The sequence below is a fragment of the Ailuropoda melanoleuca genome, chromosome 15 (assembly GCF_002007445.2).
Source record: "Ailuropoda melanoleuca isolate Jingjing chromosome 15, ASM200744v2, whole genome shotgun sequence".
In the NCBI taxonomy this organism is placed as follows: Eukaryota; Metazoa; Chordata; class Mammalia; order Carnivora; family Ursidae; genus Ailuropoda; species Ailuropoda melanoleuca.
Window position 1 is genome coordinate 71801814 of NC_048232.1, and position 143357 is coordinate 71945170.

Genomic DNA, 143357 nt, shown 5'->3' on the forward strand with positions numbered 1-143357 from the left:
TTCCACAAACAAACAAACAAACAAACAAACAAAAAACCCTCCAATTCCATTTTGAATTCAGACCACTATTTCACTGATCTGGGACTTCTTCTGAGACTGGAGAAAAAGATGGGACTCCATAACAAGGTCATAAAGAAAACAGGTAGTAATGTGGATGCCAAGGCCTGTTTAAGAAATCCCTGCGAAGCACAACCAGAGCCACATCGCTCTTGCAAGGGCTAGCTCTTCTAGGACCATTTCGTCTCTCAAGCCAGGCAAGCAGGAGCCTGGATAATAATTCAAGGAGTTTGGGAGGGGAACGTGATAGAAAATTGGGTTGAATTATCAACAAACAAGCTACTCACTCCCAACACTATAGAACTCACTATGGTTTAGTTCTGCTAAGTGCACTTTATCTGCTCCTGTGATGAGCAACTTGCAGGAGTCATGGAGTCCATGTCAGGGGGATAGCCAGACCTCTTCAGGGGTTTGTAGTAGGGACTCCTAGGGGTGGGAGGTGAGGTATCTACACCAGGGTTTACCAAGGCAGGATTGGAGGGGCTTGGAGGATGGAGAGAAAAATAGATTTTGAATACAGACCTGAGCCCTACCAACTTGAAAAAGGTGGCTCTTACGTGTGAGTAAAAATTATTTGTGAGTATATCAAAGTTCATCAAGGAAGAAATGAAATGGGGCAATAATTTGAAAATAGTAATGTGCTTTACTTTTGCTTTTCCCAGTGCATGGCTCAGCAAATCCATCTGCAGAGGGGAGAAATTAGGGATGCTGCAATTAGAATGCAAAGAAAAAACACATTAATGATTTTCAAAATTGGCCCCTTTTTATAATAGCCTCCCTCTCACTCATTTGCATAGCAATGTGCTTTCTGGAGTGTGGAAGGGGTGGAGTCTGGGTCTCAGCCGTGAATTACACATATATTATACATACCCCACAATGGAGCTCATCTATTTCACAGTGTTTGATCTTGGCACATCTCAGGGCATCTGTCAAAAACGCAAGTGACACCCACCACCTGTGCTTTGGCAGGAAACAAATTCAGAACGACTGCTTGAGACAATGAACCTGTGGTTTGGATAATAAGCAGCTTGGAGGAATATTAGGGCTGCTGTGGGTGGTGTTGGGGGGGACCAAGTGCTGGGCATGTGATCTTGGGCCAGTAGCTTCACCTCTCTGAGTTTCAGTTCTCGTTTCTGTGGAAGGAGACAGTTGAAGGTGATTTCTAAAAGACTTTCCAGAGGAGAGAACCATGAACTCTTCAACTCCTCATGATGCGGGATTGAACGCCCTGACGAGCCTCCAAGGATGCCAGAAGAGACACAGCCATGTGCAGAATGGCCTCCTGGCCTGCAGCAGAGACCCCTGAGTATGGTTCACTGGGCCCCACAGGACGGCTTGGGAGGAAGGTCACTTAGTTACCTGGCCTCTGGCTTCTGCTTTCTTCTCTAGTTCCTCATTACCTTCTTCCAGCCCCCACCCCCAAACACCACAAAGTACTCGAGATCCATGATCAAAAAGTGCTTTCTGTTAAGCTCATACCAGTATCTTATGCTTCGGTGTGAATTTCGGTGAAGTGTTACCCCTCCTAATATTCCTACACACCCCATACCCTGCCCCATGTGATAATATGCTTTCAGGCTTCTGTGCCTGCCTATATTCTGTTTCCTCTGCCTCAAACATATCCCTCCTGCTACCCCCTTGCCAAGCCCCCAATCTCCTCAGGCCCTCTTCCTGGTGAATTAGGGAGTTCACCAGAGAAACCCTCTGTCCAGGGTCTAATGGACAATCCTAAGAGGAGTCTGGGGTACCCGCCTGCTTTGATGACACCCTGAATGGGGAGTGAAGTTGAATTGTGATTCTGAAGCTACAGTGCTAAAAGGAATTACTGTGAACCTGAATTATTACCCATTATGTCCACTGTGGCTAATCTGGGCTGTAGACAGGATTCTAGAAACAATGACAGTAGGAGGTTAACTGCAAACATCCCATTTATTAAACCCTGACACCAGCTGACTCCTCACTCTTACTTCTTTAGCCTAAAAGTAAAGAAAAAAGAAGAAAAAAATGTCTAGTTAACTAAGGGCTATTACTTATTAAGTTTTAGTTAACTGAGGTTTACCATTATTCACACCAGGCAAACCATCTCTTTGCATCCTTTGTCTGAATCAACCTTAAAGAAGGGAAAAGGGTCTATTTTCTTCACTTGATTTTCAATGTGTGTTGACCTGACTTCCCATGGTCTGTGGACCCCACCCCTCTGTGTCTGTACCCAAGGCTCTAGGTGAGAGATTCTAGAGTCCACCTAAAACATTAGCATTTTTGGATCCCAGCTAACAAGAAGGTGAATGTTTATATTGTTCAGTTATGTAATTTTCCGTATTGCTGAAACAGGCATGTCCTGCTTGCCGGAGAAGATCCATGTGGACCAATAGTTGATGAAAGAGTCTAGAAGAGAGAGGAATGAGGCAAGGTGGCAGGAGGGTCAGCAGGAAGGCAACGAGGGCAAGAGAATGATGGGAGGGCTGACCAAAGCACTTGGCTGGGGAGAGCTTGCAGTGTGAGCACAGGATTTCACTCTTGGCCTAAGAAAACCTTTGCAGGGGCCTAAATAAAACTTTTTAACTTAAAAAACTTCAGCAGTAATGAGTTCCAGCTGTGTGGCAGAGCAAATTCCCAAGTCCGAATAGTTTCCCTAGAAAGAAACAATTGTGTCTGCCCCTGCCTTCTTAACTCTTTCATTCCTATGGGAGAGATACTCTCAGGTCTGTTCTTTGGTTCTTGGAGATGGCATGGGCTGAGCAGCTCTGGCGTCCTTTGCAAGGTGGGCCTGGAACAGGTTCATGTAGCCTCTCCGAGACCAATTAGATTGCTGAGGTCGAGGTTTTGTCCCTGCTATTTACCCCCAACCCTATTACAGCCAGCATCTCAATCAAGACGCTGCTGGCCAAATCCAGCATGTTGCCTGTTGCCTGTTTTTGTCAATAGAGTGCACCGTACTGTCACTAATGTACTGTCTACGGCTGCTTTCCTGCTATATTGGAGTTGAGTAGTTGTGACAAAGAGAATATGGCTCACAAAGTCTAATATATTCACTACCTGGTCCTTTACAGAAAAAGATTGTGGGGTTCTGATTAAACAAAATGTAAGTTTACTTGAGGCTTACCTGTCTATACCAGTATCAAAGATTTGGTATTGTTTTCACCATAGAATTGGGCAAACGAGTGTCTTCAGAGATCGTAGAGTTCAATCAATTTTTGATAAAAGCCAAGATTCCCAAAATAAAAAGGCTCATCCTCGGTTAGGTAATGGTTGATTTGGGATTAGTATGGAGTTCCCTTCCCCAGGCCCCTGACTCTAAGGCCAGTATCGTTTCTGCTAAAAATGTGGCTGCTGCCCCATCACGGGAGTTCATTCACACACAAATGAAAAGATAGATGGGGCTTTGCTTTCCATGATCAATAGCAAAATACCCACACCAGGCTGGTTTTCGGAGGGGATATATGATTAAGATATTTCTGCTATGTTTTTCATGGAAATACTACAGTGTTTGCCAAAACATATTTTCTAACGTGTGTGTGTAATGATCTGGTATTTTAATAGTTGAGTATTTGTATCACCGAATCCGACAATGGGGAAAAAAGTGCTCTCTGCTCATTTGATCAAATACTATGAACAGGTGGCAAGAACTTGCACAGTCATTGTAATTCGCTATCACACATATATCAAATACAGAATAAGTTATTTTTTTCAGTTAAATTTTAATTTTTTTTCCTGAGGATCTTTTAAGGATAAATTTTGACTACCTAAACAGACCAAAAGTTCTTAAGGGAGCAAGTAATAGATGCTTTGAAATGTATGCATTCTTTTTAGGTTTCTTAGAGCTTAAATGACATACTAACACAATAGAGTAAACTTACAATTAAACTGGAATCAATCTAAGTCAGAGCCCTTGAACAACTGAAATTCAGTTTTCAGGTTCCCTTTCCCATCACACAACATGTAGGGAAATGAGCCTCACAGAAACAAAATAAGCTGAGGAAATTTAAGAATTGACAAAGCAACCTCTGGAAAATGTCTCTGGAGTCAGTACAGACATGGAATAGGGAAGATGAGTAATTTCCTGGGGTCCCCACAGTTTGTTAGGTATAAGCCCCTTGGGGGGCTAAGGCAATGGATTCCGGGAAACAGCAGAAGAAAAGGTGGAGTCACCCACTGGAACTAACCAAGAGAAAAGGCTTGTGTTCTTACAACCAGCCCTGAATCAGATCATTCCAGGCATGAGAGCTCCTTTTAACTCCCACCCATGGGCTTCTCCAGCCTTGTGTCTCACTATCTCCAACCCCAGCGCTGAGCATCTACCCAGTTGGGTTCTCCTAAAGCACCCATTCTCTCAAAAGAGAGGCAGAAGGGAGTAGTGTGAACTCAGTAGCTTGATTCTCTGGGTTCAGAGGCTAGGTCTATTCTTAACAGCTGTATAACTTTGAGCAAGTTATTTAATCTCTCTGTGCCTTCGTTTCCTCTTCTGTTAAAGGGGTATAATATTAGTGTCTCTCTCATGGGGTGGTTATGAGGTTTAAATAAATAAATACCTGTTAAGGTCGGAAGACACAGCCTATTACCTCCAGGGTTATGAACAAGCTGTTCCTTCAGCTGGGAACACTCTCATGCTACCTGGGCAAGAAGGTGACTTTTGCTGATTCTCTCACCTTGTCTGTTCCCATAAAAGCCTTGGTTACATTTCCTGTCTCTGGGTTTGCATGAAACCCTACACTGCTATAAAGTATTTTATCTACTCCCATTGGACTGAGTACTGTGGCAGCAGTAATTTTGTCTTAAGCACCCCAGTGCCAGGCACAATGTCTAGCACAGATTATACCCCGAGGTATACTTTTTAAATTAATGCATAATGTATTAATTAATGAATGTATGAATAAATCAACAAGTAAATAAATGAAAACTAAATTTCTCTTCCATTGATCTGGACCCTAGATTATGTCCATGATACTCACCTATCTGGCTTTGAGTGAGTTTGAAAGAAGAGCTTTCCTCCTCAAGACATTTCACTTCCATCTCTCAAAAAATTGTTATAGTACACTGATTTTGATAGAACAAAACATTTCACTGTCATCTTCCAGAAAGTCCTACTAGCAAATTTATAGATATAGAGGGTCTATCATGTCAGTGGTACTCCCTGGGGTTGTGCAGGGTCCAACCAACTCTATGCATGGTGGCCTGGCTGTGCTTCCTAAGGCAAGAAGCCAAACCGTTATATTTAGAATTAAATGTTCTACTACCTCTAAAACTTAGAAATCAGACTATCCTGTGAACAAACTGATTGGTCTGGATGGATATTCTGCTGTGGAGAACTGAGAATCTATCTAATGTTATACTGGGACAAAACACAGCGTCAGTCTCTTTACTTGGTTCACCCATCCTCCTCAATCATCCTTACTCTGGGACTTCTGTAGTGAGATATGCAGTAAAAAGCATGAACTGGAAGCCGAGAGACTTAGCTTTCATTTCCAGCTCTACCACCAATTACTTGGGTGATCCTGGGAAAATATCTTAACTGATCTGAATCTCAGTTCCGTCCTTAGAAAATTAAAAATAAAACAATTTGAAGACCACAAAACTCTCTGGAAAAATAAAGTACTATCATTATCAACGTCATCATCAATAAGAATTATTATTACTAAAGAAAAATTATATTATTATTTGGTAGTAACAATTATTATATCTGAAATATTCAAGTGTTATTTAGGAATAATAACATTGATAGGACTAATACTAAATGCACCACGAATGCACATTTTAAATTGATTCTAATATTCTATAAATTAGGTGAGACAGCATATTAGTTCAGGGATGTTACCCGACTAACGCCATCCTCATCTCAGAATGGAGAGCAATAGCCTAGAGGGAGGGACACTTGACAAGTGTTGATTAGTAAGGAAGAGATGAGGAACACGTAATGCCTCCATACCAGAATTTGAATCAGGGGAGCAACAGGAAGGCCTGGGAAGCCTAAAAGGGGGTAGAAGTCTAGTCCTCCCAAAAGTGTTGTCTCAGGGTTTGGCACAAGGATTTCTCTGGACACAGTATTCGGGGCCCCGGGATTTTTTCTAATGGAAAGCTCAGAATTATGTTGTACACCATAATTTACACATTTGTTTGTGAACCAAACACTAGAGTGACCCTATTGGCCTCAAAGGATCAGTCCTACTTATGGTTAAGGGAGAGAATATAAGGAGGGAGTTGTCTAAATAGAACTCTTCCCCTTAAGATAGAAAGTTCCAGATCCAAGTGAAACCTTGTCATACTTTGGGGTTTAAGACAATGTCACAACCTTACAATTAATATGCTTTGGTGAAAAGATACTGGAGTGTTAGGACTGGGAACACAGATAATGTAGCCCAACAACATTTCTCCTAGAGATGAGGAATCTCAGGTAACTTGTCCAGAGTCACGCATCAAATCAGTGCAAGAGCCATAATCCCAACCAAGTTACCCCAAATTGATGGATAAACCAGCCACTTTACTCCAAACACCTATACACCAATGAAGCACAAGCAAGAGTTCTTGAAGAACATCTGCAGACTCCATCAATGGGAGTTTTCTGAATGATTGTATCCAGTTGTTCCCTGTGTAGTCACACAGATCTTGAGGACCTGCAGTTTTCCCCTGAGATTTGTCACTATGCATTCACGGTGCAGCATTACAGACTGACAGGCGGGGAAGGCAGTAAAACAAAGACAATGAACATGATGGACTGAAAAGTGATGTTGGAAATAATTCTTGTGCAGGGTCTCTAGAACTGTTGCCAGGGCCAGGACCAGGCACACAATTCTGGCCAGTGCTGGTCCTCTCTCTTGCCCCTCCTTCCCATGTTCTTTGGGAGAAGCATATACCACTAAGTGGATGTTCCTTTTATTATCCCAGTTCACTCCTATGCCTACACACTGGGGTTCACCATAGTTCTAGATAATGTTTTGTTTTTGCTTGGGACAATCAGCATTCATTGTTACTGGTTTTACGCTCTCCCCTGAATCGCAGGAGCTGGAAGCCAAGAGAACTACATTTCCCAGACTCCTCTGTCTCCCGTGTTATCTCCAACGTGATTGATTTCTAGTTTGTTAGTGAGATCCACTGGCATAAGATGTGGAGGAGAGGTTGTAGCCATCATTCCCTTCTGGAAGGAACAGCATGTGATGCCATGCAGATGGAAGGTTTTGTAGTGGGCTCCTGAAATTTACACGCCTCAGGCCTGGGAAGGAGCTGGTTTCCAAGCTCTGGACAGCTTCCCAATTCTATGACTCTTGAAACCACAAATTAAAAGCTAGTGGCAGTGCTCCTGACTCTTGCCCTTTTAGCCTTACATGGTTTTGTAAGTGCTTATTTCCCCATGTTAAATACTTTTTTTATTTCACAGATCCAGAGTGATTTTCTTTTCTTTTCTGAATTCAGCCTGATAAAACCAGCCTGCCACTCACCATTGTGCGATCGTGAGCAAGTGACTTCCCCATTCTGAGTCTCAGCTTCCACTCTATAAAAAAGGACTTTGGATGAGAAAGAACCCTTGAAGATTCCTTCTAATTTTAACATCAGTAAAACTCCATGAAACTATAAGTTCTTTCTCATAGGTTTATGAGCACGGGAGAGAAGGGAAGGGAAGCTTACCATTCAAGAATCTAAATATGTCCTGCGGGTTGAGGGATATAGTCCTCTGAGTAGCCACAGAATATCTCCAGTAGCTGAAAGGCATCCAGGTACTGCTTACAGCCCTCAGTTTAATACAGACTACTCAGCTTTTGGTAGACCTCTTTCCTGGAAAGAATACTAGTTACATTATCACTCTTTTATGAAAGTAGAGCTCATCTCACCCAGAGTCCCAAGAAAAGCTCATGCATCTGCCTTATCTAAACAAAACTCATTTGCTCCTTTCCACCACCAAATCTCAGCTTCTTCTCTTATCTTCCAACCTAAATATGAGAGGCATTCATTTGAGTTAAGGCATTATTCCATCCGGCTCTTCTTCAGAAAGTCAGATCTCTAGGGTATTTGTGGCAAATGTCATCATCCATTTCATCCTGTAAGAATTAGGGTGGCCAATGCTGTTGGTGCTCCACCCACAATCCTTCAGCTTTACTTCTTCAATGTGCCCAAGTTACTTCCAAATGTAGGTATTATCATTGCTTAGCCTGAGTGCTTTCTCTAAAACAGAGGAAAGCCAATCTGCCCATGTGCAAGGAAGTCTAGAAGTGCTAGAGAATGAATACCCCTCCGTCAGTGACTGACAAGGAGGTATATAAATATCTCAGCTCTCTTGCCCCTGAGTGGGATAACTTGGAGTAAAGTGGCATATTTCCCACAGAATTTTTCAGAATTTCCACATGGAACTAAGATCCAGTGGCCCATACTGGTAATTTACTTGATAATACACCCTTTATTGTTTTCTTTCCAGCTTCTCTTCCCAAAGAAACAACATGAATTTGAATCCTTGCCTCAGGCTCTGCTTCTGAGGGAACTCAACTAAGGCACTTAGTTTATCAAATTATTTTCTTTATGACAGTTTCATCAGGGAACTGTGATAGTAAGACTTTTTATAGGTAAAGAGGGCAAGTAAATTCTGAAGGTAGGGTTGGAGAGCAGCCTGGGTCAGGGGCTGTAGCAAGCAGCCTGGAGGCCACAAGGGACTGAAGAGAAGCAAGTAAAGCAGGAAGCACGTTGAAGAATATGTAACACTTCTTCAGTGTCATCACATAAAAAGCTCTGATGTGTAACAAGGGCTCAGAAGTGTTTGTAGTCTTACTGGGTATCTCACTTTCTTTAGTACAAGCCCTGGAGATCAGATTATTCATTTATTCCTTATTCATTGATTCAATCACATATTCACTCATTCAATAATCAAAATCATTTCTTAAATGTTTTTGTTGTGCTAGGAGCTGTGTTTAGTGCTAGGATGAAAAGATGAATAAGACACAGCCCCTGTCTTTGAGGTATTCCCAGTCAAAAGGCCATGAATGGAAGTCCCTACTAGAACCAAGGATACCTTCCCATTCAGGCTTGCTTGGCTGGAGCCTTTGTAAAGAGGTCTTTGCTTGGCTCTGGAAGGGGTGGGCTGCACACTGTATTTCGTTCATTCAAAGCAAATAAGCAATAATGTAATGGCGGGAAGCCTCATAAAATGGTTATTTCTATTCCCGGACTGCTCCGGGGTTCCATCTAATTTATAAACATTGTTTTATGAAAAATTGAGATCATTCTTGGAAGTGCTTGGAGAGAGTGACCTTTGCTTGTTTTGGTGCAGTGTTTGTGTGTGAATGTGTACACAGCTATTGTTGCTAAGGAGGCAATAGCCAGCCTGGGTTAATGGCTGTCTTTCCATTCTGCACATTTCCTTAGTCAGGGCGGGTGTGACTGACATCCCCTCCACACCCAGTTCTCCTCAGAAAGAAATGGAGTCAGCAGCCTAACTGAGTGCCCGGAGAGGCTGGCCTCCTTATGGCACAATAAGGGCAAATTCCAACGATGCCTCTAGATGCTTTCAGACCCAGAAATCTTTGGGCACATGAAACAGAGCTTCTAACAGCTCTAAGTTCTGGAATTTGATGCAAACCCCTTCAGACAGAGCTTGGTAGAAGCTTAGAATGGTGGGAGAATATGACTTATGTGGGGGGAACAGAGAATCAGATTCAAGTGAAGTTTAAGAATGATTAGTCCCAGGAACAATTCAGTGTAAGAATGAAGAGCACGTAGGAAAAGTCACCTTCCAGTTCTGCCACTTAACTTGCTGTGTGGCCCTGGGCACATCACTTAACCTCTCTGAACCTCAGTTTCTCAAATGTCCATAAAAATACCTGTCTTCTATTTTATGAACTAATTCAACAAATATTTTTGAAGTGTGTAAAATACATGGCTGCTAGCCAGATGTTTGGTAGGGCTCTTTCCTTTGTGTGGAATGTTCTTTCCTCAGATATCTGCCTAGATCACCCCCTCCCTTCATTTAAGTTTAGACTCAAATGTCACTTCAGTTAGGAAGTCTCCCCTGACCCCCAGGTTAATGAGCAGTCCTGTTTCTCCTTATTCTGTACCCCTCTTCCTTGTTTTCCTTTTCTTCAAAGCTCTTATCATTACCTGAAATTATGTCATATATATCTTTATTAAATTAAATAGTCTGTTTTTGTTTCTGTCTTCTCTTACTAAAATATATATACCAAAAGGGCAAAGATTCTCTGTTCATGCTTGTATCCCAGTGCCCACAACAATGCCAAGTACATAACAGTTGCTCACTATAGGTTAAATCAATAGCAATTATGTATTACTATTACTCCCTATATGTAACCCAGAGTGTATATTCTGGGCTAACTTAGTAATACAGAGGCCAGATTAAACCTAAATGTTTATAAAAATGTCCCCATCAGAATTTGCCAGACTTGGTTAGGCTTGTACTCTGAAGAATGCATATTTTCCCTTATCCGCAAATGTCACTGTCTTCCCATGGGTATCATTCTATCTCCTTCTTCCCACCAGTTTGCCACCACAGTTTGTTTTAGCCCTGGGGCTGTTTTGGAAGTGAATCTTTTGACTCTGGGTTTATTTTTTTCTTTTTATGGACCAGTGACACTACAGAGGAAAAGCATCTTGCCGCCACTCCTCTAAAGCCCTTGGAGGAAGTTGCAGTGGGCTGCACAGCTCCCTGGGGGCCTTCCTGGAGCCATCACATCCATGAGGTAATGGATGTGACCCTCTCACATAGCCAGAGCACATAAGAGCTAATTTGGAGAGCAAATTTCGAGAAAGGGTTGAAGTAATTGGCCCCAAGAGTCCCTGGGTGGGGCCATGTGGAGAAGACAGCCTTTTCACTGGGCTGGCATGGCCTAACTCGGAATTAAACAATAATTGACTGGCAGGAAGACAGAGGCACAAGAACTAGTGAAATACCAATGTAGATGGTAGCCCACCACCCTCAAAAGCTATTGGTGCCCCTCTAGGGGTAATGCTGAACTAGATAGAGGTTAAAATAAGACAGTGGAAAAGTGGCTTATCCAAGGTCACACAGCTTGTTAGTGGCAGAACTAGAATTAAATTTTTGTTTGCTCTATTCTGGCTAGACTATAAGCAAATCCAAGACAAGGACTGTGTCTGACTTACTCATCATGGATTCCTCAGCACCTAGGACAGTGCTTGGCACTTACATATTTGGAACATTCCACATATCTGTACAACCACCATTTGAACTAATGTATTTAAAAAAAAGGAAGTCAAAAAGGCAGAGAGACCACAAGGTTGAGTGGTTGCAGTGGTTAGCCATGAGCGTTTATCATAAAGTCGACATTTCTATCTCTGTCCTCTGTTCCACTCCATCACAGTTGTTTCCCAGCATCATGAGCAAGAGGTCCAAGGTTCTTCTTCCAAGAGAGGTTTGCTGAAATCTAAGCATTATTGTTTCTTCCTTCTAGGGTCATTAAAAAAAAGGAAATAATTTTTAGACTTATGTCCATATTACCAACAGGTCAGCTGAATACAGTGCATCAATTCACTGGTAACAAACTGGCTCAATGGCCTGACCACAGCTGACTAGCTGAATAGCTAAATGGAAATGTGTAAAATTATGGGCAACATTGTGTGGGGCAAAACGCAGACTCATGGGTTTGAGCCCCAGAGGTTCTAATTTGGTAGAGCTGTGGTATAGCCTATGAATATGTATTTTCACAAGCATCCTGATGAATCTGATGCAGCTGACACTCGGTGCAAAAGCCGTCATGCAGAAGTCAAGAGATAAAAGTTCTAGTTGGTGATATGCCTCTTGGTAGCTATGAGCACTTATCTAATTCACTCAACCTCCCTGGACATGACTTTCTCATCTGGGCAATGAGAACATCATTCAGGGCTTGTAAACAGTCAACTTGGTGTCTCAATATGGCATCCAGAAAAGTTTGGGATTGGCATTTTTTTCAGGGGTCCAGACGCTTTTATTCTCGTAGGCCCATCAAATCTGTCAAGCATGTTAAAATCAATCATACTCCACATTCCAAATGAAATGTAATTTAGCTACAAAACAGATGAATTGCAGTTGTTGGTTATTTGGTATACAACATTTTGCAGGCATCTAATTAATATATTAATTTTGATTTTGATATTTTCTTTTTATGTTTTGAAGCACACACACACACACACACAACACACACACACACACACGGTTATAGGCTCTAAAATACTTAGGATCTGGAGACTGTGTCTTCAGTAATACCTAATGGTTGAAACTGCTCTAATGTTGTTTGGCCAACAGAGTATTTTAACAAGCAATAAAACTGGCCAGGAGCTAGCCTGATAAGAATACAAGCTGCTTAGCCTCTAGGGTCTTATGCACCATTCATTTCACAGATTTGTGTTATCTACCTGGCCTTAAAATTATTACTCATGATCTTTCATGGGAAAAATTTTAAGATGACTTCCAGCCCCGATTCATATTATTTCACGAATTGTGACTTCCCCGTCTACAAAGCATAACTCTAGGACATAAATTAGCTAATAGATCTGAAATATACAATTGGCTCTGTTTGATCATTTAAAATTATCCATTTGTGATAGAGAACAAATGTTTGTCTAGATCCAAGCCTTAACTTCTCTACTCACTTACTCAAAATTGCCAAGGGTATTGACATATAGAGCAATGAAATCTCCACACCTACATGGCAGAGCCATCAACAAAGTTATACAAATAATAATGCTCACGATGATTTTAGAAACTCTCTTCATGAATTGTGAAGCCAATATCTATAATATCTATGTATCTTTCAAATGAAGAAAAAGCAATAGGGAAAAGGAGGAAGGAAGGGAAGGAGGGAAGGAGGAAGGAAGGAAGGAAGGAAGGAAGGAAGGAAGGAAGGAAAAGGAAAAGGAAAAGGAAAAGAAAGGAAAAGGAAGAAAATGTGGTATGTTCATCAGGTTGAAATCTCCTGGGGTGTATAATCAGTCTTGGAAAGGGATCATCACTTGAAAAACAGGGAAAGAGAGAAAACACATTTTGTAAATATGTGATTTAAATTAGTTTCCTCTCACATGGATACTAGAATTTCGTATATATGTCTAAGGAACTCTGTGCACTTTAGTGCCTGGATTATCTGGGCAATGCTCTCATGATGTTGTTTTCTCACTGAGAAGTTTTCTGATCCCAGCAAGCCTCACCCAGCTAGAATTTAAGTTCCATGAAAGCAGGAACCATGTCTATCTGTTTTAGTACTACATCTCCAGGATCTTGCCAAGAGTAAGCTTGCAAGAAATGATCATCAAATGAATAAACTCAAGTTGCTTTTACAATATTTATACTGCTACCAAGTGGCAATAAAGAAAATAAATAGGTTTTTTAAAAGGTTTTATTTATTCATTTGAGACAGAAAGATACAGAGAGAGCATGAGCAGGGGGAGAGGCAGACTCCCCGCTGAGCTGGGAGCCCTACGTGGGGCTCAATCCCAGGACCTAGAGATCATGACCTCAGCTGAAGGCAGATGCTTAACCATCTGAACCACCCAGGAGCCCCAAAAAGAAATAGTTTTTAAGCCACCTGAAAATCTGAAAATAACATTACCAAGAGAGACAGGTATATAATTCTGACCAGGTCAAGATGACATTTATTCTATGTATCTGGGCTCCAGACAGAAAATAGGTTATTTAGGTAAATTTTTGGTTTGCCATTATGTGATTTATATGTGACTATCATTGTTCATGCTTTGGGCATGGACTACATCACAGTATCCCAATCATAATTCAACAGCAACTTGTTACAGATATAGGACTTTCTATTGGATAGTACTGCTATAGGGAATGTCTCTTGTTTTTTTCATATTTTGTTGGAACCGTTTTAATTTCTGTGTTTTAATTTCTCTGTCAAATACCAATATGGAAAAACATTTGGTGCTTTCGGTTATCTATGGATTGATGAAATGCTGTTTGATGAAGTGAACTTTGTGGTATATTAATATATCTTGTACTTGTTAGAAGCAAAAGATGAGTTTTAAAAATTCAAAACCAGGGAGGTTTGGGTGGCTCAGTCAGTTGAGCATCTGGCTCTTGATTTCAGCTCAGGTCATGATCTTGGTGCTGTGAGATTGAGACCCACCTCGGGCTCCCCACTCAGTGGGAAGACTGCTTGAGATTCTCTCCCTCCCCCTTTGTCCTCCCCCCCCACTCTCTCTTTAAAATAAATAAATAAATCTTTTTAAAAAATTCAAAATCAATTACTAAACAACCATAAAGTTAATGTTAACACAAAGCTTCAATATAAATTGTCATAAATAAAATATCCCAAATAATGAAGGTATTTTTTTGGTTTGACAAATTTATATCAAGTGTATTTGATGTTTTTGTTGTCGTTATTAGAGAGAATCAAGAAAATTATCATCTGTTCATGAAAGTAGATTATCTGTTTATTCAATCACTGTATTAAAATAAAAGCAAAAGAACAATTGATAATTTAGAACACACTATGAAAAGCATTTGAAATTGTGATGTCAAAGTGGCAGTAGATTTCATCACTCATTTTTAGTCTTATTCTTCAAATTCGTTTTTACCTTTAACTTAGTCCCAATCCTACCATTTTCTTTTTTCACAACCTGGCAGGTTTTTACCTTTAGAAAAGCATTTCTAAAGACTGGCATACATACCACTTTAGATGGATCACAGATAATTACTTATTTTTAAATATATATATTAGAAAAAATGATTATTTTTTAAAACCATGAGTTCTTAGATATTAAGCTCTTTAAAAAATAAATTTATACCAAGGCATAAGACAGTTTATAGAAAATGCTAGATAAATGACAGTAGTGGTTCCTTGACAGGAAAAAAAATCATGAAGTTAACATGTAAATGACTAAATCTTGAAAAATTCTGCTTACAATAGACACCAGACTTATCTGGCATCCAACCTCCCAATAGATATCCCTTAACTCTTTTAACTTTATTCTGAAAAGGACTTGTGTTGGTCAGAGGTATCAATCTTCCAGCTGTCATTCTCCAACATTATTTAGAATCTCAGTCTTATTTTTGGACTTCCATGAGAAAGTGAGTGTTTCCCCCACTTTCCTGGAACATTTCACACTATAACTGGCTTCCTTGCTAAAGCCTGTAGCTTACAGATCATACCTCTCTACCCCATACCTTCTTCTCTTCCTGAGAAGAGCCAATTCCGACTGGTATTTGACATTAAATGTAGTCAACAGTCTGGATTCACAGGCACTAGCTTTGAGAGCAGAGATTAGCATAGCAGGAGCCCTCCCATCAAAGCACAGTTCAACTGAATGTTAACCATTCAATTACATAATGAGCCTGTGGATTTATATTTCCAGTTAAATTTTAAAGAGGGATAACATTACTAATCACATGATGGAAGTATTTCTCACAGTGTGTTCTATTAGACATTAGTCCTCTATGCTGATCAGAGGGAAGAAAAGAGCTTCAAAGCCAAATAAATTCAATAAACACAGACTATTAAATCCCCCCTTTTGGAGTCTCACATTGTGAAGCATTATAGCGTAATGGTCAAATATGCAAGTTCTGTAACTAGACAGCTTGGGTTTGAAACTCAGCTACCATTTGAGATCTCTGTACCTCTGTTTTCTTCATTTGTAAATTGAAGAGTGGTATTAATGGCCCCTCATAGGGTTATTATGAGGAATTAAATAGGTCAATTATAGGGAAGCTCATAGCACAGCGCCAGGCACAGTGTGAGCATCCCCCAGTACTGATTTCGTACCACAAAAGCATATTAAAGGTTCTGAGAAATCCTACGGGAAGAACAAGTTTTAACTTTGTTTAAGCCAGAGTTACCCAGAATTTATTTGACTATGGAACCATTGATTCAAGTATAATTCTTCAAAATTAATGTTTGTGGGATCAATCATTTGGGAAACACTACTCCAAAAGCTTGTGTTTGAAAGCTAGTAATTCAGAAAGCCTGTTGTTTCCTTCAAGGTGCTTTTCTACTTAGGGATATGCTGCCCCCAGGTGGACCAAAGGGTCTTGGCCAGAAACCTAGAATCTGAAGAACCAAGCTCTCCACAGGTGCAGTTAAGAAAAGCAAAACGAATGATTTTTCTGTTAAGATGTGTTTTAAGAAGAGCTTTTTATTAAAATACTAAATATAAAACTAGATATTACTGGGCAGAAGGAACATCAAGATCTAAGGCTTTAAGTTGCCCCTATGGAAAGACATTGTCTTGACATTTTTGTATTTCTCAACTAGAATACTACCCAGTCCAACACAACATAGGTGGCCGACATGTATTTGCAGAATAAATGAGTGGTTGATTGATTTCTCTACAAAAAGGGACAGAAAATTAAGAGTGAATGCTGTGTTTCCAATCAGCTCTTTAGGGAAATGCAGGTGGTCATAAAATTCCAGATATTATGGCTTGGAATTTTTTCTCTGGGATGATTCAGTACTCGCTAAAGAATGAAAGTAAGCTATTAGCTTATTTTAGTTATATTTTAACAAAGATGTCAGCTAGAATTAAAGAGATGTTCCTACTTGCCAAGGATTTAAAATCATTCTTACTCTTGTCCTCCTTCTCCTCCTTTCTTCCCACCTCCTCCTACCCCTTCTCCTTCTCTTTATTCTTAAATAGGAACTCTTGTTCAACATAGCTGGGAATTATAGATATAAATGCAGTGATCTATTAGTAATGCTGGAAAAGACTAGTGTGACAGAGAAAAGTTGGGCTTTGTTTAGTTAGAGACCTTAGGGTTGCAAGCATCTGTAAGTGACTTTGACTGGGTTAAGAAGAAGTAAGGACCTTATCAGAAACATCTTACGGGGCTGAGTATCCAATGTATAGAAAGGAATGGAAGAAGAAAAGTCAAGATTCTTCAGCAGCAGAAATTCATGGATAGTCTGTCATGAACCATGAACAGTTCTAATGACAGTTTCTGTGGCTCTGTCTCCAATCCAGAGAGAGAGGAGCTGTTTAGCCAAACTGAGGTCAAATGTCTGCTGAATATTTTCTGTTTGCTCCTCCAGGTCCATTCTCCACCCTATATATCCTGTTCTGTGCCCCAGGGAGGTCAACCTGTATGGGCTGAAATACTTCCTATGCCTTTTGGATGTCCTTACACCTTGCCCACTTCTTGTATCTAGTCCCAATATTAAATTATCCCAAATTACTCAATTTGAGTGTTCCTTCTGTTTCCTCTGGGACCTGATAGATACCAAAGATCTACCATAAAATCCATCAGGCAATTATTTAACATGTCTGGGCAATAGTCTTCTCAGCTGAAAGGTCAGATCAATAACTCACAAGGTATTGATGAAGCTTAGGTGGTTCATAAATATAAAGTTTGGCCCATTTAAAAAAAACCTCAATAAAATTAGACTCTTATCATCATTTTGTCTTTGCAATGAGCTTATTAAATATATATATGTAAATGTGATTTAAAATGTTATCTTTTAAGAGTTTTCACATAAATGCTTTTCAAATCAGGAAAAATTTATTGTGACCAAGTGACCCCATTTTGGAGAGAGGAAAATGGGATCACAATGGCTCTGGTGCCCTTCCCAGTGGAAGGTAAATAACACATTCTTAGTGTTATGGATTAACTCATATTAACATCTTAGAGATGAGCTATAAATAGCTCTTCCACCTACAAATCACCCCCCACTGCTGAACACAATGAGAATAGGGTCTCAGAAGAGCACCAAAGGCAGATGCTGCTCCTTCTTCCCATTGGAAGAACACTACCTACTGACCCATTCTGCAGGAAAAAAATATTCCCATGAGGAAATGCGTTCTTTTTCCAGGGAAATCTCTGGACCCAGAAACTCTATCTGAGGGGCTTACTTATTCTTCGTAGCCCAAAACCAGTTCCACAATGTCTTCTGCTAACTTCAGTACTCCAGATCTATGTTACCCTAGAAAGGAAGAGACTAGCTGAGAAGGATCCATCCTTGGAATATGGCCCCAAATATGGAATTTGCTCATTAAGTTTTTTTTTTTCTTTCCTGAAGGGAAGTTACAGGAGTATCATAAAAGACAGGCGGCATGGCCCAGTTGACAAAGTTTGAGCTCTAAAGCCAGAGAGACCTGGGTTTAAATCTAATTTGGTCAGTTATTGGCTGGATGATCTTGGGAAAGATTTTCATCCTTTCTGAGCCAAAGGATCCTCCAGTAAAGTGAGGGATACTTCCTATTTTTGTAGGATTCTTGTGAGAAGTAAGTGAGAGAAGATACAAAATGCCTAACATGGCGTTTGGCATACTCAATAAATAGTGGCTATTGTGGGCAGGCATAGTAGTCGTTTTTACTTGTTCTTTATTAATGTCCTTGCTTGTCATGCAGAGTAACTCCAAAACATCTTGAAGACCCACAGACCTTAAGTCTGGACACATAATAAATAGTTTGCATTTATTAAGAGTTCACTTTATGTCAGACACTGCACTAAAACATCTATAAACATTTTTCAAATTAATCCTCAGAATAATCTGTTGTAATTTCTACTGTGGTCCCCATTTTAGAGATTATGAAACTACAGTTCAAAAGGGTTAAGTGACTTTCCTGAAGTCACACAGGCTCAGAATTTGACCTAGGGAGCCTGATCACAGAGACCCCGTTCCTAACCCATTTATTGTACTGCCTCAAAATCTGGCTGAAAGGCACAAGCAAGACAGAACCACAGGATCCATATGCGGGGATGGCCATTTGAACTAAACTGGTGAGTTCATGTCCCAACTGCTTGATTTGGGGCATGCTACATCTGTCAGTAAGTATCTCGTAGACCAGAAATTCTTCACCATGGTAGAATATTAGAATTGTTTAGGGAGGTTTTCAAAAAGTACCTATATCTGGACCTCACTGAAAGTTTCTCGTTTAATTACTCTGGGGTGGAGTCTGGGCGTGGAAATTGTTTTAAAGCTCCCCAAGTAGTTCTAATGTGCAGCCAATGTTGAGAACCACTGGCGTAGACGTTCCTCACCCGTGATGGGCACTTGACGGTGCCACTTAGTCATAGAGCTTCTTGGAGCTCCTTAGAGATTGGGTTTGTTTATCTTGACATTTAGTTCAGAACTAATTAGCTGATACTCATATGCTAGGCAATAATAAATTGTGTAAATTCTGACTTGGGACACCACGTTGCATAGAAATATGAGACTTTCCAAGGAGAACATTTTTCTCTATTACTAAGAGTAGTCAAGTTTCCTTTGGAAAATGGCAACATACAAATCTTTCCCTACTAATCATGTATTACCAAAAAATCGCCTTAAAATATTGCAAGAGAGCCAACACCATTCAGTAAATCACACCATGTAGCTGGCTTAGGCCTCATTAGGCTTGCCCTCTTTGGCTTTGTTCAGAGAACAGCCACTTCCCTTGGCAATCCCCCTTCTGGGAACGGATTTCTTCACTTTTCCCTGAAAGGTCAGGACATCCCCCTTTCCCTGAATCCCTCATCAAGTAGTGGCAGCTCAGCCTTTTGTTATCTTCTTGCGCAGCTCCCTTGAGGATGAATTTTACTTACAAATAAGAGATGTCTGCAATTTTAGATAGTTTACACTTAAAAAAGAGACAGAACAATTTTATTTTGAACAAGGATACTTATAGTGAATCCTGTTAGATATCCATCCAGCTTTCCCCTTCCCCTTTCCTACCAAGATATGATTTTTAAAGATATCACTCCCTTCTGCTGTGCACCCAGTATGCTCAGTTTTCACTTGGGCTCACTATCCCACTTGCTTCTCCAAATGCATCTTTGTCTTTCTCTACTCTGACCTAGGGTCAGAGTAACCTGGGTGCTTCACCTGGTGATGGATGCTTAACCTGGTGCTTAACCTGGTGACAGGTGTGCATTCTGGCATCAACATCTCCCTTGCACTGTGGCTCTCAGCAAGTGGTGAAACAGTAACATTGGGGTATTTATTCTGGGGTATTTTCCATGTTAAGTAGTTGCAGATTGACAGTATTTCTCTAGGAATGGAGAAAGATACTCTTGGGCAACCCTCTCCATTTGCTTCTCCGCATGAATGTTCTGGTAACAGCTCCCTACTCCTTGGTCTGAGGAGTAGTAAAGGCTCCCTGTTGTTGCTAGCTCTTGGGTACCCCACCATTATTGAGTTCCTAACTTTGCCTACAGCTTCAAAAATAATCACTTTATTAAATTCTCCTATTTAAGAAAGGGGAACACTCTTACACTGTTGGCGGGAATGCAAGCTGGTACAGCTACTCTGAGAAACAGTGTGGAAGTTCCTCAAGAAGCTAAAAATAGAGCTACCCTAGGACCCAGCAATTGCACTACTAGGTATTTACCCCAAAGATACAAATATAATGATCCGAAGGGGCGCCTGCACCCCAATGTTTATAGCAGCAGTGTCCACAATAGCCAAACCATGGAAAGAGCCCAGGTATCCATCGATGGATGAATGGATAAAGAAGATGTGGTATATGTATATAATGGAATATTACTCAACCATCAGAAAGGATGAAATCTTACCATTTACATCGACGTGGATGGAACTGGAGGGTATTATGCTAAGCGAAATACGTCAATAAGAAAAAGACAATTATCATATGGTTTCACTCATATGAGGAATATAAGAAACAGTGCAGAGGATCACAGGGGAAGGAAGGGAAAACAAAATGGGAAGAAATCAAAGAGGGAGACAAACCATGAGAGACTCTTAGCTATGGGAAATTGACAGAGGGTTGCTGGAGGAGAGGGGGGTGGGGGGATGGGGTAACTGGGTGACGGGCTTTAAGAAGGGCACTTGATGTAATGAACACTGGATGTTATATGCAACTGATAAATTACTGACCTCTACATTGGAAACTAATGATGTTTTATGTGTTAGACAATTGAATTTAAATAAAATAAACTCTCCTACTTAACTAGTTTTAATATATCATCTGCTTCCTGCTAGGATCCAAATACATCATGTGACTCATATCTCCAGTTTCAAGGCGTGGCTCCTGAATAATCTAGTCTAGTCACACTATCCCATTTGCCAACAGACCCCAGCATTAGGCAATCAGTGCATGGTATTCTCTTAAGAAATGTTTTAGATCCAGAGATGGGCACTTGACTTAAGTTGGTCAATTATATGGAAGATACTGTAGTCCATTCAGGCTACAATAACAAAATAGCACAGACTGGGTAGTTTATAAATAACATAATTTATTTTTCAGAGTTCTGGAGGCTGAGAAGTTTAGGATCAAGTCACCAGAATGGTTGAGGTCTGGTGAAGTCCCTCTTCCTGGTCCGTAGCTGGCGGGTTTTTTTTTTTTAAGATTTTAATTTATTTGACAGAAAGAGACACACTGAGAGAGGGAATACACGCAGGGGGAGTGGGAGAGGGAGAAGCAGGCTTCCCGCTGAGCAGGGAGCTTGATGTGGGCCTCGAGCCCAGGACCCCGGGATCATGATCCTAGCCGAAGGCTGATGCTTAACGACTGAGCCACCCAGGCGCCCCCTAGCTGGCATTTTCTCACTGTCTTCACGTGGTGGAGGGGAGAAGGATCTCCATGAGGTCTCTTTTATGAGGGCACTGATCCCATTCCTGAGGGTTCCACCCTTATGACCCAAGAAACTCCCAAAGGTCCTAGGTCCTAGTGTTATCATCTTTGGGGTGAGGATTTCAACACATGAATTTTGGGGGGATACAAACATTCAGACCATAGCAGAAGGGAAGCACCTAGTCTCAGCTTCTGCCAGTAGCCATCCTGTGATCATGAGGGAAGTCACTATGAATAAAAAGCACACACATAGGGCAGAGCCCAGAGTAATGGCACTGGAGTCCCTGTTATCACACGTATGGACTTACTGTTACGGGAAATAGTAAATTTCCTTATAAGTTAAGCCAGTTTTAGTTGGGTTTTTTATTTTTGTCTTTCTGCATTTTGCTGCTGAAAGCAACATAGCCAACAGAGTTTTATCAGCATTTCTCTTATTTGTATAGCAGCCATAGATTTTAAAGCATCTCCCATGTATTGTTTCATTTGATTTTTTTTCAATAGACATGTGAATGATTATAATAGTGATAGCTAAGGTAATAAGTAATAATAACAGCAATGTGCCATGCACTATTCAAAGCACTTTATCTATAGATATTCATTTGGTTAAGCGTCACAACAACTCTGTTCAGTAGGTACTATTATTATACCTGTTCTAGTTATTATTCAGTGACAGAGGGCAGAGAGAAATAAAAATATATACATCAGGTACCCAGCTGTTAAATGGCGAAGCTGGAGTTTGAACTCACGCAATCAAATTCCAGAGTCTGTGTTCTTTATCACTATATTCTACCACATTGTGGATTGGAAAGGGTAGGTATTCTTTTTTTTTTAATTTTTTTTTATTATATTATGTTAGTCACCCTACATACATCCCCGGTTTCCGATGTAAAGTTTGATGCTTCATTAGTTGTATATAACACCCAGTGCACCATGCAATACGTGCCCTCCTTACTACCCATCACCGGTCTATCCCATTCCCCCACCCCCCTCCCCTCTGAAGCCCTCAGTTTGTTTCTCAGAGTCCATAGGCTCTCAAGCTTCATTCCCCCTTCTGATTAGGAAAGGGTAGGTATTCTTATGTTCATTTTTCGAGTGGAGAAACCACTGTTCAGAGAGCCAAAGAGATAGAAGACTCTGGACTCACATTAGATCTATTATTTATTTCTCCATTAATTCTATTTCCACTATGACACATTTCCCACCCAGTTTCCCATCCCTAAGGCCTAACAGTTTATGGAGCAATCAATGCAAGTAAGAATTCTTTACCCCTCCAAATTGTCCTTGAAGTGGAACTGGGTCAATATGTGAGGAAAGGCTCCCTCTAGAGGCCACTAAGCATGGTTGCAGCCTACAGATTACACACATGGTATTCAAACGTATTTCATATACTACCTAAAACAATTTTATAAAAAAATTAAAATTTTATAAAAAATTGTGTATACACCTTATATATTTTGTTATCATCTGAAAATGTTTATTGTTGCAAAGAATATTATTCCTAGTGTATTAAAATATTGACACTTAAAATTGTAGATCATTCTGTAGGTGTCCAAGGAAATCTGAATTCCATTGCAATTTGATATTCACCATAATCCATTCAAAATATGTCATAAGAACTTTGATAATCATTACAAATTTTATAATTTTATGTCTTCCTATTTTCTTAAATCCTATTTCCATTCCAAACTGCACACAGAATTTTATCCCAAGGCAATATGTTTTATTTCTAAAAGCAATTTATTGATATTTGCAACAAAAATATAAATATAAACTAAAAGTAAGTTTAAAAAAAACTCCTGTTACCATAAGTTCCTAAAGGTTAAAATATTTCTTTTGGACTTAGTAAAATTTACAAATATTATTAGTATACAATTTATGAATAATTATTAACCAAAAAGTACACTTCAATTGCAAATGTATGTATTAATTAGATATATTTTTTAAATCTCTATTAATTCATATAGGATTTATTTACAATGAAGATAAGATAGGACCTAATGTTGATTCTACTTCTGTGGGTGATTTTTAATTTTTTATGGTTGTAGGTGTTGAGAAATCTTATTGACATAAATAGGCAAATGAGAATATAAGGTTTATTATAGTGATGTCACTTAATTCTTGAATACCTTCAGATTATTTGCCAAGAGTATATAGTGATCTATCATCAGGAATTAATTTAATGAGCAACCCAGGGGTTTATTTTCTTCACAGCCCTTGTCACACAAAATAATTATTCTCTTTATTTCTTTATTTTGCATTGCCCTTCCTGCCCCCCTTATTCATATGCCAGGATGCAGGGTTCACAAAAATAGGAACTTTACTTCTATTCTTTGGAATAGTGTCTGGCATATAACAGGCAATTAGCAAATATTTGTTGAACAAATGGCTGAGGCCACCTGCCCCCAAAGGGAAGGTAATCTTAGTGATTCTGTTAGGACAAGGGGAATGAAGGAAGATTGGAGGTGTAGGTAACTGGATTCTCCATGAGCTCAACTGTTGAGCTTCCTTCTTCCCCATGAAAGGAAGTACACTGTTGTTTCAGTAGAACAGAGATTCTTCTTCCATCCTTAAATATGTAGCAGGGGTATCTCCCCACTTCTCCTTTATCTCTGGCCTCAGGGACCTTGGCCACCATCCCTCTGTCCTCTTCTCAGCAGGATCTCTTAATAGATCAGCTAGTAGGGTGGATGACCATCTCTGGTGTCTTTGGGTAATTTTAGTGTGCCTGGTGTCTTCATGAGACTTTTTTCATTCCCTAGCTGTGTGCAACATAAGAGGAAGCTTCTAGAAATCTCCAGTGGTACCTTAGTTTCCAGTTCCAGGCCATTTGAAGGCCTACAAATTATGTTTTCATATTTAATTTTTATTCTTTCCTCAGCTTTGTGAAGAGGGCAGGGAAGGTATTATCATCCCTTAATTTAATGATGAGAAAACTGGGGCCCAGGTAGATAGATAAACATGCCCAATATCAGAGGCAGGTGGCTGAGTATAGGTTTGAATACCTGCTCTAGAAGTAGGATAGATTTCAATTTAAATCCAGCCTGCTTTACTAATTTACCAGTGTGGCTATAGGAAAGTAACTTGACTTCTCTGAACTTCTGTTAACTCAGTAAAATGGAACCGTTAAGGACATTTGATATCAGGAAGAAATTAACTATGTTTACAGTCTCACCAATCAACAGTACATTGCCTTTCCTGCCATGAGAAGGTATTATGATTATTCCCATTTTAAAGATGAGAAAACTGAGGCATATCATGGCAGAACAGTATCGTCACCAGCAATGTGTGCTTTGGAGTCAAGCTGCCTGAGCTCAAGTCCTGGATCCATTACCAACTAGCTAATTGATTTTGGGCAAGTTACTTAATAGATGCCTGGCACAAGGTAAAAGTCTATATATGTCAACTAATATTAGGCAACTTTTCCAAGGCCATAAACAAACAGTGGCAGTGCTAGTTTCAAAACTAGTCAATCTGATTCTAAAGACCATGCTCTGAACCATAACGCTATGTTATCTTTAGAGCCAGAAAGTCAGGAGATAAGAACATACACGTGAGAGAGAGAAAGAAAAGCTTCAATGGCTGAGGATTGAGATACAAAGTACAGGAAAGAGAAAAGAGAAAATTTTGTAGATTATCAGGATATTTTTCTGTAAGGAAAGAAATGGAATTTTCCCTCAGATCCCCTTTCCAAAGATTTCACTAAAGAATTAAATTGCCCAAAAATGCTTCTCTGACATGAAAATGATGTTTCTTTAGAAAGCAATATTGTGATAAGATAGGCCACAAGACAGCACAGCTTTGTTTAGGGTTAAAATTTCTGAAAGAGTTCTAGCCTTTCACTCTGGATAAGACCTCCAACTTGGGGCCTGGAGACACGGAGCAGAAGTTTCTAAGGCAAATGCCACAGTGCATGTCCCCACCAGCAATGTGACCTGCATACTACGGATACTCATTCTATCCTGAGAACCAGTCAACAGGACAATCTAGATATCAACCCACTGAGAGTCTTTAGGCAAAAGTCATACTCCCTTCTCTGTCTCTATGCATGTCCATCTCAGTGCCATACTAATTAAACCAATTTTTCCCTCTGGCAAACTGAGCCCAGGAAGTCCCATCTCTTCTTCCAAGATGAATAGGTCCCTGTCCACATTCTTGGCTTAGAGAAGAGAAATAGTCCCCTATTTTAAGCTAATGCTATGTGTTACCTGTGGCCACCTTCCAGGTGACAATAAATAGGCTTTGCACTGATCTATAACCTTAATGTCTTCCAACAACTGGCTCTCCTCTTTGCCTGTAGTTCCAATAGCAACACCAATACCATTATATCTAACATGTAGTGAGCAATTATTGCATTTGCTTGCTGAAACCAACCGTGGGTTCTGTAGAATGTTACCTCCTCTTACCTCGGTTAGAGGATTGCTATCCTGCAAGATGTCAATGATCTCTTTTTAGCTTCCAGAATCTATAAATACAGTACATACTCTATGGCGCCTTATGTTTCCTCTGCCAAAAGTTGTTGTTGTTGTTGTTGTCAATAGGGAAAATGAGGGTCAATATTTCTTGGACTCTTACGATATGCTGTTGTATTAAGTACTTAATATACATTAGCATATTTAATCCCTAGAAAAAAACCTGTGAGGTATGTATGTGTATATATATGTATGTATTCTTATCCCCAATTTGCAAATAAGAAAACCAAAGTTTAGAGAGATTAAATTCCATTTCCAAACGTTACACAGTTAGTGGTGGAGGAGCCAGGATGAGAACCTGGCTTGTCTAAACCTGGTCTGCCCACTCTACTATGTGGAGTTGCTCCTTCCATGATAGTCATGAATAGGAGCATTCAATTTACCTTTGTCTATGTATTTGAGGTTAGAATTTTTGCATTTTTCAACACGCCATATATACCAGCTTAAATCCACATTCAGATTTCTGTTTTTTGAAAATTTAGGAGTTTGCCTTTCAGATTCCAGGGTGACAGTGACAATGATGGTATTTACTTTCAGAACAGTTGAAAAGCCTACTTGGAATCCTCTTTTGGAATTTTGGAGAGTATAAATAGTAAGTTATCGAATGGAATTCAGAAAAACAAGGGCATTTCACTTTCAGGGAGATAGTAGCCCAAACTGCGTCCATCCTTGGTTACCAGATGGCGGCAGTTGTCGAGATCTTGCATTTTCCTTGGAAACCAGGGAAAGGTAAGGAAGAAAAATGAAGATATCTGAGTTAAGAGAGAGCAAAGAAACATTAAAATTAATAATTTCATAGTATATAGGCTTCTGAATGGCAATCTTGGAAGGAAATAATGCAGAAGCTTGTATGAGCAACAGATGTTGCCATCATCATCACAAAATGCTATGTATCTCTGTCCTACTTAAGGTTCTCCCAGAAGCAGACCCTGAGAAAAGGACTCTAGTGCAAATAGCTTAAGAACTGATGTTAGAATAGTAGGAAAGAGAAACAGAGAAGGAAAGGCAATAATTAAAGGGAGTGTTATCAAGCAGCTATTATTGTGGGCAACTGAGCTTAATCCCAGTCAGGAAACTCTGGGAGACAGTGTCTTGGTAGAAGACCAATGGGAGGTTATTAATTTCCAGACAATTTTGGTCTACCATAAGGGCAGGCAAAGTGCCTTAGGATCAGATAAAACTTTCAGAAAAAAGAAATGCAGCAACAGGCCGCTGAAAGTTAGCCTTCTGCCCTGAAGTAGGAAGGGTAAAGAGATAGGCTGGGTCACTGAGAGCACCTGAAGACAAATAGGAGTTAGCACGTACTGAGTACTTAGGATTAATTTAATGATCGCAGCTACCATATAAACTGGGCACTATTATTGTTGCCATTTTGTCGTTAGCAAAAAGTAAAGGAAGGTAACATAATTGTTCATGTGCAAATATCTGGTAAATGGTAAAGCCAAGAGTTGAATCCAAGGGTTCTGACTCTTCAAAATCATCACCTTATTCCATGCAAGTATCCAGACTGCAGCGTCAAGTTCTTCAGTCTATTCCCAATTCTCCAGCTTTATCTCTTTTGCCCATGGTAGGTGGCAAGATTTTTTGTTTGTTTTTGTTTATTTGTTTTGTTTATTTGTTTGTTCTGTTTCAGAAAAGATCCAAGCTGCTTCTAACAGGTTTCCATTGCCCCTTGGTTTATATTTTCTTGGCAGAGTTAGTGATAATAACTGCTGACACCTCACATTCTTCTAAGTTTTTACAGGTTTATCTTAGTTAATGCTCTTGCCAAATCTAGGAAGTAGGTACTATTATAACCCCACATTACAGATAAGGGAGCAGAAGCACAACTTGCTTGAGGCCATTGATTCAGTGGTTCATTCTGATTTCAATTCCTGTGCTTGATTACTATGTTCTTCTCTCTCCTTCATCAGAAAGTTCTATAAGAGCAAAGTTCTGAGTCGACTATAGTGTTTGCGAATTCCAGGAGCTATCTTTAAAAGGAAACAAGGTTAATGAACATAGCAAATCCAGGAAAATACCAGCACTTCATCTCTACTCAGGTTTGACTTACAAAGTCTTAATAGAAACATGGGATATTCCTCTTTCTTCTGGATGAACGTGCACATCTCTGAACTCTTGCTGTAACGTATCAATAACCAGGCTGACACTGGACTTAGAAATGTTATATTTCTGTAAATTTCTAGCTGGGAAAAAGCACCTCTGGCTTTGGGAGCAGGTCTGGATTCTAGATGGTGGATCTTTGTTTCAAAGGACTAAAAGGAAAATGGATCAGTAATTGACATCTTCATGTACTTGTTTGTTTTTGATTTCAGTAGTATTTCTTTGTTACAGGGAATATTGAAATATGGGGCACCTGGGTGGCTCAGTTGGTTAAACATCTGTCTTCTGCTTAGGTCGTGATCTCGGGGTCCTGGGATCAAGCCCCAAGTCAGGCTCCCTGCTCAGTTGGCAGGCTGTTTCTCCCTCTCCCTCTGTTCCTCCCTGCCACTTGTGCTCTCTCTCACTCTCTCTACCTCACATAAATAAATAAAATCTAAAAAAAATTGAAATAAAGAAATAAAAACAACAGAAAAAAGCAAAATACAAATTATTTTTAATCACATCGTTTTTCTTCTCTTTAAAACAAAATATAAGGTAAAGAGTGAGAGTAGTCTCCAACCCCCATTCCGGCCCTAGTAGTAACCAGTGTCAACATTCTGGCACTCACCAGTCTTTTCTCTCTTCTGTGATTATAGAAATATATCTATAGTCCATGTACATACCTACATATCATTGACAGCTTGTTTAAAAAATAAAAATATGATTATGATTTTTTTCACTTAACAATACCTCTTAGACTTCCTTGATAGTCAGTATTTACAGACTTACCTCATTTTGTTTTTAATTCCTGCACAGTATTTCATTATACAGATCATAATTTACCTAAATAATCTCTTACTGGTAGACATTTGACTTGTTTCAAAATATTTGCTAATACAAAAATTGCTGCAAAGGTCATCTTAGTGTATCTTTTTACACTCTCCAGGCGGTGTCTTTTTAGATCATTCAGCATGAAAAATGTCAGATGGTTGAGATTTTCCCTCTTTGAACTAACCAAGGTAAAGTCTAACTGAGTAGTTTTCTAATTCCCAAACTCCCTTCCAGTAATACTTCCTGCTTCATAATTCCAGTTTAGACACCTACAACCAGTAACAATGATTTAAATTACAAATTCTAAAGGCAATAGTGTGTCTGCATTCCCATTCCAATACCCAACCAAGAAGAAAACTTAGTAGGCACCTTCCCTCTTCCTTCTTCCATCTTCCCTCCCCCATCTCCGACCTCCACCTCAGTGTAGCCTTCCATCCTGACCATTGTCTCCAGGGCCAGCCCTGAGTCTTTTTGGATTCACAGAGACCAAATCCTTGGAAGCTATTGCTCAGTTGAATTGAAATATGCTTTCCATGCCTCACCCACTACTCCCACCACACCCCCCCAAAGGTCCAGCTCCTTGAACAAAGGCTATATCAGTGAAATGTTTCTTCAGTCTTGGAGAAACAGGAAGGCTTTTCCTCCTTGCACTCTGCCTCTACATTTATAGTGGGAGCCAGCAGAGAAGATTAACTAAGCAGAATAATCTCACATTCTCTCTCCACTTTTCAGCAGAGGGTAAGTGCCCCCATGCCTCAACCCCAGCCTGGTTCTGGTCACCCACCTTCCTCTCAGCTCTTTCCACAGGACCTGGAGATTGCTGTATCTGGAAAGAGGGGAGGTGAGGAGTGTGGAGACCACTGGTGGTTGATGAAGCTGGGACACTGGAAAGGGGGACTGTGAGTGAGGGCATCACACATCTGGCCAACCCCTCCCCGCAAAGAGCCTGTTAGGAAGGGCTGGAGTTGGGGTGTGGAGGCAAAAGCAGAGAGTGACTGAGCTTATCACCCTGGGAAATCTCAGCTCCACTGTGCAGTCTTCTGACACGTCTCTCTCCCCTATCCCTCACTTGGAAGCGAAAATGGACCTAAAGCAAGAAGCATACCTCAATGACTTAGGTTGACTTCAACAGGCCAGCCTCCCTGGGGAAAAAAAGCAAGGTCACCCCCGCCTTGTCAACTCCTGGCTCCCGCCCTCCCACCCCCACCCCGGTCGCCTTCTCCCCGCAGTCATCTTCCTAGGTGCTGCCTTTTTGGAGCTGAAGCTGAGCTCCCAAGGAGCTGCTGACCTTGGTCTTCATAGGGAGCCCCATTCTTTGTTCTCTGGCTTAGGCCCTTTGTGGGCTCCTAGCACAAGGACGAGCCCCAGGCTCCTAAAAGACACCCAGGGATGGCTGGGGGGGGGGCAGAGCCAAAGGAGGCCAATCCGGGCAGCCGCACTCTTTGTCATCTTGGGGTGGAACTGGGGACTGCTCTGCACTGGAGAGGCACAGGGACCCCGGGGAAGGAGCTGTCCGTGGTCCTGGCCTACCTCAAGGCGTGGCTATTTAAGGCCAAGAACAGTGCGCCCATTTTCCACTACAGCTGATGAAGAGTCCTGGACTGTGGAGCTGGAATTGATCTTAAGGAATCTGCTGGCATGCAAGGTTTGAGAGTCACGTTTCCGCATCCTCCAAAGCGTAAGTCATTGAGCGAATCTGAAAGTTTCTTTTCACCTTCTCCTTCTGTGCCAACTCCTCTTTTTGGGTATAGAAGGCTTTAACTCTTTTGACCCTTCCCAACTTCTCTCACTGCCCCCTCCCGGAATCTATTCTTCCTCCAGCTCCCTCCCCTGTCCCACCTCTGGATGTAGGCGGAAAATCCTGAGGTGAAAGATGCCTAGCCAGGTGCTCATGTCATCTTTACTCCTGATGGCCAAGCCATCAAGCTGATCCTGATAATTTCAGGGCAGGTTGAAGCTGGGATTGGCTTAAAACCCACCACCCTGGCCTGTGTGTGGAGGGGAAGGACCTTTAATGTCGTCAAATAGAAACTGGATATTTGAAACAATGAGTTGTAATCCTCTTTAAATGAATCGTGTGTTTGTGGTTTCATCTGAGCTGATTGTAAAAGGACTGTAAAATGGAGGATGCCCCTTTTAGTTCGGAGAGCTTCGGGAGAGGGACGGGAAAAAAGGTGAAGAAGGAGGTGGTGCATAGGTGGAAACATAGATCTGCTAAATCGGCTCCGCTCAGAGGGGCCACTGAGGTGCTACTGGGTCACCTCGTAGTGAACATTTTAATGCTCCAAGTCTCTCCCGGAGCAGGAAATAGATGGTCAAACAAATACTTGTTGAATTAATCTCAAAAAGTGCAATAAATTGTTATTTTAATCATTATAATTAAATTGCTTATCTCTTCCCCCATCAAACTATACAGTTGATGGCAGATTTCTGGAGATATTTATTCTACAATCTTTTAATGAATGGGGTTGGAGCAATACTCTTAGAGGAACAGGATTCCTTCTTATCATATCTGCTTATTTGAAGGACTAATTTGTCCTAGCCTATTTTGCAAGAATCTTTAGTTTCACTTTGCCCTATACATTGGCTTTTTATAGGGTGGGCTTTTGAGCCAAGTGCCCAGAGGGGCAAATGGCTTGACCAAAGTTCCAACAACTTATTTTTAAAATTGGTCTCCACTTCCTGCCCATGGAAAGAAAAATAGCTTCCCAAATCTCATTTCCTTTTTTTAAGATTTTATTTATTTATTTAAGAGAAAGAGCACGCCACACAAGCAGGGGGAGGAGCAGAGGGAGAGGGAGAAGCAGACTCCCCACTAAGCAAGGAGCAAGGCAGGCAGATGTCAGGACGTGGGGATCAGTCCTGGGATCATGACCTGAGCAAAAGACAGATGCTTAACCTACTGAGCCACATAGGTACCCCCAAATTTCATTTCCTAAGGGGATCCTAAAATTAGGCAGCAAAGTGAGGCCATTTTTTCTTATATTGATTCCTCAGTAAAACATGTCTGGAGAATGTTCAGTTTTTAAATTAATCTTGTTTATGTTAACTATTTCAAAAAATGAGCACATGATAGTCTCAGTTGAGAAATAGTGTCCTTAGCAACAGAGCGAATGCTGGCTTTTAGGACATCATGATTTAAAACTGTACTGGTAATGCTGCAGCTCTAGAAGAAGGGAAATGCCTAACGGTGTGTGAATGTCAGAAATGCAGGTGGAAAGTGAAGTTCTATTGCCTTTAACTTCAAACAGGACATTTCCATTGCAATCTCCAAAGCTGTCCTTTTCACAATACAGTTTTAGCTTCAAGTTGACGTAGATTTCTTATTTTACAGCTCACAACATTAATTTATATGTACATATAGATTTGGACTGTGTTGAAAGGTTTAAATTCTGCTTTGGTCAAATTCTTTTCTCAAATGGAAGCCACAGAGTCTTTATGTAGGGCACTCCAATAACAGTCCTTTCTTTTTTTTTTTTTTTTTTTTTGAAAAAAAAAANACTGAGATCATATTGCTGGACCAAGATGAACAAAACTATAATAACCAATTCTTATGGGATCTCATTTGTGCTTTTTAACAGTATAATAAATATTTGAAATTGCTAGATACTGCTGAAAATGATTGAGACGCTTCTATGCACATGATATGCTATTTTACCTTTGTGACAATCTTGTGAGGTAGGCATGCATCTTCCCTATATTAAAGACGAGGAAAATGAGTCTAAGGAAGAGTAAGAGTCCGTCCAACTAGGTTCAGCTTGACGGAAAAACTGGCATTCAAATTGGGATTGCCAGAGCAGCACTACTGAGAAATGTTACACCCTCCCATTTCAAACAGTATCTCGTGGGAGGGCACCACTAAAAAAACCAAACTAACAAAAAAGTACCTGGCTTTACTCTGTATACAGCACAAAAACACTGGTCATTGCCACCAAGGGAATAAACGTCACACTTGTCCATTCTGTCTTTCCATCACTCAGCCAAAATGTATTCAAAGTCTGTAGTGAGCAGAGACAATCATCAGAATCATGTCTCCTGGCTTCTGTACCAACTTCTTCACGACACTTACCCCATCCTGACTTTTGCCAAAAAGGGATAGGCTTTGGGGCTTTACCACTCCCTGCCATGACAGCGGTACCTTTCTGGCTGTCCGTGGTGCTGAGCAACTCTGCTCTGAAAGACGTGAATAGTCTTATCCTCACTCCTCTCCAGCCTCAGTATGCTCTCTTATGAGGCACTTTACATCATAAAACCACTATATTCTAATCCCAGAGTGCCCTCTGCTCTAGGAAACAACTTTTTTCCCCAGAGGGACTCAGCAGGGAGTCTCTTGTCTCTCTGACTTTCCCAAGGACATTCAGGGAATGGAAAGTTTTGGAAAGGTTCTGTTTTCTCCTTCCCCACTCCAAAATTTGACTTTTTGTTAAGCCAAGGAAGTGGAGCTCATCAGGCTCCACAGCTTCGGGGCTGGTGGCAAAAAGGAGTATTAGGACCTGGAGGAGATAGAAAGCCTTCATAGTCCAACAGTTACCCTTTGCAAGTAATGCTGTTGTTCCAAGCTGATTTTCTACTTTTGTGTGGTGCCAATCCCTGAAGACCCTCCAAAGAATGGCTTTGAAGTACATTCTCCCACAAACAGGGTGGGTAAAGGCTTATGGGAAGGGCCAGCTGCTCTGTGCCTGTGTTGGTGGAGTCCTCAACTCAGTCCCAAATCATCCTGTGGCTTCTTAGAGGTCAAAAGGTTGGGGTGTGTGTGTGTGTGTGTGCATGTGTGTGTGTGTGTGTGTGTGTGTGGTGTGATGGGATGAGTGACTTCTCAGAGAAACCCAAAACCCACACTTTAGAGACATAAGGGAAAAACTCAAAGACATGAATGAATGCATTCCTAATCCTTCTTTTCTAGGTCCCAACTCCACTCTCCCCTGACCACTCTGAAGGAGTAGGGGAAATTGGCCCTTTGCCCCAGCCCTCTCCATTTGCAAGGTGATTCCATAAAAGGACAGGATGCAGCTGATATTTCTTTGAGAACCTTTAGGAATAAATAGACCTCAGGGAAGACTAAGTTTATTTCTTTTTAAGTAGATCGTCCTTATTTTACTTGTAGGAAAAGTAAATCACAAACATCCAAAGTACGCACCAATTTTAATGAGCTCAGTAAAGGGTACTGATACACTTACTTCTTCGGACATCACCTATCTCCAGAGAATGGTCTGAGAAAAAAATAAAGGCTACAGTTCAAGCTATAATCATTTATCTTTTATCCATTTAGGCAAACTGGAAAATAAGCAGGTGTTATGCTCCCTGCAGTAACATCTTCGAATTGGGAGACTTAAGAAATACATCATCTATCTTTCAGGGAGGTACATCTTTAAAAAAAAAATTATTTCAGAAAGAGAACGTGCAGGGGGTGCGACCGAGGAAGAGGGAGAGAGAATCCCAAGCAGACTCTGTGCTGAGCATGGAGCCCCATGTAAGACTCGATCCCAGGACTCTGGAAAGTACATATTTTTGCCTTTCCCCCCCCAATTAATGTTCTATTACCTAGAGACAGTTGTTGTAAAAGAAACAGTGTGCAAGAAACATAAAAAAGCATTGTTGAAGAACAACCCTGAATAACTACGAATCATATAGTAGAGAAGGGTTGTATGTATATGCTAGAGGGCTAGACTCAATCTTCTCTGCAAGTACTGCTCTGAATTTATTCTTTAAGCTTACTACACATGAGAAGGTAAACTGTATCTTGGAGCTGGCAGAATTAAAAGTAAGATTATAAATCAGAAAATTCACAGCACAGAAACTATTAGAGCCATTACTAGCACATGTCACATCTACTGCAGTTTATAGTTTTTGAAACTGCACAGGAAAGCTATTAAAAGGCAGGGATCTTGTGTGTGTGGTTAGGGTGGGGTGGGTACACACTCCACTGAAAAGAAGCTTTGATCATTTTTTTTCCTCTTTCCTTTGCAGAGTCCATTACTTTTTTTTTTAAAGATTACTTATTTATTTATTTATTCGACAGAGAGAGAGACAGCCAGCGAGAGAGGGAACACAAGCAGGGGGAGTGGGAGAGGAAGAAGCAGGCTCTTAGCAGAGGAGCCTGATGCGGGGCTTGATCCCAGAACCTGGGATCACGCCCTGAGCCGAAGGCAGACGCTTAAGGACTGAGCCACCCAGGCGCCCCTGCAGAGTCCATTATTATAGCTTTTCCTATTTTGTTTCTCTGTAATTTTTTGCAATTGTTAGGCAAGTCGTTCATTGCTTTCTGACCATTTCAGCCCCACTGTGGATAACTGAAACATTTCACTGATGGATTTCTGCTACCTTGATTAATAAACATGTATTAAGCACTTTCATATGTCCATTATTGTTCAAGCAGTACAAACCACAAGCTACCTGGCCATAATCTACTCCACAGGTGCAATACCTTTTTTTAAAAAAGAGATGATAAATTAGATTAAGATGCAAAGTGTTCTACAGCACTTAAAAGGGGAAATTGCAAATTTGGTTGTTTTTCAACTTCTTCTTGCAAAAGAGCTTATTTGTGAGGGACAATCTTCACTACACTCCCTATGACTCACTTTATTCAAATATTCCTTTAAAGATTATTAAACACCTACTATGTACTATATGCTGAGGCTTTTAGAGTTGAAGATAGGCAAGGTTCATGTTTTATGAAGTTGACATTTTAGTGTTAGATTCTTTGATAAACACTTAAGCTATAGGGGCGCCTGGGTGGCACAGCGGTTAAGCGTCTGCCTTCGGCTCAGGGCGTGATCCCGGCGTTAGGGGATCGAGCCCCACATCAGGCTCCTCCGCTATGAGCCTGCTTCTTCCTCTCCCACTCCCCCTGCTTGTGTTTCCTCTCTCGCTGGCTGTCTCTGTCTCTGTCGAATAAATAAATAAAATCTTTAAAAAAAAAAAGACTTAAGCTATATAACTTAGGAAACTAAAATTGAAATTTAAAGTGATCCTTTTAGAAACTTGTTGAACACTAATACTAAAAATTTGTAATGTTCTTACAGTATTTCTTTTTTTTTTGGACACAATAGGATAGCTATCAGTAAAGCATTACTATTGTTTCTAAAATACAGCTCATTTACTAAATATTAAACAGATAAAAATACTAACACTTGAAAATATATTGAATCCATTGCTGTAGNGACTTAAGCTATATAACTTAGGAAACTAAAATTGAAATTTAAAGTGATCCTTTTAGAAACTTGTTGAACACTAATACTAAAAATTTGTAATGTTCTTACAGTATTTCTTTTTTTTTTGGACACAATAGGATAGCTATCAGTAAAGCATTACTATTGTTTCTAAAAAACAGCTCATTTACTAAATATTAAACAGATAAAAATACTAACACTTGAAAATATATTGAATCCATTGCTGTAGGTTGGGCTTTTATATCCAGATTTAAAAAAACAAAACAAAACTAAGTACTGAGTAACACATTACTAAAAAATCTAAAATTATTTTCTTTTTTTAATGTTTTTTTTATTATATTATGTTAGTCACCATACAGTACATCCCTGGTTTCTGATGTAAAGTTGGATGATTCATTAGTTGCGTATAACACCCAGTGCACCATGCAATACGTGCCCTCCTTACTACCCATCACCGGTCTATCCCATTCCCCCACCCCCCTCCCCTCTGAAGCCCTCAGTTTGTTTCTCTGAGTCCATAGTCTCTCATGTTTCATTCCCCCTTCTGATTACCCCCCCCTTTCTTTATCCCTTTATTCCCCTATCAATCTTCCTAGTTCTTATGTTCCATAGATGAGAGAAATCATATGATAATTGTCTTTCTCTGTTTGACTTATTTCACTTAAAATTATCTTCTATTCAGTATATATGTTTTTCTGAAAAATGCAAACTAAACCTAAGCTTTAACACTAAATTATTTTCAGTAAGACTAAAAAGCACTACAAAATAAAATATCCAGCCTAAAATACTATAAAATATTTTAGTTCCAAAATCAAGAACTTCTCTGATTTACATTTAATATAAAGTAAAGAAACATTTATCAAAACAGTGCCTTTGCAGGGTGTTTGGGGTCTAAAGAAACAGATAAAAGAACATTACCACTTTTAGAATCAGCTTTTGTCAATGGGTTCTACAGAGGCATGAGGAAAAAATACAGATGTGAAAACCCAAATTCAAAGCAATGATATCTCAGACACAATCAGACCAAATTGCTCTTTTCACCCAGGTAGGATACTTAGGCTGGTTTTATTACACACTGTTAGTGGGTCAGGGACATCTGTTTAAAGACACATGTTAGCATTTGAATTGTATTTCAAGGCTGGAAGAAAACTTGATTCATTCAGTTAAACTCCTTCATTGTTCAAGTAAAACTGAGATCCAAAGTAAATTATGCAAGGTGGCATAATTGGCATTTGGCAGAACTGGCCACCAGTCAAGTTTTCTCAAACTTAATGTACCAAATAGATTTGGCTGGGCATAAAAACAAAAAACAAAACAAAACAAAAAAAAAAAACCCAACCCACCTGGGTTCCTTAAAAATGCAGGTCTCCATGCTCGATCCCCAGATATACTAGTTGGATTGAGCTGGGATATGCCCAGGATTTATTGTTGATGATGGTATAGCTGGTCTGAGAATCACATGTGAAGAAATACTACATGAGTCCTTTAAGATTTAACTATTTCCAAAATAAAATGTTAAAGTGGCATGAAAATTTCAAAGCATAGCTTTAGAGACACTGTTATTCTCCCTACTGTTTTGCAGATATTCATGCGTTTGCGTAAAATGTACGGCCAACAGAAGTCAAAGTCTGTTGATTATCCAGACATAACTTAGATCACCACAGTGAACTCCTATAATGGGTTAGAAATCTGAGACTGACCATTTTTTCATGTCACAAGATTATCCAGTTAATGTATTTTTAAGGCAATGGAGAAGAATATTTCCTTCCGAGAAACATTTGAAACTGCAAAATTTTCTAACCACTAGATTTTTTTTTAACATAACTAAAATTCTCATTTTTGTTCAGGATTTGCTATTTAATAATGTCTTCCCTTATTCTTTCAATGAGTACTTATTGAATATCTACCAGCCAAGCCTTCAGTTGCATCTGTTGCATCGCATGTGTCTGCAAAATATCTCCAAAACAGATGACAATTAATTGGACAATGATACTGAAAGTGGTGGGAGTCAGGTGTGGAGTTGTATTACCCTCCATGGCAGTACTTACGACTACAATAAAATATTCAGAAATGCTTCAATATTATGCTACGAACTTCAACCTCTTTAACTATTTTAATGGACTCTTGAATTAATGGAAATCCACATGGATAAAACACAATAATTAGAATCATCGTTGACTGAAATAAAAAATGACTTTTGTAGGTTAAAGTTATATGAAATCAGCAAATTCAATCTAATATCAGGCTTGTGTTTTACATTGAGTGATATATATTCCTTTAGGAATTCTCTATGGCAAATAACAAAAGCATATATGAAGCTTGAATAAATCAGGTCCCAATTTTAATTAACTTTGATGAAATGTGACAGATTATTGATTGTAACTGAATCGAGAGTATAGGATTATCATCCCTAAATCAAAGATGACCCCAAAAGATTATGGTTTGGAGTATATTAATATGCTGTCATTTCAAATTATTTTGATTTATTTGTTCATCTTCCATCTTGTTCCAAAAAGGATTTAAGGCTGTCAATTCAAATTAAGGTTTGCTTTTCAAACTTTTTCAGATGAAATGAAAGTAGTTGGATTTCCATCAACAGATTCTCCTTTGACAGGTTTTGTCCATGGTTTCACTTTATTTTCTGGAGGGCACTACAGAGGATTCCAACTTCACCTACAAAGAAAAAAAAAAGGCCACTCACATCACGAGAAAACACCCTTTAAATTTCTACAATGTGTAACACATTAGGGGGTCAGTGGGATGTATGGATATGCTGGGTACCACCCCAACCTTCAAGGAGCTTACAGATTAGTTATGGTGATAGAATTTGGACAGTTATAGCATAGGGACTTACAAGTTTTAATGTAATTAGCTTCCTCTTTCCATGGAAAGAGTTAACAGTAGTCTCTCTTTTTCTTTTACAGGACCATCTATAGATACTTGCAAGGACCTAAGCCATGAAACCTAGGAGTAGAGTTCACATGAACCTCCTGAGTCAGAATCACCTAGGGCCTTGTTACAAATACAAACTCCCAAGACCTACTACAAATTTAGTACATTTCATCTGGGGCTATGAGTCAGGACACTGCATTTTTAACTAGCTCTCCAAATGATTCAGATGTACACTAAGGTTGAGAATGCATGGTCTAAGCAGATAACCCAGCCTAGATCGCTAGACCACTGGACTACAATGGACCTGCTCCCATTCATGCCATATTCTCACATGCCAAGGGGCCCCAGGAACAAAGACACTTCAGAGAAGTAGAAGGGGCCCTGGAGATGGGCAAGCAATATCAGTGGGGTATTAGAGGGATATTTCAAGCCCACCTGCCTTTTTTGGCTTTCGTTAGTGTTACACGAGGTAGGAACCTCCACCTGAGCTACAATTCCTCCCTTTAGGCTGCTCATCCCTTTGATGGTTTTATTCATCCTTTAATAACTCTTGAGGACCTAATATACTTTCTTAGGATTAGGGTTAGGTAGCAGGGATTAGACAGCGCACCCAACCTGGTCCTCTACTCAGGTCTTGTTGGGGAGTCAGACAAGTAAACAATTACAAAACAATATAGTGATATGTGCTCTGAGAGAGGGATCTGTGGGAATGCCAAGACAGGGGAAGGACACCCACACCAGTCTTCCTAGAAGAAGAGATACCTATGGAAGACTTAAAAGATGAACTGGAATTGGGGACCTCTAAATGAGAATGGGCGTGAGAGTACTGCATGAGCAAAGGCCAGAAGCCAGGAAGGGAGTATGGGAAGTAAAAGCTGGTCAGTGTTGCTGGAGGGGAGTTTGAAGCACTGGAAAGAGAATCCAGTGAAGGTCAATGTAATACTGTGATTTTTTTACAAACAACTGTTACAATATCCTCATTGTCCTGGAAGAGTGGAAGGCCCATGGATGAGCTACTAGATGCCCAATAAAGTAACTAGAACCTGTCTTATAAGGGCTGGAATTCCAGGCACAGCAGTATCCACTGGGCACTTAGAGGAAACAGAGCGGAGAGCCAAGGGGGAAAGAGGAACATGGCGGTGACAAGCCCGGGTGGAAAGCTGGTATGGTGGTGGGAGGTAGCATGGAATCTAGGAAGGTCAAAGAAGAAAAGACACTCAAAGCAACTCTGGCCTTTTTGCTGAGTTTTTCTCCCTCGACAAACAAATTGCTTACCTGGAGATGCTTTTCTCCCTAATTCAATATTTAATAAATTTCTTATTGTTCCTATGGTGAGGTTAAGAAAATAAGTCTATTTCTGAAAAAAGAGAGTGGCTTCCTGGGGTGTAAGTTACTTACTGTTGATGGAGTCGGCCAAAATTTTAAGTTGCTGTGTATTGTCCAAGACCTCAATCCTTTGAGTGTATGGGTCATAACGAACTGAGAAGGGCCGTGGGATTGTAGCAGCAAAGTTCCTGAAACCAAATCCACAGAGCTCAGTAAAGGGCACCATTCAGTGAAAAATAATCCTAAAAGATTTCTCAGTGGCATTTCACTTCAATCTCACTAGAACAGGGGCTTTAGAAACCGGGCTGAGAAGTGAAATGTAATTTTAGTGAGATCCTCTTGGGCAGCCTTTGTGTGCTGTGTATGCGTCTAGGTGTATATACAAACACATGTAGGCACATACCTATTTAGTTACCTACCTCCAAAAAACAGAGATAGCTTACAATAAAAGCACAGAATACATTAAGGCCAAAATTCTTACCATTAAATAAAATCAAAGAGCAAATAAATCTAGCCAAAGAATGCTATAGAAAAAATAAGCTCTGAGATGCTTGGAAATCAATGCAAGGAGGGAAAGAAAGCTCTCAAGAATGGAAGAAAACATTATGTTATTAATGAAATTTAACATGAATTGAGTGCCTCTGATGTACCAAGAACTATGTGAAGTCCTAACTGTTCTATACTCTTTACAACTAGCATTCCTAATTTAATCTTCATAAAAACCTTAGATGGAAGGTACTATTACTATCCCTATTTTACTGATGAGAAAACTGACTTTTGGGGAGGTTCAATGACTACCAAGGTCATCCTGGCAATAAGTTGTGCAGCTGAAAAGGGATCTAGGTAGTCTGACTCTGGCCTGTTCTCTTCACTTCTTTGCCTTCTTGATGCATTCGCTACTCCTGGGTCTGGGAGGGATGTAGCAGGAGGGCCTTATGAGGGACATCAAGCAATGCAGCTAATAAATACTCCCAAATAGCCTGTACAATGCAACGGCATCACTAATGATACAGCTAAGTTGGCTTCTGGTGAGAGTCGAAGCTACCATACTGAGAAGACAATTCTAAGGGAAACTAGTGGGCTCTCCAAGTTTGGCAAGAGTGGTGGATCATAGTGGCTGGAAACCCAAGTTCCAGAGCCAGGCACTGGGTTCAAACCTTACCTCTGCCAATGACAGCCCCTGCGGGCTTCACCTCAGTGTCCTCATTCCTCTATACAACTGGAACAAGAGCAGTACTCCCTGAGAGGGCCGTAGCAAGTGCTGTTATGGCATAGACTAAGTGCTACATGAGTGTTAGCTGTCCTCTTTCATTAGTGACTGGGGACTCAAGAAGAACAAATGGTGACGGATGTCTCTACACCTGTACTTCTCCGAAAAGAGCTTTCTCAGCCCCACTGGTGACATGAAGCATGTAATGCGTGTCTGTGATCTGGCCTGCTCTGCACCTCTTCCCTCGTAGCCCCATAGTTAGCCTCAACTTTCCTTTGGGCAATCTGCCTCCATGCACTAGAAGTGCTTCAGCTAGGCAGTCAGGGTCAGGGCCCACCCCTCCTCTAGCCAGGGAGTGGGCACAGGGCCATGCTCAGCATTGTTTCTTTCTGCCTAGAGCTTGAATCTTGAAACAAAATGGTTGAAGCTGGTTTCTCTTAGCGGGGAGGCTCTGAGAGAATCCCTTCCTTTTCTGAACCCTCTTTTTCAGCATTCCCTTTGATTCTGTGAGTCACCTCTCAGCAGGATGGAGTTTTTGTGGATGTCTCTTCTGTCTGTGGGCACTGACAGGGTGGGTGGGATTTCAAAGGCCCAAGAAGTCCAGGTTCTGTGAAGCTCTTCCCTGTTGGTCTGGGACTGATCACTTCCTAAGTTAGAAAGTCACCACCAGGAGGGCCCATTTAAATGTGATCCTGGTTTGACAGAGAGGTTATGAATACAGTCTCTGAGCCCCATCACCTGCGTCCAAACCCTGCATCAGCCACTTACCAGCTGTATGACGCTGGGTGAGTCTCTTACCCCTTCTATGCTTCTGAGACCCACCTGCAAACTTCGTAGTCTTATTTGAAGATTAAATGAATCAATACATGAAAAACTCTTAGAACAGTGTTTGGTACATAATAGGTGTTAGGCATTTAATCTCCATCTCCTTCTCCTTCTCCTTCTCCTTCTCCTTCTCCTTCTCCTTCTCCTTCTCCTTCTTCTTCCTCCCCCCCAGGTGGGTAATGCACAAAACCACTGAAATCCATACCCCAAAAGGGTCCCAGAAATGGCACAGAGGAACCTTTAGAGGCTAGAGAAAGGCTATACTCCCAGTAAGGGGTGGAGATTTAGGAAATAATTAGAAAGGAATAACAAAAAACTTGAAGACCCTGGAGAGATAGGAGGAAGGGAGTCCTATTAGGCCAAACCATGTGGACCAGTGGGCAAGCATTTTACCTTCCATTGCCTAAGCTCAACATGTGGAAGCTGGCATACCCAGGTTCATGGGATCTCAGAAACCTATATATCTATGTCTATCATTGCTCACTGATAAGATATAAAACAAAAAGTGGTAACAAATACTGAGTATCAGGATAGCCATGTCCAGGTAGACCCTCTGCCTGGCCTGTCTCCTGCTGGGAGGAGAGTCACTCAAGCAGATTATAGACAGGGCTGTCAGCTCAGAGGGCTGAGAATCTGAGTCCTGCTAGCTTTCCATCTCCATCAGCCTTTTGCTGGATTGCCTCTGAGATTGATGCATTTGCCTATTACTTATCGCATCCTCACTGTGTATCAGGAACTGTTCCAGAGACTAGGGAAAGAACAGGAAAACAGAAAGGACAAAAATTCCTACCCAAATGGAGCTTAAATCATATAATATATTAAACATTAGCAGGTTGCTAAGGAGAAAAATAAATTGTGTAAGGGGGTAAGGAGTGTAGGGATGGGGCTGGACAGGGATTTTAAGTAAGTTGGTTAGAGAAAGACACGTAAAGAAGGTTAAGTGTGGGTGAAATTTGAAGGAGTTGAGGGGGTGAATTATGCAGGTGTTGAGAGAATAAAGTGAACAAGGGACGGGACTCTCCAGGTTAGAAGAATCCTAGGAATGATTTGTTGGGGGCCTTCCGTGGCTGCTCTGTACACAGGAGAGTTCAGTGCCTGGACTTGGTGGCTGCATTAAAGCAAGGATCCAGTGGCAGAACTGTCTGCAGGGGTCAACATATCCAGACAATAATCTGTGAAATGGGATCCCGCTAAGGAACCCCTCCCAAACAGAAAGTGGAAAGGGAGAAGGGTGGGGAGGCTCTGTTGCTATAAGCATTGGAGTCCACTCTCCTGGACAATCACCCACGGATCAACAGCACCAGACCACATCAGGAAGCCCCAAGAGTTTCTGACCCACCTTGGTCACCACCTCACCTCACTTTCTCCTTTGCATCATTAAAACTCTCAGCCACGTAATAGAGGGGCTGGAACTCTGTGACAGTGTAGTCTTGGATGGCTGTCTTCTCCAGCTCCAGGGGGAGAAGATTTGGCTTGCCAGACAAGCAGTACTGCAGGCAGCAAGTGGAAAGTTGTCACAGTTAAGTCTGGGTCAGTGGATCCTGTTGCCTCCCATGGGCTCTTTGTGCACCTTCTCCCATCTCATCCCGATTCCTTCTACACCCCAGCCCAAATGCAGTAAACTAAATTATTTCACATATACTAGATCCTACCCTTCATAGCCCATCTAAAACCTACAGTTCAGATAGAAAGGAGTAATTCCCTCTAGCCATTTTCATGTGAGATGATCAATAGAGGATGTGAGAGCCAACCACATGGATTTGCATACATCTGTATGCACAGTTCAGCCTTGGGATCGGGAGGCCCTTCTGTTTTGTAGACCCATGTACTTGCAGTTCAATTTCCACATCTAATACCCAAAGTCATGAACAAATCATAGCTGCTAAGGTACCAATCACTTGAGGATTAATCCCTGGGTTGAATCTCAAAATGCATATAAATGGGGTCATACCTGTAATTCACCAAAAGACGACAGGAGCCCAGCACCATATGCCTTTATGGAGTCTCCTTGTTTGCAGAGGCCAAACTCCACAGTAAACCAGTAAATCTGGAATGGAAAGTGAAGTTGAGAGCACACCCCAAGGAAGGGAAACTCAACAGATGCCCCAGGGTTAAGAACAGGACTGTCCAGATGGGAGTTCATACAGGTCTGTTCTCTGAATCATGAGAGAATCTGAATCTCTGTGTCCTATGTCTTACTCTATCCAGTCACTGGTTGAATCAAGAAGTGGCTGAATGTAAGATGCAGTAGGAAGGATAGAGGGGATACTGAGGAAGCCCCAAGAAGATACCCCCAACAGGTAACTCCAGATGACAGGAAATCCTCAATCCCTTTTGCTTTCTTCTCTGTAGCATTAACTAGAATGAGATGTTCCCTTTAGTTGGTCAGACTTACCACGCAATCCCATCAGCTCAATCATGGGAGGTAGGAGACTGGGTAGTGATAAAATCATTGAGGGCATCCTGCCATCCATGCTAAAACTTGGGGGGTTTCTGATGTACTGCCAACAACTGCACTTATCCTCCTCAAATAACCAAGTCCTTTAAACAGCTCCTGGTCCAGCCTGTCCTGGATGCCTGGCCTGGAGAAGGTGATTCTGGAATTCTGGCATAACCTTACTGACCAGGGCCAAGAGAAACCTTGAGCCCAGTTAGCTGCTGGAGACAGTCATGGTCTTGGAGAATTAGGGGTGAGTTACTAGCTAAGTCTGTTTATTGCACTAGAGAATGTGAAACCTGGGAAGGCTGTCAGCTTCAGTCAGCCTGACCTCCTCGCATACAGATGAGGTGTTTTCAGCCCAGACAGGTCAAGCAACATGCATCCAATGACACAGCAAAGCAAAGATAGAGTGAGAATCTAGAACCATTCCCAACCCAGTGTATCAGCAGTAAGATTTGTGTGTGTGTGAAGTTCGGTTGGTGATGAGTATTTTATCATTGTCACAGCAGGTAACATGATGTATTTTATCATTGTCACAGCAGGTAACATGATGTATTTTATCATTGTCACAGCAGGTAACATGATGTACTTTATCATTGTCACAGCAGGTAACATGATGCTCTGAGTTCTGAGTTTGTTTTCTTGCTACAAGTGAGAGATTCTATCAAGCTTCTCTACTTCTTTGAAAGCTGCATTGTGCATCTAAATAGAATCTGACATGTAAAAACTCATGTTCACACACACTGAACTCTTCAGACCCTTATGACAGACTTTTGGTATGGGCAGAATATAAATGAATGTAACCATTTTTAGAGATGGGGAAGCAAAAACCTCTTGCCCAGGGGCTCACAGCAGCTGGTCAGTGAGAAAAAAACTTCTGAGGGCTTTTGCCCTTCTGATAAACTGAATTCATAAACTTCTAAACTGGTACATCTTAATGATAAATTTGCATTCATTTATGTTCCCTAATTTGCTTACAAAGCTTTATTTGTCATCTTCCAGGCTGAGCAAATTGTAAGAAATGTGACTCAGACGCTGGGGAGGGATGAACTCAAGTTGGAAAGGAGTCTGTAGGAAGCAAACCCTACTGTGCAGAGTTGCTGATTCCATGCTTCCATGGATGAGTGTCAGTCATCGCATTCACTGGGGAGAGCGAAGTGTTTGATAACATGAGGAAAGCCCACCCCCATTTCCACCTTGTGTCTAATAAAGGAAAGATCCTAATGCTGGCTCCAGCGCAAAGGTAGAGAGTAAATATTTCCTTTTCAAAACCATGAATCCAGGCTATCCCCCTCCCCCCACACACACTTTATGCCCAAAGGTTCTCAAGGGCTATCATTACAGCTTATTTGTGTTGAAGACACTTTGTTTAAAATTACATGTAAACATTTGCATGCAGCTGATTTCAAAATCAGACCATTCGGGAAAAATCAAAACGTGAAATTTCACTTGTGTAAATGTAAGTCAGCACATTCTGATATTTTCCCCCAAATGGCCTGGCTTTCAGGGAAGGATCAAAGCTTTGAAGCCCTGAGGGCTGCAGCCTACTGCACTCTCACTCTCCACCAGGGGCAGAGGGAACTTACCGTGGCGAGTTTCTCAATGTACTCATCAGGTGCGCCCAGAGAGGCAAGGCCAATCTCCTGTAATTGCACAGAAACAGAGTCACTGGCATGGCTGGGGTCTGCCTAACTTCAAACTTCACCCTCAGCTCCAACCACGTACTTGACCACAGGAAGGTGATGGGTGACCAGAAGCCTTCAGAAGGGCCCAGATAGACCCTGATTACTCTGTTAAGTCTTCCCTAGCCACACGTCATAGAGTCATAGATCTCTAGAGCAGGAAAACCTTACTTTACCACTTGGTCTTTTGTATTTACTTTACAAATGAGAAAACTGAGGCACAGAGAAGTGACCTACTCAAGCCCACACAGTAGGTTGTGTCTAAAGTCTCATTTCTTGATTCCAGCTCAATGATTATCCTCCCATAGCTCAAGCAGAACATTCCTGGAACACAAGATGAGTGTCTTAATGATGTATCCTCAAGACGCCGCAGGAGAATTGCAGAGAAATGCTTGACATCCACCCAGGTTACTACTAGCAAGACAGTCTGAAATGTCATGGATCACTTCTCATCACAGCTCCAATTACAGAAATCCCCTAGTGGTTGCTTTGTCTTTGTCCCTTTTACAACATTTGCTCCAGCCTGCTTTGTATCAGACAGAGTGTATATGCACAAATAAATATATTTGCTTTCCCTACAATATGCATTTATTCATTCAAAAATGTTTATTGAATGGCTTCTATGTAGTTGGCAGTGTACAAAATCAATAAAGATCCGAGACCTCATGGTGTTTACATTTAAGGCAGACAATAAATAATTAGCATATACACAGGTATATTAGAAGGAATAAGTTATTTGGAAAGAAGAAACAAAAGAAAAAAGGGACAGGGGGGAGTGGGAGTGCCAGGAGAACAGGGGGAGGCTGCAATTTTAAATAGGGTTTCAGAGCAAGCATCATTGAGGTGATATTTGACCAAAGACTTGGCGGAAGTGAGGTTGTTGGCTCTGCTGACATCTGAGGAAAGAGCATCATATAGACCACATATATAGCCAGTGAAAAAGCTCTCTAAGGAGGAGAAATGCCAGCAGGTTTAAATAACAAGGAGGGACCAGGATGGCTAGAACAGAATAAGAGTAGGGAGAGTGGCAGGTGGTATCAAAGAGGGATCTGGGGCTCAGTCATATAAAACCTTTTTTGGCTATTTTAGGGTTTAGGATTTTCTTCTCAGTGAAATGGGAGTCACCCACCGCAAGGTTTTGAGCAAAAAAGTGGCAAGATCTGATTTATGTCATCCAAGATTTACTCTGGCGCTATGTGAGAACAGATTACAGGGGATCAAGGGTAGAGGTAGAGAGACCAGTTAGGAGACTACCACAGTCCCCAGGGTGAGAAACAAGAGTGGCTGAGACCAGCTTGATAGCAGTGGACGTGATGGACAATGGTCAGATCTACACATACTTTGAAGGCAGAATACATACAACTTTCAGAAAGATTGGTTACGGATATTTGAGAGAGAAAGAAGCCAATAATGTCCCCTAAGTGCTTTTGGTTTGAGCAACTGAAAGGATGGAGTTAACATGAACTAGCATAGGGAGGGCTGTGGTTGGAGAAGGTTTGGACAAAAAGATCAGGAATTCTGTTTTGGACAGGATGAATACGGATGTCTAATAGACATTCACATGGAGAGACTGAGTAGGTGCTTGGATACGTAAGTCTGAGTTTGGGGACTGAGATTTGGGCTGAAGATATAATTGTGGTCATCATCAGGATAGAGATGATATTTAATACAGTGAGTTTGGGTGAGATAACAAAAAGAACCGGTGTAGACAGAGAAGGACAAAAGACTGGGCTTACTTTGAAGCAAGAGGGCACATGGTCTTCATCTCTGGGCCAAACTTACAGTCTGGCCCATATTACGTGCTGAGAAAATGCTAAGTTAGAGTGAACTAAGTTCAGACAGCTTGGCTCTCCTCTGTTGCCCCTCTCCCCATCTCTGTTCCATCCTTCCTGTCCAAGCATGCTGCAGTCTAACAGAAGCCATTGAAACAGTGCTCTGTTCCCATGTTCACCATTCTTTGTGAACCCAAAGCTTAAAACAAGGGGTCCCAAGATTTCCTTATGCTTCATCCCCATCCCATCTTGCACTCTAGTGGGACGCAAGTCCTCCTTTAGATCTAAAAAGAATGTGCTCAGGGAACTTTGAAAATGACAGCCTGCCTTGGGACTGTCCAGGTATAAGTTAGAGCCATGTGACATTGATGGCCCAGTAGCATCCATCTGTTGACTCAGGTAATTGTCCACTCCTCTGGGGGGCGCCCCCAAATGGAAATGGCTTAAGGTGGATTGTCACTTAGCCTCTGACCAAGCAGAAGAATTTCTAGTAGTGAGAAAAAAAAGTTCCTATTCTCTAAGGAAATCACTGATTATTCTTTGGCCATAGGAAAAAAATCCCAGTTTTAAAGCTGTCCCAAGCAATCAATGACATCTCTACAGCAGGAACCATGCTTCTGAAAGTTAGCCAGTTAACAACAGCCTCGGTCCCATGGTGACACTTCTGAGTTAAAGTTCAGCTAATCCCCAAACATTCCTCTTATAAAAGTCCAACAATCTCTGAACACCACAGGTCCCAAAAGGCCACACAATAGCAACGGTTTTCTTTGTTTGGACAGATTGTGTACAGGTCTCCCTTACTTAGCAGGCAGTGAATTCAGCTTTTTTGCTTGTTTGTTTCTTTGTTCCAGATATTAACCGGTAACCCCTTCAACCAACAGTGAAAATATTTATTTCTTCCAGCTGAGGGAAAAGGCTTATAAAATTCACACACAATCCCATTACTCTGAAATTCACATTTGGTGCAGTATTTACTTATGACTTGTTCCATTAGATTCTTTATCCTTCCCTGTGAAGGGGAAGATTGGCAGTCAAAGCTTTGTATTGATTCTTATTTGTGGAGACTGAGGCACACAGGTCACACAGCTGGTTGCTGGCAGGGTGGGATGTGTGGATGCATCATTCAACTTTCCCATGATCCCAGCTCCCCAACCATGGTTTAGCCTCTCAGAGCTCTGAAGGAATTACTAGGTTTCTTTCTCTCATGTAAAAAGCTCACCACTGTGATAGACGAATCAAGGCCTAACCTGTTGCTTTGATGATAATGGCAAGCCATTTCGCACATCAGTTTTTGCCAAATATGAGTTGGGCTATTGGCATTGGATTCTCAGCAAATATTATCTTATTTAATTAAAGCATATACCAAAATGACTGCCTGACAAGGTAGGAAACAGCAAGGTCCTAAAGAGGAGGGGAAAGATGCCAGGAGAACTTGAAAGAAGGTAAGGTTACTTCTATGTGGGGTTCAGTCAGGCTTTCATGGATGAAACGCCTCTTAAAGTAAACCTGGTAGGACAAGGGAGATTAGCAAATTCAACAGCACATATATAATTCAGAAGATGAGTGATTCACCACCCCCATGCTGTGATCCCTGGAATGGGTATTTAGCCATCCCCATGGGACCATACGCCCATCTCTGGTGGGATCACAGAACTGTATCTTGTTTCCACCCTTGCACAGGACACAAGGGTCCCTCCAAAGGTTCAATTCACTTGAGCAATCTAGATCTCAATCCTATAATTAAAAGGCCAAAAGGATCCATTCCTCACCTGGGAAAACTGGGCAAAGCTGCGATCTGAAAACAAGGGCACATGTCCCAACAGCTCATGGCAGATGTCACTGAAAGACAGAAAGCAAAGAGCTTGGAAGTAAGGAAGGTTATAAGCCAAGTCAGACTCAGTCTTTCTAAAAGAGAAATGGGCAGGTTGAAAAGAAGTGAGCCATTCAAGTTTATGACCTCACTCCTAAGCATAAGTGGTATGTAAAGTTTGGGATCAGAAGAGGCAAAGTACAAAAGAAAAGGAAAAAGGGGAAAGAAAAGTAAGGGGCAAATGAGAGAACAACAGCCAGGGGGTCTCAGGTGTATGCTCAGTGGGGCGCAGAACAGAAGACCCTATGGACTTCCTCCTATACACCTGAGCAAGCTGCGGGTCACAAATGCTTCCCATCCCAAGCCTTCATCCTGCTATTGACATCCTGGGCAGATGCAATGTGCTCAGTTATCCCCCATAAGAAATAAAAATTGAATAAAAAAATAGTGCTGTTCTTTTCTTATTCTAGAAGGGGGCAATAGTCAGAGAAGAAAATTTACATTTATTTAACACATTATGTGCCAGATTCATTAGGAATAGATCTTTTCTGATTTGTAGTTATAAACTTTGAGGACAGGAAAAAATCATTTTGGGCATCCTACTGACTTTTGTATAAATTGCATAAGTTCTATTTGATTAAGAAGATGGCTAAAGGCCAATGTAAGGGGCATAGTGGCCAGCCATTCTCTACCTTCAGACAAGACACAGGTAGACATAAAAAGATTAGAATCATCTAGATGTGTATTCTGGAGGTATTGAGATACTTTGGCCACCACTTTTTCCTGTTCGCATTTGGAACATCATAGTTTTGACTCTTATAATCCCTTTGGAGCTTGACTGTGACCTCTTATTCCCATGGCCAGGGGAGATCTGAATATGTGGTCCACAAGATGCCCAAATCTCCAATCAGTATGGTCTATTGGACAGAAAGAACACCTGGGACAGATGCTCTCTCTCTTTGTGCTACCATCAAATCATCCAGAAAACTAGTCCTGTGGATCAGCCCTCGATGAGCCCAAACCTCATTCCTGGAGCAGTGAGGAATGGCACTCACTGCGGTTGGATACTGGTAGCAGGAGGAGAATACTCACGGTTCAGGGGTATACATGGGTTTGGACCCATGTCTGATGTACTGAGTGCAGTGGAAGACTCGGAAGGCCAGGCCACCCAAGAAATCCCGAGAGGAAAGCAGGCCAGCCACAGGTCGGAGGCGGAATCCAGTGCAAGCTGTGAAGCAGAGAAAGAAAACTCAAAGCCTATCATGGCAGAGCCAGAGGCGCCTGAAGACCTTTAGGTAGGGAAGCAATACTCCCAACCGTCTAACAGCACGGGTATTGATGCCAAGTAGACTTGGCTTCACATCTCTGCCCTTACACTTTGTAGCTGGGCGATGTGGGTCAAGTGACGTCATTTCTCTGAGCCTTATTTCCTTCTCTGCAAAACATGGACAGATATCTACTAGGGTTATTCCCTAGTAATCAAATGAGCTAATAAATATAAATTATATAGCACAGAGCCTAGCACATTAGAGCATTTAATAAATTTAGCTTTCATTACTGTTTATTAGGATGAAACGCTCATTCCTTATTTCTCATGTCTCTTCCACAAGTGAAGAGTATGAAAGGAACCCTGCTAGCTTCTCTGCTGTCCTTCACACATTACACCCCAGAAAGAGCAAGCGCTTCTCTGATTGGAGCATTTGGGAAGAGAAAATGAATATTCTCAGTTTGACCCCTTTGGCCCTTTCTGTCTTGACTGCCCACAGAGGGGCAGATTTTGGTCTGCTCTGGGCCAGGCAATAGAATACATGCTTCACCAGTGAACTGGCAGAAAAGTTTCTATAATTCAGAGATGAAACATCAGAAAGTCCATTTTGTTTGTACATCCATACCACATTCTCCAAGTAGCTTTTATCAGTGATAATGTTGCCGTTTTGATCCTCTCTCTGGTTCCTATATCTGGCTCTCGATTTGTTTCAAACTTGGAAGGAGAATAACGATGGTGATGACGACAACGACAGCTAACACGATATGCTGTGTGCCTATGTCAGACACCGTTCTAGGCACTTTATAAATACTGACCAGTTCTCCTAATAACTCGGCGAGGTAGATGCTCATATTATCTCCACTTCACCGATGGGGAAGCTGAGACACAGAGAAGTGAAAGTTCATGTCCAAGGTCACAACTACAATCAGTCTGGCTTTAGACTGGATTCAGAATAAATCTATTCCTTAGTTACTTCTCTATAATTCCCCAGCTGCTAGTATTACCATTTTATTATCTCACTATTGGCCATGGAAACATGGATAATTACCCAGAGAACATCTTTAGGACCTTCTTGTCCCTCTGCCTATGTTCCCTGGACCTTCAGGCTGAAATTCACTCTGCTTGCCCTCTCCTTCCCTTCTTTATCTGGTAAGTAGAGACTGTCCAAATAGAAGAGACCCAACGGATCATCGAGCCAATCCCCAATCTATCCCAGCTACCACTTTCCTCCCTGCCACATAATTTCCCCGGCTCCTTGCCCCAGAGCCAACCATACCATCTCCACCTAGCTCAAAGGCACAGAAGCTTCTTCATTTCTGTAAACCTGTGATCTGTCTTCCCACTTTCTCTCATTCTACCTGGCGCATACTATGTGTTTAATATGTGTTAGCTGATAGTTTTATTTTGGGTTTGCTGAATTAATGCCTCCTGGCAGAAAGGAAAATGTTTCACTTGGAAAGGATGTGCAGAGGCCAGTCATCCCAATGATGTATTTCCTCACAGAGTGACTCAGATTCCAATTCAGCCCAAACTTGCTGAGCGCCTATTGTATATGTAGCACCCTGCTGGCTGTTTTCACCTGCGATGTCTTATTTCATTCCCACAATTTCCCTAAAAGACAGTCTCTGTTTGACAGATGACTAAACTGAGGCAGCTTCTTCCAACTAGAGAGGGTCAAAACAAGAGTCATACCAGTTGGATGAACAGACTTAGAGCTCAGGGCTCTTGGCATTGCCACAAAGAGCACATTTCTTACACAAATGCACACTGCAGCCATCTCACAAGACAGCAGGAATGACAAGGAGAGCCCTGCCTGGGCACCCGGGGCTTAGAGCATGGGGAAAGTGTTTTTCAGAGACATGGTTATGGCAAAATCCACATGCGATGCCTTGTCTTGGATGAGAGTGGATGAACAGTGGAAGCTAGGGTGAGACAGAACACAGCAGTGGAATGTTTTTCAGAGAATGGACCTGCATGCATTACCACAAACACACTCACACGAGCCTCGATTTACTTTCTTCTCTTTCCCTTCCCTCCCTCTCCTCCCCTTTTGTCCCTGAAGTGGACTTACTTTGCAGAAATTGAGAAACCTCTTCCAGCTGGGGAATGTTATCTTCACGGAAGCCACAGTACTTTTCCAGAAGTGGGAAGATGTGATTGTGCTCGTAGCAAGCATGGGTTTTATACAAGGACTTCAGGGTCCTGAATACCGTCCCCCATGTTTTCTTTTCTTCCTCCGTGTATTCCACTTGAGGGATGGGCTGACCACTAGAATAGAGGCATGAACTACTTGTCTCCAGCAAGGCAGGTGTAAAGAAGAGGAAGGAGTAGCATTAGCAGGGAGAGACAGGTGAAGAGTCTGTGAGCTGCTGCCACCTGGACTATAGGGGATTTCATAAGTTATTTGAAAGCGGAAAACTATTTCATGATATAGGAAACAGTCATGCAATTTGGTTAAGCAATGATATAAGCTCTCAACTCACCTACCACACCAAAGATTTGTTCCCACTTTGGGAAATCACTTGGCCTTTGTGTTCTCCTATCTCTCCAATTATTTACCCAGGGTAGAAGTTCAGTTAACTGCAGGGACCCAGCAGGTAACTTAAATGGGTAAAGTAGCAGGTATGGACAATAAGAGGGTGAGAGTCTAGACAGCTGAAGAATGCATCCTCTTTCTAAACAAAGGCACCCAAGTTCAAGTAAAACAGTATCATGTTTTGTACTGTGTCAACTAACGTAATTTTATCTGTGGGATAAAGTGGATCTAATTTGTGGACCATGAGTGTGAGACCGTTGTTTAGTGGGCATGCACTTGCTGGATTTGATATTTGTGAACTTAGAAAGCTAGAAAGGTATTTAAACACATGCTAGGTATAAGATCTCTTATGCAACATCTTCTTCTATGACGCAACAGAACTACGGGGAGCTGGTTCAAGTACATGGGTTGGACCCTGCCCCACAGCTCCTGATTCTTTTGGGGGAGGGAAAGCCAAGGCCTCTGGTCCAATAAGCTCCCAGGGGACATAATATAGTTTGAGAGTCGTCGGTTCGAAAGGTCTTTTTGGAAAACATCTAAGAATGAGCTGTGTTCTCAACAGTAAAAGCAAATGAAAATCAAACAAAGCCTGACCTTAAAAACAAGTGACTGTTCTTTGCAGTGCAGGCCTGTTTCCTAACAGGGTACACAGTGTCTGGGGACAAGGCAGCACTGTTTACTTCAGAATTATGGATCATCTTCAGGCTCCAAAGTGGTTTTCTCCTGCCCTTTCAAAGTTGTAGCTTATCCACGGACATTAAAGTGAAGACACTATATGTTCCCCAGAAGGTGGGCAGGCATTAGGGAAAATGATAGATTTTTGCTTAAGAATTGGAAGTAAGACAAGCTCAGAAGCCTCTGTAATGACCACCAGGGATTGTGAAAAGAGCATCAGGTAAGCCCCTGCCTGAGGACGCACCATTATTTTAGGGCCAAGCGCTGATGGAAGGAAAAAGCAGGCTTTGATCACGGACAGAGATGGGTTTACTGCTTGGCTTTGCCAGTTCCTTGCTGGTTAGCCTCTGCAAATATACTAAACCTCCCTAAACCTAGTCGGTGCAGCTATTACATGGGTTAATAATACGTAACTATTTGGAGGGTAGAGAAGAAAATTAGGTGAAATACTATGTATAAAGTATGTAATATTGGTGCTGACCAATAATACCGCTGGGTAATGGATAATTGTCAATCTAACTGATTCTTATTTAAAAAGAAAGGTATTTGCTATTTTGTAACAAATTTTTAACAGATAGTAACATCCTAGGTACCAAGATGTCCCCTGGTTGATATTTGCTGTTCTAGGGGTTCAATATCCCTTCCCCATTCTTTCAGTAAAGCACCCTTCTCCCTTCTCAGTCTGAGGCTCAGGTGGGAGGAGACTCCACCACTCCTATCTGGGCATGTGACCAGGTCTGGCTAATTAGACTGTCTAATTTCCCTAGGCATAGAGACTGGCTGAGAGATGGGCCCATGTCCTAATCAGAGCCAACGAGACTCAATGAGAAAACCTGTGTGGATTCTGTTGGAAAGAGATAGAACTTCTGATTGAGTTGGGGTTTCAGCCTGGTGGCACTGGGCTCACCTCCAAGGGAGATGAGACAAATGTCAGAGACTAAGGCCAATGTAGAGGACTCTAGAGTCAGAGAGAGGCAGGGAGGGAGGGAAGCGTGAGGGACCCTGAACAAGTTACTGCCTCTTTCTGGGCCATATATACATTCAATATAAAGACAGTCAAATCTATCTTGTAATGTTATAATAGCAATCACATAGGCCATATCTGAAGTGCTGTCTGGATATAGTAAATATTTCGGAATTTATTTTCTGTCTCTCACACACACATACACAAGAACACAGCACATTTTACTCCATCTTCTATTTCTATCAAGAGACCTCAGGTTCTATAAAATTCTTGGTCTTTGAAGAAATCATCAATTATTTTTACCAAGTCATGATCTCATTAAGTAAAATAAACTAAGATATTTTAGGAAGAATGTCAATTTTGTTTGAAATAAAAAGGAAATTTCTAGTTAAGTCAATCAGGATCCCTCTTCAAAAAAAAATTTTAAGTAGAAGACATTGTTTCTGAATTATTGGGCCAACCAAATATGGCATTCAAGATACTCCAGCACCTGGCGCATCCTTCCCTAATCTTGGTGTCTTATTTTACTCCAGGTCCTTCATCCCATTCATGTACTTATTACAAGACAAATAATTTGGTGCCCCAAAACACAACTATAATTTGTCAGTTCCTCTTCAAACTGATGTTTTAAGACTTATTAAATGTTCTTAGGCGGGGGAGTCAGAGCATTACATGGCAGATGGCAGAGAAGAGGGTAGCTAGCAGTGGTGGGATTTAGCTCCTTCTTTTTTTCTATAGTAATTCACTTTGACCCCAAATATTCTCATCTCAAAACAAAAGCCCCAGAGCTAACCAGACCCACCCTCTCATTCACTACCTCCATTCTCTTTGGTTGTAAATTCCAACTCAATCTTTAATTCTCAGCCTAAACTTTACATCTGGCTGACCTATTTGCTCAGTCTACATTTAAACTCCTAATGATATGGCCTCATGACACCTGAGTTTTGACTTTGGTTATACCGATTACAGTTATTGTTACTTTTGTCATTGTCTTCCCCGGTGTTCCCCCAGAGGACATGGACTCTGTTGGTCTTGCCCTTGGGGTAGGCTCTGGAACTTAGTAGATATATTTTATCACTTGATCAATATCCTGTAATTCTATGATTCATGATGCATGAGTTGGTGCTTTATTCCCCTTGTGGAATAATGATTGGGAAAATGCCAGAGATCTGAATGTGGGGGCTGTTGGCATGGAGGGTGGCAGAAGCCAAGGAAGAGGGCGAAAGTTGAGTCCTGAAAGACATTACAACTTCTGGGGTGGGATGAACAGGCCAGGGAGAACTAAGAAGAAGCCTCAGAAAGGAAGGAGGGAAACCAGGAGGGAGTGAAATACATTCAATTCTCATTATATGTGGTAGTTATGCTACATATAGTCATTGTGAACTCTGAACACTGAGCTACTAGTCCAAAAGGAAACCAGGACTAGGGTCCTGTGACTTCTGGTCACATTTTAGTTAACTGATATTACCTAATCTTGTTTTATGTGAGCTTTTATAATAAAGAAATCTAATTTAACATATATGGTTGAGTCATCAACATTGAACTCAATAGTGCTATAACTCATGCCTGAATGAGGCTCACCTAACACATGTATTTTCTCCATAAGACACATTCCAGGCTTCTCGCACTTAGGAACCCCACGTAGCACTCCACCACCATGCTGCATGCCATTTTAAACAGCAAAATTACCAAGAAAAATTACGAAAATTTGACAAATGTTGATCTAATCTAAATAGATCTCAAAAAGTACAGTTGTTTACAGTATAAGAGCTGGAATAAAAAGGTGGGGTCACCTTGTTTGACCTGAAAACTTGTGTATCAGGCAACTCAAATTTTTCCCCATTCTGTTCATGTCTGGGAATAATCGCAGAAGTACCCCAGTATTGATGTGGAGGTCTCAAATAAATGAAGCAAGTAATCCTTGGATAATGAGACACCGCTGTGCCAGGCACCAAGCTAAGAAACCATTTTGAAGAAGAAAGGAATGATAAACAGTATCAAAAGTCTAAAAAAGAGGAGCACAAGTTCTGAAATAGGCTGTGAATTTTAGAATAAATTCAGCCCTACTACCCACATGACCTTGGCCACATCACTTAACCATCTGAGATTCATCTGTAAAAATTGAAAAATTGACTAGAAGATCTCTAACGTTCTTCAGAGAGCCAGCCATGCATGGATGGTTTTCAATAATCAATTTAACTTACTTGATAAACATCCAGGATGGTGAGGCCTTCAATCAATTCCATGCTTCTTCATTAGGTTTAACATTTTTATGTAAAGGAGGTTAGGGGACCAGTTTCTTCCTTTGAATCCCAATAGCTAAGCAGGAAGTGAATATACTTCCTCAGCAGCACCTGGGTTATATGGAAAAGTGTGACCTCCTGGCTCTGAGAATCTCAGCACTCAGGGAGGAGGGTAAGAATGCTTTGGAGTTAAAGAAACCTGAATTCAAAACTGGATGATAAGAGGTATATGACCTTGGCAAATACCTCAAGTGCATGGAACATTAGTTTTCCAATCTGAAACGTAAGACTAAATGAAATCATGAAATCATGGAAGCGAAGCATGTAGCAAAGCCCCAGACATAGCAAGGAGATCGTAAATACAACTTATTAGTATCGATTACCTGAAAAAGGGCTCATGTCTGCCCCTGATTTGTATCCACTTGACCATGCTAAAGCAAATACAGGGACAGGGGGGTTGCCATGTTCCGGATTGTTCTTGTTACAAGCCAAGGCCCAAACAGACCTAGATTTAACCAAGGTCAGCAAAGTTCTGGATCTTTGCACTGCCAGGAGTCATTCAGAGAAGTGAATTGTCTTATTTTCTCTGGAGGTCTTTCCATCTGGAAGGTAACTTTGTATTCAGTAAGTAGAGCCCTATCCTTTTTTTTTTTTTTTTTTAATCTCCCTTATAGCCTATCAAAGCTGTTCAAGTACCATTCCCTCAGGGCACTGGTCAACTTTTAAGGCTCTTCCTGAGCCTGTCTTTTCTTTTGTCCTTCACTCAGGAATGGAGCTCAGGCCTCAAACACTAAGTTTCCCATGGTAGCATTTCTGTAGATCCTGAGGACTCGAAATAGCAAGAAAAGTTCTCTTCCCAAATGACATCTTCGATATTTGCATTTTCCTTTGACTAAAATAGGGTAGAATCCCAGACAGAAAAAAATAAACTCATCCGAAAATTGCCCTTCGCAGCTGGGTCAGATCAGATCAAAGTAAAACACTGAGGCAGGGCTCGTCTGAAACCTCAAATGATTCATTATTTCAGTAAAGCAGCCAACTCCTCCTTGAATGTAAATGATTCTTTTTCCTTCTTCCCTGTTTAATGTGAAGAATACCAGAGGCTGTTTTATTCAGGGCTGAGGCCTTTTATAATGACTTCAGACGTCAGTGCATAAGGACACAGCAAAGCTGGGGAGAGAGCTGGGCCCCCGTGCAGTGGGTAATTTTGTTTTGTCTAGCAGCATTTTTTTAAAACATGTGTTATTAAAGGGAGGGTTTAAACACACACACACACACACACACACACACACACAGGGCAGGACTCTCTATGCTAGTATTTTCCGAACTTGGGTGAGGAAAAGTTTAGCTAGGCGTATGCTCCTGTCTTCCCCCAGACAAGCGAAGCGGACTTACTGTCGGTAGCTATAGGCAATGTCAGCAAACTGCTTTCGTCTTGCTCGATACACAGGATCTTTAAAACCCTAGGAGAAAGGAGACACTTGGTTTCTCAAGGCTTGAGCAAAGAGGTCTGGCATATCTCTGCATGATTCGAATGGGGGCTGGTAAGCTCTGACAGTTGGCTCTCCTTTGGCAGATTATACCCTGAAAATAAGGTTTCAGTGAAACTAAAGGTAAGCTCTCCACCAGGTATTGTGAATGGCATGTCATTAGCAACACCTTCAATTCAGTGTGGGTCTCTCTGCTATGGAATTCCAAAGTGCCGTGTACAAGTTTTTAAAAAATCTCATCGACAGCATTTCTAACTTGCAAACTCGCTAAATTAGGCCATTAACAGGATAGATGTCTATGATAAAAATATACAATATCCACAAAATTCCTAGCCAATGATGTGTGTCTAGAACTGCTTCCTGACTTCTTAAAAAACAGGTACACACTTGCTGCTATTGCAATTTTTAAAAATGCTATTCATTGAATGCTTACTATGTGCCTGTCTGTGTGGGCTCGGGACTTCTCTTATTTGTAAGTCTCACAAAAAAACTGGTAAGGTAGATCAGTATGATTAGCTCCATCCTTCTAGAATAAACATTGGCTCAGGGAAAAAGGAGTCAAGCAAAGATGAGGCCAGAGTTTGACTCACTCAGTTTCATGTTCTTTTCACTACACTTCAGTAATTGTCAGCCTTTATGCCATGGCAGGGGCTCAACTGAGAAATCAGTCTCAATATATAAAAATGAAGATAATTGTTTCTTCTCTGAGGCTCGCCTCCAGGCAAACTTTCCCCAGCAATTCATAAGCAGCATATTTCTAAACAGTGAAAAGAAACCAAGAGTGTCTTTCAGTGTCTCTGCGACCTATCCCTCAGTCAGAGGTAAGCCCAATTGATTAAAAGGGTCCTTTTCCTGCACTTTCCTCTAGGAGTTCTATGGTTTAAGGTCTTGCACTTAAGTCTTTAATCCATTTCAAGTTAATTTTTGTGAGTGGTAAAAAATAAGCATCTAATTTCATTCTTTTTGCATGTAAATGTCCAGTCTTCCCAATTCCATTTATTGAAGAGACTATCATCCTTTCCCCATTGAGTGTGTTTGGTTCCCTCGTCAGATAATAATTGACTGCATATACATAGGTTTATTTCTGGGCTCTTGATTCTGTTCCATTGGTTGGTCTATTTTTATGCCAGCACCACACTGTTTTGATTCTATAGTTTTGTAATATAATTTGAAATCAGGAAGTGTGATACTTCCACCTTTGTTCTTCTTTCTCAGGATTGCTTCTTGCAATTGGTTTTAGCAATGATTTTTCTGAATATGACACCAAAAGTACAAGCAACAAAAACCAAAGTAAACAAGCAGGACTATATTAAACTAAATGCTTTGGCACAGCAAAGGAAACAACTAACAAAATCAAAAGGCAACCAAGGGAATGGGAGAAAATATTGCAAACCATATATCTAATAAGGGGTTAACACCTGAAATCTATAAGTAACTCACACAACTCAACCAAAAAAATTCCAATTAAAAATGAACCATTTTCCAAAGACGAAATACACATAGCCAGCCACTAAGTGCCTGAAAAGATGCTCAACACTAATCATCAGGGAAATGCAAATCAAAACCACAATGGGATATCACCTCACAACGGTTAGAATGGCTATTATCAAAAAGGCAAGAGGCAAGAGATAACAAGTTTTGGCAAGGATATGGAAGAAAAGGAACCCTCATGCACTGTTGGTGGGAATGTAAACTGGTGTAGCCACTATGGAAAACAGTATGGAGGTTCCTTAAAAAATTAAAAACGAAACTACCATATAAGCAGGTAATCTCACTTCTGGGTATGTATCTAAAGGAAATGAAAACAAGATCTTGAAGAGACATCTACCCTCTCATGTTCACTGCAGCATTACTCACAATAGCCAAAAAATGGAAACCACCTAAGAATCTGTCAGTAGACGAATGGATAAAGAAGATGTGTACATATATATTATGTATATTATAATATATGATATTTAGTATAATAATGTAATACACACATATATATATATCATATTATTCAACCATAAAAGAAGGAAATCTGCCATTTCCAACAACATGGATGGACTGTGAAATTATTATGCTAAGTAAAGTAAGTCAAACAAAAACAAATATTGCATCATCTCACTTCTATGCAAAATCTAAAAAAACTGAATTCATAGAAACAAAGAAGAAGGTTTCCAGGGGGTAGGGGTGGGAGAAATGGGAAAATGTTGCTCAAAGGGTACAGACTTGCAGCTATAAGATGAATAAGTTCTGGGAATCTAATGTAAGCATAGTGACTATAATTAATAATACTGTATTATATACTTGAAAGTTGCTGAGAGTAGATCTTAAGTATCCTCATTACACACACATATACACAAATGGTAAACATGTGAAGGGACAGAGATATTAACTAACCTTATTGTTATAATCATTTTGCAATATATCTGTATATCAAATCATCATGTTATACCCTTTAAACTTACAGAATGTGATATGTTAATTATATCTTAATAAACCTGGAAAAGGGGGTATTTTACAAAAAGAAAATGACTATAATCCAAATTTTAGAAAGAAAAGAGACTAGCATCATCACTGTAGGACTTCGCTTTGTTCCTTCCAAGTATTTCTCAGTAAGCAATGACATCTACCCCTTTAGCTTGCAATCTCTCTGCCCCTCCATCCCTCCAAACCAAGGTGTTAATGAATCATAATCAAGGACTTGCATCAGGATTTGGGGGACCGGGTAAGTATATGGTAAAGTCTTCTGGGTATTCTAGACTAAGATCTTTATTTTATCATTTCTTGATGTCATGGCTGAGGCTAAACCTCAGAAATGCCATCTTCAGACTAGCAAGGAGAACAGGGGTTTTCAGGTCACACAGGTTGGGTGGCTTACTAATTCCAGTGACTAGGAGCTTGGCTTGAGGTAATATTTAAGGGAGCTTTTTAAAGGACAAATACTCCCTGATTTTTATTTATTTTTTTTAATACTCCCTGATTTTTAGATATTGTTTTTTGTTTTGTTTTATCTGATTGGCTGGTTGGTTGGTTGTTTTGTTGCTACTGTCATTGCTTTAAATCAGGACCTGCCAGCAATTCCAAAGAACCAGGGATATATATATATATACACACACACACACATATTTAATCTGAGAATCTGTAGCATAGAGTCTGGCAGATAGAACTACAAACACTTTTTGAAAGACAGAAAGAAGGAAAGAAGGAGAGAGGGAGGGATAAGCAGAGGGAAGGAAAAAAGAATGTCTTACTTTATTAAGATATATTTTGAGAAACAGAGGAATTTAAATGTCTCATATTGGAAAATTAAAATCACCATAATTTTTTTTCCAAACCTAAATTGCAAGTAAATTGAGTGATATTCAGTTTAGAAAAGATTCCATGACAAAGTTAGTACAAAGCATAGCTCTTCTGTTTTCCTTAGAGTGCTGAATGGTTTGGAACCATTAATTACAGGTAGGAAGACTTAGGTATCTAAAAACTTAAAACTACCCTTGGCATACTTCTAACGGATGAAGATAAGTTGCCTTGGGCTGATACAGTCAGGAAACTGGGCACCGTGATTTGATACCCAGATAGCACTAAATGCACCCCTTTAGGAACCTACCTACCAGGCTAAATGAAGAACACATCTCCACAATTAAGACTCAAAATATAAACTTAATGCCAGTCATTAAGGTTTGATCATCACAGTTTCCTTACCTACCAGTCTAATTTAATAGTCAGTAATAAATGGCTCTCTCTAGTCCCTAAGTTTACAGTGTAAACTTTCGCACCTGTAAGTCATCTTGGAAAATACCTATTTCTATATTTTGATCTATATATGAGGAAAATGAAGCCCATAGAGCCATTTTCAGAACCAGCACCTCCACTGGGGTTTTCTGTTTATACCCATGCTAGCAGGCTGAGGTTTTGTTTTTTTTTTTTAAGATTTTATTTATTTATTCGACAGAGAGATAGAGACAGCCAGCGAGAGAGGGAACACAAGCAGGGGCAGTGGGAGAGGAAGAAGCAGGCTCATAGCGGAGGAGCCCGATGTGGGACTCGATCCCATAATGCCGGGATCACGCCCTAGCAGGCTGAGGTTTGAGGATTGAGGAAGGAAACCAGGATGATGAGGGAAGATTTCCCTTAACCAGTGGATTTCCACTTCATTATGCTGCCTCTGGGAAAGAGATGCCCATGACAATTTCTCTTCCCTATTTGGTTCTTTATCTTTGATCTTTTGTTTTTAAATTTAAATTCAATTAGTGAACATAGAGTACATCATTAGTTTCAGATGTAGAGTTCAGCAATTCATCAGTCAATGTACTTTAGGTCGTTCAAAATATTTCCATCAGTGAAGAAAAGCTTACTGAAAAATTGTATATCCAGTAGGTATCAACTCTGTGAGAGGAAACATACAAATGAAAAAATGGAAAAAGTATACAGAGTCTAACAAATGTTGTGAAAATGAGAAACAGTAACTGTGTTTATTTTTCTATACTATTTATGCTTTTGAAGTTTTGTACTGTAACTGTGGATTTCTTTTGTAATTAGTAAAAAAGTTAAATAGTATTACAAATCCATCTCAAACCATTATGAAGAGATAACAGAAGATTCGCACATTGAGATACATGAACACACATATACATAGTATACTGCATGGATCTTTCATAGGGAATGTTTCCAGCCACAGTCCTTTCCAGCTCCAAGGGACTAAGAAGTTCATTCTCAGTCTTCAAGAAGCCCCCAGCAGCCAGGCTGCAAGGACTCCTGTCCCTCAGTTACCAATGAAAGAGACCTGTGGCCTCGAAGTCCATCTCTTGGTGGTATGTTTTTTGTTTTTTTGTTTTTTTTTTTATTATGTTGTGCTAGTCTCCATAAAGTACATTCCTAGTTTTTGATGTAAAGTTCCATGATTCATTACTTGCGTATAACACCCAGTGCACCGTGCAATACGTGCCCTCTCTTGGTGGTTTGGCCTGGCATTGTTTGGGCTGCCAGATGACCACAGGGCCTCTGCAGCCATGCGGGGTATACTCTGAATTAAGTACACTCTGAATTAAGCTTCACTTGATGATGACTAATCATCCTGTCTCAATTTAGACTAATAGCAGCAATTTCAGTAGCACTGCATGTAATTTATTTATAATCACCCCGTCTCAATTAAGCTAATAGCAGCAATTTTGGTTGCACTGCATGTAACCAAGTATGTTTTGACAGGAAAATATATTGTTGGTGAAGGAGGAGTGGGGAGGAGGGGGAATAGGGGAGCAATGGAAGGGACAAAGTGGTGAGAATTCTACAGGAAGGAAAGTTCTAACATCACCTGCAGTCTGCATGCAATCACTTTCCTTAATCTCAGAATTTTTACGACTTGCCTGTTGAAGTGTGTGGCTTTGTTTTTGTAGGGGATTTGGAGGACCATGTAACCATCTGGTAAAGTCTTCTGGGTACTCTAGACTAAGATCTTTATTTTATCATCTCTTGATGTCATGGCTGAGGCTAAACCTCAGAAATGCCATCTTCAGACTAGCAAGGAGAACAGGGGTTTTCAGGTCAGGCAGGTTGGGTGGCTTACTAACTCCAGTGACTAGGAGCTTGGCTTGAGGTGAGTCAGTTCAAGTCTCCGAACCTAAGTTTCTTCATCCGTAAAATGAGACTGTTGGCTACGTCACAGTGTTGGGTGGGTTAGATTAGGTAACGTAGGCAGGGCACCAAGTAACATTCTGAATCAAAAAATGATGTATTTGTACAAAATGGTAGGAAATCCAAAAGCTGAGAAATCTGGCTCAGAACACAAGAAGGATAGAGTCTATAAGGGGTCACTGAGCCCCATCACCCAACCTTGGGCCTTCTAAACAGCATCAGTAGAATTCTTACCTTGCAATTTCTATTTCATCTATTCCAATAATGAGAGGCTGTTTGCATTCCATCGGTCCCACACCAACTGGAGGAAGGATGGTACACAGGAGACAAGAGGTTCAAAGTGATAGATACGGTATCTGTCAAAGCCATCCTGCAGGCATGGCCAGAGATTTGCCAACCAACAGACCAGGGCAGCACTGACAACAGCCCTGCCCTTTGTCTGCTCTCTGTTGCTGGTCGTGGCCGCCACCAATAAGGCCAAGAAGTCTGTTTTGGAAAGGATTCAGACACCTGGTTGTCCAACCCAATAACCTGGGAGTCATTGTTTTACTCCTCTCTTCCTTCAAATCTGATAATCAATTTATGTCCATTCTTCCTTCCAAATACGTTAAGTCTGTCCTTTTTACTTTATTCTCGCCACAATCCCCTGGTTCAGGACCCCATCACTTCTCACCTGGACTACCGTAATTGCTTCCCAAGTGGCCTTTCTTTGAGTTCTCTCTATGCCCCTCATGCAGCCCAAGCAGATTTATAAAGTGCAAATCTGGTGGGGTTGATCCCTTCCTTAAAAACTTTAAATGGCCTCTCATCAATTTTAGGACAATGTTCAAAATTTTAACGCAGCCCACACGGCTTTGTGTGACCTGGCTCTGCCTATGCTTCCAACCCTGTGTTGAGCTACAATTGTAGTTCCACATATTACAGTCCAAATTTATCCAAATTGATCTTATTTTAATTCTTTAAACACACCATGCTTTATCCCACATTAAGACCTTCACACATACTGTTCCCTCTTATTGGAATCCTCTTTCCCACTCTTCCAGACCAACAAGCTATGACTTGGCCTTTCCTGGTTAAACTGCATTTTTAGAGACCTTCCTTGCTTTTTCCAAGTTTATTGGTTTTCCTCCATAATACACTTTCTCAATAACCTGAGTGTTTCTCTTTTCAGATAATCATTATGCTTGTTAATATCATTAAACTCAGGACGCTGTTTCACTTATCACTGGATTTTCAGTGCACGGCATATTCAGCATACTTCTGAGTAGGAGCTGTTAAGAAATTATTCAAAAAAAATTAGACCACTGCCTAACAAGCTCACTGTATACTCACACACTCAAGGAGCGTGTATATTTGTTTTATGTGCAATTTACTACTTAGTAAGGCCCAAGCTTTTCAAGGTAAGATGCTGACTTATAGAAGATGGACAAGTAGCAGAATATTTATTTTATGATCTACTTGCAAGTGATTTCTGTCCAGTAGAAAAAGGAACACGCTTATGGCTTTATTGCCTTCTAGAACATTAATCGCTTGTACAGCAATCTCTGTGATCTTGCTCCAACACTCGATTTTTCAATGACCATCCATACTTTGGACTTTCGTAGCCTCCTTCACACCAATGTTGTCATCTTGCTGGTTTCCTCGCTACTGAGTTAATGGATCTTTTGACAAATGTTGACTATATACTTGTACGACAGTTGTTTTTAACTTTCTGAAAACTATGCTTTGACAGAGCAACTTGGGAGGAATGCAGCAAGTCTTTGATGACTGACATCCTTAGAACAGACTCTAATGGGGCCCTTGGATGGAGACATTTGAATAGGAGAAAGGAAGAGGAGAGCAGTACTAGAAATATAGCCCCACTCTTGGGAAGGCCAAGTCTCCTTCTGCAGTGTAATATCTCCATCTGAAAGTCTGAAAAACAGTTTGAAAGCTTCAGATGGTAGAAGAAAGACAGTTGTGTTGACTAATATTTTCTCCCTAGAAAGCTCCCCAGTGCACATCTTCAGCTTTAGACACTGGCATAGGTGCCAAGGGAACGGGAATAGTGAACTCTGGGGTTCAGGCTTGTGTGGCAGAGGCTTCCCAAGATCTGTGTCTCATCCTTCTTTCAGAGAACACTGCTCAACCACTTTTCTCAGTCTTCATAGTGGCCATGTGACTGGGCTGCAGTCAATGAAATTTGAGGGAAGGTGTGCATCACCTCCAGGCCTGGCCCATAAAGACCTGGGAGTGACTCTCGCTCCCTTTTCCCATGTGCTAGCAGAATGGAAAGGGCTCTAAAGACTTGGAGGAAGTGCCGGCATTAAGTGGAAGAGACTTAGTCTCTGCAAGACTGTGTGGAGCAATGCCTTTACTGACCTAGACTGGAAATAACCTTTTAGTGGGTTAAACCATGGAGCTTTGGAGATTGTTTGATAAGAGGTTAGCCTACCCTAGTTGTTAGAGGTCTCAACTCACATCTCCCTCTTTCCAGAAGTCCTAACCATTCCAGTCCACAGAGACCTTAGAACTGATAGCACATGCCAACTGATTCATTAAAGCTGGTGTTAAATCATGTACTTTTTTGTGTTACATTTTAAAATAAATATTACACAAACTGCGTTCCATGGAACACTACCATTTAAGATAACGTTGGTAGGTATTCCAGGAAAAATGGGATACATAAGTAAAAAAAAGTTTGAGGAACATTAGGTTGAATGAGTTTCAGGTTCACAGGACTTTCCAAAGTCCCTAACTAGATAATGGGACTTGCATATGCTTAAAATGCAATTCTAGAATACAGTGTTTCTCACTTTGATCATGAGATTTTTTTTCATAGATGACAGTTTGGGAAGCCTGCATATGACTGTTTCACTTGTGTGTGTTTCTATATATCTGTATCTTATGTCTTCTATGAGGTTACAGTTCATGGGGAAGTGAATTTATTTTCCTCTGAGTATGAAACGCCAGGCACCCAGTTTTACAGTATCAGCGTCAAAACCTCGGCTTGGGGAAGAAGGAGGAGGAAGGCTTCAGGGAGGCCAACATATGAGTTGGGCCTCAGGAGTGAATAGAGGGTTTGCAGCAGGGAAAGAGCAGGTGAGAGGATAAGGAAAAGCATCCCACGTGAAGGAGACCAATGGACAGGCCCACCGAGGCTGGGGAACGGTCAGAGAGGAGACTCAGTTTTACAATGGAAATCAAACAGACAACTTGCTTTCTGCCTGTTATGCAACTGTACAGTTTACAGCTTTGTAAAGTTGTAACCCAGCCACCTCTGGCACCCCCATTTGGAAATTGTAAACACCACTCCTCCCTGTACCCCATGACCAGAGGCTCCTGGAGGACAGGGGTCATGTCTTACAAATCATTTCAGCACCCCTGTTCCTTTATACAGCCTGGGACGCAGCTCACAGCCCTCCCCATCTGAGATTGCTCATCTGAATGAGAAAGCACAACCTTCTCAGGACAGCTATAACACCAGCGACTAACATAGCATAACAAAAAATTATTATAAAAAAAATAATGACACCTACATTTAAAAAATGCCGGTAAAGCATTTAGCGCCGTGCTGGCATAGAGTCCACGCTCAAGAAATGTGGGCTGCGAGTATCACTTGCTTAGTAAATGCTTGGGGAAGGGAGGAAGGCAGAAGGGGGGGGGGCAAGACACTGGCAACAAAAGAAAGAAGGCCGAGGGGAATGCAGCTATCCTATTTCATCCTCCCACTTGGCTAGCGCTGGCAGGCAGATGCCCTTTACCCTCTGTTTCAGAAACAATCCTTCCTTGGCTGCATTTCTCAGAGTCGCTGTTTTGCAGGCCTCGAAGTGAGATATTGAGTTAAACATCAGCGCACACTGCCAAGGGCAGGGGAGCGTACTGACTGCGCCGGGGACAGAGCAGAACAGAGGGTCCTGAAGGGAAGAACACCCACCACTCCTCACACATGGCAGCCAAGGCCTGTGGGGCCTGAGGGAGTGTGGGCAAGCACTCTGGAGGGCCTACTCTGTCCTTGGCCCAGCGGTTCCCGGCTCTGAGGAAGGAACAGAGAGAGCCTGGCCTCCTCAGCGGGAAGCTCGTGTACCTGACAAAATTGTTCTTTTACGATAAAATTCATCAGAGCGAGAGGCCGGGGAACCAAAAATGTGGGCTGGGTCTGTAACAGAAATGAATTTCAGGGAATTTGAAGACCAGCTCATCTGCGGGAGGAGACACAAGGATAAGAGGAGGGAAATGTCCATGTCTGCGGCCTCCGCCCCCTTTCCCCTCTGTCCCAAATGAGCAGCAAGTGTGGCCAATGGAAGGGTCTTGGGTCAGGGCAGGAGGTCTGGAGGCGGGTAAGAGGAGGAAACACCCTGATGGGCTGATTCCATGCACTGGGTCGAGGTGACCAGATGGCTTTTCCAGAGGAATGATCTCTTTGCAGATGCTTTGTTCCCAAGGCCCACAGCCAAAGACCTGTGGAAGGGGCTCTGGAGCCTCTCCTGGAGCGTGTTGACTGCCCCTGGGCCCCACAGGAGAAGGCAGCACCGTCCCCAGGAAGGTGAACAGGGGTCAAAATCCTCCAACCTTACCTTTAGTTTTTTGGGAGAGAAGGTGCTTAAGTATAAATGTATTAGGAGACTGAAATATGATTCCTATCCTGAGCTAAGCAGTTTCACAAGTAGGAATCAAGGAAGCTATGGGGCAGCCTTGTCAAGAGGCACAGGCCAGAAAACGATCGTTATAGAGAGACCAGAAACACGCTTGCCGTCGGGGGCTGCTTAATAAGTTATGACAATGCCTAAAAAATTATATATATAATAATTTAATGATAAACGTAATTCCATCATACATATTAATGTCTAAATAATAGAAAGAGAAACAGAGGGAAAGATACGGGGAGAGGAGGAAGGAAGCGCACCGAAATTAACACAGATTATTTCAGGACAGTGTGACAAGAGGTGATTTTTTTTTTTTTTCTATTTTGAAGCCTGGGCGCCAGGAGGGAATTCGCCTTTGTTTCTGTTAATAAAATAGTTATTAAAAAAAAAAAGTGCAGAATACCACCAAGAGGAAAAGAGAAATAACTGGAATCATGGGTGATCTTCATTTTCTTCCTCATGCTTTTCTGTATTTTTAAGTCCACTCTAAGGGGTTTACTGTTTGAATTAGAATAAGTAACACGTGTTCATATTGTAAAAGAGCAGCCACTGCAGATATAACTCTCTCTTTGTCTCTGGGGAAGCACTGGAATTTCTGCCGCTGGCTGGACCTTTAACTTCTGGCACTGTGAGCACTGGGGTGAGAGTCTTAAGACTAAAAGATTAACACAGGACCTTAGAAAAGTCGTTTATTCTCATTGGGCCTCAGTGAATCTATCTGCAAAATGGGAGCATCTGCTTTGCTTACTGCAAAGAGCCTTTGTGAAGAGCAAGTTCACAACTTAATTCAACTGTAAAGACCCACAGATGCGTAAGAAAACAGACTCCAGATGAAATGTAGACAGTCTCACTGAGTTACACTAAACCACTGGAAATGAAAGCAGCTTCCAAGTCATTTAAAGATTAAGAAGCCATTTGCCTGGGCAGAGAGGAAGTGACAGCCCATGTAATGGTGGCCCTTTCCACCTAAGGAGGATGTCAGAACTGGCCCTGGCCCTGAGTCCAGCCTCAGCTACTCCTCCCCAGAATCCTCCGCCCCACAGAAAATGGTGATAAAATCCCCCCACGCTGGTCCTCTTCTCAGAACCCAGTAGGGGACCTGCTCCCCTGCCCACCAGACACAGGACACAGTCTGTGTTGTCTGGCACATCAGGCCTTTTATTTTTTTTATTACTTTTTTATAGATTTATTTATGTATTTGAGCAAGAGAGCAAGCACAGGGAGGGGTAGAGAGAAACTTTAGCAAACTCCTCGCTGAGCTCAGCTCAGAGCCCAGTGCAGGGCTCGATGCAGGGCTCGACCTCACGATCCTGAGATCATGACCATGAGATCACGACCTGAGCCAAAACCAAGAGTCAGATGCTTAATCGACTATACCGCCAGGGGCCCCACATCAGACCTTTTAAAATCTGGCCCTCATACCTAATGCATCAGCCAACCATTTCAAAATATTCTGCATTTCAAAATATTCTGGATATTTTCAGGACTCTGAGCCTTGCACAATACTGTTTCCTCAGCATCTTCTACTAAGTTTTTAGGATCCAGGTCCAATGTCGCCACTTGCCCTGCTGTACCTGGTAGAGTTATTAGTGGTTTACTGTTTCCCAAACCCCTGACTTAAACCTCTGTAATTAGATGAAAACAGAAAGAAAGATGATTTTCATATACTTGTGTGTTTGTGCGTATGTGTGCATCATATACACATATAAACAATAATTTCCATATTTGTGCCAACAATAACGACCTTGATAACCATAGTGGTGATGGCGTATATGAAAACACCCTACAAATGTCTGTCCTACAAGCAAACCAATGAAGACACATTGCTGGGGTTCGGGGAGTGGAGTAAGGTCAGGAGGGGAGGACTGAAAGGTCTCATCGGAAGGGCCACCAACAGGGACTCACGGGATGGTCTGCGTCCAGTTCCGCTCCATAGCTGAGAATCTGATTGGCAAATCTGTCGAGCTCTTGAATGGTTCTTGGGAACCAGGGCACTGAAACACAGAAAGGGCAAAGTCCTGAGCAGAAGATGGATAGGACATGGCCAAAGGCCTCACCAAGGTCAGAAGCATGGATTAGCCCCAATTAGACAAACCAATGGGGGGACAAATACGGTCCCATAGAACCCCCAACTTAACTATAATACAAAAGTTAACTCCCATTTTCCTTGGAAATTAATTTTTTTAAAAAAATTTCAGCTTCATTGAGGTATACCTGACAAATAAAATTATAAGATATTTAAAGTGCACCTCATTGTGATTTGACATAGGTATACACGATGAAAGCATTTTCCCCATCTAGTTAATTAACACATATTTATCTGTGGACGTTAGTAAAAACATTTAAGTTCTACTCTCTAAGTAAATTTCTATTCTCTTAGCAAATCGACTATAGTCACCATGTCTTACACTAGGTCCTCAGACCTTACTCACCTTACAGCTGAAACATACGCTTTTACCAACCTCACCCTATTTCCCCCAGTCCTCAGGCCCCAGGCCCTGGCAATCACTTATCTACTGTCTGTTTCTGTGAGTTTGGTGCTTTTCTTTTTTTTAAATTTCCATATATAAGGGATACCATGCATTATTTGTCTTTCTCTGCCTAGTTTATTTCACTTAGCACCTTAGAAAGTAATTTTAAAACATCTTCCCAAACATAATCTCTTTCCTGAAGATTTTCTCTGAATTATCTCAAAATTTACCTCCCTCCCACCTACTATAGTGTAGTGGAGTGGTTTTTGATGGTTTTCTTTAGTAGCAAAGTATTACACGTAACCCCGGAATATAAATCAGATAAAACCAGAGCTGTTCTAAGCAAGGATGAGCCCATGAGACCCCATCTTCCTATCACATAGCTCCCTCCCAAAGGCTCCCAGGCATCATCCTGGCAGAATCTTTTGATGCCCAAGCCAATTTGAAAGTTCCATTGATGAAACAGGATGGAGTCAGGCGGTTTAGGATTTGACGGTGCCTTCTAGTACATAAAGAACCTATGGGCTTGTTTCTGGAGCAGTCTCGTTGGGGTGGGGGTTGGGGGTAGATGAGGCCTGAGCTGTGTGGTCTCTGGGGAAGAAGACACAAGGGTAGAATTGTCCCAGGAATGAACAGAGACTAGGACATTTGGGACTGTAAGGTCCACGAGGACAGGAGCCATGAGTGCACCGTATTCCAGGTGCCTGGAGGAGAGGGAGGGCATGGAAGTGGGGGGCGAGAAGCGACGGAGGAAGGAAGGTAGGAAGGAACTCTGGTTATGCTAACTTGTAAGGCATTCACAACAGTAACTACCATCCATGGAGCATCAACTCTGAGCTAGTGGCTGTTTCTGATTTCTGAAGTATCTCCAAAATGAGGACGGCTTCGTGACCCCTATTGTACAGATGAAAAACTGCAGCTCTGAAAGCCCAAATACCTGGTTGAAGACCACACAGGAAGTGAGAAAGCTGGAGTTCAGGAAAAGTCACAGAGCCAAAGGAGACATGGGAGGCTGAGGGGAGCTGTGAAGGGAGGCCAAGGCACCCCATGCTTCCCCTCAAATGAGGTTTAGAGGAGAAGATGCTGAACTTGGAGTCAATAAGGTCTGGCTTGGAATCCCGGCTGCATCTACCTGCCTTTGCTCTCTGTGCCTCAGTCCTAACTGCAAAAATGGGACTAATAGCCACAACAGGAAGAGTAGCAGATGTTTTTTGAGGCCTTACCACGTGCCAGCCACTGTGCTTTCCATTTTGGTGGAATATCTCTTTTAACCTGGGTATTACTGTGAGGAGTAAATGAGAACGCAGGCAAAGGGCGCAGCCCAACGTCTCACCCAGAAGCTTCCCACCTCAGGCAGGTTGTTTGGGATAATGGCCCAGCTCAGGTGAGGCGAGAAAGCACATGCTTGCCATCTAGTGGCCATACTGGGGAAACGCACCTCTTGATCTTGACATTTAGAAGCTGCAGGCAAGAAATCAGCCACGTTCCACCAAAAGGAGATGCTTATTTCAACAGCATTAACAAAGGGCCATTTAGAGCCTTGTTTCCACAGATGTGAGGTGCAAAGCTGTCTGCCCCATATGTGAGTGATAAAAAGTAACCCTGAGTGCTGTTCTCAATATTTCACCCGTGAGGCGGGTACTATTGGTCTCCCCAGATCATGAACAAGGAAGCTGAGGCACAGAGAGGTTAGGGGGCAAACCCAAACACAGGGTTTCCTCTGCTAGGAAGCAGAGAAGTCAGGATTCAAACTGAGACCTGGATGACTCGGTGGTTTCCGTAGTGACCATGAAACCATCCTACCACTCTGGGGAGTTAGAGCACATCGTTAGCTGGGTTCTGGAGCCTGACTGCACAAGTGGCCTTGCCGTCTCCCACCTGGAGGTTCTATGCCCCTAGAAGCCCACTTCTCAGGGTTGGCTCTCTGGTCAGAGTCACAGGAAACCACTTTACAGTAGTATTCTAACTAAGGCTTATCTAGCACTTGCTTGCTGCCAGGCACTGTCCTAGACGCATTACATTTACTGCCCCACCCAATCCACATAGCAACCCCAGGAGCTGGTGTTATTACCATCCCCATTTTACAGATGAGGACGTGGAGGAACAAGGACGACAAGTCTCTTTATAGACCTCCTGGGTCCCAGCTGCTAGACTTTGGAGTCGAAATGACTCAGCACCAAGCTCTGCTCTCCTAGCATGGCACCTGGCTTCCTACTTTGTCTCTGCAACGTTTCTCCAGGCTTTTCTTTCTTCTTGAGTCCACAGCTTTACCTTGTATGGTGGACCTCTGTTGTTGGCACTGAAAAGGGGGTCTCTTCCTTATTCGGGTTTGGAAGGACTTGAGAAAGGACATCTAGTGTAGTCAGCCGGTGCTCAGGATTCCCTCTGAGACCATTCCGGCTTCCCCAGAATGTCATCACCCCATCACCTCCCTTCCAGGGCACCCCTTCTCCACTCACTCGCTCTCTCTTTTGCCTGGAAATCATCCATAATTCCAGCAGTTGCAGTTGCCCCCAGAGACAGGGCAAGTCAGCCTTGTCTTGCTGCCCCCACCTTCTCAGTTGGGGCACCCTTCCCCTTGTCGAAGTAGATGCTACAAATATGTATTCGGTTCCTACGACTGGGGCACTAGACCCTGAGGAAGTCTTCACCTCTGCGGTGCTTACGTCTAGTGGGGGTGGGTGGCAAGAAAGAAACAATAAATACATTTAAATAGATAACAACGCCAGGACGTTCTTGAAGAAGAACGTGGTGTAAGGAGATGGAGAGGGAGGGGGATACGAATTCACACATCATCCTGTGTCCAGACCCCAGAGAGAGGGTCTCTGCACCTGACACTGCCTTGCCTTGGGTCAAAGGGACCTGGGATAGCCAGGGTCCATCCTCAGTCCAGAGCTGGCTCCCTGTTTGTCTCAGGGAGAGTTGGTCTGGCGGTCATCAAGACCCAGCACAGCAGAGCCGGCCACCTTTGGCTGGAATGCTGTCTCTGAACTTACCATCCGTGGCACCCAGAACAAATTATGAAACCTCTTTGTGCCTCAGTCTCCCTAACTGTAAAAATGGGGATAATAATAGCACAATATGATACTACTTGATTGGAACAATATGAGATTAAACAAGTTAATATGTGTGTTCACTGAGAACAGTACTGGCACATAGTAAATACTATTATTGTTCACTGGCAAGCTCCTGGGAATTTTTGTTAACTCTGCTCTTAGCTTAGAGAGCAGAGTAGAAAGTCTTCAGGTGAGACTGGGAAGTCCGCTACTTATTTTGTTGTGTAATTGAGCAGGTATTTTATCTCTCAGAGGCTTAGTGTTTTATCCACAATACGGATTAGAATCACCTTTCCGTATTACTTCATTTTTGCATGAATTAAATACTATAGCAAAGGTGACACATCTTAGCACAGTGAGCAGTCTTCAGGAGGTGCTTTTCTGTATTAACCATGAGGGTGACGAAGAATTTAATGATGGTGATAAAGGGAAGAAAAAGAAGGAAGAGGAAGACAAGGAGGAGGAAGAGGAAGGGAAGGAGGGAGAGGAAGAGGAGAGAAAGGAGACTGGAGTCAGAAGCCCATTCACAGTCAAGCTCTGATACTAACAGGCTTTCTAATCCTGGGCCTCAGTTTCCCCCTTCTATACAACGTGGGGTATTGGATTCACTTGTTGCTGTAATCCCTTTTGGGTTTTGTATTTCGAGCCCTACCAGAATGCTGTGAAGAGCCTCTGGCCAGAGGGGACATGAAAATATACTTTTAGTTCAGTTAGTATGTCATCTTGCTTGCTTCTGGAAATATAGCCCTGAGTTTGTTCGGCGCCCGCAATGCACTGCGCCTCCCATTCCCCTTTCTCCTCTCACCAAAGAAACAAAGTTCTACTCCACAGATGCAAGCCTTTTGCCCCACCTGGACTCAGAGCTGTGCGCGCGGCCGTCTCCCTGCCGAACACCAGAGGGCAGCAGAACCAGCATATTGTCAGCTCTGGGTGTTGTTTTGTTTTTTAGCTCCTCCAAAGGGAGGACTAGTTGGACCAATTAGCTTAGTTCAGACCTCCAGGTGGAAAAGGAAAAAAAATCAAAGAAAGTGAGAAGACTGTAAAACCTCAAAGGATTCAAGTCTTGGCAAAGAGGAGACAAAGGTGGGCGCAGCCCCCCAAGCCCCAAACCCTTGTCACAGAGACTGTGAGGGACGCCCAGGCAGCACTGCAAGGCTGTGGGCGCTCACCCCTGTCCAGGGATGTCTGGTAGTTTCGGAGCCTTGTCACCACCCAGAAAAGGCCCAGAACACAGCCAGGTTGGAGAAGCGGCAAAGCTTGGTGCTAGCCATACAGACTTCGGAGCCAAGCCGCCTGGGTCCACATCTTGCCTCTGCTACTTGGTAACTTTGGGACTTCGGGCAAATTACTTAGCCTCTTTATCCTCCAGGGTCCCATTGGTAAAATGACTATAATAATAGTATATACCTCAGAGCATATGAGCATTAAATGAGCTAATGCATGAATAGTGCTTAGAACCATGTGTGGCACATGGCAAGTGCCTTATAAGAATTTGGTTCCATTATTATCATTATTATCACTGTAGAAGGCCAGTGACAAGGGGCGACAGGCCTGGTACCCTCTTTATCTGGGCAGCAGCCCAGCCCTACCTTTGGATCTATTCACCCGTTTCCCCCTCCCCCCCGCCCCCACAGACCTCCTCTGAGGTGAGAGCATCATGTCCCAGAGGCCACTGGGTGTAAAGCCTGGGTATCATCTGGGGTAAAGGAGGACTCAGGCCAGGCCCCACAACTAAGACGAGTTGACCAGCCATCGCCTTGGAGAGCAGGACAAGGCTTAAGGAAATGTGGCCCAAAAGAGGCAAGTTCTGGCTGTCGGGACTGGGGGAAGCAAGGTCCCGACATGGCTCATTTCTCAACAAGGCCGTGAAGTGAGCAGTGTGAAGACCAAGGCACTACAGGGAAGGAGACTACAGAGGACCCCAGACAACACAGGACCAAACCTTTACCTTCTTGTATGAAGCCTGCACTTTGTTTTACAGTCTATCGTATTTCTTTCTTTCAATACTACACATATATTTATATACACACATCACACACACTCATGTATGCGGGTAGGTGCATGTCTCAGAGTTCAGAGAGGCCGAACCACGGCGTGTCCCTATAGCTACATTTCCGTGTTTGTTTCTACGTACCTGTAAGACCACTAACCTCCTGTGTGAGGCCGGAGCTTGAAGTCCCCAGGGCAGGAGACAGAAGGGAAGACTGGTGTGAAATGGAGGAGAAGAAGGCTGGAACCCCACAAGGACGGACAAATGGCTAGTCTTCAGAGAACAGTAAAAGCCTACAGTTGGTAGACTCCAGTCATTCTTTTTTTCCCTTTTTTTAAAAAAGATTTTATTTATTTACTTGACACAGAGAGAGAGAAAGCACAAGCAGGGGGAGCAGCAGAGGGAGAAGAGCGCCCCCCCCCGCCCTAGAGCTAGGAACCGAATACAGAGCTCGATCCCAGCACCCTGGGATCATGACCTGAGCCGAAGGCAGTCGCTCAACTGACGGAGCCACCCAGGAGCTCCCGGACTCCAGTCATTCTTGTTGCCTCATCCTTGATGGAGCAGGGGCCCTGCTTCGTCTGCAGCTGAAGACCCTCACCTGGCCTGAGAGCTGGCGAGCCCGAGAGGCTCCAGGGAAGGTGGACTGGTTGCAGGCGCAGTTGGAAAGCCTGCACCTTACCCTGTGCAAAAGGTAGGCAATCCTGGGCCTGAAGCCCACATTTCCTCTCTCCCACCCACAAACCCTGTGATTCTGAGCAAGTGGCTTGATCCCTGAGACTCCGGCTTCTCCACTGTGAAATGCGTGAGGCAGCCAATCTCTGGCTTGCTTCCTTGGTTGGGGTGAGAATTTTCATAGCCACAGCGGGTCCATCTGCCATCCTTACACTCGAACCTCACAGAGAAAACCCAGAGACACTTCTCTGGTTGAGTACAGTTACAGAGGTCACTGGTGGCAGGGTCAGAGTTCACACCTGTGAACCTGGGATCTTCCGATTTTCCCAGCCGAAAGTTATAGCTGCCTTTTTTCCTTTGAAGTTAATTTTTTGAGAGCTTAGTTTGCACCAGTTACTGTGCTAAGTGCATTACTTCCATTGTTTTAATTCTCAAAGCAATGCTAGGGGCTTGACATTATTTCTGCTTTTCTGATGAGCAAACCGAGGCTCGAAGAGGGACAGGGACTTGTACAAGAACACTGAGCTCACTGCAGAATGAGGACCCTGAAGAACTGCTCTGCTGGGCGGGCTTCGAAGAAGGTGCGGGGCCGTGGGGGGTTGATTTTAGATTCCTGATCTCCCACCTGGAGACGGAAAGGAGGTGAAGAACTAAAGCAGGACTCTAAAGCACTTGGAGAGAGCCCCTAGGACTGACCCGGGTGCTCCCCATCTCCCATCCCAAGCCATCCCGGATTTGAGGGTAGTAACTTTTGAACACTGAAGTTCTCAGCTGCTCAGAGACACCTTCACATTTCCTTTCTCTTCTTTAGTGGCGATGGTGGGCCTCTCCCCCACCCCAGCACAGGGCTGGGAATAGAGACTGACCCCAGCGACCCAGGCCTTCGTCTTGAAAAGTTAAATCAGATTAGCTCATTAATGACCTTTGCAAATATCTCCGCGGTGGGCTGGCCTCTGTGGGCCCCTCGACCGCCTCACGGGCCGCTGGGCTCAGCGTTAATGAATGACTTGGGCAGGCTGGTGCAACAGAGGCCCTCTGTGAGGCCAGAGGCACTGGAGGGGGGCAGATCATTAATAAATATTGATTTGGCTCCAAGGGAAGCAGCCTGCTGGAGAGCCGGCCCTGGACACCCACGTCGTGGTCTCATTAAATCGGGGTCAACTGCTCAGCCCGGACGCCAAGGGCGGCTGGCTCAGGAGTGCTCCCGAGCAAGAGGCCCCCACAAGCCTGGTGGGAGCCTGCTTCCTGGCCAATGGGTCAGAGAAGGGCTATTAAATTTACAGCAGTTTAAGGTCCAGGCTGAGTCCCATGAACCCGTTCCCTCCACCAGACATCCACCAGCCCCAGGGTCTAGCCAGCGAGGCACCCAGCCTTGCCCCAGATCTGCCTCCAGCCTGTCCCATGGAGGGCAATAAATCTCCTTTCCTGGGCCCAAAATAGAAGGGTGTTCTCACCCCCTCTTTCCAGGCTCCTGGATGTCTCCTCCGAGGCATGGCCTCCAGCCTCACGGGGAAGCACTGGTGCGCTAATCCCTCGAGAAGGTCTTAGCAAGAACGGGTGAACCAGATGCTGGCTGTTGGTGCCAGACTGATTTCTTCCCCCTCCTGGACGGAGCAGAGGAGTGGTGGGCTCGGGGCTCACTTTTATCAGTGACGTGACAGGCAAAGCATTTGATCTCTCCATCCACATGTTAAAATAAGAATGAAAACCAGACGATGAAAGGGCCTTAGCATGAAGTAAAGAGGTGAAAATGTGTTGGAATAAATCAATGATGGATATGTGTGTAATCATGAATAAGTAAAAGAATGACCCGCAGCATCCTGTATTCCAATCACCCTCCTAAACTGGAACTATCCTCCCAATATCCTTTTGAAGATGCCATATAGCTTATAAACATATCTACCGGCAAGTTGGCTGCGTATCCCCAGATACCAAGTTCCGGTTTCTGAAAGCTTACATTGCACTCAGTCTGAGTACCTGCCACGTACAATGGGAGTTATGGCCAATCTACCTTGAGACAAACAGAATACATCCAAAGCCTCTTGCACATTATGTCTGTCTCCCTCCAGGGGTCCCTCCCTGACCTTGCTCCCCCTTCTCCCTTTCATGCCCAAGACTGGCTTCAGTGTACCTCCTAAGTGCTCCTGGTACAAACCACACTTTCCTATCCCTGCAGGTATCATGCCATGTGGGAACCACCTGCTAGATTATAAGACTCATGAGTCTAGGCGCCATGCGTGTCTTTCTCCCTACTGCATCCCTATCCCACAGCTGACACTGAGTGGGCGTTCAGTGAATGTAAGTTGCACAAATGAATGATTAACTGAATTAGGGCATAAATGTGGATGAAAGAAAAGAAGGTGACAAAGCTAACTGTGGTCTTTGAGAAGGAGTAGTAAAAGAAAAAGAAAGAAACCCTCAAGAGTCAGGATTGTAATAAGAGCCACATAATTTATAAAATACTAAGGAAAGAGAGAATTCCAGGGGTAGCATGGTTAAATGCTACAAAAATTCCAAAGACAATGAAAACAAAAAAGAGGATACTGGTTTGGGTCGTGGGTGTTGTCAGGAAGGTAAGGAAGAGGAGAAGAGAGGAGGAAGAAGGAAGCGAGAAGAGAGGGAGGGAGGAAGCAGTAAGGTAACCTGCATGGGAAGCTGGCCTTCTATCTCTTAGACCAGTGCTATTTCGGATATAACACAGCCAAGTGGATACGGGTAGGCATTGAAATCACATGCATAGGAAGTGGTATTTGGAAATGACAGGTCATTCCCAGCACCCCTCACATCATCCCTCTTAGAAACAGAGTCTGCTTACAAATTTATGATTGGCCTTAGCTTGAAGCCCTGTGACCTGGCAAATGGACTGGAGTCTAGAGATCACATTTGCACTGCATCTTCCCCCGTCAGTGAATAGAGCTGCCTCTAACAGACTGCAAGGGAGCAAGCCCCATACCCACAACACCAGCTCCGCTTCCAGCCCTGCTTCCAGCTCCAGGCTCGGTACACACCCCCTGCTTTGGCTTATCCTCTTAGCTGCAGGTCTGCTTGTATCAATGAGGCATTCTGCTGAAACAAAAGTCTCATCCCCAGCTGTCATGACTTAGGACAACATCAACGCACCCAGCAAGCATCCAGGTGGACTGAAAAAGGCTATCAATCCCGTGTATTTTTGCAAACATGCAGATCCTTGGTCTCCTGCAGACCCAGGGCCACAAACAAGCACCTTCAGTCCTGAGAAGTGCCCTTGGGGCAAAGTGAAATGCCCAGGAAGAAGGTTTGGAACTGAGAAGAGAAAAAGGGAAGATGGCAGCACAGAACGGAAGAGCAGAGGAAGGGAGAGAGGAGAGGCGGGCACAGGCCGTGGGAATGGGGAAACCCCAGCCATCTGGAGCCCCCTACAGCCAGAAGCAGCTTCTCTCTAAGGGTCCTCACCTCCTTGGAAACCATGATCCCTTTGAAAATCACTCTTTAAACATGCAGGCACACACATAGGTACCAACTTGCCTACAATCCCATAGGGTTTCCAGACTCTTCCAAGGAATTCTAGCCTTCCTCCCCCCACAATTGATCTGAAACCTCAGCCTATCTGGGCCCAGTATCAGGACAGCACTACTGAAGCAGCAAGGGGGCCGGAAGACAGGGCTGGGAGTGGGGAGGGGTGTGTAAGGGGGAGGGAATGAGCGTCATGACACTACACAGGTCTTCTCACAATAACTCTTCCCCTTAAATCACTGCTTCAGGAATCGATCCAAATAAAAAAGACAAAATTGTAAGTGCCCCCAGGCCAAACAGATAGACACATAGACAGACAGATAGACAGATACAGAAATAAGTAATTACATAAATAGCCCTCCCCTCCCCACAGAAAATACAGTCGTACTGGCAGTGTGGACTCCCTCTGCGTCCACCACAGGACTCTTATAATTACCACAGCTTGAACAAAATCCACCAGATGTCCATCTGCTCTTGGAAAATAACTCCAATCGGATAAATTTCTCAAAAGGTGATAATCCCGTACCACCATCTAGCCAAGACATTCTGTCCGTCTGCTCCTCCTGGCTGCAGTCTGCCTCCATGTAGGAATTTTCCATCCCCCTCTAAACGTAATGTCATGCAGAAGACTCAAAGGGAAAGGTAAAAGGATTAGTAGATGGATCGATGGAAGATATTAACGCTCTTTCATGTTGGGTTGAAGGAGGATTTGAGGTCATCAGGAGAGAGGGTAGCAAGAGAATAGACCTCAAGTATTCAAAAGACTCTCTGGATTAAAATCCTATTAAAGTCACATCAGCTTCTCCAGGAGGCATTTTAGAAGGTTGGGATTTCTTTAACATATCACCATAATTAACCTTCCCTTAAGCTGTTTTGGGTGGGGAACTTTAGCAATTAAGAAACTGAAAACTTTCATTTTCTATCACCCACATGGCCTTTTGAATGGTTTAAAAATAAGAGTGGAAAGTGGTTTAGCCTAATTGATTCGAGGGGTTCAGATCTCCCACTTCAACCTGCTGTCAGACTCGCTCCTGAGATCTGAGCCCCTCAGAAGAAAGGGCATTTTTGTCGAGTGAAAGAATCAAAGGTTCAGATCTACCATGATGCTTTTCTTCCTCTAATCATTCTCCCACTGTGTTCCGTGGAAAGAACAACTCTGCAAAGGCACAGTTGTTTTCCCTAGAAAGATCTGTCTCTGGGCCCAGACTCCAGTTCACAAAACGAAGAAACCCAAAGAGCCGCCCCTTTCTGCGGAGGCTGGGCTGTGCTTTTGAACACTGTTAGCATCCTGAGCAACCGTTCGGTTCCATGGGCACTGGGGTCAGGAAACAGCGTTGTCTTCACTAGGTCAAACGTCAACCCAGTTTCAAATGTCAACACCCTGCCAGATTCCATCACCTCGCCCTCATCACGACACCTGTCCCTCGACTCTAGTCACCTGGGTGTCTTGTCACCCTTGTAGACCTGTGAGCGCCTTCAGAATGTGTAGTGTTGAGCCCTTCCCCCACCTCCGCCCCAGCTCCTATCACGATGCCCGGTGCAGAGTGGTGCTTGACACAGCCTTACACACAACCGCACAGAATTCATTCTGTGCCTTAAGGCAAGTCATGGCCTCTGTTTTTTACAATGAAAAATTAAGGAGTCTGTTAGGCTGCACGACCTCTGAGGTCATTTGCCGGTTCTCAGAATCTCTGAAAAATTTGTTGTGTACAGGCTGGCTTTTCATGGCTCCTGTGCTGGGGTCATGATTTATAATAACAATGATGGTAACGGTAAGAATAGAGAACATCTATTAAGCCCTTCAACATCATCTGCACGGTTCTCAATGCTCCACTGGTATTGTTTCATTAATCCTACGAGGCAGACTCTTGTTACTCTCATTTGATACAGTAGGAGATTGTGAAGGTCAGTCATTTGCCCAGAGTCACACCAAGTGTAGTGCGCCCTGGTTCCGGAGTCTGGACTCCTAACTATTCTTGCAAGTTTCCATTAAGAACCTTCTTTCTGAGCCTTCAGTTCAGGCTGCCAGCCCTTCAGTCGATCTACATACATCTTCCCTGGCTCCCCAAGGAGCTGCCTGCCTGCTTGTCAATTGCTTTGATTTCCTACCCCAGGACCCCAGCTGGTCCAGCCTCCACCTGCTCCAAGCAGAGGCAGAGTTTGCCCCAGGATCCGGCAGGCCTTTTGTCCTGAGGGCCTGCAGCTCCTGTCAGGAGCAGGTGGCCGGAAAAGCAAGAGAAGGCGTTCATCAGCAAAGCAGCTCGGGAGGTGGAAGGGAAGGAAGGCAAATAGGGTTGATCTGAAGAGGAATTCCAAGTGCCTGCCCCTCAGTGACTTAAGCCCATGGGCTTGGCTTTCTACGCTCTGCGGGTGCAGAATCCAGGAATAAACTTCCTTGTCTGGTAAGAGCTACAAGAGGACGAGGGCAGGAAAAGAAGAGAGATCTCCTAGGAAGGCCTTGCAGGTATCTTTTAGAAAATGTTTCAATGGCCTGTGCAAAGAGGTCGGTCTTCTCTCATTTTAAGGCATCTCTGCTAATTAAAATGTTATTTTCAGCTACAGAGCTTGAAACCCTCTTGACCCAATGTCTTCACTGTTCTGGCAAAAATAAAAAAAATAATAAAGACAACCTTTTGATTTTACAGTAGAAAAAAGTGTTTTGATTTAGGGAAAAAAAAAAAAAGCAGTTCAACTCAGCAATCACACTCTTAAGTATTTACCCAAATGAGTTAAAAACTCATGTCCACACAAAAACCTGTGCATGAATGTTCATAATAGCTTTATTCATGATTGCTGAAATTTAGGATATATAAAATTGCAGCAAGAAAAAGAAAATGACTAATATAAGAAATAGCTATCTCGAGGAAGTGAAAAAAGCACATTTATGAAATGTCTAAAATGTGCTAGGCACTCCTCTAGGTTCCCAGCATATCCCCTCCAGCTTAGTCCCCCACAGTGGTCTACCAGGATAGACACTATTTTTGCCAGTATTTTTTGAAGAGAATTCAAGTTGCTTTTGTTGCAAAATCCCTCTGTTTCTTACCTGTGTCTTTTGTCTTATCCCGGGAAAGCTCATGGACAGTGGCACCGATCTCATACCTCAAGATCTTGATGATGTTTGCCAGGACAGGCATGCTACGTTTATCCAGATAGGTAAAAAATTCATACTCGTCTTTCTTTAAGCGTGAAGGTCTGGATTCAATATGGGTCAGGTTTATATCATTCTCCTAGAAGAGAGAAGTGGGAATGTGAAGGAGACAGTCACTGGAATTAACACAGACAAAACACACAAAACTAGAGGGGCGCCTGGGTGGCTCAGTCGGTTAAGCATCCAACTCTTCATCTCAGCTCATGTCTTGATCTCAGGATCATGAGTTCAAGCCCCACACTGGGCATGGAGTGTGGAGCCTACTTTACAACACACACACACACACACACACACACACACAACCAGAGCAAAACATGCAACACAATAAAATGCAGAAAGAGGAGGAACAGGACTTTTTTTAATATGTAAGAGCAGAAGAAACTCCTTAATGTAACAAAAGTTATTGACTTGTCTGTGCAAAATCAAGTAACAAAAGGTGAAGGAAATAGTGCAAATGCTACAGAATTTTATCACATGGAAATCCACTAAAGACCTAGAGTTACAAACCTAAGATTTTGGCTTGGTTCAAATGTCTAGGGCAGCAGTTGGCAAAAATGTTTACATAGGGAAACCTCCGTTCTCAACTGAAATCCCCTGGAATCCCAATAATAATATCTCAGTAAATTAATGATACAGAAACAACCTTGTCCCCTTAAATAGGGTCCCTGGGAATCGGGCTTATTGGGTTCAAATCAAAGTTTTCATATGGGTTGTAAGATTAGGCAAATGACAAACACAAAAGATAACTGATCTATGTATTCTCCTGGGGGAAAGTAAGGACAAACTGTAGTACTAAATAGGGCGAACACATGAGGTCTCATTGAGAAGGGAAGGTTCGTGTATATGTGAGTTTTATTAAATGCCAAAAAATTAATAATCACTATAGCTACTCAACTCCCGTCCGTGTCTTTGGCTGGTGATGTTTTAGCTATCATCAGTTTTGTCATGAAAAGAAAAAGTCATTTGTGTAAATTGATCCTCAAATTTGAATGCATGGTAGTCATCTGTTTCTTATTCAGAAAGTCTGATTTTATTGACAGAACTGTTCTTTGTGAAGAAAACCAAGGAATACATTCTATACTTTCTTAGAACAAAGAAATAAATAAGGGTTATCCCAAACATTTAAATGAACAAAATGTACCCTGAAAAAAATCTAACTTGACTGATTCTATAATTCCAAAAAATTAAATTCATCAATGTTGTAGTTTAGAAAGTATATCTTTTTTTGGGGGGGGGAGGCAGAGGGAAAGGGAGAGAGAGAATCCCAAGCAGGCTCCACACTCAGCATGGAGCCTGATGTGGGACTCAATCTCACAACCCTGAGATCATGGCCCGATCAAGAGTAGGACGCTTAACCAACTGAGCCACCCAGGTGCCCCAGGACGTATATCTTTCTCTTTGATTGTTGAAGAGAAAACATGGATAATTACAATGATGACACTTTTTGTTTTGATTATCACTTCGCAGTTTAGAATTAGGTTCTGGGACCTTCCCAACAAGCCTTTGAGTAGGTTAAGGGAGTTGTGAAATATAAAATCAGAGATGATGATGCTTTGCCAAAAGTGGCCTGACAGTCATCGGTGTTCTGACCACACTATCTTTCCTGCGATACCATGCGAATTCTGCAAACATCAACTTTTATTATTATTACGACTGGTGTGCAAAGCATAAAAAATGAAAACCTCTGGGCCTGGCAAGCACAATAATAAGTGACTCCACACAGGTACTCTTCCTGCGTTTTCTTCCTCCTAATCCCCGAGGGCACATGGTAGAGCCATTGCTTATGGGCACCGGCTCCAGAGAAGTCAGGCTTGGCAGTGACGGCCAGGGAGCCCAATGTGAGGGTCCCGGCTAGAGAGAGAGAGTGTGTGTATGGAGGAGGGAAGACCAGAGACATAGTGGTTGCTCTGAAGCTTTCCAGACAAACAGAGTTAACTTCCTACAAAGCAAAGAGCAATGTCATCCTTCTTGGCTCAGGAACAAAGAGAAGCTCCACCTACTATTTACCTAAGTTGAAAGTTTAAAGGAAGAGATAACCAGTTCCTGCTTTGTGTAGAACAGAAGATACAGCAAAGCCAAGAACCAAGAGTGGACACACGTCAGGCATGCTTATTGGCAACAGTGGGGCAGGTGATGGAAGGGGTGGCAAAGGTGGAAGGTGGAGAAAGGGCTGGAAGACAGACTATAGGCTGTTGTGCTCAACACCCACACTCCATCCTTCACAAAAGCACTTCCAGAGAGAAGGCTCTCACTTCAGGAATAGCCATAAAACAACATATGCCCCATGACTCAGTTTTTCTAAGTCTGGAGATCTAACTTATAGGGGGAAAAAATTCACAAAAATTCATACACTAATTAAACTCCCACAACAGGGGAATGATTAGGAAAATGGTAGTGGAATCACTCAGTGGAGATTATGCCACCATTGAAAAGAAAGTAACATTCACAAATCAATCAACATGATACAAAATGTTGGTTACCAGAGGGGGTAGGATTTGGGGGGCAGGAAAAATAAGTGAAGGGGATTAACAGGTGGAAGGTTCCAGTTACAAAAAAATAAGTCATGGGCATGTAATGTACAGCATAGGGAATTAGTGAATACTATTGTAATAACTTTGTGTGGTGACAGATGGTAACTAGACTTATGCTGGGAATCATTTTGTAATGTATAAAAATATCAAATCACTATGATGTACATTTGAAACTGATAGGATAGCGTACGTCAATTATACTTCAATTTAAAAAAACTCCCTCTGGCCCTCAACCCTCCCCCCACCCACTCATGCTCTCTCTCGCTTACTGTCTCTCTTTCTCTCAAATAAATAAATAAAAACTTTTTTTAAAAGATTTTATTTATTTATTTGTCAGAAAGAGAGAGAGAGAGCACAAGCAGGGGGAGCGGCAGGCAGAGGGAGAAGCTGAGCAGGGAGCCCCATGTGGGACTCGATCCCAGGACCTGAGCTGAAGGCAGACGCTTAACTGACTGGCACCCAGGTGTCCCAATAAATAAAATCTTTAAAAAAAACAAACAAAAAAACAAATAACAACAACGTGCATAAGCCAGTGTCAGTAATCACTCTAAAATATGTTAACAGGACATAGGAGTAGTCTATACACGATGGGCCTACAGATGACTTCGTTTCCTTCTATTTTTTTTATCATAGTTCAACTTTTCTAAAAACAACACATATTACTTCTTCAATGAAAAATTAACTTTATTTCTTAAATGGTTACAATGACAAGCACTTGGGGAAATACTTATGATCCATAGAAGGATGTGATAATTAAAACATGTTTTAAAAAATTATGCCCAGGCCAAAGGAAAAAAAAAGAAAAAGACTAGAATAAAATGCATCAAAATGAATTATGATGAGACTATGTACAACTTCTATTTATTTGCCAAAAGTCTTACAATATTATGCATATAATGAAAAGTACACTATATCTTTTAAGTGTGGGTGAAGTTTTTTGGCTAAGAACACCCCACCAAACTCTCCAAGCTATTTCTTTCCCATTTGAATCAATTTGTCAATAATTAACTCTCAAGTTCGGTGCGCAATTTCCTTATTGGGAGTTTCTCCAGCTTATCAGTGTGGATCCTTAGATACCAATAATTTTGGTTGCTAAGAGAGACTTCAGGAACGAACCTCCAAACCTGATTATAATCATAGTTACCTTTTAGTAAATGAATTTTTATTTTTAAGCAAGGGTTCTCTGTAGGTTTACAAATTGACCCACATACACTCACCACATCTTTGGGTGAGGGACAAAGAAAGAATTCTTTTTGTTACTCCACACGGACATCTGGGTGGAGGCAAGAAAGGTTTAGAGCTAAACATTTCGAAGACAATTTCATGATTTGTCCAATAGTGAATCTATGCATAAAAGATAACAGTGTAACACCTTATTTAATGGGGACTGTGAGTGGAGAGTGTGGGGACTCAGAAAAATAAACTGAAATGAATAGCCTCTTTTAATAAGGATTGGCCAGAAATCCCTTCCCGTTCCCATCCTTGAGGAAAATCTTTCTAAAGGGGTCTTTGTCACTAGTGAATAAAACTACAGATACATAGCATTCACAATGGTGAAAAACAGGTTTGCCTTTCTGAATCTTTTCAAACTTAGGGTCCATTCTTTCTTCTTCCATCTCATTCCTCAAGAGAAGGAGAATGGTATAGTGGAGAAAGGGTGGGCTTTGGAAACTCATCTGAGTTCAACTTCTGGTCTGCTGCCCACCATCTCTGTATACATTAGTTGAATTTTTATTTGTTTATGTTTAAAATAAAGACAATAGTATTACTTGGTAGCTCAGTAAGAAAAACGGAAAAAGCACTTCACACCATTTTGGCCTCATTGATGGATACCCAGTAAGGACTTATTATACTTTGGCGCTCTCAACTTGACATAGATATACATTTCCCTAGGAGGCAAAATGCCTTATGTTTTATGAGTTATTTTACCCTTTATTATTTGATTTACCCTAAGTTATTCTCAGCTTCTTTCCTGAAAGCATGCTTCAAAAAGGAGAAGGAAAATCTAAAGATATTTTCAGACGGGACAAGCCTGGAAAAGGAGAGCCTTTTGGACCACTCCATGCTAAACTTAAATGAAGTTATGTTCTGGCCTATTCCAGAGGTATCTGGGGGCAAATCAAAGACATTCACAGAGCATGTCCCAAATCACTGGTCTCAAGTAAACAGGAGCTTTCAACAACTGATTCGATCAAGCTCCTTCCATGTGCCAAACACTGTCCCAGGTGCTGGGACACAACAGAGAACAGAGTGGGGAAAATCCCTGCTCTTCTGGAGCTCACATTCTGGAAGCAGGAAACAGTAACTATGAAAAATAAGAAGAATATACAGTCTTTAGATGGAATGGAGAAAAATAAAGCAGGAAAGAGGAATTGGATATTCCGGGGGTGCCATGAAGGTGCTATTTTATATGGTGTGGTCAAGAAAGGCTCAAAAAATAAATAGGTGACATTTAAGCATAGACCTGAAGTCAATGAGAGAGCAAGCAGTGAGGGAATAGCAAGTGCAGGGGTCCTGGGGTAAGACAGTACGCAAGATGACTGCAGAACACCAAGCAGGCCAGAGTGTCTTCAGTAGAATGAGCAAGAGGGAGGGCATCAGGACAGGAGGCAGAGTAGTAACTGACCATGAACCATCAGCCGTTATCTGAACTTTGGTTTTCACTCAGAGTGAAAATAAATAAGAAGCTATAGAAGGTAATGAGGCAGAGATGATACATTTTTGGACTCATGTTTTAAAAGGAGCATTCCAGCAGCTGTTTCAAGAATAGACTATAGTGGGCCAAGGGCAGAAGAAGTCTGGAGATCCCTATAATATTTGGGGTAAGAAATGACAGTTACAAGGATTCGAGAAGAGGTCTCATGGAGACACAAACAGGGGTTCTTATCTATGTTACTGATCTCCTCTTGGGAGAGGGCCAGGAAGGACTCTTATTGAGAAAAAATGTGGAAACTAAGCCCACTGGGCTGAACAGGAAACGAAAAACATTCAGGAAAATATGGGCAGCACAATTAAATTCTAGAATGGGTTCCAGATCATTCCCCACCCTGCTCTGGAGGAGAGTTCTTTGTCAGGTTCAAGCTGGACTGTCAGCAGGATTCACATACCCTGGAGACCATCTTTTGAGACACACTCTTGCTTCCTCTGGAAGAATCTCTATTGTAATCTCTGGGTCTTTGCTTCCCTCCGTCTTCTCCCTCTTTGTTAGAGTATTTCTTCTCCACCCTCCCTTGCACTGGGTTGGGGTTGCATGCAACTCAGAGGAGACCCATTTCTGGGGAGAACTGGGGTAGCAGCTTAATCCAGGCTCTTTTTTGAAGCTTTAGAGAAAAGAGCCTTTTTGTCCCTGTGTTCCTCTTTGTACATCTTTTCTTGCCAGCAGGGTCATAAGATGAAAAACGCCCTGTTTCAGTCCAGAGCTACCGAAGAACAATCACAACTCATGTGCCATTTATGGGGTCATGGCACTCTTTAAGTTTTCACCATGTGAAATCGAACTTCATCATAAAAGTTCGAAAAGTAAGCACTGTGTTGCTATTTCTCATATGCATCCAGCTCTAAACGGTTTAGCAGCTAAAAACTGTGCCAGTTTTCAATCTGAGTTCTTCCAGTCAACACACAGTCACCTGGCCTCACAGAAAGTTTAATGCAGCACCATCCGTATGGGTAAACGATGAAAGCAACCTACATGTCCCCCAGTAGGGGAGGAGCGAGTACAGCCTCACCATGAATGTACAGAGGGGAGAATGAATGACCTGCAACACTATGAACAGCTCTCCAAAGCAACGTTCACCACTCTGTCACCAAGAAAGAACACTGCAGAAGGACACTTTGCAATAGGGTTCCAATTTTACGAAGAGTCAAAGCTTGCAAAACTAGGCCATACAAACCAATGGGTAGCTGAATATAGCAAAGGCTAACATGACAGGTGGGAGTAAAATCGAATTCAGATTAACAGCTACATCTGAGGAGGAAGCCCACGGGGAAGGGTCTCCAGGGACTTGGGTCACTCATGCAATGTTTCATTTCTTAAGCAGGGAGTGAGTTGCATGGGTGTTCTTTGTATCATAATCTATATTGGCGACCTTAAAGAAAACTTTAAAAGTCATCTGGGTTGTAAGAACTTTTTTTTCCTCCAGTGGAGCTCAAAGCTCTTCTTATTTTGATTAAAGAAGCAATGTTCCCATAAACACTTGTACTGCTCGCGACTGCTCCGGACCTACGGCCAGAGGGGTAAAGGCAACCCTCGTGATTCATTCTAGACCCCGTCCCGCTCTCTAGGCCCAGGGGTCACAGGTGGGACCTTACAGTCCAAACTTTGGATAGTAAACATGGCATATCTTCCTAGACTGCCCCACCCCCTGCCACCCAGCCTCTGTCTCCAGGAATGCTGAGGTTGGCAGATGGAAAGGCTGTGAGGATTCTGTGACCTGAGCCCTTGTTTATTTTCTCCTTTCAAGTTATGCGTTTCTTTGTTCTGGAATTAAGTTCCCCCTTCTTCTCTCCTGCCCCCCCACTCGGGTTTCAGCTTAAACATTACACCTGCAACAAACCTTCCCTGGCCAAGTCTGCCTCATGGGACCCCAAGCTTCTCTCATTTCTGTAGGGCAGAGAATGACTGACTCACCCCAGTCTCCTCAGCACCTTTATAGGGTCTGATAACAGTAGATACTCAAACAGTATTCATTGAATGCACAAATGAGAGAGGATGAGCTCACCAAATATCCAGTGGGGAAAAGGCATGGGTCATCCAGGCACAGGCAGAGCACAGGAAGTGAATACGACAAATACTGACTAGGCCTTTTCCATTTGTTACCAAAAACCCTGTCCACTGTGAACATGGAGGGTGAATTCTGAAGCGGTTTTGGTTCTAAGTGTCTAGCCTTAGGCAGCTGCTTAGGCAGAACCTCTGTGTTCCCGTCAATTAAAGGATGCTAATTGAGCATACCCAGGAACTTCAGCGCTCTGTATGTCCATACGTTTGCTTGTTCCCTTCCCTAGAGAATCTACAGTAAGGTGATTAGTGGAATGCTAGCAGAGGGAGAGAGACCTCTTCTTTGCAACCTCCCCAGGGAGCCGGCATCTAATTTTACAGCCATTACTAAGCCACATGCAGCAAAGATTCTTGGGAGACTATTTTTCTAAGAAGGCGCAGGACGTGAGCTAGTAGAGGCTGAAAATATAGACAGCTACAAACAATGTTTAAATAAAAGCATGCAGAATTGAACATTAGAACAACCGAGGACAGTGGAATGTCGGCAGACCAGCAGGTAGAGGTCTGGGTGTATTCCTAATTGTTTGACCTCAAGCCGCTAAAACGCCTGCTCCACCGTCTCACCACTTAGCCAACACAGGCAAACACAGTACTTCTGCATTTCTCCCGTAAGTGCCAAACTGATTGTGCTACATTTTGATGTAGTTACTAGCTGAGGCTGACAAGGCGACAAGTCCATCAGCAGGCAACATCGTCCCTTAATGGGATGGTGACTTGGGTGCTAATCATCTCAGGAAAAGATGGGCTCTCAGGCAGGGAATGAAGCCTGACCTGGGAGAGATCTGCCCTCACTCTGTACACCTCACTTTTTGTTTGGGGAGCTAGGATGTCTGTATGTGCTCCTGGTGGCTAGGGGCTAAGAAAGCTGTCACCATATGGAGTCAGGCCAGGGGGGCCAGGTGGTCTAGGTTCCCACAACTGTAGTGTTTGGGTTATGACTCTGAGCATGTATTAAGCTTTAGTTGAATGTCCCTGTTGCTTCTCTGCTATGCCGCAAGCCGTCAAAGGATGGTGTTGCTCGTTAAACATAGATATGACTGCAGTGAGGGATTCCTAGGGTACAGGTGATTCTCCATATGGAGTGTTCTCCCCCTATTGCCAATCTTGGGAGAGCTGGATAGATTTGTACCCTTTGTCTCTATTCAGGAAAGTTAAGTTTATTTATACCGTCATTTTGGTTTTGATTCTGCCCGGCCTTTTGCTGACTGTTTCATAGTAGTAATACCTGAAATCAATGCCTTCTAGCACCCTTCTACAGTAGAGATATTGCCTTTAAGTGATTTGAAATATGCTCCTTGTAATTTCTACACCTTGCCCTTTTACCTCTGAAGTAATGGAAATTAAGTAGTATTTTTCTCCCATAATAGCTCTTCAAATATTTCCTTGCTCCATCTTCCCTCTTCAAGACAAACAATCCTAATCCTTTAACTCTTTTTCATATTGCCAGGAATTTAAAAGTCCTTGAAATTCTATGACCCTCTAAAACTGTGGTGCATAAAAATGAGAATAAATATTTGTTTTTTAAAAGATTTTGTTTATTTATTTATTTGACAGAGGGAGAGAGAGAGAGCACAAGTAGGGGGGAGTGGCAGGCAGAGAGAGCGGGAGAAGCAGGCTCCACACGGAGCAGGGAGCCCGATGCGGGGCTGATCCCAGGACCCTGAGCTCATGACCTGAGCTGAAGGCAGACGCTTAACTGACTGAGTCACCCAAGACTAAACATTTATTCAACTCTTACCATGTGCCAGATACTCTTACAAATATTTTACATGTGTTAATTCATTTGATTTTCACAGCAGCCCTACAATATAGGTTTATTATTACCTTTATTTTAAAATAAGAAAACTAAGCCACTAAGAGCTTATATAACTTCTGCAAGCCCATCCAGCTCGTACGGAGTGCAATGGAGTGTTGAACTCAAACAGTTTGGTTCTAGACAGTATACTCTTAACCCCATGCTGTCCTACTTGTTGGGACCCCAAACCTAGTTTATAATGGATGGTCTGGAGCTCATAACTCTAAAATGCATAACTCTAAAACAGCAAAATGTTAATAGGCCTTCCTTGAACAAGACCCCCCGGCCAAACACATTTTGGAAATGCCAAGTAACATAACATTGGATAAATATCCTCTCTGTAGGGCTTCCTGGGGCCTGTAATACACATGTATATGCGTACAACGGCTTTCCAAAATCCAGATGTAGAATTTTTCAGACATATTCACCCTTTGATCATTCTTTTAATAAAATACTTACTAACGTATAGAATTCAACAGAATATTGTTTAGGAAACACTGCATAAAGTATAGTTTAGATTCTTTCATTGGTTTTTGCCTTATATTACCTTTGTCTTCATTTTATATGGTCCAGAAGTTTAGTGTCAACCACAAAATTTATGGGTTTTTTCTCCATTTCCGTCTAATGCTCACTCTTGTACCTCATTTACACAGATATCATGAGAGATACAAATACACAGACACGCGATGGCCACCACAATCTCTCTGCTCTACTAAGCTACTCTATTTTTCTCCAACGGCCCTGCCCTGACTCTCGGTCATTGCCATTTGCCTGTGAATGCTCACAAACTATATTCAGTAATTCATTCTGGACTTTTTTTTACCTTCTTTTGGAAAGAAAAATTAAAACTCAAGGCTTTGGATTTTCTCTAGTCTTCACACATCCTCATCATCTTTATAATTTTTCCAGGATTTCTGATAGGGCTCATAGAGCACATGTGGAAGGCATCAAGGAAAAGACATCGTATGAGCACCTTTCGTAGGCTCAGAGGCATATCACACATTTTATGTAGCATGTAAACCCTCACGGCTCCCTGGAGGTAGGGATCATTAGCCCCACTTTATAGATGAATACACACAGGCATATGTGTCAAATGATCTGCCCAAGTCCATGAGATCCGGGATTCAAACCCCACAGTACAAAGTCTACGCTCCTAATACTCCGTATATCACAACATGGAGCTACTATGATATTTGGAACCAAAGATACACACTCTTGATAAGTGATCCTTTGAATCCTCATAAAATCTTAACCCCGGAAAGCTCCCTAGTGCAGCCCCCTGGTAGTATCAGAGGGGTGATGGGATAAAGTGGCTTCCCCAAGGACATAGATCCTGAAATTTAGAGAAAGCACTAAAGCCCAGCCGTGTTTCTCTTGCTTTTCAATTCTTTGTTCTGGCATTCCCAGTTCAAAGCCATTCTCTTGAAAAGAATATATGCAAAATAATGGTTATATTGTTTTGCTTTCTCATAAACAATTGATTTTTCTCTGATAAAAATGATAAGCCTGGGGGTTTAGGACCACAGACCCTAGGTCAATTTCTGAGGTTCTACCACATTGAATGCTTACCTTAAATTAACCATGGAGCTCCCTGACCTTCAGCTTCCTCATCTCTAAAATGGGTATGATATCACCTATCATCACTAAGTAACAAATGATTTAATTTATAGAAAACATTAAAATATTCTGAATATTAAATATTATTTATTTCATGGAATGTAGTGGGTATAGTCCCTGCTGACAGCGAGAACTCCTTCCCTGGCAATAGCTTAGAGCAGTGAAACTCCTTCCTGATTGAGTAGCTAGTGAAATTTAAGAAAAATTCAAGAACAAACAAACAAAAATCTAAAACCCATAAAGGAAGTGACTGAAAATATAAATTACACTAGAATTTAAAAGCTCAGTATGACAAATGATACCATAAACCCAAGCAAAATAAAGAGACAGGAAGGAAATATTTGTCATCCACACAATGGTATTCAGATTACAAAAAATGTCAAGAAATCAGTAAGAACAAGATAAAATTGAAGCTGAAAAAAATTTAAATCTGAATGGACAAGTCCCAATTTACAAAAGAATAAAATCTAAGCTCATGTAATATGAAAAGACACCCTATCATCTCCCTCATAATCAGGGAAATGAAAATTAAAACAATAAATTGCCATATTGTACCCATTCTATTGTCCAAGATTAAAAAGCAATAACCAAATAACCTTAAAAATATAGAGAAATCAGCATTCCCACAGTAAACTAATGGTAGCATAAATTGTTACAGGACATTTGGAGGACAACTTAGTTTCTTTTAAAACTAAAAATGTTGGGACACCTGGGTGGCTCAGTTGGTTAGGCATCTGACTCTTGATTTCAACTCAGGTCATGATCTCGGGGTCATGGGATCGACCCCATGTCAGGCTCCACACTGAGCATGGAACCTGCTTGGGATTCTCTCTCTCCCTCTGCCCCCCCACCCCCCCACTCTCTCTCTCTCTCTCAAATAAAATAAAATTAAATTAAATTAAAAATGTCCACACCCTAGGACCAGCAATTGAAATTCTAGGTATCTATCCTAGAGAAATATTTGCACATTGCATACCAAAAAAAAAAAAAAAGAAGAAGAAGAAGAAGATGGAGAAAGATCAACGTACTGCAGAATTGTCCATGACTTCAGAAAATAGGAAACACCGTGGATGCTCAAAATAAAGGGATGGATAAATAAAATATGGTACATGCATATTAAGAACTACTCTTCAGAAGTTATTAACTTGATCTGTGTGTATCTATATCTATCTATCTATTTATACACATATATATCTCCAAGCACTGCATTCAGAAAAAAAAAATACACAGCAATTCCTCCTGAACACTTTATGTGTAACTACTCTGAGGGTTTTACCTGCATTAAGTCATTTAATCCTCAGAACTACCCTCTGAAACAGATGCTATTATTATTATGAGGAACTGAAGCAGAGAAGTCAAGCGATTTTTCCAAAGCCACAGCTTTATCTCCAGAGTCCATGCTTTTGACGGCTCTACTGAACTGACCCAAAGAGACTGCAGTACAGCATGCGCAGCCCAGTCCTTGTCAATATCAAAATCATTTTTTAAAGGACTGACATATAGAAAGAAATACACTAAACTCACAATCATACTGCCTTGGCCGGGAAGTTTGCAGCATGACAGGACTGAGGGGAGATCAGAAAGGACTACAGCAACATCGCTGATGCTGTATTTTTTTTTTAAGAAACAGAATGTTAATTTGTAATTTTCGAAACCATAATCATACATGAAAAAAATGAAAGTGAACTTGTCAAAACGTTAACAGTGGCTGATGTGGATGAGGGAATATGGATAGTTATTTTTCTTGCACTTTGATACATGTTTCACTTTGAAAGAAAGAAGGAATACCTGGTGACAGATCCCTTTCCCTCAAAGAATAGGAGGATGGAGCCATGATTTTGCATTTTAAAAAAACTCCGGAAGTATTGGGATGTGCAGAGACAAGTGTATTTGGCCGAGGTGTGGGGTGCCAGAGAGAGCTCATGGCTTGGAAATCCAGGATCCCATCATCAGCATACATTAGCTGTGTGACTTGAACAAATGACTCGGCCTCTCAGAACCGCACTTCCTTCATGCCCAATAGTAATGCCTCCTCCACCAAGTTGAATGGGGACCAAATCAAGGATCCTCTGTGCCTGATTTATCATGTACGGTGGTTCCACAGACACTAGAATTCCAATGTCGATCTTCCTTCAACACCTTGAATGAATCTAACTTAACTCTGCATTTTGCCAGTCTGTTAAGAAGGGTAGAAGGCATGCTGGTCTATACAATGTCTAGAGCAACTTCTGAAATATAGTTGGAAAAAATGCAACACACAAACTAACAAAAACCCTTCACCAATCCCAATACAGTGACCTCTGTTTCCTCCTCTGTGAATGTGTATAATAACGCCACTTACTGACCATGGCAGTTGACTTTTGAATAATGCTTTAAAAAGTTCACCCAGAGTAAACACACACACACACACACACACACACACACACAGCCTCTGGGTGCATTTTACCTAGTCCTGGTAATTTAGTTACTTGTGGTTTATTTATTAGGTTGAAAACATCCTGTTAATTTACAATTATTTAATGTATTAACTGATTAAGGCCTGACCTCTCAAGGGGAAAATGCTGATTAACTGTGTAATACAAAGGCTAAAATGTTGCATAGGAGCATTTTACAGATACATTCCGCCTCCTGAACAGTTTGTCATTCAGAAAGGATTCTGTCTCTCTTCTCTGTGCTCATTGTTTGCTCTCATTCAGGCAGACATTCAACTCCCCACCCCACCCCCACCTCCTTGGGATAGCCAAGTTCAACGTTTTTAAAAAAAGACTTTATTTTTTAGATAGATTTTAGATTTATAGAAAAACTGAGAGGATAATATGAAAAATTTCCATATGCTCTGCACCCAGTTTCCTCTATTACTAGCATCTTATGTTAGTATGGAATATGTGTTATAATTAATGCACTAACATTGATGCATTTTCATAAACTAAAGACCATAATGTATTTGAATTTTTTTATTTGTATCTAATGTCCTTTTTCTGCACTAGGCTCCCATTCCAGACCCACATTACATTTAGATGTTATATCCCTTTAGGCTCCTCTCTTGACTGTGACAATTCCTCAGACATTTCTTGTTTTTGATGCCTTTGATAGTTCTGAGGAATATAGGTCAGGTATTTTGTATAATGTTCCTTAACTGAGACCTGTCTGATGTTTTTCTTATAGCTACACTGGGATTATGGTCTCTGAGGGAGACCACAGAGGTAAAGGACCATTGTCATCAAGTCATATCAAGGGTTCATCCTCCTACATGAGTTATCACTGTTGACACTGACCTTCATCGCCTGGGTGAGCTACTGTTTGTTGGGTTCTCCACCCCCTTTCCATCCTGTCCTGTTTGGAAAAAAGTCACTTGAAGAGTGGGGAATGAGGCTCTTCTCTGAATACAGAATATCTACTTAAATTATTTGGAATTCTTCTTCATGGGACATGGGTCTCTTCTCCTTTGATTTATGTATTCAGTCACCACATGTAATTTTTTTAAAGACTTATTTATTTATTTGAGAGAGAGAGAGCATGTGTGCAAGAGCAGTGGTGGGGGGGGGAGCTCAGAGAGCGGGAGAGAAAAACCCAAGCAGACTCTGCACTGAGCCCAACATGGGGCTCCATCTCACGACCCTGAGATCAGGACCCCAGTTGAAACCAAGAGTTGGACACTTAACCGACTGCACTAGCAAGAGGCCCCACGAGATGCAATTTTATTAAAGAACTTTGGGTAAACATTAATTGGTTCAAAAATATTCCTTCTTAAAATCCAGGACAAAAAAAAAATTAAAAAATAAAGCCTAATTTGCTTTGCTTTATTTAAATTGAATTTCATTCTTAATTGAACATAAAATATGTATAAAATTAGTCTGTAGAGGATATAAAGATGACTCCACCAAGTTTCCCTGCCTGAAGAAACAGGCCCAGACAGAAAATGTAGATATGTAACAAGGCAGATAAGCGCTGCAGTTAAAAGCAAAGTGCTTTGGGAACACGGAGAAGATAGTAATTAATTCAAGAAGAGCTTGATAAGAGAAGTCTATAACCAGGGCCAGCTTCCTTTGCGTGCCACCAGTGACTCTCAATGATTCTGATTATGAATGGAGAAACGCACTCCAGATACAACAGAAGACTGCACTGAAGTCACACAGTTGGCTAATGTCAGCGCCTGAGCTGAAAATCAAGTCTTCCGGTTCCAGATCCCATGTTCTTTTCACTGCGTTCAATTAGAAAATAACCCAGAAGTCTGCTATGCGTTATCCAAGGCAGAAACGAATACTTACCTCAAATAAGCGCAAGACCTTGGCCAGGGCACCAACTTCTTCTTTGAGGGAGAAGATCAGTGATATGGCTCCACTGTGATTGGAGTTGTCTTCAATATAGCTTGTTTCCTACAAGATGAAGTGCTCTTGGTTAAAACGTTTTCCTGTTGGGGCGCCTGGGTGGCACAGCGGTTAAGCGTCTGCCTTCAGCTCAGGGCATGATCCCGGCGTTACGGGATCGAGCCCCACATCAGGCTCTTCCGCTATGAGCCTGCTTCTTCCTCTCCCACTCCCCCTGCTTGTGTTCCCTCTCTCGCTGGCTGTCTCTATCTCTGTCAAATAAATAAATAAATAAAATCTTTAAAAAAAAAAGTTTTCCTGTGAAACCTCCAAGGAAGAGGCCAGCATGAACTCTCTCTTCCAGTCCAGGCTCGGGCTACCATAAGCTGCCTATATTCTACATAGAAGCATATAATATCTGGTGGAAGATAGGTTAAGTCAGGGGAGGTGATATTTTCAATGATGCTCATAGGTCAGAATTCCATTTTAGAAAACTTTCATTACTCACGGATGTCAGCAGTCATCCTATAGATTCAATACCTTTTAATGAGCACCTACCAAGTGCCAGGCACTATTAGGTCTCTGAGATCCAAAAATGAATAAGACAATGCCCCATCCTTCAGGAGCTCAATATTTGGCTTAATAGACACAGACGCCACACAAAGATCCTTAGAGGTGGTATAACAGAGTTCAAAATTGTCCATGAAAACACTGAAAAATATGGTATGGAAAGTACTAAAAATGGGTGTTTGAGGTCAAGGACCTGTCTTCCAGTTACCAGCTGGAACACTTTGGGCAAATAGTTCTTCTTCTAAGTTTCCTTATCTGGAAAATCATGCTGATTATAAGCCCTGTCAAAGCGGTATTCACAAGATGAAGAAAACACACAAGGTAAGACAGTTTACATATAAAAATGATGGAAATATAAATACACAAGAATGACTTCTTGGCCTTTGGCAAAGATCTCAGGGAAGCATCACTGAGCTCAGGAAAACACTGTCCTGTGTGCTAGGATCTAAAATATCCAATTATTGAAAGAGTCACAAAATACATAAAAGTAACACAAATAAGCTATCAGAAGATGGAGGTCTTACACTTCATAGCAAAGTATCTAGGGTCTAGCACTTTCTACATGCATATGACAGCAAACTAAGGTAAGATTAGGGTTGACATTGCAGGGTTTGCTGCAACTTTTAAAAATTGTACAGTCTAGTTTTACAAAAAGATAGAAAGTTCCATATGTGCTCACAAATCAAGAGCATGTACCTAAAACTAGGAAGAAAAAAACCGGGCAGAACGATTACTCTCTTGTAAGGAAGCTGATGAAATTAGGGGCATGGGTGTTAAATCAGCTCAGCGAGAAGGCCGTGTTGGGCAGGCTCTCCCAGTGACTCGGCATAAATAAGCCCGGCATGAATACTGATGGCCCCTGATGAAATTCTTTTCATTCAGAAAATTCAAATTTTCCCAGAACCTCACCCAGAACAGAGGTGGGGGGCAAGAACCAAAATTATCTGCAGATATAATTGGAGCCTCACATGAATTGGAAGGCTGAACTGTTACACATCCCTAAATGGACCATGATATTTTCTTGAAAAAAGTTTTTTGTCTTTTTAAAAAGTTCCAGTATAGTTAATCTACTGTTTATTAAGAGCCTATAATGTCCCAGGCGTTATAATAAGCACTTGATTTGGATTATCTCATTTAATGTTGATACAATTTAGGTGGTGGGTTTTACTATCCCCAAAGTGTCTGCTTTTACTGACAACAAAATGAAGCCTTAGAGAAGGTAAGTAATTGCCCATAATTCTGCAGTCAGCGACGGAGCCAGGGTAGGACCCCACGCCATCTGACCTCAGCCCACGTCCACGACTCACAGCTTCTTCTTGCAAGACTCTGTCCTGCCTCTCCTTTTAAACCCTGCCAGAGATAAGCAGAAGATTCTCTGGGGTCAGCCTTCTTTCTCCCAGAGAACACTGAACCCTTAGTCCTTTCTGGTTTCCTTGAAAGGACAAAAGAGTTCCATTTCTGGTTCAATTGGCAACATTGTTTCCTGTTGGCCTCCAAGAAAATTAACACATTCCAGATACACCACCTATGACTGGGGCAACTCCAATTTGAATGCACCCTTCCTCGACTCCCCTCACCACCACCTTTCTGCTCCGGTGCAGGTCCAAGTCCCAGCTGACCTTCTCCAGAAATGAGCCTGGGGGTCGGGTCCTTCTTTTGTTCTACTAATCGAGCTCTTAGTCATCTGTATCGATCCGCCCTAATAGAATTTTGCTTGTGTCCTTCGACTCAGAATTCTTCAAAGGCTCCCCATGGCCAGCACAATAGAAAAGCTCTTTCTGACATTCAGGAGTACCTCGGGACCTCATCTCCTGAGGCCTGCCCACAGGAGCTGAGGCTTTCTCCTAGTCTTTTCAGCTCCTCATTAAAGCAAATACCCTGCACCACTCTGTCTCCTCCCCTTTCAAATAGCTTAGCTTGCTGTTTGGTCTCACTTCTGCCAGGAGACCTCTGCATTCCCCAGCGGAGGTGAACAAGCCGTCCTGGTTCTATGTATCCCGTTTGGCTTCTGATGCCAACGTGGGACTTGACTCGCAGAGCGGGCCCTGCTTTTAGAGTTCATCTAGTTTCACCCCCTTATTTTGCAGACGGGGAAACTATGCCAGAGAGAGAAAGGTGTGACTCCTCTGAAGTCATACAGGTGGTGGGTAGCAGGTCAATAACCCAGGCTTCTGAATATCATTCTGTTTAATTCCTTCTGCTATGGGCAGTATGTCCATATTAAGGCCCCTATTTCTTGCAGACCAGTTATTCAATACCACTCCTGACAGCCTACTCTTACCCACGCCTGTCCCCTTCACTTTCTCCCCATATGCTTTCTAGATCAGAGTTTTTCAATGAGTGTTCCTTGTTTCTCCACTTCAGAGTTACCTGGGGATTCCTTGTTCCAGTGCAGATTCCTGGGCCCCACCCTAACCTATCGAATAGGAGTATCTGGGGTAGGAGCTTAGAATCTGCATTTTCTCCCAAATGATCCTTAACCATGAAAGATTTTGAAACCGCTGATAAATGTACAACCTATTTTTTTTTAATTATGACTTTTCCCAAATATGTCTGCAAATTCACATTTACCATACGATAAGGTACTACTCTTTGTTGTTATTAATATTAATAATAGGACTTGCGGTTGCCTGCTATGTGCCAGAAGCCAGACTTAGTGCTTTTCATAGTTAATAAACATCACTGGCAGCAACTAGCACTGTTGTAGGAGTTTACGTGTAATTAGCTCATCTAGTCCTCACAATTGCACCCTGAGGTACGTGCCATTATTTTGCAAATGAGGAAATAGACTCCGCTAGGTTCAGTCCATCTTCCAAAGACACCCAGCTAATGAGTGGCAGAGCTTGGATTCGAACATGGGTCCAATAATTTCACGATCCTTATTCTGCCTCCCAGTGACAGACCAACTGAGACAACAGCTCCCCTTTTCAAAATTTGAGGGAACGTAAATGAAAAGAAGCTCATGGAAGTTTGTGATACAGTATGGCCTTCGGTGGATTCTGATTCCAACCTTGCTATGTTGATCCAGTATGGGACCTTGGGCAAATCTCTCCCAGAATATATTTTTATTGGCTCATAATCTATACCTTATTTGTTTTCAAAAGGCATGTGAGTTGACTTAGAAACACGTCCAGCCAGGATGGGTAAAGGTAGAGAAAAGTAACTCGGAAACTAGATAGGAAGACATAGGGCAGGGAAACTGGATTTAACTAACACCCGTGAAGGAAAGAATTTTGATCATTGGGCAATACATTTAATAGGAGAAATACATTCTCCACGGTTGTGTCTCACAAATACACTGTTATCTTTGGGAAAGAGTATTTTTCAAAATTAGGAACAAAATTTAGCTAGGTGTTCCTTTCAATCTTAGTGCTTTTTGGAGCAGTGGTAGAAGGCCTGTATTTGCACGTGTGATTTTACGCATACACACCCACAGGGGAAGACAACCAAAAACAAGGTGCAGACATCCTACCACAGACACACTATAGCTCCATATTCCAGCCTGTCTCTGCAGGAGGAGGCTGTGGGGCAGAGCAGTGCCCCGGGGGTTTGGAAGTGAGATCGGCACTTGAAACCTGGCTTCACCATTCAGAGCTCTGATTTCTGAGTTCCCCTCCTCTCGTATTCCACTGCCCTGCTCTATTTTTCTTCACAGCTCTTTTCTCTACATGAATTTATGTGTCCATCTGATTTGCTTTTGTATCGTTTTTCTTCTCCACTAGAATATGTTTCATTGCCACAGAAGCTCTGCTGCCCCTGGCACATAGTAGGGGCACAATAAGTCTCCTGGGTGAATGAATGAGCCAAACATCTCTTGCAGGCTTGTCGTGTCTGTTCTGTGTGTAGAGCACGTGACATACCACACGCTCTCCAGCCTTGTATCAGAATTCCGTCCTGCATGTGCCGTTCATCTGGGTGGGGAACTTCGAGAAGGCATAAACTATGCCTTTTTTGCAGACTGTCAGAGCTGGAAGGAGTCCTGAAGACTATTCTAGTCCAACCCCCCCGGTCCCCCACCACCATCAATTTTACAGTTTTACAGATTCCAGACTGAGCCCGTTCATCCTAGTTAGGTGACTTCCCCACTACACAGCTTCAGTAAACCAAAGACGAGAGCTCACATTTTCTGACTCCATGTCCAGTCTCCCTCCACGGTGTAGCTCTACCAACCACTGTGCTCGACTCAGTGCTTGTCTCTCTTGCCAATGTTCCAGGCACGTTTGGCTGAACAATCAAATCAGATCTGGCTAGACACTATGCTCCAGGAACTGTGCTAAGAGCTTTCCGGACACTATTTCATTGAATTCTCATCCCAGCCCTAGGACATGGGTATTTTTATTCCAATTTTTCAAATGGATCAACCTGAAGTTTTGCAAAGTTCAGTACCCTGCTTTCAATGCCAAGGTATTACCAGGCCTGCCCTAAACCCTCCTCTCTATCCACCGTCACCAAGAGTAACAATCTGTGGGTCTCAATCTTCTAAGTATTCTATAAATAAACCTTGAAGCTCCCATGGCTCCGTAACCAGATTGCTACGCCTCACTTCCTCCCATGTTTGTGGGAGGCCCACGGCCAGCAGCACCGGAACTAAGTAATGAGAGCCAAGATCTGTTCTGGGATCTGTCTGAGGCTCACGCTATCCCTTCTCCACGCGAAGTTCTGTCTACCAAGCACTGCATACCTTTTTCAAAGGAAGTCTTTCTTACAGGACTCAAAAAAAAGTCAGTCCAAAGTTCTGTGGTCGCTCTAGTCAGACTAAAACATCAACCATCCTCTCCTCTCCAGCCTCTCTGTTCTGTAGATGGCTCTCACTAATCCTGCAGACAACACGTCTGTCAAGTGGTGTTATTTCCCAGGGCTGGACTTTAAGCCTGAACCCTAGAGCCTAGGAGTGTGTTAAGTCAGTTAAAGGATGCATTCTGCAATTATCCACCTCAAGAGAAAGGCAATGAATTCCAGAGAACAGAATACACCCTGAGCATTATCCCCAAGTCACATCTAGGGTTCTGTCACATTCCCAGTCCAGGGCTAAGTCTTGTTCATTTTCCTCTCTGTTTAATTTTCCCTTTCCCCAGGTCTGAGTGAGTCTGAGACTTCTTCTTGCCTCATTTTCTCCCAAAGGTGAAAAAAGGGATACAATTTCTTACAATTTAGCCATTTTGATAGCTGGCTGAGAGCACTTCATAAATATCACAAGAGAGGAGATCTAGAAGAATCCCATCTCCCATTCCAGATCATAACGAACCAGCCACTTCAGGGTAGGAAAGAGAAAGCAGGCAACAGAGAGGGACAGTGACTTGTCCAAAGACACACAGCTAGTTGGGGGCAGCTCTGAGAGTCAGATCCCCAACTCCTCAAGCATCTCGATTTCCCTGAAAGCCCCACAGGACAGATGTCCTTCCCTAGGGAACCGTTGCTGAGGACCTTCCTGGACATTGTCATCACCTTCAAATAAATTCAGACTCCCCTGTGAGCTTAAGGGAGTAGGAAACGTCAACATTCCTCAGACCCTTTACCACCAGGGACCAAACTCCCCTCACGGTGCAGCGCGCAGGCGGGCCTGCTTTGGCTCACCTGTCCGTCCGAGAATTTCCTGCCAGAGCTTGCGTTCTCCAGGACCACAGCTGACATGCTGGCTCCCCTAGCGAGTGAGGTCTCTAGCTCGGGGTCGTCGGTGGCAGGCAGTTTTGCAAACAGCAAAGCGCTGCTGAGGTTTTTAACCTGGCGTTAGGAGGGGAGGACAGATTCCAAGGGTGTCCCCTGCGACGTACGGGCCGCAGAAACGCCCCTGGTAGGCGTTGTCCTGACGCAGTGGGCTCCAGGTCCCCCAGCAGGGCCGCCCCGAGGGGAGGGTGTGGCGGACGCCGGGAGGCGGGACTTGGCTGCAGGCCCTGGATGGAGCTTGGGGCTAACCCGTGCGCTGGTATTAGGCAGGGTTGGCGAATCCGGGACTCAAGGGCACAGCAAGCGGGTTCTCTGAAGTGCGAATAACCCTGACATCTGCTAATGACAAAAATGGACTATGAGAAACAAACTGAAGACTTCAGAGGGGAGGGGGTGGGGGAAGGGGATAGACTGGTGATGGGTAGTAAGGAGGGCACATATTGCATGGTGCACTGGGTGTTATACGCAACTAATGAAGCATCAAACTTTACATCGGAATCTGGGGATGTACTGAATGGTGATTAACATAATATAATAAAATTAAAAAAATAAAAAATAAAAAAAAATTGTAAGAAATAATCCTTTCTTCCTCACCCGCTTCCCCATGGCAGTAGAGCAGGGATCCTAATTAAGAGTTCGACTAGGGGTGGGGGGGCAGGGTCCTTTCTATTAACCATTAAGCCAAACTATCTTTCTGTGCTTTGACTTCAGAAAGCTAGAGNAAATAAAAAATGAAAAAAAATTGTAAGAAATAATCCTTTCTTCCTCACCCGCCTCCCCATGGCAGCAGAGCAGGGATCCTAATTAAGAGTTCGACTAGGGGTGGGGGGCAGGGTCCTTTCTATTAACCATTAAGCCAAACTATCTTTCTGTGCTTTGACTTCAGAAAGCTAGAGAGGTAGCATTGTGAACGCCGAGCACAGCAATAAAGAGCAAAGGTAAGAGCGCAGACTGGGTGGCAATGCGTTCGCATGTCCTCGAGCTGTTTACAGAACTGCTGAGAGCTCCCGAAAGACAGCGGTGGAGCCACCTTGCCAGAACCTTGCGACAATATGAATAAGGATAAGAATGAGGTAATGCATTAAACATTTAGTACAGTTCTTGCCATATAGCTAAACACGCAATAAGCAGAAGGTACTGTTTAAAAGGATGTGACAACAAATNATGGCAGCAGAGCAGGGATCCTAATTAAGAGTTCGACTAGGGGTGGGGGGCAAGGGTCCTTTCTATTAACCATTAAGCCAAACTATCTTTCTGTGCTTTGACTTCAGAAAGCTAGAGAGGTAGCATTGTGAACGCCGAGCACAGCAATAAAGAGCAAAGGTAAGAGCGCAGACTGGGTGGCAATGCGTTCGCATGTCCTCGAGCTGTTTACAGAACTGCTGAGAGCTCCCGAAAGACAGCGGTCGAGCCACCTTGCCAGAACCTTGTGACAATATGAATAAGAATAAGAATGAGGTAATGCATTAAACATTTAGTACAGTTCTTGCCATATAGCTAAACACGCAATAAGCAGAAGGTACTGTTTAAAAGGATGTGACAACAAATTCTCAATGAGGACCTCTGCTGTGGGGCAGGCAGTATTCCAGGCCCTGGGGATCAAGCAGTGAATGAAGCAGAGGGTCCTGCCTCTCCTGCCAGGCTGCCATCCATGTGCGAGACAGAAAATAAATTAATAAATAAACGTAGTCAGAGCTAAGCCTTCAGAAGAAAATAAAACAGGGGGATAGGACTGAGCTGGTGGGTATTGAAGAGGGCACTCGGGTCTTCAAACAGCTAGGAAGATGGCATTCACCCCCATATTTTCAGATCAGAAACCGGAGATGAGGCATTCGTTGCCAGGAGGAAAACAAAATTAGAAAAGGACACTGCAAAGTCGGAGGTTCAAAAAAGATGTGAAAAAGTCAGGGGCATCAAAGCCTTGAGGGCCTGCCTAATAATTACCCAGGACAGAAAACAAGCCAATAATAGAGGTTGCCAGAAATCCACCCCCTTCCCCTCCCACAATTCTGTGACGGAGTGACCAAGAATCTGCCAAAGGGCAAAAAAAAAAAAATTCTCATATCTGAGATTCAGAACAAATGGACTAACTCCTGGTTCCACCCCTGATGAGGTGTGCAGCTATAGCTTTGGTCAAGTCCGTGCCTCAGTTTCTTAGTCTTTAAAATGGGGTTTTTAAGGATTGTTGTGTAGGATTCCTTGAGCCTCTATGGTGTCCCAGCTTTCTACTGGCTGCTAAGAATATAGACATAATTAAGGGTAATTTCTGTCCAAAAGGAGTCCTTGCGTGTTTGATTCATATTTCCTACGGTAAATTGGAAGATCCGTGTTGCTGAACAAGGAAGAGCAAAGCCTGACTTCCACCCTCAGGAGAATCTGTATCCTTTAACTGACTCCAGTGTCTTTTTAGTGTGGTACACATGAAATAAAGAGTTTTCCTGAGCCCCAGGACTGCCTGACAAGCATGTTCACCCGTTGCTATTGTTGGCATTCTCGAGAACAGTGGACGGGACCACCCCCGCATTCTGAGGGCGAGCAATGAACGAAAGCAAACAATGACAGCTACTTATTTACATGCTTATTTACATGCTCTCCACACACATAATTTCATTTCTTCAGCCCAACAACCGCATGCCCGATGCAGCCCCACTTGATAGATAAGGAAACTGAGACCCAGGAAGTTTCAATAGTCCAAAATTGAACTACATTTCACCCAATTCCAAGATACTGGCTCTTAAATACTTTTTTCTTCCTTTTTGAGATATAAACAACAGTGATTTTTGGAACAGCAAAAACAATAGCAAATCTCTTTTCTCCATCACCAGGTAAAAATGGAATTCTTTAACTAATCTGACATAAAAATGCCCCGGACCTGGGTTGGGAGTAGAGCACACTTGATTTTCAGCTACCTCAGAGAAAAACACTGATAACCTTATTTTAAAAAATTATTCCAGCAAAATGGGGACATTTCTCCATGCAGTAAGCTAAAAATTCCCCTTGCTTGTGATAGAAATTTTGTAGAGGATGTTTAAACTATCTTCTTGTTTAGCTGGATGGAATACAATGTGTTGGTCTTACTAGTGAGGGCTGTGCTGAGTCCTGAGAAAATTGCACTGGTCCCCCGTGCAAATCTAGAAGGAGCATCCAAGAATTCATGCTAGAGACCACTGAGGTCCGACCACGCAGAGGGGCACCATGTGACAAGTTGTGTAGCTGGTACACTTAGAGCTGACCTTCACTGATTTGGAAGTTGAACATTTCTCAACTACTGCAGGTTAGCAAGCAATCCCTTTTCATTTAACCTCATATGTAGAGGGTTGAGTTAATCATAATCTATGATTTCATGGCACATAATCAAAACCTACAAGGTCCTTTCTTAATTTATTTATTCATTCTCTTTTATCTTCATTCCCTGCCTCCATTCCCTTCTCCCAGAGGTGACATCCCTACAATTTTTAATACTCAGTCTTGGATTTTTAAAATGCATGGATATATTGGTTCAAGTATGTACTTTCCGTGGATATGAGTGATGTGATAGTATAGTTTTACTGTAGAATGTAGATGTACTGTAGATTTCATAGTTTCTAATGTTTTCTTTCACCATATTCTTAGGAGCTAACCACCCTGTGAATGCACATCTAGTTCTTTGCTTCCCTAACTGGTGTAGAGTACTCCTCAGTGTGTGTCTACCACATTTGTCTTCTGCATTCCCCTAGGGTCTCTCTAACTTTCCCCATCCCAAACACTTCTGCGATCAACATCTCTATCTTCGTCCCCTTAGAGACCTGTGTGAGAATTTGTCTTGAATAGAGGGGTGGGATCCTGGATCATAGGGAACATACATTCTTAATTGCACGAACTACTGTCAGATGGCCCATTAGAATGGCTTGTACTAGTCCACACCCTCACCAAAAAGGCCAAATAGTTCCTGTTGCTGGGGATCCCCAATATCTGGCATTTTCCAAATGTCTGATTCTTTGCCAGTCTCATCAGTTTGAAGAAATAAGCCCTTGCTGTTTGTATTTTGCATTTCTCTTGTGACAACAGGGTTTGAGCACCTCTTTAAACATTAATGCCACTTAGATTTCCCATGCTGTGAAGAGTTCATTATATCCTTTGCCTATTTTTCTATTGGGATTGCTGTTTCTCTGTGTTGACTTGCAGGAATAATTTGTGTAGTCCAGATACTAGCACTGCGCCTTTGTCAGTTACTAATCTGTCTGTCCTAATCTATCAGTGTCAGTTAACTGTCAACTGGTTCTTCCTTGAGAAAAAAAAAAGAATTCTGATACAATAATAATTTATCTTTTAAAATTTGGGGGTGAGGGTTCTATTTAAGAAGTCCTTCCTCGTCTCTAAGTTACAAAGATATTCTCTTCTTCCATCATCATTGGTTTTATCTTTAGTCTGTCTGCATCTCTTTGTGGATGGGATACAGTAATGGCCCAGGATTTTTTTTCTCTCTCTCCTCTCTTCATGTCATGAGTCAGTTTTTCAACAACATGGACAGACTTTTCCTCATTGACTTTGTTTGTCAGAATTTTCTGAGTTGAGATCATGTCTTCTTGGAGAGGCACAGTAAGAGACACCTCTTTGACTTTTGGTATCACATGTACAGTTTTTCAAAAGGCCATTTATACTTGAGTCTGTCTCTGAGATTTAATTTTATCCCATTGGTTTATTCCATTATGTCTCCTCTTGTGTCATTATCATACGGCGTTGATTAATATTACAGTATGGTTTGGTAGTGTAGCTTAGTTGGCAAATCCCCCTTATTGCTCTTATTTTTCTCAAAGTGTATTTATCTGTTACTGCACATTTATTCTTCCATATTCCAGCTGAAATTTTTATTGATTTAGCTCTGAATTTACTGGTTAATCTGGGGATGCTTGTGTTAAACAGTAGCAGTTATAGCAGACATACATGCTAGCTTCCAATTTATGATGAATGCAGCCAAAGTTTCTCCATTACTATTATGCGTGATATAGGGTTTTGGTGTCCGCACCATCATTAAATTTATGAAGTCTTCTCTGTCCTTAGTGTACTGAGGTTTTTTTGTTTTCATCACAAAGTGTTGAACTTAGCAAGTGCCTTTTCTGCAAAACTACGTGATGGATTCCTTTTAATTTATTAACATGGTAAATTACGTTGGAAGGGTTTCTAAATGTTAAGTGCTTCTTGCATACTAGGATAAAACTTCCTTTTTTCTGATTTATTAATTTTTATTGAATTATTAGATATGGTTAGCTTATGTTTTATGTAAGATTTTACCGTTTATGCTTATTACAGAAATGGGTCTGCCACTTTATTACTTGTACTATTGTTATCATATTTTGAAATGAAGATTACTGTAGCCTTACACAAGGTGGTGTAAAATTTCCCTGTTTTTATCATTTTTGGAACAACTATAGAAGGTGGAAATTATTTGTTTCTTGAAAATTTAGTAGGATCTCTTATAAATACAGTGGATCTAAAATTTGAGGGGTCAGGAAAAGTAAATGTTTATATTTCAATTTATTTAACTATTACTGGTTTATTTATGCTTTCTATTTCTTCTCATTCAGAAATTAATTCAGTCTGTCAAGGTCTTAACAAAACTGACATATTCCTGTTCATAGCATTCTTTTATTTTTAGAAGGCCTGTTGTGTCTGTATTTATTTTCTCTTTTTAGTTCCATATTTTGTTTATTTTTATCTTCTCCCATCTTGCCAGATACTTGTTCGTGAAGAATCAACATTCATAAGACTGATCTTCTCTGATATTTATTTTCTATTGCATTTTCTCCTCAAGTTTCCCCTAATGTTTTCTATTGCATTTTCTCCCCACTTTTCTTTATTATTTCCTTGTTTGAGTTGGCTTTGTTGTTCTTCTCCCAACTTCTGGAGTAGAACGCTTAGCTTATTTGTTTTCAGTGTTCTCTGTTTCCTGAGAAACACATTTAAAATGATATATTTCTAAGTACCATTTACGCTGTGTCTCATTAATTTGATAGAGTTAGTGTTTTTACTATTGTTTGGTTCTAAGTTTGGAATATAATTTTCTCAATAACCCAAGTGTTATTAGAAGTATATTATTTAAATTCAAGTTACTTGGGATATTTTTTTTTAATTTCTAACTATATTAGACTATGGTTAAATAGCCCAGTCTTCATGATTTTGATTCCTTGGAATTTATCAAAGCTTTGTGACCAGGCACATATGGTCCATTTTTGTAAATGTTCAGGTATGCTAGTATTCTCTATTTCTGGAAGATATATATGTCTGTGTGTGTGTGTCTGTGTGTGTGTGTGTGTCTGTGTGTGTGTCTGTGTGTGTGTGTGTCTGTGCGTGTGTGTCTGTGTGTGTGTGTGTGTGTCTCTGTGTGTGTGTGTCTGTGTGTGTATGTCTGTGTGTGTGTGTGTGTGATATTTTTAAATTCCTATTTGAGAAATTGGTAGATCAATCAGACAAAAAGTTGTAGAACATGTATTTATACATAGATTACAAATATATATGACTTTATATATATAGCTTGCATTTTATTTACTTTATTTTCTTTTAGAATTAGTTTCTTTCTTTCTTTTTGTTATGTTCAGTTAGCCAACATATAGTACATCATTAGTTTCTGATGTAGTGTTCAACAATTCATTAGTTGCATATGACACCCAGTGCTCATCATATAACTTATATTTTAATCTAATCTAATAGTTTCTGTCTTTTTATTAGTAAGTTTAGCCCATGACTTTTATTATAGAAACTTTTATGCTAGTACATATTTCTGCCATTTTATTTCATATTTTCCACTTGCCGCACTTTCTGTTTATTTCATTTTCTCCTTTTTAACTTTCCACTGGAGGAATAGATCAGGTTTTCTTTTGCTGATTTGAAAGTTATCCTTTCTATCTTTTAAGTTTTCTTTTTTATTATTATTATGTTATGTTTGTCACCATACAGTACATCCTTAGTTTTTGATGTAGTGTTCCATGATTCATTGTTTGCATATAATACCCAGTGTTCCACGCAGTACGTGCCCTCCTTAATACCCATCACCGGGCTATCCCATCCCCACCCCCCACCGGGCTGAAACCCTGTTTGTTTCCCAGAGTCCATAGTCTCTCATGGTTCCTCTCCCCTCCTTCCCCCCCCTTCATTTTCCCCTTCCTTATCCTTTCTATTTTTATTCATCTTCTGGTTATAATGGACTGAAATGTTTGTGTCCCCCCACCCCGCCAAATTCCTATGTTGAAGGTTTAATCCCCATTGTGATGGTGTTTGAGGACTTTGGAAGGTAATTAGGTCTTAAGGGTGGAGCCCTTATGAATGGGGTTAAGGCCCTTCCAAGGAGAGACCGGAGAGAGCTTGCTTCCTCTCTTTCTGCTCTCCACCATGTGAGGATACAATGAGAAGATGGCCATCTGCAAACCAGAAAGGGAGCCCTCACCCAGGGGTGGATCTTCCAGCACCATGGTCTTGGATTTGGCAGCCTCCACAATTGTAAGAAATAAATATTTGTTGTTTAAACCTCCCAGTATATTTGGTATAGCAATCCAAACTGCCTGATAAACTGGTCATCTTTAAGTCATTCATTTTTTTTTCATTTAGATATAATTTTTGTATCATTTATTTATTTTTAAAGAGTTAAATACTTGTATGAATCAAAAAGTTAGAACATAAATAGTGAAAATTCTCTCACACTCCCTTATCCTTCAGGCACCTGAGTTTCTTCCCCAAAGACAACCGATATTATCAGTTTCTTGCAGAAATTTTTAAGCAAATGTGTGTGTGTGTGCGTGTGTGTGTGTATTCCTCTCACTTTCAAATGGCAGCATACTGTACATGGTTACGTACCTTGCCATTTTAAACGTTTAATGTATATATATTGAGATCACCCTGTTTGCTACATGTAAACCTTCCTGAATCTCTTTTAATAGCTCCATTGTATTTCTTTGTACAGATTTTCATAATTTAAGCTGTACTCTGTTAACGTTGTTGTTTCCAATCTTTTGCTATTACAAATAATGTTGTGATGAATAACCTCATATGTGCATCATTGTACACACATGTCAGAATACGACTGTATGTAAGTGTACTGTAACCAGAATTTCTGGGTCAAAGGATATGGACATTGATCATTTTAATAGATATTGACAAATTATCCTCCAGAGGGTGGCCATACAATTTATTATCCAAATGGGAATTTTTGGAGAGTGAAAAGAGGTGCTTGTGGTAGATACAATAAGACAACAGGTATAAACCGGGACTATCACAGGTAGACTGTCATTTATGGTCCCCCAATCCATGTGTGTACTACCAATTTACACAGTACAGGAACAATGTGACAGTGTCTATTTCTTTATAACTTTTCCAACCTAAGTGAGGTTGCTTAGCTCAGTATTAGGAAATGTCAACAAGTAGGTTCGGAAATACAAAAAAGACCAGACATCACTTGAGTAAATCAAACAAGTCTACTGTGTCGGTATTCACAGCAAAAAGATCATCAACATTATCTAGGGACAAGCAGGGGTATAAGTTTCCTACCCATAAACTTCACCAAGGATTACGCACTTGTGGATGGTAATATCTGAGTGAATGAGAGATACATCAGAACTTCTGGAAGCTCAGCACTCCCTTACACCCAACTAATGGACTTGAGATTAAAGCTGTTCTGGACAGAATCTTCCCTGGAAAAGGCATAACTCATTAATCTCAGCCGTACATTCCACGGACTGGTGAAGAGGCTACAGAACAAAATTGAGAAAACTCTGAACCAACTTCCCACGTATCACAAACTCCTCACACCGATGTAAACTGCTTGGCTAAGAACACTCGTGAATTTATTGTTGTGGGACCAGAACAAATGTTAGAACCAAGACATATGGTCTTTAGACCAGCCCTGAGGCTCCTGCACTTAGCAAATTTTTAAATCCTTGACAATCTAGAGAAGAAAGCACTCATTATGGTTTTCATTACAATATCTTTTATTTTGAGCAAGGTTTTTATTTCTATTTACTTTTATGTAAACCATCTGGACTTTGGATTATATCCCTACCCTTTATTTTTGAAATCACCAGGCAGGACACGGGCCTAGGCTTCATTCCTACCCCCACCCCCAATCTCAGATACACTGCATCATGGAAAGTACATGTTCTTCATGGAAGCACCTACCGTTACAATCTAGTAATGTTGTCATCTAGTACAAAAATAATGTCCAAATTCTGATTATTTTTCGAATGGAGTTTTGTACGTGCCTTGGAGATTACCCAGTGGGGGCTTTTAGACACGGTTCTGTGGTCCAGGTGATAGCTCCCAAGAAAGGTCCATTTCCCAATAAATTCTATTTCTTTGGGGCTCATCTCACCATGCAGCCTAGCTCAAGAAAAACATAGCTTTGTCCTGCCTATGGTAGAGTCCAGCCTGTCCTCACTGTGGCCATCTGTCTGTGTTTAATATTCAAAGAAGCTAGACAGTTTGTTGCCTTTATACATGAGTTAGGCATAGTTCCTATGTCCCTCAAATTTCGGAGGACATAGGCTGAGTTTTCTGATAGGTTCTTTTTACCCTCCTACATTTGGTATAAAGTAAAGAAGAGGAATTTATGTAAAGAAAAGAGAAATGTCACAGAACAGTAACAAAACCCTTTTTAATAAAATTCTTTCTTTCCAGTCAGTTGGGTGTCTTAGTCTGCCCTTATAAATCTTTAAAATGAGTGTTGAGTCAAGGATTGCAGAGTGGGCTTCACCATCTCTTAGCGTGTTCTACATAGAAAGTCTCAGATTCCAAAACAACGACCCCAAAACAATCATATTTAACATATATAATTGGAGTAGTAACCAGACCAATGGAGGTTTTTAAATTTGAGATATTCCCATAACCAGGTCCATGCATGTATGCAGAATTTGGAGAAGGGGAAAATTGAGAGATAATTTTCCTGACATTTCTTGGATTATGTCTTGGACTACCTTTTCAAGGATATTTACACAGCAATAACCTTGGAAGAGGGAGATGGTATCTCCCTCTCTCTGGGTCAAAGGGCAGATTTGGTTCTTGACCACCATGAGAGATAGAGATCTCCACCCCCAAAGACCTTCCATGGTAATAAAGTCTTTCCCCTCTTCCTGGAGAAAATCTGCTTTCATCCCAGAGTAAAGATGATGCCTCTCTTTGGAGAGGAGGATGGGGAAGGTGCCATTAACCCCATAGAAGATGTGAGTTTCCTAAGCTCAGGCTTCCTCAGCTGTGACACAGATCCAGTGTATACTCAGCATCCACCTGGATCCACTCTGTTTTGACACCTATGGGACTTGGGGGACAAGGGGAACCAATATAAACATGACATGCACATTGCCTGTTGTGCTCTGAGCAATAAACAATCTATATCCACTAGGCTTATTATTTCTTTGCTGACCAATTTCATGGAAGTATGGCAAGTCATCCTAGCAGTCACACTGATGTTTAGGAAATACTTGATCTACTTGACAGAGAAAAAAACAGAGATGTGACAGTAATGGCTAGCGTTTTCTTTCCTCCTCTCTCATGAAAATAGAAGCTCCAAATGTTAGCCAGCCAAACCCAAGACTTCCCAGAATAAAAAACTACACTGCCCAGCCTTCCTTGAAGCTAGATGTAACTGCAGGTCTAATATTTGACCCAAGAAACACAAGGAGTAGAAGTCTGTGTAACATCTGAGAAGTGTCCCTAGAGAAGGCAAGGCCTTCTCCTTCTATTTTCTCCTTCTTGCAGGTTGATATGCAGAAATGCTGACTCGAATTGGAACAGCCACATTGGATTACAAGGTAAATGTAAGAATGGGGGCTGTGGTTTTCAGAATAAAGAGAAAGAAGAATAAAGATAAAAGGAGTCTGGTTCATGACACCGTAGAGCATTACCCAAGCAGCCTTGGACTTCTGACTTGACTTTGATATAGGAAAAAATTAACTTCTATTTTGTTTAAACTCTTGTTATTTTGAAATTTTTGTCACTCACAGCCAAACCTAATTCTGACAATATGAGAAGCATGGAAATGATATTTAAAATGGATTTCTCTGTCTAAGAACTCCTCTTTTCTCATCAGAATTTAGAGAGTAGTGCAATGTCTCATTGGAAAAACTTAGGAAATTCCCACCCAGCAAAATCTGTTGGCTGCGAGCTTCTTCAGATCCTCATTTCTATAGCGTCCTTCTTCTTAGTCTAACTTCTCCCACACAGATAATCCAGAACTATGAAGATCACCATCGCCATAAGCTAAATGCAATTAACGTGTGATGTCGTGATTTTAACCAAAATAAAATTTAAGGCAGGCTATTCCTGGAATTCTTAGGAGAACTTGGACATTTCTTTGGATTACAATAAAATCAGTTGGTAAACCAAGTGCATTTGATCACAGGAGTATTAAATGAAGTGTGTGTGTGAGTTGTCTGTGTATTCTGGAGACTTTGAAGCCATTACTTTAGCATTCCTTCTTGGCAACATCAGAGTGAAGTCACTGAGTGTTGTCATTCATATGTTCATTCATTCAACAAATATTTGTTGAGAATGTACTACGTGTCAGGCACTGTTCCACATAGTAATGAGCAAGACAGTCAATGCTCTCATTGATTTCACATTCTATTAGGGAACATGAGCAGTAAACAAGCAGATTAAAAAAAAAAAAGGCAAGATACACTCAGTACTGATAATGACCAAGAAGAAATAAAGTTTTAAAAAGAGGTATTATAAAAGAGATTGACTGTTTTGGAGAGGCTGATTTAAGTCGAAAGCACAAGGAAGACCTAGTTCACATGGCATTATTTGAATTATGGGAAGGCTTTGCTCTAAATACAAAGATCTGGGGGAAGAGGCTTCCAGTGGAAGGAACCCCTCTGCATAAAATCTCTGAAATCATGAACACATGGGACTTCTTTGAGGGGCAGACAGAGGACAGTTGTGGTTGAAGTAGAAAGAACGGAGGGGAGAGAGGTGTGTGCTGAATTTGGAGAGGAGGCAGGACCAGTTGATGTGTTTATGACCGGGGGTGTACTAAAGCCAGCTCATACAGACTTGAGAGAGCTGATTTTGCAGAGGTTTTGTGAGCTTGTTGCTAAACATACCCATGATTAAAAACTCAATTGTGGAAACTTACAATTAAATAAAGTATATTAAAAACAAAGATAATGGATACTTAAAGTCATTATTTCATCCTTATTTTACCACGCTCATTGTCTCAGGTTATTTACACCTGTTAGATCTACGTGGTAGAAATACCACGTAATCACATGCTACGGCACATCTCTCCCCAGCTTCATGGTCACATCAGTAGCTTGAGATCTGCCGTAGAGGGAATACTGACACCACGAAAATCAGAAAACCCTGCAAATCAGGAGTAGAGTCAGGGGTTTGTTAAAGGTTTACCACATCCCATTGACAATAACTATGGCAGCAAAGCACAAGTAGGACTGGATTGAAACCAGATTCTTCAGAGGGCAGGACAACAATGCCACCCAGTGATTGAAGACATTTTGGGGCAGAATGGGCCCAGCTAGGGGTCAATGGAGTAACAGCACCAAATCTAAGCCGATCAGGATGAGATTCAGTCTGAAGAAAAAAAAAATCCAACGTCAAAGCCGGGGGAGGCTGCCTCATTGGTGAGACTCAGGAGTAAGGATTAGTACTCACTTGGTTAACCCAAGTGCCACTTCCAAAAAGCCTTCTGACTCACTGCCCCCAGTCAACTCAGATAGTATTTTTTTATAACTAAACTCATAAACTCTCTTGCCTTATTGTCACTCTTCTGTCCCCTTCTTCTAGAGCTCTCAGACCAGAGACCAAATCTTAGTCTTTCTAAATTCTAAGACTACGCATGATGCCTGAGTCATACTAAGTAGTTAATTCATATTAGTTTAATCATAAATGTAGAAAAACATATACAAAAGTGTTCAGGGCAAAAATATTTGGGAAGAAATTAAAACTTTAGCGAATAATTAAATAACAGTTCATTCACATAATAGACACAGCCATAAAAATTATTTTTAAAAGTCATAAAAAATTATGTCTCAGAATGCACATAATTCAATTAGTGACTGAAAAAATATGAAGCCTTGTATTTCCTGTTGTGTAAATTTATCAAGACGCATACCACCACAAAAAAAGAGGAGAAAGAGGTGTTTTCTCTAGATTGTGAGTTTAAGAAAGAGTTTTTTTTTTTTTTTGGTTATCATTATGCTTTTACATTTATGTATGCAAGGAACTAAAGTTGCAAAGAGAAAAATTAGCTTGCCTAGAGAATTTGCCCAAAGCCATACTGGATTTTTAGTTAGACATAAATGGAGCTATCTCTCAGTGTTATTCTTTCCATCTCATTCTCTCTGGGAAGAGGAAGGGACAAATATTTATTCAGCACTTAAATATTTATTTAGCACCAGACATACTTCAAAGGTTATCTTATTTAATCCTTGCTACCGTCCAATGAGATGGGTTTTTAGTATTCTCACTGGATGGATGAGGAATTTGAGATATTGTGGTCCGTGGGATAGGAAGCAAAAGACCTGCGGTGCTGAGGTTTAGGGTTAGGAAAATTATCTCCTCTCCTTTCTCTCTGGCTCTTGAGTGAGAGCAGAGCCCTCTGCAGCGGGCAAAGGTGGTATAAACACCCCTGTCCACCCAGAGACTCCCGGTCCTTGTGGAGTCTCATTAGGTCTGACCATTAGAGAGCTAAGGTCTTATATAATTGGCTGCTCCCATGTTAGGGGCATAAATATTTACTAGAGGGAAAAGGGTGGGGGATGAGGTGGCTGAGTGATGGACAATGGGGAGGGTATGTGCTATGGTGAGCGCTGTGTATTGTATAAGACTGATGAATCACAGACCTGTACCCCTGAAACAAATAATACATTATATGTTAATAATAAAAAATAAATAAATACATAAGAAAAGAACAGGGAAGACTGGGTCTTGAAATCCCTGGAATGCAATTTCGAGTTCAGGGACTACATGTATGATTCTCTACTATAGAAAAATAAAAAGGAAAACCTTTTTTTCTATTGTATTTAGTGAAAATACATCTGGTGACATCTAAGTTTATTGTTTTATCCTCAAGTGAAATTGGCTCATCAACAGAATAAACTACAAAATTAAAAGAAGAAAAAAGAAAAAAAAAGCTAAGGTGTTGGTAGCTGCAGTCATTGCTTGTTGAGTCACAAATTTGGGAAACACATCTACTGAGGCACTCAACCCACCAGACCATGGGGTGCTCAGTGTCTTGGTAAGACAAATACATGATCTTAGGCATGGATTCTTTTTCTAATTCTGCATCTGTTTCATTGGGGGGCAGGAGACAGAACTTTAAGATTGAGAAGACACTTGAGGGACTAGAAGTGAGATTCATCCTACAATGTAAAAATACTTATTAAGCTTGTGCTACAAGGCAAGCAGTGTTCTAGGATCAAAGATATAACTGCCTCCCTGCGTTTATATTCTTTTTAGAATGGATATTCTATTAGGATGGATATTAATCAAACCACAGGGATACATTCAAGTTTACAACTGTAATGAACAGCATGAAGGAGATGTACATGATGCCCCAAGAACTTTACCACAGGAAGTTTCCTTAGTCCAAGGATATGAAGTAGAAAATCACCATACAAAAGGGGAAGGGAAGAACCTGGAACTGCCTGACACCTCCAGACAAAAGAAACAGCATATGCAAAATCTATGTCGTAGAAACAACGGGATTCGTGGTTGAAGATGCTGCTGGAGAATTAGGGAGAGACTTATAGACCCTGTTAATGGTCTTCTCTCTTTTTTTAACCTTTATCTTGAATGAATTGGGAAGCCATTGAGGTATGCAATTAGAAGGTGCTCCCGTGAGATGTGAATTGTCATAAGGCCACTCTGGCTGCAGCATGGAGAGTAGAGGGGAGTGGGGGGCGGGGCAGCAGGAGCAATTAAGAGATGCATACAGTTGTCCAGGTGAGAAATGGCCATGGTTTCTTGGATTCAAGTGGTACTGATGACTGAGGGTAGAGATGAAGAAACTGGGATGGATTTGAGAAAGATTTAGAAGGTTGAAAAAGGAGTCACTGGGTGTTATACGCAACTAATGAAGCATCAAACTTTACATCGGAATCTGGGGATGTACTGTATGGTGATTAACATAATATAATAAAATAAAATTAAAAAAAAAAAAGAAAAAGAAAAAGGAGTCAGCTTAGCTATAGGGAGGGAAGGTGAGAAACGGGTGGAGGATGAATCCTAAGCTGCTGGGTAGGGTGAGACGGCACCATTCTCAGAGGTCGCTCCGTTCCTGCTCGTCCCAGACCAAGGAGATCTATCTGAATTGGACTCACCAGCTAGCCATTGAGAAGGTCCCTGTGCAACAGGGACTCACTAGGATAGTAAATTAAAAGGGGAGAACCTAGACCTTCTCTTATGTGCTTCGTTTCTTTTTTTAAAAAATTTTTTAATATGTTATGTTATTCACCATACAGCACATCATTATTTTTTGTTGTAGTGTTCCATGATTCATTGTTTGTGTATATGCTTTATTTCTAAAAACAATTTTTCTATGAGCCTTTTTCTTTTTGATTTATAGAGTATTTTCACATACATTATCAGTAAGACACGAATTAGTCTTCCTGTTTTGAAAATGAGGAAATAAACTCTGAATGTCGTTGAAAGCAACACAGGCCATCTGAGTCCAAATTCTATGCTTTTTTAAACTTTATTTCAGCTATTAATTCATTCATTCTACATGTTTACCACCTGCTCACAGGCACCAAATGTAGATTTGTCACAGAGCTAATGAAGCTAAAACTTGAGGGCCCTGCAACTCCATAGACTCCTCCATGGCTCTTGAATGGACCCTAGCAATAGACTCATCTGGTCATAAATGGGCATATGTTTTCGTAAAGTTTTCCAAAAATAGTTAAACCATAAACAGGTAAGACTGCTGTGTCTTTCCACACCGATGTCCTCACTTCTGGTGGCCCAGACATCTTTGAGATCTGCCTAAGGAGAAGTTAAGATGAAGATACATTTCATCTGCATTGATTGTCTTTGTGGTCACTTTCATGTAAAGTCACTGCTGGTCGTCTAGATGTAAGAAGGGTTTCCAGGAACACTCCCACTGCCCGCTGTCCTGAGTCACTGAGTCTAAAATTTTGGGGACAGAAGTCTTGAGAGCATGTACTAAGCGCCTAGTTTTCTTCAACCCTTGCTCAAAACAGTTTTCTTTCTGGAGATCTAATGTACAACAACACAACTATAGTTAACAATACTGTATTGTATACATGAAATTTACTAAAAGGGTGGATATTAAATGTCATTACTACACACACTCACACAAACACACACACATGCACAGGGAAAAAAAGAAGAAAAAGAAAGCGGTCACTATGTGAAAGTAAAGAGTATGTTAATTAACTTGATTGCAGTGATACGAATATTCGAGCATCAAGTTATATACTTTTAATATACACAATTTTTGTTTGTCAATTATATCTCAATAGAACTGGAGAAAAATATTGTATGCCTGGGCAATCCCTGACCTTATTTTAAAAACCAGGATTTCCTTCCTTGTTGGGAATATACTTGACAGCAAAGCATGAAAAATTATTAACACGTAATTTTTTTCTTTTTGAAAAGAAGTTTGTAAAATAAATGTATCAGAATTCTTGTATTTATATGCCACAAATATACAGTAGTTCTACAAACTTATGTGTGAAGTGATAGACTTTCAGCATCCAAACTATCAATACTAAAGAAGAAATTTCAATCATATGTTACAAAAAAGATGATTTATCTTTTCATTTGCTCTAAAGATGAGAGCAAACATTTTAATGAGATGATCAGAGTATGCACCAAAGAATATAGATCAAATTATAGAAGTTTATCTGACACTTAATTTATAAAAATATGTTAATTTATCTGAAATGTGTTTTGTTAGCTTTAAATAATGTATAATTTGTATTTCTGCTCTAAAGTTATATTCATTTTTCTATATAATATTTATAACTTTATATCTTTTTCCTAAATAGAACCCCAAAGTTTTATAAGCTTCAGGGTCCCAAAGTCTGAATCTGCCCCCCTATAGGAAATACGTGGTTAAGACAGGAAAAGTACCCTGACTGAATCCAGCTTAAAGTCCAGTGAGAGAATAGACAATGAGACAGGTAGTAACAGCAGGTGAGTAAGGGGTAGGCTAGGTGAAGGTCAGGTGCTGTGGGAGAACACAGGAGGTACCCTGCTGTGTCCAGTGTCCTTGGTGACTGTTAGGAAAGGAAGGTGCTACCCAATCAAAAAGGTGAGGTGAGAATTTCCTAGGTAGAAAGAATAGCTTGAGCCTCGCATAGGCAGGGCACAAAATCTTCACTAACTGATCTAAAGTTCATGAGTTGCATTTAATGAAAGCTTGAATGACTTCAAACAGCTTGGGATCTCCTCCTCTTTTATTGCTTCCCTAAATTACCTTGTGTAACTTCACCAAGGAGAGTCAGCTGCCCCTTCCTTAGGTCTGGTTTTGCATTCAGAATATCCTTTTTGCTTGCGCTCTTGCAAAAAGGAATATTATGAATATTATGTGAGCTCTCTAACCACAGGAAATGAGTTTGGTTTTTTTTTTTTTTTTCAATTTTTGCATCCTGGAGCATACTACATGCTTGGAATATAGGTGGTATTCAATGTTTTTGCAAATCATATTTATTCAGCTTCTGTCATATGTCAGGTCCTGTTCTGGACACTGAAAGCCACTAATGAATTGAACAGGCACAGTCCCTGCCTTCTATTCTAGTGTCTGTTGAAAGAATGAATGAATGGTAGTGTGCATGCTTAAACAGCTCGCAAAAAGAGATGTTAGGAAAGGGAACTGAGTTCATCAGAGTCTGTCCCTGCCAATCCCTCGTCCTTAGCTCCAGACTTCTTCCATGGACATGATGGTGTCCCTCTCTTGTTTAAAAATCTTTCAGGCTGTAACACTCAGACCATTGGTCTGTCATTCAAGGCTTCCCATAGCCCAGCTTACCCTGCCCAACCAACCCAACCCAAACCAACCCAACCCAACCCCTTAGCACTAACCAAAACATGGCCCCTGCTCCTCCCATCATGCCCCTTCTCACACATTTGTGGAAATTTACATGAAGAGTTCTGACAAGTTAACAACCCTCATTATTTGATACCATCAATGTCAACTACACTGAGTCCTGATTAAGTACCTGCTGCATACCAAGTTCTGTGTATTCCTTGGAGAGAACACCTGATTGTTTTCCTGATGTTAGGAAGGCATTCACACAAAAAGATCACTGCTGATCCTAGGGAGTTTATGCCAGGTAGTACGTGGAAGGAGAGATGTACCAAGGGAGGGGGATAGTTTTTCTGAGTTCTTTGAATTCTTTATTAAAAACATCACATGCCACTTTCTGTATCACAGATGCATACATCTTATGCCATTCAAACAGCTTTAGTTGTACCAAGTCCATTCATTCAATCAACAAGCATTTATTGAGCACCTGCCTTGTTCTAGATACCATGCTGGGCGTGCAAAATGAGGCAAAGCAGAATCCCTACTCTTACGAGCATCAAGGTCAGTGGATTCTTGTCCTACGAAAACTGGGAGGCTATTGAGAGGTTTGAATAGAGGAGCAATAGGGTACATTACACTTTGAAAAAATTACTTTGCCTGAGCTATGATATAAAGTACCATTTTCTTTGCACTCTGATGCCTTTTTCATATTTGACTATGTCATCAATTTAGATTGTTCTGGCAGCCGTGAGGAGCAGATATTTGAGGGAGGTTAAAAACTGGAACCAGGATGACCAGTTGGAAGAGTATTGAAATACGGCGATGATATTAGCAATAGACAGAAGGGAAATGACATTTACTTATTTATATAAATATATATTTAATTTTTATAAATATGTAATTTAATGTAGATAAATTGATAGATGTAACTATCTATAAATTATATGAACAGACAATGAAAGAAGTTACGTATAGTTAAGATGCAGCAACTGTGAGGGGTGGCGAGAGAGCAGTGAGCATGTAGGACAACTCCCACGATTTTGTTTTCAGTGCATGAGTGGATGATACCAAGCCCTGAATTACAGAACAAAAAGGAGGTAAAGATTTGAGGGAGTCAGAATGATGAGCCCTGTTTCAAACATGTTGCACTGGCTATACCAGTGAAGCAGCCCGGTAGTGATGCTGGTCACACAGTGTGAGATCCACTGAGAGGTCCCGCATAGAAATAAGAATCTGAGAGCCGTCGGCAAAAGACGAGGAAGCTAAAACCTACAGACAACGTGTGCCATTGGGAGACTTTATGATGAAGATGGAAAACTAAAAACTAGTACTGAGAAAAAATTACCCAAGGGATAAAATTCATGGTAGCCAGAGGAGGAGAGAACATCAAGAACAGGTAAGGAATCAACAGGGCCTGGAGTAGCTATTACATTTAGCAAAGTAGTGTACTGGTGGGTGTGTTAGTGTGTATTCTGCAGAGAAACAGAACCAATAGGAGATATCTGGATCTATCTACATTTGTACAGATAGATAGATAGATAGATAGATAGATAGATAGATAATGAGAGAGAGTGTAAGGAGTTGGTCACATGGTTATGAAGGCTGAAAAGTCCCCAAAATGGCAGTCAACAAGCTGGAGACCCAGGAGAACAGATGGTACAGTTCTAGTCTGAGTCCAAAGGCTTGAGAATTAGCAAAACTAATGATGTCAGTTCCAGTCCAAGCCCAAGTCTGAAGATAGAAGAAGACCAGTGTGCCAGCTTGAAGACAATCAGGGAGAGAAAGAGAAAGGGAGAGAGAGAGAGAGAGATCTCCCTTATTCCTCCTTTTTGGTCTATCCTGTCCTTGAATGGATTGGATGATGCCCACCCACACTGGGGAGAGCAATCCACTAAATCTTCCGATTCAAACGTTAATTTTGCTCAGCACACCCTCAGAGACACGCTCAGTATGCTGTGTGACCAAATATCTGGGTAACCCACGGCCCAGTCAAGCTGACATGTAAAATTGACCTTCACAGTGAGGAACTCCAGTGGGGACAAACCTCAGAGGGGCAGTTGGAGCTAAATAAATGAAACTGTGGTGTAGACTACTGTTCTAAGAAGTCTGACTGAGAGGTGAGGGTGGTCATAAGATCAAGAAATGTGTTCGATGTGTTTTAGGATGGGAAGATAAGCGTTTAATGTTATAGGTTTAGGAATTAATCACACTCTTCCAGACTGAGTTGGGGAGGGACCAGATTAGGAAGAAACAGAACTTGGGAAAAGAGGTTGGAGAGACATCCAGCAGAAATGAAGACGAGAAGGAATCAGAATGGAGAATGGAAAGCTGAGATTTCTAAGGTGGAGCTGTTCTGGGCGTAGACAAAGCCCAAATGTAGTGTCAAAAGCAGTGGCCCGGGGCGCCTGGGTGGCACAGCGGTTAAGCGTCTGCCTTCAGCTCAGGGCATGATCCTGGCGTTATGGGATCGAGCCCCATCAGGCTCCTCCGCTATGAGCCTGCTTCTTCCTCTGCCACTCCCCCTGCTTGTGTTCCCTCTCTCGCTGGCTGTCTCTATCTCTGTCAAATAAATAAATAAAATCTAAAAAAAAAAAAAAAAAAAAAAGCAGTGGCCAAAGGGGAGTGGAGGTTAAGTTTGCTGGAGTCTCAAAAGTCAAAGATGCAAAAGGCTCCATGCTGGGTGGGTTGTTCCTGTGGTCCTTTTATTCAGACTGAGAGTTTCTGACCATTCTTCATGGCCAACATCAAAGACTATCTCTGTAACAATTTACCAATCTTCTCCACGCCCTTCAGAAGTCACTAGGGCATTCCTTTATCCAAAGAAAGTGTATCTATGGGGAGATTAGTTCTTCACAGCTCTGAATAATGGATACTGTATCTTATCACCTAGAATACCTCTAGAGTGAGTACTGGTCCTCCATTTTCAGAGTACAAAAAGTTCGTAGCTTGTCAAAAGGCCTACTGGCCCCAGATTATGCCTTGATGTGCCTGGGATGAAGCTTCAGAACCTGAAAATTAACAGGCACCTCATATATGTCTCCTGTGGGTATTGTGAGCATGTGATACAAACAGCCCAGCCCTCTATGGTGAACTGAATTGTACAGGATACTATTAGTAGAATGGACTCCTGATGAAGGAATCGAACGGCAAGATTTTCACGTAGTCCTCCCCGCAGTTTTAGAAATAACCAGCAGGTGGCGAGCGACTCACACAACCCGCAATGGAGGATTATGAGCTTTCCTGGCCCCCAAATTCCTGACCAAAATCTGCTCAGGCCAAGTAAAGGAGAATCCTGTTTCCCAAGCAAAGTTGTTAGTGAGAGTGGTGCGTTTCTTCCCTTTATACCTGAATCCTGGTGAGCCAATGGCCCACCTCTCTCCCTCTTCTCCCCATAATCCTGATACCAGCAGGGAGGTACTGGTCTACATGATGAATTTCTGGATGAGGTCATTTGCTCCCTGAAGGTTCTTTCCATAAAAACTGGAAGAGATGTTGTCTGCTCAAAGGAGGGAGCCACTGCCACTAGAGGGTCACATGGTGATGCCTGTATTGTCCATATAGTCAGAGCTGGAGGGGAGGTATCTACTCAGTCCCTCATTTTGTAAACAAAGAACAATCTAGGAAGAGGATGAGCAATGTGCCTGAGGACACAGAGCTAGAAAGTTCCAGAACCTGGAATTAGTCTCTTGACTTCAAGTAGCTTGCTTTTTCACTGTACCTGACACTGCAGGTGTCCATGTGCTTCGTTTGCGGGTGTCTGCTCACGACTTGGGAGAAGCTCCGGATGACTGTTCTGTTGGGGAAGAGGAGCTGGGTGACTTTAGGATGTGTTTATATAACAAATCCACCCTTCTTAACTAGACTGTGTATTTACTTGGGGGTAACCTGGTGGATGAGGGAGGGTCAGAGTCCAGACTAATGGAGCTGGAGGCAGAGGGCTCTCCATTGTCGTCCCATTGTGGTTGTAATGGACCTTCTTTTCTTACACAACTCCTCTTCTGCCTGCTAAACTGCAGGTGTATTGAAGGCAATGATTGTCTTGTTTCTGTGTCCTATGGTTATTTCATGAATCAATGAGCATACTGGCCTTGATCATTTTTGGATCCAAGTGGCATTTTCTAAGGTCTTAGATGAATAGCATATACCTCCTGTTATGTATACTGTATGCTTGCACTTTTTAACAAACATATATACACTGTCCACTGTGTGCCAGGCACTGTTTTCAGCATTTTACGAATATTAACTCATTTAATTTTGTTTTTGTTACTGTTTCTTTAAGGTTCCATGTCAATAAATATCCATGTATCAGAAATCACCCTCTTCCTCACCCTCCATCCCTTCCTCCTCCTCCCAAAAAAGACTCTGCAGATAACAGGCCTAGGGAAGAGTGGTGGAGAAGAAGGAAAGAGTTAATGGGCCCACCTAGGAGTTCACAGTTTTCCTACTAGACAGCGGGCCCTGGCGGTGCCCTCCTTCGTAACCTCACGTGAGCAAACTTTCCCCTTGGCCCTTGGGGCAGTCGTCCAGGTCTGCAGGGGAGGTGGAGACCGCTCACAGCCGCCAGGCTGATTTATAGGCCAGAGCATTCCCGGGCAGCGCCGCAAGGAGTCGGGCTGAGCTCGGACTTTGGAAGGTGATGATGGACACAGGACACGTGGCCACACAATGGGGACACACGACTGACCTCAGTCACTTCGGCAAACTGCCCCTGCTTTTGGGAGGCGGCAGGAGCGCTTCAGGAATTCCAGAATCCGGGGCGCCCGCGTTCTTCGCCCCAGCCGGTAGCTCCCGTCACCCTGTTGAGCTCACAGAGCGCCCAAGGGCGCTCAGGGCCCCCGGAGCTCTGAAAGGCCCTTAACCTGAGCTTTAAAGTCTTTCCCAGAGCCCTGGTGCGTTTCACACTGTGTATAGAAAAGCACAGGAACCGTTTCCGCTCGGGACTGAGGCCGGCCAGGACGTGCTTGGGAGCGAACTTTCCCCGCATGTCAAATATCGGCACCCAGGGATTTTGGGACACCGCAGTGCGGCCAGGCAGGGTGAAAGACAGTGGAAGGGTCAAAAGGGGGTGGGGTGTGTGTTGTGTGTGGTGGGAGATGGGATAGGAGGAGAGGGAAAGGAGAAGAAGGGGGGAAGGTGGTTGAGGGCGTATGAATTTGAGAAGGAGCAATCAAGTTGGGGGGAAAATAGCAGGGCTTTTTTTCTTCCCTCCTATATGCAAACTGTCACTTCGGGTTAGTGTGAGCCCTTATCTGGCTCATTAGCATGAGCTGTGGCTAACGCGCTTAAACCCTCTAATTATTTATTATGCCGTCACGGAGCAGGTCGCAACCCCAGGGCGCGCTTGCGGGGACCCGCAGAGGCGGGCACTGCGCGGGGCAAGGGCGCAGTGCCCAGTCTGGCCCTGAGCTCCCAGGGTGAGATCCTCCCCGCCAGGAGCCCCTCTGGGCGCTGTTCCTCAAGGCAACGTTGCAGAGTTGTTGGGGTGCATCAGAAAGATCCCCTCCCCAAAATTCACCCCAGAGAAGTGGTGCAGCGCTCATCTCTGTCGTCTACACTTGGCGCCCGATCTTCTGCACTGCCAATTCCAAAGACCGAAGTTGAAGGAAGGGAGCACGATTTTTGCAAAAGTGGAAAAATGGAAGCGAAACGAGGAGCTGGAAGTTGGGCTGGGTGGTATGTTGGCTGCCTACTCTGGACAGAACCTAAGGCTTGGGGGAGCCCTCCTTTCCTCCCCACCCCCACTCCGGCCGCGTTCCGAGGGAGTTCGTAAATTGGGGGGAAACACGCGGGGCTGAAAGCCGGCCACTCCCGTCCAGGGTTCTATTCAGAAAACAGTTTCAAAATAAGTTAACCTCTGTAGAGCGTTTTCCCCCTCCCCTTCTAATTGTCCCCCCTTGCCCCTCCCGCTCTCCATTCGAGTCTGTTTTATGTTCCTCTGCGTTGTGCCAACTATTTTATCTTTATTCCTTCTCTTTCTCTTTGGCCATTCATTCCTTTTTTTGTGTGTGTGGCTTCTCTGGCTGATGTGCGGCTCGTTACCACCCACTGCACGCTCGCTCCTGTAGCTGAGGTGTTTCTATACAAACTCAAGCGTCCAGTTGTCATATTAATTATTACACTGAGTAATGACTGAAATGGTCAAAATAAGGGTAGACTCGAGAGCGCTTTTTCTTGCTGCTCAAAGATTCAGCAAAGAAGCCGTGCAACAAAGCAATAATTGGTCCCCAGAAACACTCCGACAAGGCATGGAATATAGGTTTCATAGAACCCTGCGATTGTGAAGGGGGGAAAGCTCTGAATGGACCCCACGCTTCTTTTCTAAACTCTCTTGCTGAGCAAAAAATGGACCTCTGTTTGAATACTGCCCTGATCCTTGAATACTATACCCAGCAGAGAAAAAAATGCACCATTTATTGTAAGTTTTTTTTTTCTTCTCCAGCTATTCATGGGGTCTCTGTGAAGAATCAGCTGGTTTTGTTTACCGTGAAAGACCTTTACTTTATTTTCATTCTTGGAGGAGGTGGGGAGGGGGGAGGGAAGGAGAGCCATGTGCCTAGACCGGGAGGAGCTGGCCTACTGTAACAAAATAGAGTGTAACAAATCCTACAAAAGTTTAGAAGGTATTGATTCTTTGGAGAGCTATATAGATTAACGACTTTCTTTATGCTTATCCCAGGAAGGTATTTAATCATAATGTAAATGGGGCTTTACAAAAAATAAAGACTTAGCAGCCTTACTTCTCCTTATTTGGAGAACTTCAAAAGGACTTGTGAGAGTGGCTGCAAATTACTCCCTCACCCCAGCCGAATCTCCCCTCCCCAACCAAAAAGCCACAATAAAATAATAGTTTGTGCTTTTTTTGGTTTTGTTTTTCCAGCTTTTTTTTCTTTTTAAGGCGTATTGAAAAAGCAAATAGATTTGTTTGAAGCCTGGATTCCTTAATGCAGGTGCAGGCCTGGCTGCTGTGACCAAGCAGGCAAGCCAAATCCGTGGTTTATGCAATTCTGCCTCTCCCCCCCAACCCCCCCACTTCCCAGGCCTTTCCAGGGGCTGGTCAGACCCAACTCAGGCTGGGCAGCAGCAGCTTCTGAGGTTACCTTGGGAAGGGTGAGCTTGGAGACAATAGATTAAACAGTAAGAAACTTTTCCTTTTTCCTGGATAGAACAGTGTAGAGGCTTAGAGTGGCATCCACCCCAGGCCAGAAGCCCTGTGTTATAGCTTCTGGAAACCAAGTATCTGCGATGAACACCCGGGATACTCACCCTTCTTGAAGCATCTGTGGCTTCTGAGGCTTAGCGCTCACACAAATTGAGGGTTGCACTAAGAACCTTATCTCCAAATCAAGAATCGAAGGCCTGTATTCATCTTTGTACTTTCTTTGCTCTTTGTTCAAGATCCACTATAAATATAATTTTCTTAAATAATCTAGTTTTTTTAATGTGAACTCCCCTCCACCCAAAAGAAAAAGCACCAATGGAGACTTTTAAGAAAGATATGGCCTCCTTTCCACAGAGAGAAGGCGCATAATTCTGGAGCCTGAGGATAGTGGGCGAGCAAAGGTGGCGCTGGCCTGGCCCTCAATGGTGAGTGGAAGTGAAGGTGGCAGACTTGGGGCACTGGGACCTCAGATGTCCTGGGCAGCAGATTCCCCTGCATCACTAGGAAAGCCATCTCCCCATGTAGATACCAGTGCTGAAGGCAGACAAGGGTTCATCTAAGGGAAGGTCCTGTTCCAGGATTCCCTAACATAGAAGAGGATCCTGAGATGCTAGAGAAGGTAAGGGCTTCTATTGTTTTGGAGGAGAAAGAAATCGTCCCGTTTTTCTGGGATGTCTATATTCTGGGTAATACGCACCAAAGAAGGTCAGTGTCCTGCCACCCCACCACAAGAATGGCGATCCCTGACATGTGTGGAGGGATTTACAAAGTGAATTCACAAACAACATCAGATTTAATTCTCCTGACAGCCTTGACAGATAAGCAAAGAAAGTGTCACTACTCCATTTATGGATGAAGGTATTAAACACTCCTTTTGTGCATTTTCTTCTCCCTTCACATTTAGATAAATGACATTTTGAGTGTCCTAGTCAAGTAAAGCCCAGGGGACTTGCTCAGAGGCAGGCCCCCTTGTTGGCAAGGGAGGCACAGAAAGCTAGAGGTCAGGGCCAATGGCTCTGCTGACACCCTTCATGTACAGGCCCCGAAGCATGTCTGTATCTGATCTCACTTGCTTCTGTTTTATGTGAAAATCTTGGGTCCTCTATCTCCTTGGTTTTTGAGCATCACCACCATTCCTCCAAAAAGACAGGAAGTACCCACTTCCAGGTGCTGGGACAGTGGGACAGGGTGGCATTGGATCTCCAAGGGCTGGACAATGGCTGCAAGTGATTAACACAGTGTGGTTCCAGGAAGCCTGGGGCAGGCTTCCTTCCACAAGCCCCTTCCTGGATAGGTTCATAGTTTTAGAAAAGCTATTCTCATTAATCCCTTCTGATTTAGACCTGCCCCAGAGTGCTCCACATACATCTTGTTGAAACTTCACAACTCTTGGAGGTAGATACTTTAACTATGGGCATGGTACAGACGAGGAAACTAAGACTCAGAATATAGGCTATTTGCTCTAAGTCTCAGCTGTTAGGCAATGGAGCCTGGATATGGAATCAAGTCCATTTGCTTGGCTGCCAGTGCAAGGTCTAGGTTTCCCTGGACCCAGGACAGTACATGACAGTTCTCTCAGGGGTGTGTGTGTGTGTGCGCGCGCGCGCGCGCGCGTGTGCAGGGGTGGATCATGATCTAGGTCACAGGGTCAGAGGCAGGATTCTCAGCGGTTCTTAAGCCTTGGTCCTTTGTTCCAAGGACACCACTAGAAAGGCAATCTCCGTGGAAAACTCCTTTTGGTAGTGCACGGTCCCCAGAGGTAGAGGCCCAGCCCCTAAAAAACAATTCTGGACAACTCTACCTTCCGGTTGGAGAAGATGGAGAGGACGCTGCTGGGTTAGGGCATCCTTTGCGTCTACTCGAATAGGCAGAAGGGAACACCTGAGTTCTTGGACATTTTGCAGAACCTGTAAGGAAGCAGGCTGAGGATGTGGGAGTGGGGAGGGGCGGTGAGGATGGGATTTGGCTCTGGGCTGGAGAAGGGAGAATAAGGACAAATGTTCAGGGCCGGAAGGATCCCAGCGCCCGCTGTCTTTCTCCTGGGCGGAGGCCAAGGAGTAGGGCCACTACAATGCGCGGCTTCACCAGTTGGAGCTTCTGTTTGGGCGCGCATTTGATGGCGTGTGTGGGGTGGGGGTTGGGAGTAGGCTCTGGCCTCGAAGTCCCTGATAATTAGGATCTCCGTGCACGCGCGAAGTCCGCACCCGAAAAGGAAACGAAGAACGCTTGCTGGCTGTTGGCAAATTTTCCGCACTCGGAGAGACCTCTCGAAATGAGCTGGTATCCGCCGCTCCTGCACAGATGGAGAAACTGAGAGCGGTAGAGGAAGAGGGGCTTGTTCAAGGTTACAGCGCAAAACAGTGCTAGAGCCAGGACTAGAGACCTTGGTCAAATGTGGGATGATAGATTCCGAATTGGAAGGGCGCTTGAATCCGCCTGAGAAAGAAAAAGCACTCCGCTGCGTCGGTGTTGGCGACGCCCCCCATTTTGCAGAAGAGGAGCGGATGGGGCACTGGAGGCTTTCCTTAGGCGCCTCCTAGCGGCCTGCACCCGGGGCTCACAGCCAGGCCACCTGGGTGGGGAGCAGTGCCTGAGTAACCGCTCTTTCTCCAGGTGCTCGGAGGCTTCCTCCGGGAGGAAAGCGGTGGTGTGCCTCTGTTTTAGGCCTCACAACCTCCTGTACCTCCCGGAAGGGAAGACAAGAGTGATCTTGGAGTCCTCTCAACTCCTTTCCTGGGCGGGGTGGGGGGGGGTTGGGGTGGGAGGAGAGGACAGAGGTGTAAATCCCACGGAGTCCAGCAGTCCCGTGGGGTTAGGCCACAGGTACTGTGGGGGAGGGGACTGTGTGGGGAAGGAGGTTTACAGAACTGGTCTCTGTTGGCACGGTTCCGTTCGATGCTTCCCAAACCCACACGTTTTCAAAGAGGAAACTGAGGCAGAGAAGAGAGGTGCTTCACCTCCGGAGCCCATCTGTCCTTACTGCCCATCACCACTGTGGCTCCTTGGGTCACCCCCTCACAGATCCTTTAGAAAGACCCTTCTCCACAAAGGGAAGTCCAATGAGAAGCAATTATTTGGATAATTCCCCACAATCAACCCTGCTTGCAGGTCTGTGATCAAAACTATGTCTACTGGACAAATCCGCCGGATGATTACCCTCTTCTTCCTTCTGTCTATGTAGACGCGACCTGAGACAATCCCCAGCCTCCTTCCCCTGCCTCCATCAGAGCGGTGCAGAGGTGGGGCCACTGGCTGGGTCCGCATTCTCCGAAGAGCAGCGTCCCAAGGCGCCCCACAGCTGGACCCGGCTCCGGCCAGAGAGAGCCAGGGCCGAGGCCCAGGAAGGGCGCCTGGGTGGGCGCTGTCCAAGCGGCCGAGCGACCGCTGCAAGCGCCTCCCCCTCCCTCGCGGCGCCAGCACGCGGCCCCGCCGGGCTCGGCTCCCAGTCGCCTGCCACCGGCCCGCCGGGCACACGCCTGGGGCGGGATGGAGGCTGCGCCAAGGCCGCCGAGGTGCCTGCGGCGGCGCCGAACAACCAGAGAAGCTCCTCTGGCCCCTCAACCGCCACCCCCCATCTCTTTTCTCAGATTCACCCTGGGAATACCCCAGGGCGCTCCCCTCTTTACGCAACCCCCAGCCGGTCCGGAAATAATCCTTTGAGAAGGGAGGCGATGCTACAGGCAACCGAGGTCATTGGTGGTGTGTGTGGGGGGGGGGCGGTATCGCTGCCATATACCACGTATAGCGCTGACCACAACCACCCCTCAACGAGATCACCTCCCGTCTTGTTGGTCCCCTCCACATTTGCTCAGTTGTGGGGAGAAGATCCTAGTTTTTACACCTGGATGGGACATTGGAGCCCATCTAATCCAAACTTCTATTGCTACAGATGAGGAAACTGAGGCTCGGAGCGGATGCCACTTATCAAGGGCCACAGAGCTAGCGAGAGGATGTGTTGGGACTAGAACTCAGTCTTAACAGTACTTTTATTTACTTTAACAGTCCAGTAAGTCCCACGGAGTTCTCCCCATCTTTCTAATCTTCAATCGCAAATTTGCTTCCGCTCCCCCAAACAGCAAAGACCCCTCCAGAGAATGACTGGAGATAGGAGATGAAAGCAGGAAAAATAGAGCCCCATTCTCCCCAACCTGCACACCCACCCGTGGCACTTTTCTGCTCAAATCCTTCTCTGTGCTTTGCTCCAAGTTCTCAGGAGAATCCCGAGGCACTTCACCCCAAACCATTGCACCCATACACCCCCAATTCCCAGGGCCATTGGCCCTTCCAGCGACGCTGGCCCCCCCCTTTCTAGAGCCACCCCCGGCTGCAGCCCGCCCTGAGCGCGCCGCCTGTTTATTCAGCCGGGAGTCCGGCACGCGCCAGGCGCACGCACTGCAACAACAAACCCGACTGAATGGAGAGTTTGCAAGGAGCGGGCGCAGGGACCGGGCGGGGGGAGGGGAGAGGAGGAGGGAGAGTTTAGGGAGTGGGTGGGAGGAGGAGGTAGGAGGAGGGGGGAGTGGGGGCTGCAGCCGCTCGCTGCAGCAGCGGGGAGTGGGGGGCAAGGCGGGGCCAGGGCTGCGCGTGGGGCTGGGTGTCCCATTGAAAAGGCGGCCGCACTCCGGCCGCCCAGCACTCTCTCACTTCTGGCCAGGGAACGTGGAAGGCGCACCGACAGCAGACCGGCCAGGGAGGGCGAGTGAAAGAAGGAAATAAGAAAGAAAGGGAGTTAACAAAATAATAAAAACAGCCTGAGCCACGGCTGGAGAGACCGAGACCCGGCGCAAGAGAGCGCAGCCCTAGGGGGCGAGGAACGGGAGACTCAGCAGAGCGTGCTCACCACTGACTTTTGCTTCTTCTGCCTTTTTTTTTTTTAAACAAGAAGGCGCTAGCGGCAGCCTCACACGCGAGCGCCACGCGAGGCTCCAGAAGCCAACCGCGAAGGGAGGAGGGGAGGGAGGAGGAGGAGTGGAGGGAGGAGGAAAAGCGTTTGCACCTTCTCTGCTCCCATCCTAAGAAGTCTCCCGGGCATTTTGTATTTTTTTTTTAACTTCCCTCCGGCCTCCCTTTTCATCTCTCCCCTTCTTTCGCTCTCTGTTCGTGCACCCAAGTCCTGTCTGTGTCCCCTCGCGCGCCCGCACCTCGCGTCCCCGCTTGCTCCCATTCCGCGACTCCTTGGCGGCCGCTGCGCATGGAGAGCTCTGCCAAGATGGAGAGCGGCGGAGCCGGCCAGCAGCCCCAGCCGCAGCCCCAGCAGCCCTTCCTGCCGCCCGCAGCCTGCTTCTTTGCCACGGCGGCGGCGGCGGCGGCTGCGGCAGCGGCGGCGGCGGCTCAGAGCGCGCAGCAGCAGCAGCAGCAGCAGCAGCAGCAGGCGCCGCAGCTGAGCCCGGCGGCCGACGGCCAGCCCTCAGGGGGCGGTCACAAGTCAGCGTCCAAGCAAGTCAAGAGACAGCGCTCGTCCTCGCCCGAACTGATGCGCTGCAAACGCCGGCTCAACTTCAGCGGCTTCGGCTACAGCCTGCCGCAGCAGCAGCCGGCCGCCGTGGCGCGCCGCAACGAGCGCGAGCGCAACCGCGTCAAGCTGGTCAACCTGGGCTTTGCCACCCTTCGGGAGCACGTCCCCAACGGCGCGGCCAACAAGAAGATGAGCAAGGTGGAGACGCTGCGCTCCGCGGTCGAGTACATACGCGCGCTGCAGCAGCTGCTGGACGAGCACGACGCGGTGAGCGCCGCCTTCCAGGCTGGTGTCCTGTCGCCCACCATCTCCCCCAACTACTCCAACGACTTGAACTCCATGGCCGGCTCGCCGGTCTCCTCCTACTCGTCCGACGAGGGCTCTTACGACCCACTCAGCCCGGAGGAGCAAGAGCTGCTCGACTTCACCAACTGGTTCTGAGGGGCTCCGCCTGATCAGGCCCTGGTGCGAATGGACTTTGGAAGCAGGTAGGTCGCATTTGGGAGTGAACAGGATGATTTTCTTATCTTCCTCCTTTTTCCTCCGTCTTAGTGTCTGGAGGAGGGGGACTGTCTCCACGGCGATTGGGGGAGGGGGTGGCTGATTTAAAGAATTTGTTAAAGTTTGTCGACTTCAGAAGCTGGTTTGTTAGTTTCAGTATTGGCCTCTGAAAGTGGCTTTGCCCAGCTCTCCAAGGGCTGAGGGTGGGGTGAAGTGGGGGGATGCTGGAGAACTGAGTAGTCCCACCTGTCAAAAGAGGTGCTCTACCTGACAGATCTTCTCCCAAACCTCCACTCCCCCCACCCCCCCACAGCCAGCCTCCAAGTTCACACTAACCTCTCCCCTTCTTCTTAAGTTATAGGGTGACCGCACAACCTGCATCTTTAGTGCTTTCTTGTCAGCGATGTTGGAAGGGAGAAAAAAGAAAAAAGAAGAAGAGAAGAAGGAAAGAAAAACAAAACAAAATAAAATCAGGCAACCAACCCCAAGACCAACTAAGCAAAGCATGCCTGAGAAGCAAGGCTCTCGCAAAACAGGGATGCGCTCAGAACTGTTATCTTTGCACTCCAATCAGTGACGGAGCTATGAAGGGTGACTAGGACCTGAGTCAAAGCGCAGAATGCAGCTTGTGTGCAAAAGCGTAGGCTCCTGGCGGAAGGGAGCAGCACAACCCTATAGAAATTCCCATCCACCAGTAATAGGCAGAACTGAAAGCACTTGCTAGGGTGCCTTCACTTCCCTGCTCTCTCTGAAAGCGCACTTCTTAGCCCTGTAGAAATGGGTTGGTGTCTTTCGTCTCAGTATCCCCCATCCCAATAAGCTGTAGACATTTGTCTGCAGTGAAATTATGCTCTACTCAGTCCTTTGAAACTCCGATCCTCCAGGCGGGGGGCGGGGGGCTCCTTAAACCCCATTTCCTCACACCATCTTTTCTACCATTTTCATCATAGAATGCTTCCAATCTTTTGTGAATTTTTTTATTATAAGAAAAATCTATTTGTATCTATCCTAACCAGTGGGGATATATTAAGATATTTTTGTACATAAGAGAGAAAGAGAGAAAAAATTTATAGAGTTTTGTACAAATGGTTTAAAATGTGTATATCTTGATACTTTAACATGTAATGCTATTACCTCTGCATATTTTAGATGTGTAGTTCACGTTACAACTGCCATTTCCCCTATGTGGTTTTGTAAAGAACTCTCCTTATAGGTGAGATCAAAAGGCCACCAGATGTACTTCAGCACCAATGTGTCTTACTTTATAGAAACTTTGTTAATGTATTAATGATGTTATTAAATACTGTTCAAGAAGAACAAAGTTTATGCAGCTACTGTCCAAACGTAAAGTGTGGCAGCCAGTTGGTTTTGATAGGTTGCCCTTTGGGAAATTTCTATCACTGCCTTTTTTTTTCTTACTGTTTTATTACAAACTTACAAGAAACGTGTATAACCCTGTTTTATACAAACTAGTTTCGTAATAAAACTTTTTTCTTTTTTTACAAATGAAAATAATCAGCTGCCTCCAAGTCTTCCTTGACTCCACTGTCCCTGTCCAAGTTATTTTCGAAATGTGAAAGGGAAGGAGAGGGCGGGGAACAAGAGGGTGGTGTAAAACATGCTAAGTGGCAGAAATGACAAAGACAAGTGCTATGACCAGTCCTACCCAAGGTAACTCTATGATGAATGTAGAGGGAAAAGACGTACATAAGCAAACACAGCTTTCTTCCCCTTTTATGCTGCAAACATACACTTACACCTACACAACAGGTGCTGAATAATGACTGCAACGTCTTTTGATGAGATGATTGCATATTTTTAAAATCCCCCAGAAGGTGAAGTGGAGAGGGTCCTCACCTTACTTTCTAACCCTTACCCCTTTTGGAGTTCTTTTTGTGAAACTGGAAAGGCTGGATGGGATAATGGACATTAGGGGTGGGTGGAAGGCTGGTGGTACTGGAGCTTGGGCATGGGGGGAGGTATCCCCTGCAGTCCTCCCCGCGGTGGGTGTGCTCTTCCTTCACCTCTAGGCACACATTTTCTCTTCCTTTGCCCCACTCCACACACTTTCTGTATTGATTTTAAGTAAAGGACACGTATGATATGAATTCCTTGCAGAAGGAGTTGGATATAAATGAATAAAAAGCCTTAGAAATGTGTGGTCGCTTTGAGACACTGGCCTATCTAAGCTTGTGACTCTATCCGAATAGCGTGAGCTGCGTGTTAAAGTACCCAATTACCAAGATTCAAAAAGAAATTGGTGGGTTTTTGGCTGGCTTGCTTCTTGTCAGTTAGCAAGGACGTGATCAGAATCCTACCCCCTCTCTCGCCGGCTCTTCGTTCGCCGCCTGCATTACTTGCAGATTCAGTTTGCGTGTCTCCAGCCAAGCGGAAAGCCTAGCGCAAAATGCATCTTACAAAACCCAACAAAGAACGGAGAGCCAGCACGTCTTCCAGAGTTAAAAATCTAGTCTGTGTTGGTACATCTATACCATTTAGTGGCACAGAATAATCATTTTTTAAAGCCGCGATGCACGGAGCACGCCACAGCGTCTGATGTCATTTTGCTAAATGACCCTCTATAGAATGCACATTGAAGCTTCAGTCCCTTTCAAAGAGATGAGCGTAATTAAGGGGAAAAAAAATCAGTAAATTCCTCATCGCCATAAATAATCGGACTTTCTGCCAGCAGTGGGCCAATTTAGAGCTTACTTGAGGGAAGTAATGCTTTTGTGATGCCTGCTTTTATTTTTATCTTCTCATTTGGAGGACCAGAGCTGGGGTCCCTCCCCCCCATTTCTTTTTCTTTTAATTTAGCTCCTTTGCAAGTTTCCAGATAAGGTATGCAAAGAAAGTGTAGCAAGTCATTTATGGCTATGAATATAACATTAGGATAATGTTTCAACCCCCACAAAGGGGATTTTTCCCCTTCTCCTTGTGAAGACAGGTGTTCTTTTACTCACTTCTGAATGGGAAATATCCAGTCTCGTTAAACTCGAGGCAAAGTTAGCCGTTGTTTGCCACAATGCGAAGGCAAACTCTAAAAATTCACAAAAACACACACAATTTTGCCGAAGCTAGGAAAGGGCAAAGCGGGGATTGGGCAAAATCTCATTACATCTGCTCTAATCGCTTAGCAACACAAAGCCGGGGCTTGTGCGGGGAAGGGAAGCCATTCACCGCGCTCTGACAGGCCGCATTCAGCCGGCATTAGTCAGCTCCATAAATCACCGCGGCCCATTGGCTGCGCCGCGCGCTTTGCAGCGGCCCTGGGCTGTCAGCGAAATACAAAATGTAGACCCCAGCGGCTAGCAATCGCGGCCTCTCCCCGTCCTAGCCCCCACCTTACTTTCTTCTTTCTTGGAGGGGGGTACTGGAGAAGAAAACTGCCTTGACTTTATTGACTGAGAAACCTTATCTATTCAGAAAATGGCCCGGAGACCACCGAGTCAAGACGGGAGACACGCGTGAAGTTGACGGGGAGGAGCGGGCAGTGCCGGAGAGAAAGAAAAAGCGGCCCTGCCGCTGGCTGCCGAACTGTTGGACGCGAGAATTATCAGAGGCTAAGCTGGAGCTAGTGGGACGCACGTTGCACCTCCATGACAAAGCCTTTTAACATTTTTAAATGGGGAGTAGGAGTGTGTGTCTGGAGAAAAACCTCTCTCAAGTTCCCATCAGGCAGGCCCACCAAGGAAGAGAGAAAAAACCGGTCTGCTCTCTGCATAGAGCAAGCATCAAAGGAATAGGACTGAGATGTAATAAGAAGGAGGGAGTGGAATGGGGATTCCCACCTGGCTGTTCTGGAAGAGCTGGGGCTGTTGGAACACAGAAGCAACAGCAATTCAATTCCTTCCCAGCTTAAGTGTTCTTGTTGGTAACTTGCGGTTGATGGTACCCACAGCAGCAAGAGGAGACAATGCAAAGCAGTTAGCACTTGCCTTGTGCGGGAGGTTACAAACTCTATGTAAATGCGAGTGCCTGTAGTTGTTATTCTTGACTTCCAATCCTGCCTCTCATTTTCACAGGATTGGTCAGCTGATGCATCTAAATCACAGCCTAGATTTGAGGCTAACACATCAACCACATACAGTCTGGCAGTAGGCGTGGAGTTAAGGCAGGCTTTACTGGGAAGGTCAGGTCCCCTTACTTCAAAGGCCACCTCCTCCAAGAAGTTTCCCTGAACAGTCTATCTAAAGCAGCTTTCCACTGGCCACCGTCACTCTCCATCCATTATGCTGTGTCTTCTTCCTGGTATTAACTATACACGAAAAAACTGTATCTTGGTTTATAGATTGCGATCAACTGCGCCCTGCTAGATGGTAAACTCCAGGAGGACAGGGACCTACCTGTCTTGTGCACTGGCATCTCCACAGCCAGTGGATGGTCTGCCCTGTGCTGCTTATTTTCCTTTCCTCCTCCAGACCCACCTTCTCTGCTCTGCTTTGTTTCAGGAGGCTGGTTGTTACAGACTTTATCACCACGGCTCCCTTGCCCTCTGGCTTTCTGTTGGATTTGGCCAGTGGGAGGCACCAGTAGGAGATTGAGGGGTAGTAGGGGAGGTACATTGGGTCCTTTATATCCCTGCTCCTCACTGCTTGGGCTCCGTTGCTGTGGCACTGGCTCTGCTCCTCGGTCTGAGGCCACGGCCAGCTCTTGTCAGGAGGCCTCTCTCCCACCACGACAGATCTTGTAGAAGCAACAGAGGTGGAGTAACAGCTTCCTCCTCTTGCTCCTTCAGGCACAGAGTGGGTAAGGGCTCCCCCTTGTTGGTAGTCTCAGGGTGCTGCACCATTTGGCTTCCCTTAGCCCCACCCACATCTCCTCTCCCCATGAAACTCTTTTCATTTACCCTTTCAAGTGTGCCATCTGGTTCTGTTGACCTTGGCTGGTGCACTGGCGATTCTCCCACAGGAGCTCAGGGATGTATAGTTTTGTGTAAGATTTCCAGGGACTCACAGGGCTATCAGTATGAAGCTAATTAGGGCAGAGGTGAACCTAGTTCTGTTCGAAACACGTCATCTTTTTGTGCTAGGAATGACTTACCCCAACGGTTGCAAAAGAAGTCAATTCTAGTGTTCTCTTCCAGAAGATGAGGATAATACCTTCTTGCCTTGATAAGCAGAAAACGAAAGGGCTTTAGGGTTGTCAATGCAAGAAATACCAGTGCAAGGGGCGCCTGGGTGGCACAGCGGTTAAGCGTCTGCCTTCAGCTCAGGGCGTGATCCCGGCATTATGGGATCGAGCCCCACATCAGGCTCATAGCCCCACATCAGGCTCCTCCGCTATGAGCCTGCTTCTTCCTCTCCCATTCCCCCTGCTTGTGTTCCCTCTCGCTGGCTGTCTCTATCTCTGTCAAATAAATAAATAAAATCTTAAAAAAAAAAAAAAGAAATACCAGTGCAAGAGATACCTGCTCCTCACGGCCTTCCTGAACCACGCAGAAAGGTGGTGCTGGAGGCTTTGGCTCCAAGATAAACAACACCATACCTTGGTGGGGAAGCCACTCATTCATCGGCTCAGCCACTTATGTACTCCATTAGAAACGGAGGAACAAATCATTAAATTTAGTCAACATTTCTAGGACTTAGTCGCCTTAATTTATATCTTCTAGAGTGAGCTTTCCAAGAAGCTTGTTTTATTGCAACCTCTTTTAAAACACTATGGATGCGTCTCTGATATATCGAATGCCCTCAACCCAATTTTCCTTTTCCTATTGTTGAGAAGTCTCTGAACTTTTTTCTCCCTGTTTCCACTCCTGGGCCAAGAAATGATCCGTTTTCGGATTCCCCCAGAAACTCCAGGTTATCAGAGTCAAAGGGAGGGAGGGACGTGGATTCGCTGACACTAACGTTCTCGTCCCGTGGCGCATGCAAAGGGCTGGGCTCTAAGGCAGGTCGAAGTTATATTCCTTCTTCCTTTGTATGCAAGATTAGGTTGTTACAAAAGAGGGTGTGTAGGTTAATGGCAGGAAGCAAGTTGCTGCGCGGAGCGCGGGCCCCGAGCGCGTGTCAGGTTTAATGATTTATTCAAGCAGCAGCGCATCCGGGCGTTGATTGGCTGCAGGCATGCGTCCGCTGTCAGCTGCGCGCGCCGGGCCTCGCCCCGCTACCTGACAGCAGGGGTGAGAGGTGGGGGGGGGGCTAGGGGCTGGAGNCTGGAGGGGAGAGGGGGCTTGGGCGCCGCCCAAGCCCAGAGGTGTGAAAGGGGAGTAAGAGTCAGGAGATGGGTGAGAGGGGACGAGAGAGATGGAGGAGGGTAGAGAGAGAGGAAAGGGAGAGAACAAGGGGAAGAGAGATTGGGATGGAAGAGTGAGGGAGAGAGGGGAGAAGGGGAGAGGCAGAAGACAGGAGAAAGAAAAATTCGAAAATAAAGTCGGGGGTGAAGAGGGGAAGAGAGAGCGAGGGAGGACGAGAGCACAGTAGAGGAAAAAAGCAGAGGGAGAAAGAGACAAAGAAGGAGAGGAGGGAAGAATGAATGGGAGAATAGAGGGAGGTTGGAGAGGGGAGTGGGACGCGCTCCCGNGAACGTCCCACGTGCGCCCCCCTCCAGGCAGCCTGCAGGCGGCCGCTCACAAAGCCGCCTTTGATGCGCTGGCTACCAAGGCTATTTTGGGAATGAGACGGGGGAAAAGGCGCCAACCCACACTCCTTGAAGGGAGTCACTTTCTGCAAAGTACGCTGGAGAGGACTGGGCCCTGGTCCGGGCAGTCAGGGCAGGAAGTGGATGCCGGGGACAAAAGCTCGGCACCTGCCAAAAGCAAGAGCA

General features: G+C 42.9%; 2 protein-coding genes across 2 annotated transcripts; one reads left to right on the plus strand and one right to left on the minus strand.

Moving 5' to 3' along the window:
- Positions 1 to 38370: 38370 nt before the first annotated feature.
- Positions 38371 to 105608, minus strand: PAH (phenylalanine hydroxylase). Its single transcript, XM_002915455.4, has 13 exons — positions 105420 to 105608; positions 99237 to 99344; positions 84147 to 84330; positions 71325 to 71413; positions 59084 to 59151; positions 53342 to 53538; positions 51096 to 51231; positions 49963 to 50032; positions 46326 to 46382; positions 44251 to 44346; positions 43656 to 43789; positions 40337 to 40452; positions 38371 to 38719 (listed from the first exon to the last, which is right to left on the minus strand). The coding sequence occupies exons 1-13, from the start codon at positions 105474 to 105476 to the stop codon at positions 38676 to 38678; spliced, it is 1356 nt and encodes a 451-aa protein (XP_002915501.1). The 5' UTR covers positions 105477 to 105608; the 3' UTR covers positions 38371 to 38675.
- A 29632-nt stretch (positions 105609 to 135240) lies between these two features.
- ASCL1 (achaete-scute family bHLH transcription factor 1) lies at positions 135241 to 138065 on the plus strand. The gene is made up of 2 exons (XM_034644463.1): positions 135241 to 136579; positions 136948 to 138065. The coding sequence occupies exon 1, from the start codon at positions 135828 to 135830 to the stop codon at positions 136530 to 136532; it is 705 nt and encodes a 234-aa protein (XP_034500354.1). The 5' UTR covers positions 135241 to 135827; the 3' UTR covers positions 136533 to 136579; positions 136948 to 138065.
- Positions 138066 to 143357: the final 5292 nt, after the last annotated feature.

What these genes read in the sequence shown, in the direction of transcription:
- PAH (XM_002915455.4), bottom strand. Translation starts at nt 105,476, where the DNA reads ATGTCAGCTGTGGTCCTGGAGAACGCAAGCTCTGGCAGGAAATTCTCG. An exon ending in GCTTTGCCCAGTTTTCCCAG is followed by an intron (nt 46,383 to 49,962) that starts GTGAGGAATGGA and finishes GTGCAATTACAG; the next exon opens with GAGATTGGCCTTGCCTCTCT. An exon ending in GATGCAAAGGAGAAAGTGAG is followed by an intron (nt 40,453 to 43,655) that starts GTGAGGTGGTGA and finishes ATTTGGTTTCAG; the next exon opens with GAACTTTGCTGCTACAATCC.
- ASCL1 (XM_034644463.1), top strand. Translation starts at nt 135,828, where the DNA reads ATGGAGAGCTCTGCCAAGATGGAGAGCGGCGGAGCCGGCCAGCAGCCC.